The 124,936-nt window shown below is 41.5% G+C and overlaps 5 protein-coding genes across 5 annotated transcripts in view; 2 read left to right on the forward strand and 3 right to left on the reverse strand.

Annotated features, from left to right (window-relative positions):
- The window catches only part of fkrp (fukutin related protein), a 5,321-nt gene extending 2,560 nt beyond the window's left edge, over window positions 1-2,761 (forward strand). The window contains exon 2 of the mRNA XM_034115308.1: window positions 1-2,761. This exon is cut by the window's left edge and continues 1,907 nt beyond it. The gene's annotated coding sequence lies outside the window, so the exon portion shown is untranslated.
- On the reverse strand, window positions 1,305-10,962 carry slc1a5 (solute carrier family 1 member 5). The gene is made up of 8 exons (XM_034115307.1): window positions 10,275-10,962; window positions 5,932-5,974; window positions 5,728-5,796; window positions 5,451-5,617; window positions 5,098-5,331; window positions 4,722-4,916; window positions 4,419-4,553; window positions 1,305-3,849 (listed from the first exon to the last, which is right to left on the reverse strand). Exons 1-8 carry the CDS (start codon window positions 10,811-10,813, stop codon window positions 3,615-3,617), a joined length of 1,617 nt encoding a protein of 538 aa, XP_033971198.1. The 5' UTR covers window positions 10,814-10,962; the 3' UTR covers window positions 1,305-3,614.
- A 26,686-nt stretch (window positions 10,963-37,648) lies between these two features.
- egln2 (egl-9 family hypoxia-inducible factor 2) lies at window positions 37,649-51,493 on the reverse strand. Its single transcript, XM_034115310.1, has 6 exons — window positions 51,225-51,493; window positions 49,233-50,714; window positions 41,962-42,081; window positions 41,431-41,567; window positions 38,781-38,848; window positions 37,649-38,668 (listed from the first exon to the last, which is right to left on the reverse strand). Exons 2-6 carry the CDS (start codon window positions 50,484-50,486, stop codon window positions 38,616-38,618), a joined length of 1,632 nt encoding a protein of 543 aa, XP_033971201.1. The 5' UTR covers window positions 50,487-50,714; window positions 51,225-51,493; the 3' UTR covers window positions 37,649-38,615.
- Window positions 51,494-57,674: 6,181 nt separating this feature from the next.
- tmem160 (transmembrane protein 160) lies at window positions 57,675-62,070 on the forward strand. Its single transcript, XM_034115311.1, has 4 exons — window positions 57,675-57,989; window positions 58,663-58,687; window positions 59,881-59,973; window positions 60,792-62,070. The coding sequence occupies exons 1-4, from the start codon at window positions 57,768-57,770 to the stop codon at window positions 61,115-61,117; spliced, it is 666 nt and encodes a 221-aa protein (XP_033971202.1). The 5' UTR covers window positions 57,675-57,767; the 3' UTR covers window positions 61,118-62,070.
- A 4,221-nt stretch (window positions 62,071-66,291) lies between these two features.
- Window positions 66,292-102,084, reverse strand: npas1 (neuronal PAS domain protein 1). The gene is given in 13 exon segments (XM_034114964.1): window positions 66,292-69,018; window positions 69,021-69,617; window positions 69,722-69,834; window positions 71,454-71,601; window positions 71,830-71,936; window positions 72,031-72,227; window positions 72,599-72,711; window positions 73,478-73,652; window positions 80,412-80,501; window positions 82,618-82,685; window positions 90,654-90,892; window positions 92,606-92,773; window positions 101,788-102,084. Coding segments are annotated over 12 exon segments (2,403 nt in total). The 5' UTR covers window positions 92,701-92,773; window positions 101,788-102,084; the 3' UTR covers window positions 66,292-68,557.
- Between the last annotated feature and the right edge of the window lie 22,852 nt (window positions 102,085-124,936).

Genomic DNA, 124,936 nt, shown 5'->3' on the forward strand with positions numbered 1-124,936 from the left:
CATCATCAGTATTTGGATGTATAATCAAAAATGTTTTCTGCCTTTCTAAGTTCAATGCAATAGTGCAAATTCAAAATGGTCGAAGACTGGTTTTACTACATGGTGCACTAAATCTGTACTGTAAAGTACACATATGACTGCTGTAAAGATGATACATACTACAAATGTATTGTCTTGTTAATAGGTGCAAAGTACTTTATCTTAAACAGTATTTAAGATTATGTACAGAATAATTTATGCACTTGTACTTTCAATTTTGCACAGTTTGTGAATAAATGTTAATGTGTATTTATGCCATTTGGCCAATACATCACCATGTTGTGAAATGAGAAACAAATCATCCTTAACCCTGTTATTGTTGGCAATAGGGGAGGTTTATATGGCCTTAGTATTCAGTAAAAAACATTGACTGGAATTTCCTCGATTAATAACCCTTAGCTCAGTTATGTGTGACTACTGAGCGCCCATTATTTATTTACTGAAATTGAATTCCAATTAAAGAGATTAATCAAAGCAAATATTTTAATTGTGAAGTTGGACATACAGACTTACCAACTTCTCTGGGTACAACATGTTTCCTATAATGTTGTTGCTTGTGTGTGATGTATTAAGATGTAACCCCAATTGATGAACTAGTCAAATAAATGAATGTTTTATTAATTTGTTTTGAGGGTTGATGGCAAATACACACAGTATAAAGGAGGGTTGCAATTCTTTTTGAACACCAGGTGGCACAACACACTTGAGTATTATCTGGCCTTTACAACTCCTAAGCTTCTGCACTAAGTTGTGTTAACCATACTGTTAACAGCATTATGGGAGTTCTTCAGCCATATGGCATGAGCCCAGGGGGTGGGGGGTTATAACAGGACACACAGGAATGCAACTCGCTTGTACGTCAGACTGTCCCAATGGTGGTGTATTTGCGTTACTTACTTAATGTAGGATAACCAAAATTGTTCATAAATGGCTGTGGGGTTATTTTTGGATTAAAATAAATAGGAATCTCAGTACATATTAAATCAGTTTTCCCTCTTGCATGCTGCCATAGTATATAATCTGGAAATGACTGACTCGAACTAGAGTTTTCATGAGGCAACAAATATATTTTTCTTTGCAGATTGTAGTGCATGCAATTAAAACACACACCCCTCTCTCACGATGTTAATGAAAGTGACAACACTCTTCAACCAAGTCTCGTAAAAATAGGGCCAGTATTCCTTCCTGTAATCTTGCTGGCAAACAAATCAAAACTATAACCTACTTGACGGAGTTACCAAAACAATGGCCAGGAGACCAAATAATAAATTAAAAAAAAGGCCTTTATTGTTTACATCCTTCAGACAGTAAATTCAGACTGTAACCTGGGAAGATTTGAAACACTAATAAATGTACAACTACCATGTGCACACGCACAACACAGATAATATGCGCGGACCAGACAGATGTCCATATAGTGAAAGATCTCAGAAGGGAATGATAAAATCTTTACAACCTTCCACCAAATGCTTAACATATTATACATTTGACTGTAGAAATGATGAGGCCGCAGGACTGCAGTGATTTCCTTTTTTTGACCATCATGGGATATACTGCAAAACTAGAACAGTATAAAAGCTGATAAAGAATACAGACTTGATGAATTTGTATTGAACATTAGTCAAATATATCCCAGTAATTTGGTTGCTTTTAACAGTTAATGATATGGATGGAAGTAATACACATTCAATAGTGCAACTGCAGTTAATCATACATACATGGCATATGGTGCACACATTGAATGCATGTCACATTTGAAAATAGACGTGTAGCTATAGGGTGCCACCAATACAATTCATACCATCACTTCTTTTTTACAGTCTCACAAGTCTACCACTGCTAATATGAAAAAGAATATTCCAAAAGGATCAGCTTTTACAAAGAGTCTACAATCTAACCCACAACATGTAACTGCATTTTGGAGTAACTAACATGTCAAAACATACGCTAAAAAAATCTCTTTGGATTTTGATTAGGGAAATAAATAGAAATTAAACAAATTATCAGAGGCATTAACGATGACATACATGTAGGCCTGAAGCCCATATATAATTAGTATTTCATGATTATGTCCATCAAAGGCAAACTTAAACAGGTTTATGTGGAGACATGCTTAACTTTGACTTAAATCCTTTCAGTTTTCAGGCCCCAACAATCAAAACAAACTAGCAGTCCATTGCTGCTATTTGATCAATATAGCAAAATCCTTGTAGTGGAAGGACTTGTTAGTGACTTACACATCACATTAAGTCACGCTTTACACAATGTCAAACAAATGTCCTTATAACAGTCTGTGCTTTAACATGCATCTGTGCATTGGTTATATGATGGTACCTACACAGAGCAACAGCAAGTAAAATTGAACATGTAGGCTTTGGTTAAAAAATAAAAATCTCCTTGGAAATGACATTCAAAGTTAACGGGTGTTGAACGTTTTCCTTGTTTGGGTGATTTTTGGTCTCAGAATATTAAAAGTACAGTCTTCAAGCCATAGTTAAACCTGAGGTTGTGTTGCCAGCCTTCACACCACCGTCCATCAGAAGAGGCAGAAAGGCTTGGAGGTCAATCTGTTTCCATATATATTGACGTAGTTTTAAGCCCTTGAGTTAAAAGTTCCTTCATTAAGCATAGGGGTATTGAAATAGCATCAAGCATGTCCTTTTGTGCGGCTGAAGAGGATATTATTTCCTTTGTGTGCTATTGCTTTTTACCATGAGAGAGTCTTCGTACAGACACAAATAAAATAAAACGTCTAGAACAACTAATGTAGTGTCTTTTCTCTTGAGGACAGTCTCGGCCATTTCAATGCAGGGTATATGGAATATAACTTAGTTAAACTAGTGTTTCATATGCTTTAAATATGACACATTTAAACACAAGACATGAAGTTTAAATACATGACATGATATCTGCATTAAAAAGGGGCTTTAAGGATTTAAAATAAAATACACAAAGTAAAAAAGAAGATTGTGACTAACAAAAATCATTTAAAAAAAGGTACTGGATTCCAGATGGAGAATACGAAAACCTTTTCTTGAGAAAAACCAACGGCAAGCAGTTATGTGGTCCCTGTCAACTTTTAAAGTCAGACATTTTTGTGTTTTCCCCCACAAAGTCAACAAGCTGCCCTAATGGTCAACACCAGTAGTGTGCAAAATGGTGAAAATGTAACATTTAATTTTTAAATAAAATTAGATGGTTGAGGGTCACTAGAACAACCCCTTGACATAGTGGAGGTACACAGTGATTTGGTGAACACCTGTTGTTTACAACTTGGCCAAATGTAAAATGTCTGACATAAAAAATTGAAGAGGACCGACCATATGCAACATTAGTAGCCAGCCTAATGTACAATTCTGCCTCTAAACAAGGAAACAAAAGTCCCTGTGAATATGATGGATTTGTAATGTCCGCCGTAACTCTTTTGCACTAAATAGTGTAGAGGTAAGACAAAGTTTCATTTCATCATAGTCCATCCTCTCTTTTCTACAGGGCATAAAAAAGGGGTTAAGAACCTCAGGTTTTGCAGGAGTGTCAAATAAGTGAGTGTATCATTGATGGTATCAGCAGCTGGATTACATGGCCGACTCTCTTTCACCAGACGGAGACTTCTTCTCTTCACTGTCCCTCCCACCTCGCCTCTCAATGAGCGGCGAGTTCTCCGGGGCCGAAGCGGATTGGTCCCCCTCCAGCCTGACCTCGCTCAGCTCTGCTCCCTCCTGTCGTTGGGCCGTGCGGTCCACAAAGTGCTGCAGGATCCCAGCGCCGAAGGCATCGCCCTCTACATTAATCACTGTGCAGGTACGGTCACTGAAGAGACACAGAAGGGAGGGCAAACCACATTTATATACAGTGTTTATGCAGGTTTCAAAAGGTTACATTTTGGACTTTTAAGACCAAATTGAATTAAAATGAATACCCATCTGTGTTTTGTGATCATACCGTGTATGTACAAAGAAATAACAGTAACTTAGAAAAAAGAAACGTCCTAGACTTGAATGCATAGAAGAACATTGATGTAATCCCACTATACAATATTAACAAAAACTCAAAGCATGACGGTCACCATGGAGATAGACTCATGGATGTGCCGCAGTAAATACTGCAATGTGGAACATTTTTTATTGTGATCCAGTTCTCGGCTGTGCAAAACATAAATAAATTCAGACGCCCCTTTTAAATGTTTCCAGTCAACACATCAGTATAACATTATCAAGACCTATCAAATCATTTTCTTTTAAAGAGGCCAACATTTCAGAACATTTAATAAAAGACATATTAAGGAAAGCGCTCTGTAAATAACTGTAAGGTATGTCATAACTGTTGCTTGGTTGTTGTGTTCTGTGTTTTTCCTAAAATCCCAAAAGTTGTGTACTTACACAAGCCAGTCAACAGCCAGGATGAGAGAGATTTCTTTGGTGGGCAGTCCTACGGCCTCCAGGATGATGGCGAGGGTCAACACACCACCAGCAGGTATACCCGCTGCTCCAACACTGGATGCTGTGGCTGTCACACTAACAAATCAAGAGGGAACATGATCACAGTTAGACACAGATTCACTTCCATACAGCATTGTCACACACATTTTATTCTATTCAGACTACATTTGCAATTGAAGAGTTGCATATAAAATGTATTCAGCAGTGTAACTCCAGTTGTGTTTCAGTGGCTTTGGGACTTACAGGATGGTGATGACTTGGATAAAGTTAAGTGAATAGTTGTTCAGCTGAGCGATGAAAACAGCAGCCACACACTGGAAGAGAGCCGCTCCGTCCATGTTGACGGTTGCTCCGATGGGCAGGATGAAACGGCTGATGTGCTTGGATACGCCGTTATTTTCCTCCACACACTTCATCATCAGGGGCAGAGTGGCAGAGCTAGGAAACAAGGAATGTGTGAGCGTATCGAGGCGAAAAGGTATTTCCATGTGTGTTTGTAGAGAGAGGAAAGTGTGTGTTTAAGAACAGAATATCCTTAGTATTAACAACCAGAGGGAACAAATAAGTGTGTGTGTTTGCATACGGGAGTGACAGAAGAGAGCAGCGTGCAGTTTATTACCTGGAGCTCGTTCCGAAGGCCGTTGCCAGAGCTGTGAATATCCCCCAGAGGAAGGTGTATGGGTTCTTCCTTGTAATGATGAAGTAAATGAGAGGCAGCACGAGGAGGCCATGGATGGCATGTCCAATCATACAGCAGGCTATATATTTGCCCAGACTGGCAAATAGTAAGGCAACATTCTCCATCTCAACGATCTTGCCAGCCACGAGAAACATGATACCAAGAGGGGCATACCTGTAGAGAGACAGTGAGGTGAGTGCAGGAAAGACAAAGAAATGGACAGATCATTAAATAATTATGGTTCTGGAACTTACACAGAGAACAAGCCTCTCGCATTTACGCAAGTTTCTTACCACATGATCCAGGAGACCAGCACCATGGTGGCTTCATTGAACGAGTTGAAGAACTTGATCAGGATTTCTCCTTCCTCTCCCAGTTTTCTCAAAGCCACACCAAAAACAATGGCAAACACAACCAGACCAAGAATATTCATCCCGTCCTGGTCTGTACCAATAGGCACCTGGAGACATGCACAGAAGAAAAATGTCAGGACACAGATCCACACCAGACACAAAAACATGTTGGATTATGATGTGTTGGGTATTTCTGGTTAATGTTATGGCCCTTTACCTTTTCCACTGTGATATTGAGGTTTCCATCAGTACCATTCCTGGTAATCAGCTTGTAGCTTGTTGCATACTGGATGGGAAAGAAAGTTTTGACCATTATTTACTTTAGTAACTTGAGTCAGTTAAATAAATAATCTAAAAATATCCTTTGAACAATTTCAAATGATCAGTTTTGTAAAGTTCTAGAACAGATTACAGTACTTACTGATTGAAAGGCAGCAGAAACCAGGTTGGATGGAAATATGTTTCTGTGGAGAGAGAAAAACAAAACACTTTAACGATAATTCCTCAGTGTGTATACCAGATGTCTCAGGAGAAATCCAATGAAAACAATGTAGCTGTAATTGGAGGAAGATAAATTACATGTTTAAAAAATGAAGAGCAGAAAACAATACAAAGCGTGAGTCTTGTTTTCATTTGCATACACACAACAGCAAAAAATAACCCTGAGCACTTATGTGAATCGAGACACAAGGCAAACACATTGTAAAGCTATAGAGTGGTCTTTGTTGAGTTTATAGCTGTTCCTGGTGAATTATTAAATGTTTTCACAGCACATTAATAATTTAAATCAACTACAAAAAGATAGTCCATTCTTTCTGTTGTAGAGACAGCAGCAAAAGTTACCACTGATACTTCAAGCAAATGGAATCACAAGATGGATCATGTGGAAATAGCTGGGAGAATTTACCTATTAAGCCCCTTTTCCCCCTTTGCCCCCACTTCTAATTGCCGTTTGGCTATTCAATCTCTGCTAAGAAGTGTACACACACATACATTGGTACATTGGTCGAACTGTATGTTAAATCTCTAAGAACGCATGAAACCAACGTGTCCCAGATAGTCCTATATGTATTGGATTTAGAATATAATCAAGGCATTAACTTCACAAGCCCTTTCCAACCATTAATTCCCTTGCATTGGAACCATAATGCATTAGAATTAAAACATCATGTGATTGTGGCATGGCAACATGAAACACCCTGCAACGGGAACACAGGCTGAGGCAAGATGTGCTGCAAATAGCCATGGCTGCCAGGCTTTCAAGCAATTAGCAAACTTTATTTGGATATTCAAGTGGTTGTGTATTATAGTTTTTTTACAACTGATTTGTATGACTAGCAAAGGGACATCATCGCAATATCTGTATGTTTAGTATCATTAGAAGCGCTGCCACGGTTCTCTAAATCATCAGTTAAGACTTTTGATAAAAAAAATTGAAAATACTTTGCAGATCCTGCTTTTGAATACAATGATCAAAATGAAGAGCCAAACGATTTTTGATTTACAAACAATACACTGACATCCCTAATCATTAGGCCTAATGGATGTTATAACAACTTCAGAGGATAAAACAATACTGTTTGCTAAGGAATTGATTCTGCAGAGATTTAACCAGAATGGATCCACTTTCTTGTTCTTTGTTGTGGCAAATTCACTCCTGTTGCAGGTACAAAACCCTTCCAATAAAATGCAGGTTCATTAGAATATATCACCCCCCCATCTCAGTATCTCCGCCCACTGCTTTTGAACTACCCTTAGGGCTTAAAGAGACAGGCGCTGTATGCAAATAACCATGTCTATTTCACAACCAGAGATGACAATAATCAGTGGTATGACAACAATCCACACAAGTTCAAATGACATTAGGTGGGTGTGTTTATTGTGTGTCAGGCCTCTGTTTGTTTTAGGAAAATTGTTGTGACGTCTTTCCAGCATCTTGTTACAAGTCGACGTGGAATTGTTAATGTTTAGGTTCTTACAAAACAACAATTATTTTAGGTTCTTGATAGGCCAGATGACAGACTAGCTCCTACTCTTTACACATTGAGCCACATTAGACAGGACACAAAGTAATATAATCAAAGCATGAATATAATGAAATGGGAAAGTTTAGGAAGTGAATCGCCTGTCTGGAATTGTTTTAATTGTAATATATAAAGAAGTCTCTAAGTAAATGTGCTTGTTTAAAAAGAGAACACTTCCGCCTTAATAATAATAATAATTCCTTACATTTATTATAGCGCTTTTCCAGATGCTCAAAGCGCTTAAGACAATGATACTCACACTAGGTTTAGTAATCTAAAAAAGAAAACACTGAGACGTGTCACTTCTTTCCTGTAGCTATTGGCAAATAACGTTGTCAATAATGTCACAGGTGTCACCAGCAGCTACTGATAGCAGTCACCTGTGAATGTAGGTCATATTGTTTAAAGTGGGAAACCAAACAACATGTGGCAGATAGGAAATGTCAACAAGGATATGTAGGAGTGGCTCCAGTCACAGTTTAACCCATCACAAACATCCGTAAGCTAACTGTTGGTATTCTGCTGTACTGCTTGGACAATGACAGAAAAGCATTTAATAGAGTGTGAGTCTTGGAACAATGACCAGGCCATTTTTACGCTTTGATGAACAGCCCCCCGGTAAAGTCTCTTTGTCTTTGTTGTCACAACTAACTAGGACACCATCTGAGAAGGAAGGATCACTGAGAAGGATCACTGTAATGAGAGGCACGGGTTTTGTCAGCTTTCATAATAGGATAATGTGTTAGTGTGTGTGTGTGGTGTTGGCATGTGTCCTGCACAAGTTAAACATTACTTTATGAACAGCAGACGACCACAGTAAATCATTTTGAACAAAGGTGTTCCAGACGTTGTATTCAGGAACATCCTTTAACACTAAACTGGACCAGTATATTGATTCTAGAAGTAAAACAAGTATATCCCTTTTGATCCTTGCTGTTAAACATGAACAGAGTCAAACAGAATGGTAAATAGTCCATCTGAGTTTGTAAACCAGACCATTGTGTTGCAATTTACATAGGGCCTCTGATAAAAACCATCAGGATAACATTGTTAATCTACGAGTGGTTGTGTTTTGCTCTGTTAGTCCTGCATGTGTAATCTGGCTGTGGGCAGTATGAAATGTATTTAGGAGATGTTACCCGGGCAAGGTCACACTGCTGGTATGGGAGAGAGGGTGGAACATTCTGGCTTTTATAGTAAACAATTCCATAATTCATGGAAAGTGGCACTGAATTCTCTAAACTAACCAGAAAAGATTATGCAATAGAGTCCCACGTGTATATGAACAGTGAATTTCAGTTAATATGAAATAACAATACAGGTTTATATTGCTCAATAAATACTGTTGTAGAGAGCCCATCACATAGCCGAAACTCAAAAGAGTGTTAACCAAAACAGTACAGTTTCTCAACTATAAAGAAAAAACTTCACAGGCCCTCTCTAGTCACTAGCAGGACATTGTGGTGTAGTGTGTGGCAATGTGTTTATAAAAAGGCTGAGGTTCAAGAGCCTTTAACCTTATAGTAAACAAATCTACTACTGAATAGGAGGCTGTGGCTCAGTGGATAGTGTGCTGGACTTCGAATCAGGGGATAGCAAGTTCGAGTTCCACTGCAGTCAGCATGTCGTTGTGTCCCTGGGCAAGACACTTCACCCCAAATTGCTCCTGTGGGGATTGTCCACAATACTGAATGTATGTAAGTCGCTTTAGATAAAAGCGTCTAACAAATGATATGTAATGTAATGAATAGCTGCTGGCTCAGATAAGAAATGCCTTTAGGGGATCTATCTGATTTTGGAGACGAGAAAACCAACAATGTGTTACTTCAAATTCAATACATGATTATGTGTCAAAAATGTTAGATTCTGAGTAAACCTTTTGCCAAGTCTAAGCACTGCTGTTGTCCCTTGTTCCTCAAAAGATGATGTGGCACAGGTCTCATGATGTCCCATGAATGTCACACATTCATACAAAAAAGAGACAGTGTGGTGAAAAATGGACACAGCGACATGCAAGTGCTAACAGGGTCACCAAATTAAAGGCTGCCGGGTACAGGGCACTGAGCCAGCCTTCTGACATCAGATAAATGTTAGACCACATTTCTCCTAACCACGTGTCTGTGTACACACTAACGTTTGTCTTTAAATTGTGTTAAAAATACATCCTCCTTCACACGTATGGTAGTAAAGTGGAAAGGACATATGACCTACTCTGACATAACCGTGACGCGCTTCCTTAGAGTAAAATTAGAAGAGCAGAAGTGTGCTGGTGGTTTTACAAACGGGGAACGAAACAGGAAGAGTTTCACACCAAGTGCCTAGTGTCACCCACGTTTACTTAAGACTCCACGTGTCAAAATAAAGACAAAATGTGAACGAAAACTAAATTATTGAGTCAACTTGTGTCTACAAAAAGAAAACATGGTAAAAAGAAGGAGGACCGTAGTCGTCGTATGGAACAGACCGAGACAACAGGCACTCTGTCCGGGGGAGGCAGAGCTGATGCAACTGTAGATGTCATTACAGCACACCTAGCTGAGGACACATCAAGCTACACGTGACCAGACTTGTGTCTTTGTGACTTTAAAACATTACATTACCGAAAGATAACGCCAACTTGGTGTGTAACTTATTAGCAACACGTTTAACACATAACTTGAGGAACAATAACATTGTATGCATCGTTTTTAAGAGTGTCTGGGTTCAGCAGGTTTTGAAGTGTGGGGGGGGAATCACTTACCTGATCAAATCTAAGAAGGAGTCTATCACTTCTTTAGCCACAGGTACTTCGTCCCCAAAGCCTTGCAACGTGGGTTTGGCTATCGACCCAGACCCGGGGTTTATGATGTAACACATTATAACTCCGATGGAGGACGCAATCAAAGTGGTGACCAGGAAGAAGAGCATAGCCCAGCCGCCCAGTTTGCCCAGGGCTTTAGGGTCGATGCTTGCCGAACCGGACACTAGACTGCACACCACCAGGGGGATGATGATCATCTTCAGCAGCCGGATCAGCAGCTCTCCGGGGAACCCGATGTAGATGATCTGGGTCTTGGACAGCGTCGCGTTGCGCACCCCAAGTCCAATAAAAACACCGATGATGACCCCGGCCACGGTGAGAATCACCAGCAAGTTGGCCATCACTATTCTCTTGACCCGCTGAGTCAGCGGCTCCTGGCCACCTTTATTCGGGCTCTTCATTCCGTTGGCCGGTGTCTCATCCATGTGTGCTTCGCCGTTGGATGCCTTCCCCTCCTCCATGTCCATCTTCTCAGCCATTGTGCTCTTTGAAAGTGACCCTGACAATAATCCGAAGAGCTCAAACGCTATTGTTACTGAGGTGATAGTAACTTTGAATAGTATAAGCACTAGCTGCCGGTTTCCGTCACACACGCGAAGTTGCCGCGATGGGACTTCACTTATCTACTCGGAAAGGCAACACCCACTATGACGTTAACTGGGCGTGTTTGATGCAATGGTTTGAATAGAGAAACTGGAAGCTGTCACACTACTAGTTCGTTAAGTCGTTGTAGTTGTTGTTGCAATGAAATGTAAATGGTCATAAGCTATTAACACAAGATTGTTGATGAATCAATCAAATAATGAAAGAACGGTATTTCACATGTAGGCTAAATTGATCAGGGACGATTATAGTGAATTAGCAATCCGGTGAGTTTCATCAAATGCTTTAGGCTGAAACAGCAGTTTAAATAGGGAGAGGTTGGTAGAGTGTTGGCAATGTGAATGATTGTTCTTAGTCAAATATCCTTTATCTGTGATGACCTCGTCTGGTTGGATGATTAACCATCTTGTATTTTACCTTTTTGTGCCAGAGCTAGTCAAAGTCAAAGATAATTCTTTACAATACAATTTACAATACAATTTCAAATCATGTTTCAAATAATTCAGCTGTCTTAAAGTCCAGGAGAAAATGAAAATGTGAATGTGCATGACACAAACAAAATAACTTTTAAGTTGTCACATTTCAAGGTAATGTTATATTGCCCCCCCATTACTTTTAGCCAATTATCATGTATGTTTCATGTTGTCTTTACCTTCATCTAGAACAGCCGGTGTTCAGGGCCTAATAACTAGAAAATAATAACTATGGTGTAGACTTTGCAGACAAAAGTAAAGTGTGGCATATAGCAGCATTTTCATGTTTAAATAGAGTTTATACATGAAAGACTAGGCAGCAATAGTTTATTTGATTGATGTGAATACACTGAAAATAGCTACCTGAAAATAGCAAGAAACTAGGTCTTGCTTGGTGCAGGGAAAGCATCACTGCATGCACATTTCCTTAAGCATAAATATGCAAATAATTGAGAATTAAAAAAAAATTGAACATGAGGAAAATGTATTGAAAAAGTGACACAGAATTTTTAAATGAAAAAGCTGCAAGTGAAGTACATCAACCGGGAAGCTTTGCCTGCACAGCTGTGGAGACTGCCACTGGACATTTGATGAGACCTCCCTCCTTTGAGTGTTTATTTTTTCTCTTCCCAAGAACCAATTCAACAAAGAATATCATTATTGTTATAGTCTTTACATCAAAGGGTGAGGCATGTGGAACCACAAGCACATCACCATAACAATAAGCAATTTAATCAATGGATATGTTTTAATGACAAGTAATGATCATTGAGAATCACAGCACTGTGACTTAACCAATCACTGGAAAGCAAGGCAATACACTGCATCCTTCTCCTTTTATTCAGATATATTTCAGGAACAAGTGCAGGCAAAATATAAGAATGAAAGTGAGAGGGAGATTTTGGGATGAAAACAGCAAAAAACTGGTTTCAAATTCTCAAATCATTGTTTTCTGGCTGCCACCCTGCAGTTTTTTGGCAAGTTTTGTGTCAAACTGTAGCAGAGACAGACTCTCATTGTCTGAAATACTGAGGACTGTCTGATAGCTTCAAATGCGTGTGTAGGGGTCCAATAAAGACTAGGGTTAGCTTACACTCAAACAACAATCCAATCCCCTCTAAAACAGTGTCCCACTGGTAGACATTTGTGGGAAAAACACCTTTAACACCAAATAAAACCCACAGGACCAGAACTCAGGCTGATAGGAAGCCGTCCTCTCCCATTGCTTAGTTTGTTATCTCAAGCCTGTTCTTTGTTCTCCCTGACTGTGAGATGATTGGAGGATCACTGTGATTCTGTGAAATAGAGCGTTACTCTGTGAGAAAGGACAACTTCAATAGCTAAACCCGCAGGCACATTAGAGCCGAGAGTAGGCCCCATCTATAAAAAAACACACTGCACACACAATCTGCACAAGCCGCATACCTGACAAGATGATTTTCTGCTGTTATTTAACATCTCAAAAATTGAGTTTTCTTCCAAATGCAGATTGCTTACAACAAGAACAAAGACAAAACGATACAGAAAATAAACTTAAATCAATCTAATGCCATTATGTGTCTGTAGTATATTTCTAAATATTCCTGTCTATATATACACTGCCTAGAGTGTTTGGTGATGTACCTGCTTGCTGAATAAAGTCACACGGCACAAGCATCATGTGACCTCGGAAACCAGGACACGGACAAAAGGACATGTTGGACAACAGAATACAGCTGTCTCAGGTATCATGAGAGCCAATAAAGAAATTAGGAAGGTGGAGACAGAAAGGAAACATAACACTACATCTCAATGTGCCATAAAGTAATGGAATTCTACTGTTGTCATGTAGCATGACCCAGGTGCAATGCAGAAAGGCTTTCACTAAGCTCACCTCCAAGGGACATTGTATTTTGTAAGAATCCCTCAAAAGAAAAGCGTCCACAGAAGATATATTCATAAGAATGTGTGTTCATAAACCACATGTTAGGCAAGGAATGTGCTGAGTCATGAAAACACAGCAAGTCTAGATTCAGCTCCATCGCTGTAGTCCAGAAGTGATAGGAAGGCCCCTAAACCCTGTCTGGTCTTGTAGAGCCTTATGTGACCAGGAGGGGCCTCCGAAATTATTCACGGATTTACACTTTGTAATCAGACTCACATGCACTGCCTACAACCTTCCTCCTGTGTCTGTTACAGCCGACTTTTCATAAGCAGGCTTACTACTTCTCTAAAGGGACTTTTCTTTTCAAATAATGTACAGTTCTTTTATAAATGAATTTCTGACTTTTTAAATCTAGGATCATTAAGTACAGTTCGCCCCCACAAAATCCTGCACACCTATATCCTAGTGACATAGCCTTTGTTAAGAAAGTGTAATTTCACATAAATGAAAATTCCTACTGCTTATCACTCACTTTATTTGAACTTTCATAAACGCTTTTAGGTTTGAAACCAATGCCCATTAGCAAGATTGTTAAATTAGACCCAAGCAAAGCAAATTAGACTCCTGTTGAACAGGAGCAATGTGTCTTAAATTGTGTTTAGAAGATTTGGACATAAACAACCTTTCTTAAAAGCTCTGCCAAAACCTCAGTGAAGCTTTTTTAACCCATGGCAAAAAGGCAGGTGATAAATTGGTTGTAAAGCTAGACGCAGACAAAAGATCCACACTCTGCATTAAAAGCTACACCAATTTTAGTTGTGTTTGACAATGCCTGATACGAATCTCTGTTGGATAGGAAGGAAAGCCTAAATATGTTGGGTTTCAATTAAGAAATGCTGGATGATTGAGAAGATACATGACTGAAGTTGTTTATTCTTATAGAACAAATGATGTGCAAAGCCTGATATAGCTGTACATCTTTTTTTATCATCCCCACAACCGACATACTTTCCTACTCACACGACACTTCCCCCATTCACAAACACTTTGGGTAAATTATCCACACGCTGTGTACATCCGCAACGAGGCATCTATTTAGGAGAAACCTGTTTAAACAGCACCATATGTTGGAGAGCTGTTTTTCTGCTAGCTTTAAATGTTTAACCCTGGACTGCTCCTCCCTCTCCCCTTCCACCACAGCACCATTTTCCCTTGGCTTGTTTTTGCTGGAAGTCTGGCTTACTGTGAAATGCTGACAAAATGTTGTTTGCCCTTGGGTAATGTCTTTTAAACGTGTCTAGCCAATGGTAGTTAATCATTATTGTCTTTTAAATGTGGTATTGTTTAGCCGCTAACACTGCTTAACTGCTTTGATAATTATGCATTAACATTTGAATTAAGGAATTACATTCCTTTGTCAGTCTTGTATCCTTCTCATACATCTAAAGGACCAGTGGAATATGGAAATGGTTCTTCCTTTCCCCTGCCTCTCTGCACTGTAAGTCATTTGATATTCCTGCTGGCTCCCTCCCTGTCTATCTGTTATAGGTGCAGTGATTTCCCTGGTGGAGGTCATAGCTGTGTGTGTTGTAAAGGCTGGTCAAAACACACCCTGCAACTGCCATGAAAAACAGCTGGCCATTAACATTCACTCTGTACAGCTGTTTAAGGAAAACAATTAACAATACATGCAGCTCATGTGCACTGCATGTCATTACAACATTGTGTGCATCTGTACAAGTGCTGTTGTTTGTGTCGCTGTGTGTACTTGAATTATGACCTGCATTAAGCTGAGGTCAATCAATAACACACAGAGAGGAAAGCAATCTGCTGGCTTTTGTTTCCATTATTGCTTAACTGCTAGTTCTTGTAACAAGGCGTTAACACGTCTTGTTATTTTTAATTCTAACGGAAATTCAGCAATTTCAGCACTCATCATTTCCAGTTAAATGGAAATTAAATGATTCACAGGTCCCCTCCCTCTAAGTCAAACCCTTCTCCTTCAATACTGTCACACTAAAGGTCAGACCAAGAGGTGAGATGCAAAAGATGTTTAATATTCCTCACATGTATCTTAAGGTAACACAAGAAAGGCGACAAGAAACATTGCATCAATTCTAGCTCGTGTATTTTCATTTGTCCACCTTCGGGCCAATGAAGGGACATTCTTTTGAAACAGAGAAGACAAATATGCAGGCACTTTGTTGTTTTTCAAGTTGGGTCAGTTTGTGGCATAACTGTCCCACCCTGAAACACCTCTCATGTCATTTGGTGGTGGCAGTCGTATTGTAACGACACTTAAACATTGAAGATTCCACTTGTACTTGTATTTCTTATGATACTCAAGAATTTGAATTACATTATTAGCTTTCTTTCTCACCTATTTGAATGTTTATCTTATTTTTGCGCTGTAGAAGGTGAGGGTTTGACTTCTGCAAGAATAGATTAGATTAGGGGGCCAGAAGAACACACTCTTGCCTGGGACATGTGCAGGGAACATTCAGGCCTGAGCAAGAAAAAGGCAGACAGAGTCAGTGAGGGCTCTGATTTGCTGAGATCTACACGCCCTTCTCGTCACGCCTCCCCCTTCCCCACTTCTTTCCTCGCAGTCATATGATACTGTATGCCATGGAGGAGCTCAGAATTTCTTCTTTTCAACAGTCCACCCTCTCTCCGTCTCATGTTTTTCACCACCCACTCTGTTCTCGTTCACTGGCTTTCTTTGTGTAAATAAGAACTGGATCTAAAGAACAAGAAGAAGAGGAAAAGAGCATGATTGTTCTTGCTTCTTTTAAGTCTTAAATGTCGAGAAACTCTCATAAAACACATAGGTTCTGAGAAAGAGTGAACTTTTAAGGTTGCAAAAGTATAATGCTAGGGATTGTGCCCCCGTTAGCTTGTTTTTGCCATTTGCGATGACTACAATGGTTACGATCCTATATTGCTGAGTCACTGTTAGAGTTGCAAAAAGTTTTCAAAAAGAGACTGGTATATCCCAGCTTTCTTCATGTGCAGAGTGCACATGCCCAAGATAGTCATGAATAGTTTTTGTATGTATACAGGTTGCAGAACACAGGATTGTTTGTCCTCTACTGGTCCTGTTTTAGGTTTCTCATAAAATTGGGGGCCACTAGAAGGAAAACAAAAATATTTGATACATGTCGTGGGGGAAAGACGAGGGTCTTCCCTAATCAAGCAGTGTCCCAATGGTTCACCCATTTAAAAAAGGACTACCTCCATTTGTGAAGAAGATTATTTCAAATGGACTGGAGGCGGCTTAAAGATGTTAGGGTTTTACTAGTTGTTTGGATTTTTGTAATAACCATTTAAGATTAAACTACAAAAAAATGAAGCTGATTTCAACATGCATTAATTGAGCGCAATTTACAATTTAAGAGGTTTGCCCATTAGATGAAGATTCAGTTAATTTGTTTCCATTGAACCTGCCAACTGTCTTTTGCTGATATGACATGGGATATGGCTTCTAGAAAAAAACCTCACAGAAGGAGTGAGGTAAGGCAAGGCAAGGCAAGGCAAGGCAAGTTTATTTATATAGCACCTTTCAACACAAGGCAATTCAAAGTGCTTTACAAAAATGGAAGACATTAAGAAAATGGCATTTAAAAACAGTCATTAAAAATAAAAGATAATAAAATAAACATTAAAAGAAAAAATACATGGATAAAAGTTACAGTGCAGTTTAAGATGTGAATAGTTCAATTAAAAGCAGCGGCAAAAAGAAAAGTCTTCAGCCTGGAGACTGTGTAACTGTAGTGTGAATAAACAAGTCAGGTTCATTGAGTGCAGTTTAGTCAAAAGGCTAAAGGGTCTTATGGAGCACCCCCCACCCCTCCCCCTCCAACATTCATTGAACACTTTACATGTGGGAAGATTAAAGTTAACTATTCCTCATGCAGAGAACAAAGTACTAAGATATTTTACATAAATAAATACCAATGCATAGTATACATACACAAGTATTAGCATCAAAATGTTCTTAAGTTACAAAAAAAAAAGCACTTATTCTGCACAACGACCAATCCTGGAATAATATTAGTTACATTAGCAAATAAATCGATTGATGCATTAATGTGTTTATCACCTTAATGTCGCAGCTGGTAAGGGTAGAGATAATTGTTTTACTTGTGAATTTCAACAAGGGATAAATAGCGTTTAATCTAACCAAATAAATTGTATGTTGATTGTGATCTGCATTATTAATCTTAAATCGACACTCTAAAGATGTATGTATTTAATATTTTCCTATGCATTGCAGTGGTGTTTACGTATGTAGTAACAGGAAAATGAAACATTGAAGTACAGTACTTCAGAAAAAGTACTTGGTTACCGTTCACTACTTTCCTCTTTTATTTAAGCTTATTTGTTTAAACTAAATCAAACGTTTAGTTTTTTTGGAATATTAAAAATATATAACCATGACTTTCAATGGAGTCAATTGTTTGTACATACAGATATAAATGTGACACACACTGTACATACATATACTATATGTACAGTGTGTGCCTGCTTATATACACAATGTGTACTGTCAGTATATGAGCACGTAATGTGTATATGCATAGCTCTGTGTACATGAGAAGAAGCTGGCTAATACTGGTGCTGCCCAGAGTAAAGGTTACTCAAAAGTGTACTCAAGATCTAAAAGAGAGTTAGAGGTGCAAGCACATTATTTACTCTTTCTGTTAAAAGGGTAACTTGTTTGGCGGGCTATTGTCCTTCACCTGGCCTTCACAAAGGGATTGGCCTCAATAAAGGACTGTAAACACATACATAAGACCTACCATCTACCTATAAGTGCTACCAATGCTGTGACAAAATAGGCTAATTGGAATACAGTGACTATTTATGAAACTGGTGACTAACAATGTATTCAGCAGCAAGGTGGAGAGCAAAGAAGGAAGTAGTTGACCCTGAGGTTAAAATGTCAGTGCTTTCTTGGCAATGATGATGAAATAAGAACCTCTAAGAAAAGCTACTGGTTGCAGAGAAGAGGTTACATGTTGCCATAACAACAGGGTCCTCTAGGTGTTTTGAATACATTGTCTCTTATATTGCGTTGTATGGGGTGAGCCAGGGTTGGGGTCAGTGAGGTTTTATACGTGATTATCTCCTCTCTTCTTGCCCCTGAATCCTTAATAATGGGAATCTTTTCTCATTCGTGCTTATTACCTTCATAATTCCTCAGTACATCCGCAGATACCTTTCTCATAAATCTCACCAGCATCTTAGTCCTTCAATATTGAGAGTGGAAGGCTGTAAACCAATACCCTGATGGCGACGGCTGAGTCAGTTTAATATAATTTCAGTAGTCAGCGCTATTAAAGGATTCTGCTCTTAATGAAAACCCAGTTGGAGGTATTTATGCCAATATGGAACACAAACAGTAGCTATCATTTGTCCAGTAATGAAATGAAAGCCATGGATTCACCCTGTGCTTGTTTTCACTGGGATTTTACTTTAATAGAGACTACAGCATGCAAGAGAAAAAAATCTCTTAAGCTCTTCTCCCTCAATCTGCAGATTTACCGCTGTTCCTCCCCCATACATTTGACTACCTCTCTCCCCTCCCTCTACACCCACATGGCAACATAATCCCCTCACTGTAGCCGATAATGCCTGCTGGCCCTTGCTGTTAGCTGCAGTAGTGGATAGGATAAAGCACAGGGCTGCCATGTTGGTTAGATAAACTGCTGCTGCTCCTTCTGATCTGATCTGTAGAGCTGGCATGAAAATGCTTCTTTGTATTATACATCATATTAATTAGCCACTGTTCAGGTAGTCACATGATCTTATTCTTATGTCCCGGTTATTTTGTGCCTAATTCTCCTATTGTGTGTGCCTTACACAGAAAACTGCGCCTAACCATAAGATGAGGCAGTAGGAATTGAATGCAGCTATGTCATGAACTCGGATGCTTTTATGCTGATGTTAAGCAGGTGTAATGTTTACCATGTTCATTGTCTTAATTTAGCTAACAAGCATGATCAGATTTGCTCTTAGCCCTAAACACAAAGTACAACTGAGACTGATCCTATTTTGTCATTAACTAAAGCACAAATGAAATATAAAAGATAAAGGATCACAAAGGTTTTTTACAATATATGAGGGGTAAAGGAATGTGGCCACCAAATTCCATAGTTGAGTTATGCAAGACAGCAGCTAATTCTTATATTTGGGAGCCTGCAACCATTATCAACTCAAATGACTCAAACAAGTCCCCGATCAGTTGTGCAGGGTGTACACAGATGTAATTAGTAATGGTAAGATTGGGTCCTGTTACATTTAGATGGCGCAGGGCCCTGATATTGTGCATGCACTGGAAAGGCAATGACACACTAAATAGAAAAATACAGTATTTCTAATAATGAATTACACCTATGTTTACCCTGCAAAGACAAAAAAGCCTTAACTTTCTGCTTCCTCTTTGCATGTTTCTCCATCTGCTGAGAACAAGGTTAATTGCCCACAACTGAACTGGTTTACAAGTTGTGGCGCGCAGAGCCCCAGAGCCCAGTTGCACATCTGTCTAAGTCTACACCCACTAGGATTTAGTTTGGACAATCCTAGCGTCTGTACTGTATTGCTTGGCTGATATTGCAATCTTTCAGAAATAGCTAAATAACTACTGCTTCTTTATACACCAGACCTGAAAGAATCCTGCAGAGGGGGCTTGAACAGACAGACGCCAGCAGAGGCAGAGCTGGTGGGGCCCGGTGGAGGACCGGGCGGGGGTCAGACAGAGCGCTCTAAGCCTTCCCCTGTGTTGGACATGCCCCTGGGGTAGGTGCTCAGACACACCCCATCCCGTGAGAACAGCCACCCTGCGTTGCTCCCCTGGGACACAGAGACACATCCACATCCATGTGTGAAGTCTGACCAGCCAACCATCCTTAACTATGTCTGTCATTCTACGCTCACACACAGAGACACACACACGCATACGCAAACAGTATATACACACCCAGTGTAAGACATATAAAAACATAAACTTCCTATTCAGATCTCACTACACACATGCGCACAGACACATGCTCTAGTGAATAAAATCTTACAGCCATATTGTGTGTGCTCCACATATGCGGGTATGTGAAGAGACAGGTTATTGATTGAACTATAACATATACGCAGGCCAGGAGAGATAGTCAGAAATCACTGAATGATTCTGAGGTGTGCAGTGTGCGAGATCCATCACCATGGCAACTACAAATGTGACCTTACAGGAGCAGAGGACATGTGAAAGGCAGCGCAGTTCATCAGAGCATGAAATAAATAATCTTGCTATCTCAGCCCGACCATTAAACATATTGGAGGTTTATGAGTGTTGTTGTGCATAGATTCACTACCTATTGGTTTGTTTCTCTCTACAGGAGGATATGATTTTATTTTGTTTCTTTTAAAGTGATGAGAGACAACCATGATTACACATTGTTGCAATGTGGCCGGACAGTGTTCCTTTGGCACAAGAGGCAGAGCAAAGAAGAACAACAAAAAACAATTGTATCCATTGCCACTGATGGTTCAAATTAAAACCACTATTGCACAATGCAATTTAACGAAAATCTGAAGGAGTTTCCACATCCACATTTTAGAGTCACAAATAATTCTGTTTCAACCTTTTGTCAATTTCATAGTGCTCAAAAATTGTTTATTTTTGTTGTTGTTTTCTACACCTTTCAAACAACCTTTCAGAACGAGACTCAATCAACTTCTCCATTTTGTCATGAACTGGCTACTGAATAAAATGGAGAATAGTGAAAGAATGTAATACAAATATTATTTAACAAACAAATAATCAGTATATCAGTGTCAGTGTCTGCATGTGCTGGGGGGAGTGAAAATGACTTTCTAGTGGTTCAGGCCAAAATTCAGAATAAACCAAAACAACCATGCAGGAGCAAAGACCGTAATCTTGCTCTCAACAGCCCAGGTGAACCAGCTTGGTAACAATCTGCAACAGAGAGGACAACGAAAAAAAAGCCCAGGCACGGCAGACACATACCCCTTCAGAGTGTACACTGACACCGACCTTCTTTGCAATGCTGATACGGTTTCACCTTTTTGTCCAGCTCTCTGATCTCAATACAGTTTATCTCCTGAAGTTGATGGATGTCCTTCATTCACCATTTTATAAAACTGAGATTAGAATTATAGCTATGGTGCTTCATCACGGGAATGAGCTGGCCACAAACCCCCTGAAGGGTCAACAAAGCACACAACATACTCTATTCTAACGGAGGCTATATGGAGGTGTAGTGAGAGTTTATTTGCTGGTAAACAGATAATGGTTTTAGCAGAGCTTCTACTTAGGACTTTTTTCATTAACAAGGTTTACAGTGTTGAACCCTAAGGCCAGTTTTATCTTTATGCTACTCAAGAAAAACGAAAAACAATATAAGAACAGGAGCACATTCCTGTGGTGGAGGAATGCACACCGCAGCAACAAAAGCCCTCGTGAATTCTAGAGATAATGTGCTGACTTCTTGACATAAAAAATGTGGCATCAAAAAAACAATGTCCATAAACCTTTACTACGTTTCAGCAGCAAGCAGATGCGTGGCAAACACAGAGTTAGCCATCCTTGTGCTGCACTCTGTTCATTCCTCTGCAAATTATTTTCTTGATTAAGAAATCTTTTATCGCAACTAGACTATAAGGAAATAGTGCTACTTGGTGATTTTAACTGGGACTGGTTAACTGCAGTATCAGAGGATTTGAAAAACCTTTGTATCTCGTTAAATGTTACTCAGATTGTTGACAGTCCTACTCGCCCTAACATTAAGTCCCCTAATAAATCCTCCCTAATTGATCTCATTCTAACTAATGTTCCCTATAAATACTCATCTGTGGGAGTATTTGCGAATGATGTGAGTGACCACTGTCCTGTAGCCACAATTAGGGACACTAAGGTCCAAAAGGTTAAACCTCGTATTATCATTAAGAGAGACATAAAACATTTTGTGGAGCAGGGTTTTGTTCATGATCTGTTTGGGTTTGATTGGGAAAAAATCGATCTGTGTGCTGATGTAGAACTGCATGGTCTTATTTTTATCTTGGTTTTATGGAGATCATTGATAGACATGCACCCCTACGTAAATTTAGAGTAAAGGGACGAGACAATCCTTGGTTTTCTGCTGAACTGTCCAGTCTCCTGCATGAGAGAAACAAGGCCTGGGCAAAGGCTAGGAAATCAGGCTCAGAGGTAGAATGGCTGCATTGTAGGCAGCTAAGGAATAGCTTCACTTCACACGTCAAAAGTGCTAAGTCAAAGTACTATTTGTCAGTTACTACAGAAAACCTAAATAATCCTAGGAAATGTTGGAAAGCCATAAAATCGATATCCACCGGTGATATCCGAAATGAGCTACCTCCGTGCCTAACCACAGCATCTGGCTCTATATCGGACAGGGCCACCATGTTAAATTGTTTTAATGAGCATTTTGTGTCCTGTGGCTTGATTCTGTGACTAACTCTGCTTCTGTGAACACCACAGTCCGTGATTCTGAACAATGTGGTCTGGAAAACCCTTTCAGTTTTACTCCTTTTACTGTTAATGTTGTTCATGAAGCATTATCTAAGTTAGATCCTAAGAAACCGGCTGGCCCGGACAACGTAGAACCTTTCTTTTTAAAGATAGCTGCAGATTGTATTGCTCCACCTCTTACTTCTCTTTTTAACCTCTCCCTCAGCACAAATGCAATTCCAAAAGTATGGAAGTCAGCTTATGTCTTGCCTTTACTGAAAGGAGGGGAGGCAACTATTTTAAATAACTATAGGCCAATCTCGAAATTGTCAGTTCTGGCTAAGGTTCTTGAACGCCTAGTGAGTGAACAAGTAAAGGAGTTTCTATGTAAAAATGATATCCTGTCTAAACATCAGTCAGGCTTCAGAAAGCAACATAGCACCATCACTGCCACAATGAAAGTGGTGAATGACATTACAAGTATTTTAGATAAAAAGCAGAGTTGTGCAGCTCTATTTATTGATCTTTCTAAAGCGTTTGACACCGTCGATCATCGCATCTTAAAGCAGAGGCTACTCAGTATTGGCATATCCAGCCATCCAGTGGGGTGGTTTGTGAACTACCTCTCTGAAAGGTCCCAATGTGTTCACTTTGATGGGCTGTCTTCTGAGTGGTTGAACATTGCTAATGGTGTTCCTCAAGGGTCTGTTTTGGGTCCACTTTTATTCTCCATCTACATCAATAGTTTAGGTGAAAATGTGGATGACGCTACTTTACATTTTTATGCGGATGATACCGTGATGTACTGTGCAGGTCCCTCGACTAAGGAGGCGGTTGTTAAATTACAGGCTGTTTTTAACATTATTCAGACTCAGCTCGCTGAGCTTAAGCTTCTTTTAAATGTTGAGAAAACCAAGGTAATGCTCTTTTCTAAAGCCAAAAAGACTCCAGAGACTGCTTTGGATATTGTTACTATGCAAGGACAAGTACTCAAAGTGGTTACCTGTTATAAATACCTTGGTATCTGGCTTGATGATTGTCTTACTTTTAAACTTCAGGTCATTAATCTGCTTAAAAAACTGAGGGTTAGACTAGGTTTCTTTTTCAGAAACAAGTCCTTTTTCTCTTTTGAAGCCAGGAAAAGGCTAGTCACTGTGACCTTTTTACCTGTGCTGGACTATGGTGATTTGATATATATGAATGCACCTGCCCATTGCCTGGAAAGGTTAGATGCCGCCTATCACAGTGCTCTGAGATGTGTTACTAACTGTAAAGCACTTACTCATCACTGTACCCTGTATGCCAAGGCAGGTCTGCCTTCACTTACTGTACGGAGTCATTGGTACATATTCATCTATAAAGCTATGTTGGGTAAACTCCCAACTTATATATGCTCTTTGATCTCACAGAGAGTGGCAAGTAGCTATTGCCTGAGATCCCAGGATGTGTTTTTATTACATGTGCCAAGTGCTAGGACTGTTTTAGGTACTAAAGCTTTTATGTGCGCTGCTCCTCTAGCTTGGAACACTATGCAAAACATTTTGAGAGAACCCAGTGTTCCTTGGCATCATGGTCAGTTGTCAGGAGCCTTGAAAACAAGTGATAACCTCTTAAGCACGACGGTCCCCCCATTGGACCCCTCCCACCGTTTTTTTTTCGAGACAATGTTTCAGGGCTTCTTAACATTTATGAAACTATTAATGTGTAGCACCAGATTAACGGGAAGAATCTCAGCTAACTGAAGATATGAACCATTTTTACCAAAACAAAACACAAGTCTCATAAGAAGCGTCTAAATGACCCCTGAGCGAAAAAATGCAAACTGACTTTGGCACACAATTCAAGATAAAGATACCCTTATTACTTATCGTAGCTGCACATACAATATATCCGATTAAAGCTGAGACTCCACAGATTATTTAGGTATAGTATCATCACTGAGCGATCCGAACTTGCGACAGGGGAAGCAAACACAGACATCACAACACGTACCTTTACAGAGCTTTTACGGCAGATCGTCTCACCGTAGATGTCAATTAGATCAAAAGACGTGTTCAATGGCATTAAAACGGAAAAAAAAGAGGCTACAACTGTTGATCCATAGGTTGATAATGTACCTGTGCCTTTGAAAAAATTATTTATAATCCATAATTCCATTTTTATGTAAAAATCGGAGCGGAAAAGTTAGCTGCTAATGGTAGCCATCAGAGTGTATGCAGCTTCCGGTTTTGGTAACGCGTCACTCTCACTCCTTATTTGTTAACGTTTTGGTGTGTAAAGAACTTTCCCTCGATTCCATTGGCTCTAGCGGTTATAAAGAGATTTCATTCATCAAAATCGAGCAAGGGGGGCCAGAGATAGGTCAAATCCACCCAAATGACCCCAGAAGGGCTTTTTTTTGGCTAAATCTCTCTAAAAAGGTCAAATTTCACTTATTTTGCATCAATCTTGATACAGGGTACTTATTATATGTTGTACTTTGGATTCCTAAAGCTTTTAGTCTACTAACCCATCATCCAAGGGTAGTTTTCACTATAAGTAAAAAACATCTATATTGATTCTGACTTTTCTACATCCAACTCACAGGCTTATCATTACTTTGAGAATAAAGATTATTAATTTAACCCTTTTAGAAGGGAAGATATTTGTTCTGGGAATGTCATTTTCGAGCCTGAGAGCTGAAAAACAGGCTCAGGGCTTAAGAGGATAAAAGACATTTGTTTTAAATCAACTGTCACTGATGTCGCATTGTGAAACCTAATGGGGAATGGAATTCATGGAAGAGCTATAGAGGATAATACATGATGTGAAAAAGCAAGACAAAGTATAAAAACAGCATCATTAAGGCACAGAGAGAAACAAATCAGAGTGATGAAGAGATCAGTGAGAATTAGCCGGTGATGATTTGGTTTAGCATCCCATATCTTCCATCTCACACTACACACTTTACTGACATCCACACCTATTTAATTACTTAAGTTAACCTTTTTTGATTGAGCTTGATTATGATTGCTTTAAATAAATAACATACTGTAGAATTGTAGCAGTGATGTTTCCTGATAGTGTGATCAGGTGAATTACAGCTTCCCTGAGACCCGGCTTCAGATCAATATTCACTGAAGCATACAGACAAAGGCACGCACTCATACAGCGACATCATCAAAGTGAAGTTGAAGCCAGACATCAAATTTCCTGCACAAGTTGTTTGCTTTCATGTGTGTGCTTGAGTGTTTTTAAAAGTGTATTTAACACAACAAAAACTAAGCACAGATATTTCTGAGAGCCCAAAGCCAAAACACAAAAGTTCTCTTCAGACATAAAGATGCCAAACAGGAATGCCTAGCCAGCCCTTTTCTGCTGCAGGGTGTGTGAAGGCAAACTAAGTATTTACCAATAATAATGGTATGTACATATGGGACGGACGGTTGAGAGGGAAATGATTCCTATGTTACCCACTGGTGAGCGTTCACAGCATCAAGACGGTTGTATGATTACAGAATTGGTGTGTGTGACAGCCACATTTGGGTTCACATTAAAGGTCCCCTATTATACTGTTTTTTATCAATATATTATAGGTCTCAGATATATACAAAACATGTCTCTGAAGTGTTTGGCTCCAAATACCAAACAGATAATGCATTGTAGCATCCCATAAACCCCTCTGTTTCAGCCCTGTTTCAAAAGTGCTGATTCTCTGTCTTTTACTTTAGATGAAAATAAGGAGCCACTCCCCACGCCCCTCTGAGAGATATTTGGTTAAAAAGAACACAATAGGCGCGTTCACACCAAGTACTTTTCCCACAGTAGTTCATGAGAACTTTAGTTCATGAGAGTTCTTTTAGTTCTGATGAACTAAAGCAGATCGCGTTCACACCAAAATGAGTTCCTGGGGGTGGATTAGGCAAATGAGCCGCTGACGTCACTTCTTCTTCTTCTTCTGCTTTGGGTTTACTGGCAGGCCGCAAACAACTTCACGGCGAGTACAGTAGGTGGCGGTATGCACCTTAAAGTTGCAATTCGCCAAAAAACCGAGAGAAGAAGAAGAAAAAAAACTTCCGCTTCCGCTGTATGCTTCTGTTTACCTTCCGACCTCAGACACGGTATGGAGTTGACGTTTTGGTGGTCGTGTTATACAGCTTCGTAACTGAGTTATTTAAGCCAATAACTCAGCCACAAATACAAATACAGATCGACCATTCAAATGCAATAGAAATTCTTGAGTCGGAGGCGAAGGCGGTTAAGAAGCCTTAACAAAAGGATTGGACGACGAAAGCACACGCTATGGACATGTTTCGCCGTAGGACAGCTGAGGATGATGGCCGTTATCACGCACAAAGAACAGCAATGGTACGTTCATTAAATCACATTAATACTATCTAATGTAGGATTTATGGAGTTATGTAGGGCTAATTTGTGTCTTTGTATGTGTTCCAGATATGCGAATACTACGGAACTCTGGGTGAACAATAGAACGTCGGCCTGGTGAGAGGTGGTGCCAACGTACACCAATGTGCAGTGGATCAAAGATTTCCGAATGTCCAAGGGCTCTTTTCAACTCCTCTGTATTCGCCTGGAAGCAACGTTGGGGAGAGGCATCTGAACAGCATGGAAATTGTAAATTGACAATAAAGCTGATCTTTTGTACAGTGCATTTGGTTCTCTCTTTTATTTACCAGTCAACAGACACAATTACAATAGTGCAGACACACCTTAGTGCAAAGATTAAATGTCAGTATCAAAACAGTACTCATACTGTATATTTGTATATTAATGAGTATATTATTATGTTAAATGTGTGTTAAAGACAATGGGATGAGGTTGAAAGCTCTTTAAAAACTTTTGTATACCATCTTTACTGTGATAAATACATACATGTTAAGCATACACACCTGAAGAACTACGTTACACACACACACACAGGTTAGTCTGTGTACCGCTGCACTGCTGCTGGTTTAAACAAAGACAGTCATGATGCTAGTGCCGTGCATGTAGGTTCTCTTTTATTTATCAGCAGCAGATCAATAAGTGTCAGTAGTATCAAAACAATATAATAACAGTGGCAATATATATATATATATATATATAATAACAATAGGTAGGCTCAGCAGCAGACACACCTTAGTGCAAAGTTAGGTGTCAGTATTAATAACAGTGGCATATATATATATAATCACAATAATACAAAATTAACTGTCCCAGGTGTAGGCAATTTGGGGTGAAGTGTCTTGCCCAGGGACACAACGACATCCTGACTGCAGTGGGGTTTGAACCTGTGCTCCCCTGATCCGAACACCAACGCACCAGACCACTGCACCACACGCCTCCCAACAAGTCATTGTACAGTTTATCAACGACGACAAGTTTTTCTTAATTTTTGTATTGAAGGCCTGTTGGATGTAATCAGCTCGCTTTGCACTGCCAGAAGCCCAGCCTGAAAGGTATTTTGTATTTTGTTGCTCCACCTCGATTCCTGGGCCTTGTGTGAATGCAGCAGCCGTTCGTCGTGCATCTCCTTGGCACGCAGGTCCTCATTCTCCTTGCTGACCATGGCACGGCGGTCCATCGCCATGATGGTGTCAAGGAAGCTGTCATCGCGTGCCCACTTTCCTAAGGTCAAATATGCAAGATACAAGATCAGTTTAATCGCAACAACGAGACAACATTGTCCAACATTGGACATGGTGCAGGCAGGGGACAGTGTACAAAATGCAGGTGTAAAGTAGAAGATAGGATCAAATAATATCAAATAAAGAATAAATATCAAAGTGCCCTTATTTATTGTTTTGTGCTTAATGTATGCTTGAACTTTGTTTTAAAGGGATTAGTGGACATCAGTTAGATGTGTAACCTTCTTTCAAGGCCAGAGTAGTTACAGTGTAAGTGGATTGACATCTAACATAACATGGCTGAGTACAATTATAACAATCAATAAAAAAAAGGAAAAATAAATAGAATTTCAATTACATTTCTACTTAAATGTGCAAAAATATTAGAACATCAGTCTTTGTGGCATGCAGGTAATCAACTGTTTAAGCTTTTACCATTAACATGTAGAATGAATGTTGCAAATTACTTGAAATTATAGCAACTACAATGTATTGTTAGAGGTAAGAATACAGAGGTAGCATTATGTCCAGCTAGCATGCTAATTGCTAACGTTATATTATCGTTTTATTAACTAGTTTCTAATCCTGAGAGAAACACCTTGCCTGAAACACACGATTAGTGCCATGAGTTAGTGAAGCAAATTACAGAACATTGCACACTTATTCACAAGTCAAAACGTGTTCATAGCGGGCATGGCTGAGAATAGCTAGCTAGCTAGATGTTGTTAGCCAGCTTGGACCTAACGTTAGCAAGTTCTAGCATGGCTAGCTCGATCTACTGAGCAAATAAAAGTACATCTAAGACCAGTATTGTGCAGATTAAAACAGTGCAGTGCATGTATTTTATTTTACCTTCGTAGTCGTCCCGACATGACTTTGCCAGGTCTGCTAACTTTGCTGAGCCACGGAAACTGCATTCAGTAGAAGCTTCTGAATGAATTCTGAATGCTTCGCGTCCTCCGAGTAAATCGCCAGAAGCGCCGAGACATCCTCATCAATTCCACCGCTCCGATGATTTATTTAGTGTTGCTATAATAACTGCTTTCACAAATGTAATCTCTTCGGGTACGCTGGCCGAAGCGAGCAAATACAATGGCTGCTTCCAAAAAGAATTCAGAGTCAAACGGGCGTGGTTTGCATTCTGCACAGCCAATCAGACGTACGAACTATTTTCTCCCACAACAGTCCCTGCACTCTAGCAGGGACTGAAAAGCGGGTCGGACGAACTAATTTGAGCTACTTTAGTTCCTGGGGCTTTTTGGTGTGAACGCAAATATATCGTAGTTCTGATGAACTATTGTGGGAAAAGTACACCAAAGTACTCCGTTGTGAACGCACCTAATGGTGCTCTAGGAAGAGATTCAGGTGATAAGGTGGGCGGGTGTTACCTTGGTTGGTGATTGGCTAATGGTTACACAAGCCAAAAAATCGTTATGACATCATAAAGTGGCCAAAATCTGATCAGCTCATTTTCAGACAGGTTTTTATATAAATGGATCAGGACAACAAGTGAGCGAATCTTTTTTCCTGAAAATGTCAGAATCTCTTTACTAAGGGGACACATGTTTATGTATAAAATACATGATAAGTGTATTTTGCTTAATAGGTGACCTTTAAGACTAGGCAGTGGATAATGTGAGGCATCCATAATCATTTGGTCTTCAAAATAACATACCATTCAAGTTCATTTAACTTCAAAACATTTATCACTTTCACATTTCTTGGTTGTTCTCGTCATCTTTGAGCGCTGTCCTTGTTTTTCTCAGCGATACTTACAAGTATCACACTAGATGCACAGTACAGATCCAAGCAGAAGGTGTAGGGGTAGTGGATTTAACAGAGAAGACATTGTACACAGGACAGCTACAATGAAGACCTGTCTACCCAGTGAGCATGGCAGAACAATTGCCAACTTCCTGTTGTCTTCCCTAACAGTTTGTCACAGCCAAATGGCCATGATATCAGTGAAGGATTCTTTACTGTTTACTCATTAACCTGTAATCCTTTGTGAGGGTTGCATCATTGTGACTAGAGTGCAAACATTAAATCTAACATAGAGATGGTAGATCTAAAGTTGCAGTAAATAATTATTTTCCTTTTTAAATGTTGCTGTTGATGGTAACACATTTTTGTTTTGTATGAGCTTTGTTGATGCCATGTTCCCTAAATGTAATGGAAAATAGTGTGAGAGCATCTGGAACATGATTAATTAAAACAAATGTTTCAAACATTGAGGCTAAGGTGATGAGTCAAAGAATGTCATTTCGAAACTAACACCTTCTGACAAAAATAACTATTAGAAACCGTTAATGAGCACTATGGAATTGAGAACAAATAGTTGACATTTATAGGCAAACTGTTGCAAAAGGGTGAAAGAGTCAAAGAAAACTTGTTTTAGAAATCAGAGAGCGATGATACAGGAACTGAATATTAAGGTCATGGTCTACTTTCTATAGTGAGAGTAACAATTGGAAGGGTTGCATCATGAATACTAGAGTGCAATAATGATGTCTAACATAGAGATGGTAGAACTCGAAGTTGCTGTTAGGAAGTATTTACCTTTCTAAATGTTGCAGCTTGACCTAGCAGTTTTGGTAAAAAGCGTTATAGCTCATGCTTTGGTTGGTTCTGTTTTGAATGAGCTTTGTTGTTGCTAGGTTCCCTCCTTGTTTGTCTATGAAACAAAGTGTATTACAAGGCCAAATAATAAGAAAATAGGGATAAAGACAAGAAAATACATAATTAAACTTTTTTTAATTAATGGAAAATAGTGTTAGAGTATCTGGAACATGACTAGTTAAAATAAATGTTTCAAACATTGAGGCTACGGTGATGAGTCAGAGGATGTCATTTAGAAACTCACTTCTTCTGAGAAGTTGTTTGAAAAGTGTCCAAAAAAACAATTATAAACCATTGCTGAGCATTATTGAAAGGACAAAAAAGAGGAAAGAGTTAACATTTATAGGCAAACTGTTGCAAAAGGGTGAAAGAGTCAAAGACAACTTGTTTTATAGTCAGAGAGCGACGGTACAGGCACTGAATAGTTAGGTCATGGTCAACAATTTATAGTAAGAGTAATAATTTGGAAGGGTTGCATCATTGTGAGACTGCAACAAAGTGTATTACACTGCAAATTAATACGAAAATAGGGATAAAGACATATTGAAACCTTAAAAAATGGAAGAAAACTGTTTTGGGGAAAATAGACCTAATAAAAAAAAGTTTGGAAACATTCAGGCTACCACAGAATGGTGACTCACAAAAAAAAAGGGAAAGCTTGAACATTTATAGGAACATTGTTGTTACGGGGTGAAGGAGTCATGCAAATATTGTATTAGAAATCAGAAAGCGACGTTACAGGTGCTGAATAGTACAGTCATGGCCTACTATCTATAGTAAGAGAAACAGTTTGGAAGGGTTGCATCAGAGTGCACAAATTCTATCTAACATAGAGATGGTATAACTTGGTTTTGTAAGTGAGGAACTAAAGAAGTTGCAGTAAGGAATTATTAACCTTAAATGATGCTGTGGATGGTAAATAGCATTATAGCTCATGCTTTGGTTGGTTTTGTTTGTTAAATAAAAGTTTGAAACATTCAAGCAACCACAACATGGTGATGAGTCGAAGGATGACATCTTGAAACTTACCAAAAAGAAGAAAACGTTTACATGTATAGTAAAACTGTTGCAAAAGGGTGAAGCAGTCATACAAAACTTGAATTCGAAATCAGAGAGTTATGGTACAGGCACTGAATATTAAGGTCATGGTCTACTTTCTATAGTGAGAGTAACAATTGGAAGGGTTGCATCATGAATACTAGAGTGCAATAATGATGTCTAACATAGAGATGGTAGAACTCGAAGTTGCTGTTAGGAAGTATTTACCTTTCTAAATGTTGCAATGTTGCAGCTTGACCTAGCAGTTTTGGTAAAAAGCGTTATCGCTCATGCTTTGGTTGGTTCTGTTTTGAATGAGCTTTGTTGTTGCTAGGTTCCCTCCTTGTTTGTCTATTGACATGAAACAACGTGTATTACAAGGCCAAATAATAAGAAAATAGGGATAAAGACAAGAAAATACATAATTAAACCTTTTTTTAAATGTAATGGAAAATAGTGTTAGAGTATCTGGAACATGACTAGTTAAAATAAATGTTTCAAACATTGAGGCTACGGTGATGAGTCAGAGGATGTCATTTATAAACTCACTTCTTCTGAGAAGTTGTTTGAAAAGTGTCCAAAAAAACAATTATAAACCATTGCAGAGCATTATTGAAAGGACAAAAAAGAGGAAAGAGTTAACATTTATAGGCAAACTGTTGCAAAAGGGTGAAAGAGTCAAAGACAACTTGTTTTATAGTCAGAGAGCGACGGTACAGGCACTGAATAGTTAGGTCATGGTCAACAATTTATAGTAAGAGTAATAATTTGGAAGGGTTGCATCATTGTGAGACTGCAACAAAGTGTATTACACTGCAAATTAATACGAAAATAGGGATAAAGACATATTGAAACCTTAAAAAATGGAAAATAAACTTTTTAGGGGAAACTAGACCTAATAAAAAATTGTTTTTGAAAAATTCAGGCCACCACAGAATGGTGACTCACAAAAATAAAAAGGAAAGCTTTAACATTTATAGGAACATTGCGGGGTGAAGGAGTCATGCAAATATTGTATTAGAAATCAGAGAGCGACGTTACAGGTGCTGAATAGTCATGGTCTATAGTAAGAGAAACAGTTTGGAAGGGTTGCATCAGAGTGACTAGAGTGCCAAAACATTTGAGACCCCAATGAGGAGAAAATATGTTCTCATGTGATGTCATGCTTGTTGACTGAGAAGGCAAGATGCCAAAAATAACATAAAGTTATAGGGCACATGTTACCAATATCTGAGTGTCAGCTGTCAGACTGGCTGCGATGTGATCGGGCTGCAGAACAGGGAAATGGCAAATATGGAGCACAAAAGGAGAAGAGAAAGACGTTGATGTCTCGCTGAATCTTGTATAAAGACAACAAACTGGAAGAAAGAAACAGACTCCTTCATTTTATTTAGTTATTTTCCCTGTTTGTTTTTCTGTGATGTTTTGATAAATCAATACCTTTTCTCTGCTCTAGTGTCATTTTCAAATTAAAACAAAAGATGGTGAATCAATGGGGAGAAAAGGGGGCCCTAGGAGTTGTCCCTGAATTATTTCCCCCTTGCCTGGGTTTTGTCCACTTGTCTCATGATGTTGGCAAGTGGACAACAAGAGTGTAAAAACAGAGGCACGGGAAAAAGAAAACAATCAGAAGACTCTCTCTGCCACTCATTCAGTCAGACCAGCCTAAAGCACCAACATTACAGGGATGCACTTAAAAATAGCATGAAGACAACTTTACACTGTAGTTTTACTCTATATAGCACACTCAGTAGAGTTCAAGTATATCTGGACTTTACTCCAATATCAGGCTAGGACTGAAGAATATATTGCCTCAAAATCTTAGTGCAACAAAATCACTGATGTCCCAGCATGAATGTTTCTTTTTTTGTAGTTGCAATGTGTGAAGCTGATTGTCTAGACTGCACCTAGACAACACAACAAGTTTTCTACATGACTGATGTGAAATGATAACTATTTGACATGGCTCACACTTTAAAGAAGAGGCAATCTTTCCTTTGGTTGGGGGCAAAACAGGGTGTGTGTGTGTGTGTGTGTGTGTGTGTGTGTGTGTGTGTGTGTGTGTGTGTGTGTGTGTGTGTGTGTGTTTTTACAGTTGTTTTCAGTTGCTAACACACAACAATCTCACATAAAGCCTAATTATACTCTCACTCAAAGTGCAAAACCTGAGCTCAAATCTCCAAAACTTTAAACACATTTTCAGCTCTGCACCCAATTTGCAATTCAACTTGGCACTTTTTGCAAAACACTGCACACGGTTCTCTAAATATATTTATATATATACATAAACACCAAACTGCTTTATTGTTGACTCATCAATCAGGATGTAAGCACTAGAAAAAGGCTTCATGTAAGACATTTATAAAAAACAACAATGCATATATGGATAGCAGCAAGAGGAAGAGGTGGAGGGAGGATAACAGAGAGGGAGGATAAACTGAAGTCAGTTGAAGAGTTATTTGCAGCATAACGGTTGGAGCTGTTTGACCGTCAGGCCTCTATGTGCATGACTCTTCTGCAGGTTGATGGGGAGCTGTGGCCAGACACAGTGAGGTGTTAAAATGCTGCCTACGCACTTTTCTCTCCTCTGTCGTTTCTAAAAATATTTTTTGTATTTCTTTTCCCTCAAATTGTTCCTAGTTAGAAACATAATATAACCCTCCTCCCTGTCTTGTGCAAGCTTTGATGTAGACATTGTGTGTGTTTATTTTGTGTTTTTGTTTATGTGTGATGTTTATGCTGTAGGCTATGGGCTGAGCTGTCCGGTGTGGCATATGAAATGTTAATTGCTGTTAATTTCAGTTGTTAAGACGATTACCAGTTTGATGAATTCTTTGTACTGGGAAAACACACTCCCTACATCCATAGAGAGGGAGACATGGTGTGCATAGTTTACATTCAGACAAACTGTACAATGAGCACCATTCACAAAGAGTATTACACCCATGGAGACTTTGTATGTTATGTTCTGACCTCTGCTGGTTGCACATGACACTACAGGAAGGACTAGACCAAAACGGCTATGAAGGAAATCAGCCACAAGATGGAGTGAGATGACAGCAACAGATATTTTGCCATGTAGCTGTCTGAAAACCCTCTAGTCAAATGCATACCCATAAAAAAGACCATGATGGGTTTTTATATGGTTAATGCTACTAAAACTGAAGTAGCCTGAGGTCATTTCAATATTCAGCCAATAGAAATCTCAGCAAATGTAAGAGCAAGGTCTCCTCATCTTACATCTCTCTTATTACTGTGAGTGAGTCTGTGCATTGGCATTACAGAGGTCAGGGTTTCCTACTATGCTGACATCGCTGTTTATGTGAAAAGAACATAAACGCACTTCTATTATAAGAAGTCAGATGCATAATCATTATAATGTTTATTCAGCACAATCAAACTTGTTTCCACAGTTGATCTGGAACATTTTGACTGAGGAATATAATGGAGGAACAGCCATTGTAAGGGATTTTTGGCATTTAAATGTGTCCATAGCTATTGAGTATCTACAATTGTTAAGCCCTGAAAGGTGTTGTTTATGTGTTCTTTGTTAAGATACAGTAACTCAGGATTTGCATCAACATTTTACCCAATTGTAGACCTTTTAGTAGGCAAAGCTCTCGTATGATGCTTGAGAAGTTTGATCCTGTTAGTTCAATCAAGAAGAAAACGAGTTCTTAATTTCAAAAGTAAGGTATTAAAAAAGTATTGTTCAGTATTAAACGTTCATGTATATTTTCAGACCTAGTATTGCAAAACCTTGACTATACTGTACTTCAATAAACCAACACACAAATGACCACATTATAGGAACTACAACGTAGCATAAAATAGGGGCATATAAGTCCCTCAGGTGACATTTGAATTCCCTTTGGACTATGACAAAGCGTTTTTGTATGGGTCATATTTCCGGTCATACTCCAGGAGTGTGCAAAGTAGAGAAGGAAGTTTGAAGAGTGCTGCCAAAACAGCAGCCAATCACAAGGTGCATCAGAATGTGTTTATTTTGTTCACTGTGCAGTTTATATTTACAATTTTCTTACACTGTTAACTTGATAATTCATATATGAGTTTTTGTTTAGGGAGAAAGTGGGACTGTTCCACCAGACTATGTTACACTGAGGGAATTTACTCATTTGGGATAGTTTGTTTATGTGTTCAGTATGTATGTAAATACACCAATGAACAACTTCTGTGACTGTGCATGTGTTCTGATGGACCTTTTCTTTTTGCAGAATTGTCTGTAGCGTTGATGTTATTGTGAGCGTGGCTGTAAAAAGAGAACACAAATAATTGAACATAAATGAGTTAGGAGGCACCAGATTATTTACACAACAATTATATGTGTGATTTTTAAATATGACAGGTATACTGCCAAAATATTGCGACACCCTTTTAACTATAAAGAGCACAATATGTACATGCTGTACTTTTATTTTTTTTAACTGCATTTATGTTTCAATTCATGTCATTTAAAGACAGAAATTATCTTGTATGACGGTATTTGATTATGTTTAACAGGCCTCCTACCAAGTGTATCTGTGTGCTCTCAAAGCACACAGTTTATTAAAAACCATAAACTCTTGTTGTTGCCGTAACTAAAGAACAAACTTGCTCTTAGTCTCTGAAATTTGAACTTAATTACACAGAAGCTTTGGTGAACTTCATTTCACAAGGAGACTAAAAAAAGGTTGAAACTGAAATAGTTCACCATGTTTGACAATCTGTTAATTCTTCAGACAGACTTTTGAAGGGGCTGTCAATAATTATCTTAGGCACATGTTATTTACAAAATGCCTAAAGTGTACTCTAGTGTGACCCCTCATGTAGCATAAGACCTAGGGATGGCTATTATTTCATTTCGAAAATGTGTGTGTTGCTGCTTACTTGGTCTCATTTCACTATTTGAAAAAAAACTGGGATTTTTGAAGTAAAAACAGACAGGTTTGAATTAATTACTTCAAAATTTAAAAAACGGCAAACAATTTCCATTTGTTCTCATCATTTTAGTTCTATTGCATTAAAATGGCCGTATTATCCACAGCATAAAGGCATTAACCTACATTTTTAAGTATACTTTTTCTATCATTCACCCATAGCATTTCAAACAATAAAGTGCATTTTAAAATAACCTTCTCTTTAACCAATCTAAAATACACGGTAAATTGCCACATACATGTGCAGGTACATTTTCTACACACAAACAGTCGATCCCACACATGAGCAGGCAGTAGTTTGACCCTGCAGTTCACATACAGTGTATAGTTTAACTATGTGCTTATACTGATCTCCACACTGCAGATACATACTGTTTCAGTCATGTTAAGAACAGGTAATAGTCAAGCTGGATGTGCCTTCAAGCCTTCAAGCCACACACACACACACACACACACACACACACACACACACACACACACACACACACACACACACACACACACACACACACACACACACACACACACACACACACACACACACACACACACACACACACACACACACACACACACACACACACACACACACACACACACACACACACACACACACACACACACACACACACACACACACACACACACACACACACACACACACACACACACACACACACACACACACACACACACACACACACACACACACACACACACACACACACACACACACACACACACACCCCTGTTTTGCCCCCAACCAAAGGAAAGATTGCCTCTTCTTTAAAGTGTGAGCCATGTCAAATAGTTATCATTTCACATCAGTCATGTAGAAAACTTGTTGTGTTGTCTAGGTGCAGTCTAGACAATCAGCTTCACACATTGCAACTACAAAAAAAGAAACGTTCATGCTGGGACATCAGTGATTTTGTTGCACTAAGATTTTTGAGGCAATATATTCTTCAGTCCTAGCCTGATATTGGAGTAAAGTCCAGATATACTTGAACTCTACTGAGTGTGCTATATAGAGTAAAACTACAGTGTAAAGTTGTCTTCATGCTATTTTTAAGTGCATCCCTGTAATGTTGGTGCTTTAGGCTGGTCTGACTGAATGAGTGGCAGAGAGAGTCTTCTGATTGTTTTCTTTTTCCCGTGCCTCTGTTTTTACACTCTTGTTGTCCACTTGCCAACATCATGAGACAAGTGGACAAAACCCAGGCAAGGGGGAAATAATTCAGGGACAACTCCTAGGGCCCCCTTTTCTCCCCATTGATTCACCATCTTTTGTTTTAATTTGAAAATGACACTAGAGCAGAGAAAAGGTATTGATTTATCAAAACATCACAGAAAAACAAACAGGGAAAATGACTAAATAAAATGAAGGAGTCTGTTTCTTTCTTCCAGTTTGTTGTCTTTATACAAGATTCAGCGAGACATCAACGTCTTTCTCTTCTCCTTTTGTGCTCCATATTTGCCATTTCCCTGTTCTGCAGCCCGATCACATCGCAGCCAGTCTGACAGCTGACACTGCAGACCGGCATGGAGCTGCTATGATGACGGACAATTTAACGGTCTCTCCCTTTTTGATTGCAACGTCCATTAGCAGTTCAGAAGGCACATAATACTTTTAGACTTTTCTCCAGTGATACGCTGAGATTTATGTCCTGCTGTTTTGGGTGACAGGCACTTGAACACCTTTCTGTCCTGTTGCTACACAAGCGAGATAGAGAAAGAGAATATTAGTCAAATACAATATAAAGTTGTACAAAATGCAACACAAGGTGATCCAGTGCAGAAAAAAGCTAGGACTACAGAAGCTTACCCAATCTGTACTTCTCTTTAGCTTCAGCTCTCTCTTTTGCATCAAAGTACCAGACTGTGATGGCATAGCTGTAAAACACAAGAAGGAAAAAGAGATCTTAATAATAATAACACAAGAGCTTGTCTATTTTGTCAGTAAAATATATAACTGCTAGAGAACATTAACAAGGATTAAGTTAAAGCACAAAAATCAAATCAAATCAAAAGGACAAAATATGTTATATCTCTCACAGGCTCCGCCCTCTACTGGACTCTATTGCCCCTTTCACACCGGCGCTTTTCCAGCTCCTGCTCGGAGCTGGAGCTGGAAAAGCGCCGGTTTTTCCTGTTCACACCGCAGCAGCGGCGCGTCATAGCTCCGGAATGCGGTTCACTTCCAGCTCCAAAAAATTGTCGGTCCAGAGGCAAGAGCTTTGGAGCTATGACGCGGCGTCGCTTACGTCTCTTACGTCGAGGCGTGCAGGAAACCTTACTTTGACCATCCGTTCGCTGTTATTGATCATTGTGGAGATACATGGGCTGTACAGGTTGTCATGTCCGACTATCACAAGTAGAATCATAATGAAAAATACGCCGGTAAAATGTGCCTGTAGAAAACGGCTTAGCAAGTAGTCAGTTTAGCTTCGGTTGCTATGCTAACATCACCCATGTTATACCAGAGAAACTTTCATAACAGCGTTGTGATGCCAAACAGCGTCAATTCAGACTGACACATTCACTTAAGGGGAACTGGGGATATGTATCAGCTGCTTGTGTGACAGTCAGACAGTGAATACTTTAGAGCCGTGTGAGCTAACCCGGAGCTAACGGGAGAATAAACTCCCGTGGAAGAGCAGCCAGCACTGCAGCGGTCGCTAAATGCCGCTGAAACACATTAATAAACAATGAACCACAGCACTCTGGAGAAAAGTATAAGGTTGGAGAAGTCGTTATTTAATTTAATCTGGCTTCGTATGATTAAAAGCAACACGATCATCGACCCGACGCAGTCCCCGGCCCGTTGTTGTTGTGGGAGAAAATCAGCGACGTAAACTGTGACGTCATGACGCAGCAGCGGCAGCTCTGGGCAGTGTGAACAGAGCGGGTGCTGAAAAGGGAAACCGGAGCTGAACCAGAAAAGCTCTCGCTAGGAGCTAGAAAGGGAAAAGCGCTGGTGTGAAAGCCGCATATGGGTACTTCCCCTTAATCCTATCATGCAAGCATTCATCCACTGAGACTTTCTAGACGTAGCCGGCCCCTGGTGCAGCCAGGCGATTGGTTCACAACCATCGACCTGAAGGACGCTTACTTTCATGTCGAGATTGCTCCGAAACACAGAAAGTATTTGCGTTTTGCCTTCCAGGGGGTGGCCTACGAGTACAACAGACTACCGTTCGGCTACTCCCTGTCCCCACGCACGTTCAGCAAATGTGTGGCCACAGCGCTCCAGCCGCTGCACGGCCGTGGCATGAGAGTTTTCTTTTATCTGGACGACCGGGGAGTCCTCCACGTCATAGCACACCTCCGCGGGGTAAGCGCGTCAGGGTGTGCTCTGTCAGCCGCAGCCTCAATTTTCTCCACGGTTACGACCGAGGGAGAGGTGAGTGAGGCGCTGCGGCTGCTAACCAGAAAGCCGGTCAGAAACAGTGAGATGGAACAGTGTTGTTGTGGGACGACAGCGCGTGTATACATCGGGCCTGTGAGAGATATAACGAGGGGTTACGTATGGTAACCCTTGTTATATAAACACAGGCGGAGCCCTCTACTCAGGGGCCCTGTCTGTCCTATGCTGCTTGCTGAAGAGAAGTGTAGGATGACAGTCAGGAGGCGAGGCCTCCTTTTATACGGTGAGATGCGCGTGCATTCAGGTAGGCCCGCCCCGGGGCCGGCTACGTCTAGAAAGTCTCAGTGGATGAATGCTTGCATGATAGGATCAGGGGAAGTACCCATAGAGTCCAGTAGAGGGCTCCGCCTGTGTTTATATAACAAGGGTTACCATACGTAACCCCTCATTCTTTGATAGGTATTTTTTACCCAGCTAGATAACAAAAAAACGATATCTTGTATGAACGAGAACAGCACACTGCAGCAGATGTCCAGGGCAGCAGAGGGTTAATTTATACAGTTTTAAGCCCCTCCGGTGGGGCTGTTTTGTTTATTCCTGTCTCTTGTGTCTGTGCCTCTTCAGCACGAGTCCTGCAATCGAACCTTCCTCCCCTCCCCTCCCACCGACCCCCTCAGGAAATACACACTTCCTGCCTTCAGCTCCACCTCGCCCCCCAGCAGCAAGATGGAGAGGAGAGGAGAGAGAGGAGTGAAAGAGTATCATGTTCCCCCGATGGACACAACTACTTGGTGCTAGTATGTAAATAACTGTACGTGTGCAAGTGCTTTTAATTAACTTCTGTCTAATTATGTCAGCATCATTTATTTGAGGCACTTTCCAACTGATTTAAATTCATTAGAAGACAAACCTCCCATTACAAAGGGGAAAAAAAGGAAGTAATTCATCAACTCATTTTTTGTTAATTTGAATAAATAAATAAAAATGTGTTAATGGTATTGTTAATATATAAAGATGATTTATACATTAGTGCGCCCTGTCTCTTCCCATATAATATCAGTAGAGACAGAACTACACATGCGTTTGTGTTTGGCATCATTTTACTGACCGAGTAGCGTAGGCTGGCTTGACTTCATGTGGGTTCCTGCGGTCAGACCAGAAGATGAGCAGCCGGTCAAACAGAGGTTTGATGTTCGCTACCACATTTTTGCCTTCAGGGTAGATCTGCAGCAGCCCTCCTTGTTTCTACAAACAAGCACACACAAACACAGTCACACAAGTTGTTGACATTATTTTAAGATGGTCCTAATTTACTCCGGCATACTGTAATGTTTCAATGTTTGATATTTTCATAGTTGAACAACAAGTTTAATATTTTCCCAATTAGTTTTCTCTAAAAATCAGAAAACGGTGAACAATTACATGTTTCAAATTGTGTGCTTTCTCCCAATTGAAATATATATTATTGAATATCATGTAAGAGTAAAGAAACCAGAACATATTCACATTTAAGAGGCTGGATCGGGACATATTAAACTTGTTTTTCTTGCAAAATTACTAAAAATGTAATAATTGATAGTCAAAATAACAAAACTATTCGATTAATGTAATAATCTCTGCAGCTCAATCATGACTATACCTTGACATCCCAGTCCTTGTTGAGATAGTAGATACACGTGATGCAGCGTCCGTCACCATTAGGGTTGTCAACATGGCGGACATACCCCGTCCCGTTCCCTGGGTAACATGCAACCATCGCCTAAAACAGAAGAAATTAAGACCGTTAGCTGTGTGCGTCCACCTTAAACAATAAACAAAAACAGTACTGCATCATAAAAAACATGCTGGTTAAGAAGGCAGTGACTTGATTAACCTCTCTCGCCATTTGGCTCTCACACTGCTCACTCCTAAACTGTTTTCCAGGTGGACTTTTTGCTAATGATGTGATTTATGAAACACACAGTCACGAGAGGGAGAAGTAGCGGCGGCATGTGTCAGAGTTCGGTTGCTGTTCCCAGCAAATTATCTGCAGATAGAGTGTACGCTCAAACAATGGTCTTGTGCTGGTATTTCCCCTGCTTGACATCTATGCGTTGGAGGCTGTGAAGCAGGCGAGCGCTCTTTCTCTGGGGAGTTTGAGGGAACAGAGACCTTCGTGAGAGCCCTTCAATCGATGAGCATTCCAGACCACGACCACTACAGGACCATAGGACTGTAAATGCACTGATTCAGGGTGAAATTGAGCAGAGCCTGTGTCAATATGACACATCATCAGCTCATGTTGCAGGCCGTGTGAATAAAGCGCTCTGTCTGCTCTACTGAGGAGGAGGAGGAAACGTCTTTAGATATTTCACAGACTGACATCAGCTCTTGCTCGCAGAGAGAGATTCTAGGTGATGATAGTTGGCGGCGTGTAGAGTAATAACTCTTTTTTATCTCTCCAGGCTGACTACTATGAAGATACTGTCACTGGCTTGACTTATATTGTTCTGCATGGGACGCCAACGTTACAATATCAGGAGTCACTGCTTTGCTTCAGCTCTGTTCTGTGACACTATCAGTCATGACTAACGGGCTCTGCACCGCTGAAGTATCGATTTAACTCGCCTGACGCTATCATTTAAGTTCTCGTACAACAGAAAGAGAGTCTCAACCCTGAAATCAAACAGCGCTCGAATAGATTTCTAACACAAACACACCTTTTGTTTTGTTGTTTGTGATATCCATAGGGTTAGGGTTAGTATATAGTATAGTATAGTACAGTATGTAAGTAACATTGTGTGTATGAGGGTTTCAGTCAGAGAGCACACTCTCTTCCTCCGATGGTTTCCCTCCTCGTTCACAGCCAACAAAGTTTGGCTGCCTTGGGTTTCAGTCTGTTAATCGGACCATTGTCAGCTCTCATTACCGACCAACTCTCACAGTCAGAGCTCATTACCCTCCGGACCTTTTATTCCGGGGCTCAGAATGATTAGCAGACCTGCTGCGTCAAGATGAAAATGATAAAATATGAATTTCTTATGATTATTTCAAACAGGAATGTCAACTGAATGTGATCTAGAGTAATTAAGACTTGTCCCATAATAGCAGCTTATTAAATCAGGCATGTTTTTTCAATGATTTAAATGAGTTTAAAGATTGCATTTATTATTATTTTTTTATTTATGTGTGTTTCTTTTGCATATTACAGAAACAGGTAAAGGTAACCTCCAGTATAGAGTTTTGACCAATAGCTGTTGAGCAATGTTATAAGTGGGTCTTGTACGTTTGTATCTCAGGGATGTGAAAGAGGAATGCACATGCATGCATGTATGAACATAAGTCTTTTATGAAATTAAATTAAAAAGGGTTCAAGGATGGATTTTCTCTCAAGATAAAGAGCACAGTGATCATGTTGGGTGTGCATGCAGGCCAAGGAAGTGCGTCTTCCAAGTACACAGTAATGATCAAACTGGTAATAATCTTAACAACTGTAATCAACCATTATTAACAGTTCATATGCCACACCAGCCAGCTCAGCCCTTGCCTGCAGCATAATCATCACACACACTAAACACACACAAATAAACACACAATGTCTACATCAAAGCTTTCACAAGACAGGCGTATAATTAAGGAGGAGGATTATGTAATTTATTCTAAACTTACCACGGACATTAGTACACATTGCTACTATTTAAACCAGTTTAACATACATCTTCAGGGTTAATAACCTTCTGTCAGTAGCTGCACACACACACATAAACACACACAACTGATTCATTCACACAGCATGACACAGAACCTTCATCTCTGCCAAGATCTGTGTCTACAGTGAGTTAACTTGTAATTGGCACCACAACCAGGCACATTACTTTAATGTCCTAATGGCATGACTGCGTAGATGTCAAGGTGACGGCTGGATGGGCAGAACATGCTGCCATGGACAAGGACAAAAATAAACTCCAATGCTGCACGCAAATTCTGATAAGAGGAGTGATTGTGGAAAGAGGGCTGAGGGGATAGATAAGCTTGAACAAGCACTGAGAGTACTGGCTGTAAAGGAGAAACAGTGAGGGGTGCTGGTACACTGTGATCACCATAAACAGTGCGGGAATTTGGAAAAATGTTTTGTCGGTCGTTTTCTTCTCCTTATAATAATTCCAATGCATTTGTGGATATCCAATCTCCAGTCTGAGTTGAGTGCTCTTTTGGGTGTACACAAACATCTCTATGCCGAGTTGTGTTAAACCCATTGGCACCATTTTTATTTGTATGAAGCCAGGGATTGCCATGACATAATTAAGGTTATTATTACAATGACAAAGAGGCTATATATAATGTATAGCATGTGTGCTAGCTTTACATGTGCATTCAGTAGAGAGAAGGAAATCCTCTTAATGTAAGAAATGCAAATATTGAAAGAGAGAAAAGGATAGGGGACTTAATGAACACATCATACCATTTGGTTACTCACAATATCTATCATGATTGACAATGATTTCTATGGACAAGCTTTTTAAATGTTGCTATACTATACTAACTTTTATAGTTAACCTAAATTCTCTTCCAATCTATCCTTATCTTACAGTGAAAGGTCAGCTACAGGCCAGCTGCTCTAAAGCTGGTATTCCAGTGTCCACATTAATACAGTTTTAAGAGTGTTTATGGATCTTTTTTTTTTATATAAAACCATATATAGGGATATCGTTGTACCCTCATCAAAATGCACATTACAGTATGTTACTCCATGTTTTGAGTGGTTCAAGGTCATTCTCAAGGACACTTCAGCACAACAAATGTTGTCTATCACTGGGGTTGAAACCACTTGATTCACTAACTGTTGAGCCGTACTGCAATCTTGATTCTTCTTTATTTCCTTCCTTCGTAAATGTAATCTTAATTTCGAAATCCGATTTCTCGCACCCACACCCTGGATGACACAGTCTATGATGCAAATAAGGATCAGCTATTACAAATAGTTTCTACCCAATTGGATTTGATTGGAAAAATGAAGGAAACAGATGAGGGTGAAATTAACTGAAATATAATAAACTGCTATGTCACTCCCATCTTTTATACGCGCTGTATTTCCTGGCTTACATCATGACTCATTGGAAGCTAAATTCACCTCTTTGAGTCACCGCTTCCATAGGCTGGATAATGGATTCTGAGGACATAATAACCTTTGATCCAAATGAGTGCCACACTCATACTCTACATTAGTTACATCTGCTAAATGAAGAAGTGCCCCAGCTCTTTACAATTTATAGATTAACTGGAATTTAAACTACAACGCTGGACTGGTTTCAACTTCCAGGGTTAAAACTGGTCTGTGTGGGTATTTGGAAGGAAGATGTACTCTTTATTGTTAGAGTGATTTTTCACTAAGGTTACAAAGTATCAGCCTCTACAGTAGGTAATGCTGAGTCACGTCATCTCAACAGAGCTACAGTAATATATTCTTCTGTTTGTGTGTGTGTGTGTGCTTGGGCATTACAGTTACAGTGTGTGTGTGTGTTTCTGTAATCTCCACAGGTTGGATGTGCATAGATTTAAACTGATACGTGAGAACAATTATTATTATTATTACTTTATTTGCACATTATTTGGAGAAGAAGCTTCTTTCCGTACTTTAAGGAAGAATACAAGGAAGCGTTAGAAGCATGATGAAATCAATTGTCATGTAATTGTTATATTATGGTGCAAATGTGTTATGTGTATACATAAAACAAACAAAGAAGTATGGAAAATGTGCTCAGCTCTTATGACTCTGCTGTGGACCCAATGGCACTCATTATGCATGAGTCACCTCTGAATGTCAGAAAGGAGACATTTGAGTATGTTGGTGGTTGTGTGTGTGTGTGTGTGTGTTAGATTGAGAGAAAGTTTATGTGGGTGTTACCCTGAATGTATACTGATCATACTAATTCTAACTTAAAGTGCATTTTAAGTGGTGCAAGTAATTATTTATTGATTATCTGACAATTATTGATGAATTATTTTCTCTGTAAAATGTCAGAAAATACTAAATGTCTTTCATAATTCTAAATGAACAAGATATCACAAGGTGGTACCATATTTCATCTTAAAACACCATGATTGCTGCTATAGTACATTGGTTGGTGCTGCAGCAAGGGAACACCAGATAAAAACAAATCATGTGAAATATACCATTTACCATGAAGCAATATTATCTGGCAATGATTATGACAGTCTTGGTTTGCCTGAAAAGAGACCAAATTAATACTTAAATGGCAAATGTATCCGTCTATCCATCACTCCAAAAAGCTAGATCTGTAGCTGCCTGCATGGTGGCACTGCTGAACTCTGAGGGGCGTTTGAGGACACGCTGCTGCAGCAGACGTTTTCATTATGCCGAAGCTTGTGCTGCATTACCCCTTATAACTCGCTCAGCGCTATCCTCCCACTCCTTCCACTCTCACTTCCAGTCTATCCCCTCCCCCTTAATTTGCCTCGTTCCTTGCACTGAGTTTTTTTGTCTCATCCCGATGTTGCAGAGATGTTCCCATCTTCACCCTTCCCTGTTTAACTGAATTATCTCTCACTCTCTTCATCTCTTTCATACACAATGCAGAGCTCTACTCTGTATGGGCCGGTTACTAAGGTAACAGCTAGGACATATTTTGTCCATGAGGCAAACAAGAGAGTTTAAGGAGTTTACAAAAGGGTAAAGAGAGATCTAGCCAGGGAACAGTTTGCGTTTTCCTACCTGGGAATCACTAACTCATGCCATGCCAAATAATAGAAAGAGTATACTGTATATAGAATAAATGGAATGAGCTGCAACACCCAAGTGTCTTCTTGAGCAGGTAGGGGAATCAGTTCAACAGATTTGATGTGTCGATTCCAAAAAGTCCACTTGAGTCATGCATTGAAATTAGAGCTTGAAATGTCAAGAGATAAAGAGAGCTTTTAAATATTTTGGTAACTTAGACACTGTTATTGCACAGTAGAAAGCAACTCAGCAGAAGCCCAATGTATTTTGCAATATCAAATGCAAATCTTAAACATGACAATATGTTAGCTTGCAGAGTCCATTATATTCATATCATTTTTTTGGTTTGCTGTCATTATGCTGCAGACTACGGACTTACTCTTAAACAGCTCCATCAGCCAATATTTAAAGAGCAACTTGCAGGTTAGAGACCCCAGTGAATAAATGTGTAGGAAAATGATGTATACACTAGATTTTCAAAAAAATATACAGAAATATACACTACAGTGACATCTGGCGTTGTTTTTGTAAGACATTTTTACTTCCGCATAAAAAAAGACCACCCGCGTGTGACGTCACATCAGGGAGAGCGGCCGGTCTAACGTATGAATAAACATGGTTCACAATGCTAGTTTTGACACAGAAGAGGTTGAAAATGTATATTCGTATGCATATGACGGACCACAACCTTATAATTATGAGCCTGCTAGGCGTCCAAGAGACCAGGAGCAGCAAAGGATTAGAAGAAATAACGGCCATCGGAGAGAAATGGAGCTGTGGTGTGAGGAGAACCAGTGGAGAACTGGGCAGCTGTCTTGGCAAGTTGCTCTTTAAGAGAGCAAAAGCTGCTGGGCTGTGAGGTAGACCGAGCCATTTGCCTTTTGAGACTGCATACATCAACAACCCTGCTGGATTTACTTTCTGCATGGGACAGTTTGAATGTCAAACTGATATGTTCTTAGAGTGTTGCATTAAGATACTAATATCTCACCATCATTTTCTTGTTTTTCATTAAAAAAGTTTTGACTTAGTGAAAGCTGTATCAACATTTATTAAGACCTGATATTGATAAGAGTTTCAAACAACTCCAATCTGAATAGTCTGGAACTGTTATATTGTAAATCTTGACTGAACAAGGGGGCGGCTGGAACACTAAGAACGTGTTTGGTTACAGTCTAGACTGCCATGTAATGGTTTACTAGCAACTGATAGGAAAAGACACAATGACACTGGATTCTAAAAACATCCTCATAGTTACAGAGTACACAAGAAAATATGGAAGGAGAAGGTGATTCTAATTTTCCATGTTACAGGGTAAGCAATGTGGAGAGTATAGTGTACAAATGGATTCAGGGTGGAGAATTAAACAGGCATCAGTCATAACGGGTCACTGACTTTACCTGTGTCAGATAAACCATTACTGCGTCACTACAGGGAGGGGGGCGGGGGGGGCTTCCTGTCCAGCACACCATGTCCATGGCTCTGTGCAGGACAGAGAAAACAACTGCCTGACTGGCCATCTGTGAATTTACTATGAATGGAATTTAAGTGAAGGCTGCTGTTAAGTTCTTGGTGTTTAGAAAACTATCAACTCTAAGTGTTGTTCTTTGGTGAATGTGCATGGCATTTGAAAAATATCATTGGAACAGAGAAGATGGGGCATGCAGTGTAGTCACGGAAAATTAAAAAGAAAACAGGCGACTCACTTTGCCACGAGGTTAGACACAAAGGAAACAGGCACCACAACTCTGCTACAACATCAGCACAGTGTTTGCATGGGTGAAAGTGGTGGTTATACAAAAAAATTGACTTCAAAGGCAGACAGTGATGGCAGAAGAGATAAAGTGTTATTTTTCCTTCTGGGTACCAATGGTATGAAGGCCAAGATCTAGACCTAGGCACACGGCCAGTTTAGGGGGAAAGCTCGGCCCGCAGCCCACCTTATCAAGCTCACGTGGGCCAGAAACACAGCAGGGCCCATCCTGACATCCTACCTGACGCTGTTGGCCTGCCTGCATGTCAGCATTAGAGAAGCATAGAGACAGCAGAGCAGACATGACACAACCAACCACAAAATGTCATCAGGCTGACTGTCTTGTTGGTTGCCTGTGTTTTTGTCTGACTTTAAGATAACAAACCCTGCCTGAACCTAACTTCCTCTCACCTGACCCTACCCCGTCCCTCCTTCTCACCTTAGTGCGTCCGTTGATGACACAGTCCCCCAGCTTTCCATTGGCGGCACTGTACATGACGGCCTCATCGATGTAAGCCATCAGCGTCCCGATGCCCTCGCACCCGGGCTCTCGTCCCTCCACCCAGGCGATCTGGTCGCCCCGTATGCTTCTAGAGGGAATGTTTTTCTGGCTCACAAGCTGACCGCCCCGAAATCTCCCACTGCGGTTTAGGGCTTCCACCTCCTCCAGGACCATGTTGCCTAGCTGAAGACCAAGGAAGTTGTCCTTCACACAGATGCCATAGTATTTCATGCAGGGGACGATGTACTGCTGGGCTATGTGCTCTGCTGACCAGCCCCCCCCTGCAGGTTCAGGGGTCGGGATGCAGTTAGCCACGACAGGGGAGGTTTGGCAGGGTGCATCTGGCCGGCCTGAGGAGGCCACTTGATGTCCATTGTGCTGGTTATTATGAGGAGTAAAGGGAAATTGAGCACAGTGCACATTATTGATAGTCATTTGGTTGCTATGGGAACTGTTGCTGCAGTTGGCTGTGAGTGGGGCGACTACTGGGGCCAATCTGGAGGTCTCTGAAGGATTGTGAGCAACACTTCCATCCACCAGCCTTCTCCGCTTAAAGTCTGAGTCCCCGGGGGTAAAAACCGGGTCAACAGAACTTCCTAAGCCTGGTGAACCCATTATGTGAGTGTTAAGAGTTCCTGACCCCATGCCCCGGTTCTCCCCACATCTCCTTTTCTGCTGCTGCACCTGTCTGGCTCTCAGGTCACAATTGATCCTCCTCATCACTAAAGGGCACTTCTCATGGTCTGTCTGGTCCCCGCTTTCCACCAGACAGGCTCTGCTGGTAAGTTGGTGCATAGGGCTGCCTACACCCACCACCCCCTTTGTATGTGCTGGGTAACCGTTTGGTGTGTGAGCCAGAACGCCTGCGTGGCTCCCCTCCACCGTAGCTGATGGAGACACCACCCCTCCGTTGTAGAGCGGCACGCCGGTTTTGGACAGCTTAGTCGGGGTGGTGATTGCAGGGGAGTCGGTCTGAGAGGCCAGACCCGCGAGTAACTCGGCCGCCGTTGGACTACCGACCGGGGCCGCGCAGGAGCCGTCTAGCCCCATGTCTGCCCGGTAGGTGTGGTGAATCTCCGCCTCTCCAAAGCCCAGCTGCTGGCAGGTCGTCCTTCTCTCTTGTGAGGCTGAAACATCGACGCATCCGCGGGAAGAGCTTTTTAAAAGGTCCGTGTGTCCCAAACTCTCCATTTCACCTCGTCATCAGCTGGATGCGCACGTAGCCCACGTCCTCGCTTCATTTTCCAGCTGAGCCGCTGCTTTCCCTGACCGAGAGGATTTTTGCCACAGCCACCAGAAGTTTCATGTCCAAGTCTTCTTCTCCTTTCTTTGTTTTCAGCAATAACTCTCATTTAATACTGTCGAACTGCGAACTTGTTCGTATCCGTTTTACTCACATTTTGATTATGTGCAAGATATCTGTGGAAAGAGAAATTATACTTTAGTCCTATTAATAGCACATTGCAGACTTAGATTAAGTAGCTTTAATCAAGCTCTATGTATATGCTGCACTATTTATACAGCCATAATATTTAAAAGTAGGACAATAAACAAAATAACATAATAAATCGCATGTTTCTTCATGACGTTAGGATATTGCAGCTGAGTTGTATTCCCTAGAAAGGAAATGAAGAGGAATAAAGGCTAACACAAATTCACACATTACTGACATTTACACTGAAATAAGACTTAATTACGAAATGTGTCATACAATTCAAGAGGTGTTCTTATACATGCTTCTAAAATGAGAAGAATATCAGGCTGCTAAGAAACACCCTTCAAATAAATAAAGCCTATACTTCGTTTTTATCCGCTATTGATTACCCATTGAGCAGCCTAGTGATCATGTCTCTCTCTTAAAAATAAGCAACATATTTCACATTGAATAAATGTATTGTAAAACGTCCCTGCAGTAAATCCACTGCTTACCTTCGGCAGCCTACAGCAATGCAAATCCAGTGAGCGTACGTGACAGGCTGTGAGTACGCATGTTATTTCCGGGATTGTCTTGCCTGTGTGCCGGTCCCATTCAATTTTCTTGTCGGTTAAAAATAAAATGCTGGGAGATGAGAACACCATCGCCGGCCTGACACGTAGACTCAACCGAAGGACAGAGGGGGATGCTCGGAGTCACACGAGGTTGCCTAAAACCTCCTAAAAAGTGATCTCCGAGTGCACCCACTTTCAGCCTGTCAACCCTCCGCCCCTCCTCCTCCTCCTCCTCTCTCTCTCTCTCTCTCTCTCTCTCTCTCTCGCTCGCTCTCTCTCACACTATCTCTCTCTCTGTCAAAGATGCACAAAAAGCCATCTGCAACCTGGCTGCTATACAACTTTCAGCTGCACTGAGTCACTGACAGAAAATCCCTTAATTATAAAGAAATATATGTTATAGTAATGCTGGGATATTATCATCAAGCCTTGTCTTTACAAATGTATAATTTGTCTATAAATATAACTTAGGCTACATGAAGGGCTCCCTTACCAGCATGTGTCTGCAAAAAATACAATAAATGGAATATATTCAAGTGTGAACATAGTGTACCTACCCTCCCAATGTATATCCATCTCTATGCTGTCCCCCTACAACTATTTACATCCTTTGCTTTGATAAAAGTAGCAATTAAGTAATGTCTAAAGTAAAAGTCATGCAGTGAACTACTTAAGTAGTCCCAACTAGATGATTTATATGTTACCTAATCTGTTGCATTTCTTCTGCCTGTGTAACTTGTAATATCTGTAGCGTAGTGTAGGTAGTAAATCCAGAATTCTTAGTGATAATTCTGTGAATGCCTGACATTTCACAAAATATATTGTCTCGTATTGCCTCAATACCACATCCTACTGTATAGGATATTAATTAGAGTGATAGTCAGCTGTTGTATAGTTAGTAGCCTTTTCAGTATTGGAACTGACTGAGTTCCTGTTGCTGACCCATGATAAACTGTAGGCTTGCTAAACTTTGCTTACATTTTCATTACTCTGCTTGGCATTATTGTCCACTTCTGCGTTTGTCTAGCAGGAGGAAGTGAGGTAATGTGCTTTTATAAAGCCAGGCCTGGGGTTAGGGTTGTGGATTTAGCTACTCACCCTGAGGGATTAGGGACAGAGTGTATTGACACACTGGCATGCCACATCCATCTGCCGCTTCCAGGGCAGCCCCGTCTGTGAAGTTATTGACACTTATGTTTTTGTTTTAACGCACAACTGTTGCTTTGTTATTGCCTATAGTGTCCTACTTCTTTGTAGTACAGCCTGTATATAGACATTAAGAGCAGCATGTGAAATGCTGCGGCATACTACTCATCATAAAAGTATGGCTATTTAAATGCACATAAGGGCTCAAAATACAGGTTGAGAGGTTATCATATTCAACATTAGCAGTCCGCCACAATAAGGCATTACAGCACACCACAAACAAAAACTAAATATTACAAGATCACATTTAGACTCATCATGATAACGTCATAATTCACCTTAATTCACAGAATAGAGCTGGAACTCACACTAATGCAATCCATTCACATGTTATCAGCTATCGTCAATTAGCTCTACTTCAGCCGATTTCAACAAAAATAAACACTCTGGCACATAGCCCTCACAAAAATGATATACAGTATGAGAGAAATCTGGTAAATTGGTGAGCTTTAGAGGGGATGGTAGGCAGAATGTGTTTGGACAGAACAAGGCTTATGCTGCTTATTAGCATTAGCTTCATATTTACTGCAAAATTGGGGTGTTACTCTTTTTAACTCTCGGCAAGAAACAAATGAACAAAATGTTGCATTCCTTTTAGTTGAGGTGAAGAGAAAATGGGATTAAATGTATTTCAGACCTGCATGCCTGTCGGTTAATTGAACTCCACCAAGCAAAAGATAGTTGTCAGTCAGTGATCAAAAGTATAATTCTAGGTTTTTCTTTTGTACAGTGTAGGTAAAGTTCAATTGACGAATGTGAAGAACAACACATTGCCTGGCTTCAGGGAATAGGGAACTTGTTTGGGAAATCGGTGGTCAGTAGCCTCAAGACGTCAACAGGCAACATTAATGAAGGCTGCAATCATCATGCAATTCAAGCAATTTATAGATTAAAGATTGTATTGTCATTTTTTGGGAAAATCTTTACCCTAATCAAGAGCAAATAGTGTCCAAAAGCTGCAACCACATACACACACGATTCCAGGCATTACCACAAAAAAACACACACTCTACTTACGGTAATGATACACCTCCCACTAGAGTCTACAACCAACAGATCATGAGTTTGGCCAACTCGTGTTATTCGATTTAGAAGTTCCGCACCTTTGCTGTAGCCACTCTTACACACACTTTTTGCTAATTGGCATGAACACAAACACACAAGTTGTGACTACATGGGGAGTTCACAGATGCCCAAAGGCTGACCTTTAATTAAGAGCAAATAAATGAGGAAAGGCAGTGTGCTTAAAGAAAACATAGAACATTCTCAACACCAATGGGCAAATGAGTTCATTTTGAAGTCATACAGCTTACGCAAGTGAGTTGACTGACAAGAAATAACACAAGCACTCAAAGTTTTGCCACTGCTAAGCAACCAGACGGTCAAATATTACTATAAGACTGATACCATTGTTTTAATACAATGAGAGATAAAACATGATTCATTGTTTGGCTATAACTACGGTGGTGAATATGTACCAAGTTTCCACATTGCCCCACAAGTGGGCACCCAGAACATAATAAACGCATGATAACAGCGGACATAGGTGGAAATATAACACACACATTCAGGCATAAACACGTCAAACCATTGGCCTGCGATGTAAGCTCCAACAATGTAAAGGACACAAGTTATCTTCAGAGAAAACAATGCGCCTCAATATAAATGAGGGGCACCCACATACCAGGAGATGAAAACAAAAGCTGTACCATAATGAAAGGAAAAAACAAACTTGGAGGCACACACACACTCACGCACCTGCAACATTAAATAACCCCGACAGCTTTCCATCCTGTATCCTGTACTGGTTGTACATTATGGGGTCGTCCCTCAAAATAACTTACAAAGCACAGTTTACGTAATACAATATGAGAAACCTTACATAAATACACTATATCTTTGCTTATAAACCATTATGGATGGTTTACTATTTGTATTATTCACTCTTTAGCAACACACCTCCTTTAATTAAGGTAAATAAATCATTTGTCTGCTGAACAGTTGACACGTGTATTAGACACTTGTTTGTCCCGGAGACTGAAAAACAGTGTACACTTTGCCAAGGTCAATGCTCCTAACACAGCTGGCTGGGATCCCCCAGACTGTGTAACACAGACTAGTGCAGTTCTGCACGTATACATATCTCCTCCTCCTCCTCCTCCTCCTCCTATCTATCTCTGTCTCACTCCTCCCTCTTTACTGTTGACGTTGCAGGAATCAAGCAGAGAGGATAAGACATGTTTACTAATGTATTACTTGTTAACAGACAGTTGAGGCCTATAAAATACTTGCTTAACTTTGGTTGTACGATGCTTTCTTTGTTTTGAAATCCCAATATGGCCTAAATCATTCAACAATTCTGATATAAATGTATGTTTTTTCCCTGTTTCGATTAAATCTTCGATTCTCAACATTTAAAAACATCAACAATAGATTGTAGCACTTGCAATGTTTTGGTTCGTTAAAGAAGAAGAATGGACAACCAGAGAGAGACAGAGAGAGGAAGAAATATTTTTGTAAAAGGTTGGAAGACAGATCCTAAAAATAGGGATGGGGAAAACTGTAAAAAGCTAAACATAATAGAAAGGACAGGGTTTAAGCAAGTAATGGAGAAACCACAAACATTCAGTTGATCTCAAAAAGGCAGATTTGCAAAAAACACAAGAAGCAATATTGAAAACGTTGAGATGTCAGTTTGAAGCATAAAAGCTCTGTTGAAACTGTTTCAATGCAGAATGTAATCACTATGTCCAAACTAAACTACAGAAATAAAATCAACAAAAAAAATGAGTAATAAGTTGCCACCACATGCAGATATGGTACAAATGCAAAGTCCAGCAGATAGCAGCTAATTTCGATCTGTTCATCAAGGTTGAGATGTGACAGGCAATGTCTCCATAAGGAGACCTCTGTCAGTGTAAATATCTCCTGCGTTCACTCACATAACGTATAATGTAAAACATATTATCTATAAATATATATATATATATATATAGTTTCTATAGGTATTTCAAATATCTTTATCTTTGGATCCAACTATCATTTGTAGATGCATGTCATGTAGATATACTGCCTCTGCTTACATGAGCGTGCAGAACAGATGGAAACACAATGTGCAAAAAGACACGTTGAACCTATACACTGCCACATTTAGTTTCTCCTTGACAGCATCCTGGAAAGTATGGACCAAACCCAGTGACTCTGTGTTTGTTTTTGTGTGTGCATGGGTGTGTGTGTGTGTGTGTGGACAAGCATGCTTGTGTAATTCAGTAATCTTATCACCAGTTAATTACACAACACTGAGTAATGTCATATGTTTAAACACTGGACCCCATCTCTCTGTTACATTTTTGCTATCTTTTAATTTGTTTTTACTTGAAAATATCAATTGCCTCCTTAAATCAATCTGTTTGCACCACATGTCAGTGAATTTGATTCAAGCTAGGTGAGAAATCAATTTGCTATCACATGTTAGTGGATTTGATTCAAGCTAGCAATTTGCTACCACACAGGTTGAAAAAAAGTATATCGGTACATAAAGGCAATCACATAGAATTCCAAGAATGCATGTTTGGGGAATTTGGCTGTAAGACAATACTTTATATTGCTAATCCAAATCATTTGATGGGGTTTTATTCCCCTAGAAGGTGCCACACACATTCATTCATTGTTTCACTATATGATATATTTCAGTAATCATTTTGTTAAATGTTTTACATGAACCACTACACCGATCTTTTTGCTGGTTGTAGTTCAGCAGAAGTAAAGGGCACCTCATTCATTTGGCATATTTATACTTCAAAAGTGTTTGACATTTAAATGTATTTTTTTTTTAAAGCACTGAAGTGTAATTTCAAGCCTGATATATCTTGGTGACAGTGTTAAAGAGATGAACTAACAAATATTCATAGTCTTTAGAGAGTGTCACATGGAGGATGGGTGACAGGACCTCACACACAGCTCACTGAAAGATCATACCACACAGCAGGGAATGGAAGTGGTTTTCATTTGTACACCCTACGATCCATTGGCCTTTAGAGAGGTGTGTCTTACTCTGTAAATAATTGTGATCATTTGTGTGTGTGTGTGTGTGTGTGTGTGTGTGTGTGTGTGTGTGTGTGTGTGTGCAAAGATCAGTCTCCCATTCTCCCATTGTGTTGGGGACAGTAGCGTGAGAGCGACCACAGGGTCAGCTGCACATCACATCAAAGATTGAGCTGTTTGTAAAAGACCCCACTGTCCAAACACGCGCACACACATCATATATTACAGGCGTAGCCTTACTGTGTGGACCAAAAGACAAAAGACACTCAGGGAGAGGCTGTCCTATAATCCTCACTGACAGGGACACAGACGTGACATCAAGAGTTCATCGGGTATGCTAAGGGTTATTAAGTACTTGTAGGTGTGTACATCTGATTTGTTTGTGTTTTGCAAAGGAAGGAGGAGGAAATAGCTGTGCATGTTTTAAATTATTAGAATTCCTTTTCACATTAATCACAAACTCCTGAGTGTCCTGTTTGAGTTCCTCTTCTAAGATGTTTGGTGCACTTTGACACTGTTACATCTGTACAGAATTTTCACTATCAGCTTCATTGTACAGGATGCCATTCTTACACTTCCTTTATATTGAAATAGTCTTCAAAATATATTTTGGTATTTATGTAACAACTCTTGATCTGCTTTTTTTAAGGGTAGACATTAACAATAACGATTACAATTCAAAATCAGATAGCCTATGTGCTCCATTGCATTTAAAAATATTTTAACTTTATTTTTTTTACAATCCTTTCTTTGCCTCTGCGTTTTTCTGAATACATTAGGTTTACAAAAAAATTATTGGTGGTGTTTTTCCCGTTTTATTCTACTTTTTGTAATAAAATATATAATAAATCTGAGCATGTCACAAGTCACAGCCTTGTGCTCTGACGCCCTCGTGTGGCGTTCACTTACAAGTGCATGTTGTTTATATTTGAAGAGGAAATATCGATATTCGATATAAACGAACGTACAATAAACACAATAAAACGAACAGTTAGCTGTGCCTTGAAGTCAATACAATGACACTGTTCTGAAGTATGGTTGGTTGGTTTATTTCCCGTCAGTCGAGTCGCATGATGGCGCTGAGTTCATTCCTCTTACCTTTTCTCGGCATCGTGGGAGAGTCTCTTCCGGGTTTGTCGTTGTTCGTGTGAGAGTTCAAAGGGCAAAGGTCGTGTTATGCTTTTGCTTTCAATTCGCATGACATTTGTTTAATCAGCTTAGATTCGTGATGTGATGGCTTTTCTCACTTTGTTCATGAGAAGGCAGTTGCCGCCGGCCTTGTCGCACTTCGCCCGGACGGTGAGGAGTCTGGCCCGGCCTCCCGCCGCCAGAGCCCCGCTCCTCCGGCGGCTGCACGGCTCCCCCCGGCTGCGGCTCGGAGAGAAGGAGCCGTGGCTGAAGAGCCGGGGCCCGGAGCAGCACCAGCTCTCAGACCTCGACAAGGCCGACGCTTTGGTATGGAAATGTTGTCGAATGAGAACATAAAGAGTGCTTTTTCTTAAACTGAAATGTCAATGCTGTTTTGAGAAGCTGTACGGCCACTCACTGCAAATCCTTCATAGATTAGTTTTGACAAATCACTAGTAGGCCTACTACTAAGGGGACACTCAGTACATTTACCAAAGTACTGTACATTTTGAGATACAAGTACTTTACTTGAGTATTTACATTGTTTTCTACATCGTACTTCTGTACTTCTACCCCACTACAATTTACTCTACTACATTACATTGACATCTTTAGTTACTCTGCAGATTTGGATAAATGATGTGGAATGTAATCAACACTTAAATAAGACTTTAGATACAGCTGGAGTAAATTCACCATCTACCCTGCAGCATACAAAGTCATTAAAACTAGCTGCACCTTTACCAGCTTTGATAAACACATTAATAATTATGATCAAAAAACATATCATATATTATTCTGAAATGGGCCAATCTGCATAAAGATTACTTTTACTTTAAGTATATTTTGTATGCAGGATTATGCAGCACTTTTACTTGTAACAGAGTATTTCTACTCTCTGGTACAACATCCGAGTACTTCTCCCACCTCTCCAATTCATAATGACATGGTTAAATCAGAGGTCGGTGGTCCTAATATTGTTCCGTTTCCTTTTTTTCAGATGCTGCGAAAGTCCCATGAGACAGGTAACTGACCTAATCCATGCTGGAAATAATGACCAGAATTTACCATAGATTTAACCCTGAAGCTAAGGCTATACATCATCGTTGACAATATAGTAATTGTCTGTAGGTGTGGTACAATAAGATTAACAACTAGCCCGAGGGTGAAAAAGTATACTGTCTTTTTGGACACATCCCAGTCAGTGAAGATATAGCAGGCGTTTCCCTGACAGCTGGTAAAGACACCTCATTTGACATCATTACGTGGGTGAAGCCAGATATCAAACATTTGGTGAGACAAGTAGTTTTAAATTAAATTATATAACAACATCAAATCAATTAAAAGGTTGTACTGACAGAAAGGTTTAGGGGGCTAAAGTGAAAAATGACTACACAGTATTTAGTCGTGGGAATGATTGAGCTGTTATTTGATTGAACAGTCTGTCACAGAAATGGAAAACTAGAAGTGTATTTAATAAAGCTCTGAAGAGGCAGCAGGGAGATAGGAGTTTAGTCAGAAATTCCTAAAATTGAGATTTTAACTTATTGAACAAAGTCTGTTTTGTTTCAATAAGTATGATATGTCCCGTAGCTCCAGCACCTCAGATAAGTCTGATACTGGATAGCTGTGCTTTTTCTGTATTTATAACCCTGAGATTGAAATATATGGGAACTTTGTATGATATTGACAGTGTGTCTTTATTGTTTAGGTATTTATTTAAAATGTACTGCAAGTTTTGTGTTTAAAAAGGTGGGGTAACTTACATTTAGTTTTGACTTGATACCTAATCAACTTGTCAGCTTGATTTGTATTAGTATGTTGATAATATTGTTGACACAACCCAACTACACCCTGAGCAGAGATCTAATCATCAGAAGTGAAAACACCTGTGAATGTGTGCAGGGCTTTTAAACGACTGACCGCTTTTCATTCAATCATATAAACATCAAATCTCATAGTTTCAAAATAAATCAAACATATCTATATCCTTTTCTCTTAATGTAGCTCAATCTAGCAATGTTCCAGTTGTATTTCATTGCCATATTGTACATTTCAGTGCATTTTGAAACAATCTCATACATCAGCACTGAACTTAAGGTTTTAGGCATTTGTTATGGCAGTCATTTTATGCTTGCATGCATGTAAACAGTGTGACAGATTTCTGGTCAGGCTGAAATGTGTCAGCTGTTATTTTCTGGCTTTCTCTGTTTTGCAGGATTCCTCTCGTGGTTCAGGAACGGTCTACTGTCGACTGGGATCGGAGTCATCGCATTTGTCCAGAGCGATGTGGGGCAAGACGCAGGATATGGTACATTTGAATGCGAATCAGAACACTTGTAGCCAAGGCTCTATGTTAGTGCAATAACAAACATCAACTTGTGATTCAATTTATTTGAAACATTTATTTAATCCCCTCAGTTCCATAAATGTATGCCTTAAATAAATAGTTAATATTAGATAGAAGACAGGTTAGTAAACAGTGGCTCTAGGGCTACATTCTTCTAAACTAATGGATTCAAGAAAACTAAAAAGGCTTGAAAATCAATGAATGTCCATGAAATAATTAAATAAACTATAGCATCTTTAACCATGTTCCTTAGCTCTTTTTGTCCTAGATAAATAAGTGAACCTTGCAATGGAATTACATTTTTCATTCAGCAAATAAATACTTTTTTGCCAGGATCTCTTTGATAGGTTAAAGTCATCATGAGTAAATATAATGAGCTGAGATCCTTCATAATAACCAACCAATAACATGGTTACCAGAAAGGCCAGTTTTATGTTTTACATTTTTTATTAAACAAAGTATATAAAAAAAGTCATTGAGTTTGATAAAAAATATTGTCGGAAAAAACATGAAAACTACATTTGCCATCTATGGTAGTAAATAAAATGTTGAGGTTAACATTAATCATGTTAGTATACATGTATGACTGCTCTTGAAGAAGCACACCAGTTGAGATGAGGGCTTATTGTGTTTTATTCAAATCACTTTGTAGACTGGATATTATTTGATCTTGTTAACTTGAAGAACATGTATAGATCTAGCCTGCCTCCATATCATATTTATATAGAGTGAGAAAATGAATGTTTACAATAATACCATTTCAATCTGTTTCCCCTCAGCCTTCTTCATCCTGGGGGGTATGTGTGTGTCGTTTGGCGGGGCCTCGTACCTTGGCAGCCTGTTGGCCCTGAAGAGGATGATGCTGCTGTCTGTGCCAGCGCTGCTGCTCCAGAGCGCTGCGGTGGTCAGCGTCGCCCTCTTCTGGCTCTGTGCGGTATCGCTCTACATCGGCCGTCTGGAGCTGGAGATCATCCAAGAGGACGAAGAGGATGACGACGAGTGCCGGGAGTGCCGCGAAAGGCGAGGACACCGTGGTTACCGTGGCTCCCACGACGGCAGACATCACAACAGTGAGGACAATGACAGCAAGGGGCCGAACAAGTAGACATTCGGAACGAGCGGGAGTGTGTTGCTATGATTCAGGGCTTCCCCTTATTTGTATGTGTGTGTGCATGCGACAGCCTACATGTCCATATGTTGGCTGTGTGAGTCAATCAATACAGACTTTTGTGTATTGTTATTTAGATGGAAAGAATATTGTTTGGATGAAGAAATCCTTTAAGACCTTTAAGAAAACTGGTCATAAAATGCTGAAATCTGGGTTGTTTGACTACATTGACTTCTGGTGAATAAAAATCAGCCTTTTGTACAATTTCTTATCATATATTCAAAGCTGCTTCTTTTTCATCATCAATTCAGAGACTCAATGAGAACATTATATATATGTTATACAAGTTAAGTTTTCATTCACTGTATGCAATATTATTTTACCCATTTCTTTGGCTTCTTGTCTCATCTTGTTCAACCTTATTAACTCTGACTACTGAATACTTGAAGTTTTCATAAAAGAACTGAAGGTGGTTTTGATATGCCATGTTATCTAAAGAACGGGTCATACTGCATATTTCAGGTCTGTCTTTCTTTTTTCTAAACCAATGAGGGCTTACAATATTATTTTACAGAGGTTTAAAGGTGAATTCTGTTTATCAGTTGTGTTTTGATAGAGCAAAAGCACTTTCGTCAGTTTGTTTGTCGCTATATAGAAACTTAAGACTTTTAGTGAAAAGGTATTTTTGCCACAGCCTTTTCCTGTAGTTATACTATTGGTATGTACATGTACTGTACCTAAATGGAAACAAACCATTATACCTTTTGAGTTGATTTTCACCATCTGGTGATTACTATAATTGCTGTTGTTATGGATGTGAAGTATGGCTAAAGGTCTAGATATTGAATGGTGTGCAACAATTGGGTTCATTTTGTTTACTTTTTCTTTCTGTATGCACTAATTATAGTGCACCCTACTGTACATACAGTAATAAAGCAAGAAGAAATCAGTGTGTGTTTTTTTTTACTTTCACGCTACACCTGTGGGTTCTCCCCTATACTGTAGGTTGATGATGATCCCTTAAGTTACCAGATAAATCAGAGGGGTTATGAAATGATTAGCGGGATGTTAAAGACAAATAAATAATTTGTTATTTGTTCCCTGAAATAATATATATCTTTTTTTAAGTCTCTAATATTAGCATACTGGATGAGAGAACCTTTTCAAGCAAGTATGCATGTTTAAAGTGCAATAGAGCCAAAAAGTTAGTAGCCGTTCAAAAAGCATTTTCCTTTTTTTAGTATTTGATTAATTCCAAATTAATCAGGGAATTTGCACAACTAAGGTGCACCCTGAATAATGACCTGATCTTAATTATTTTAACTTTATATTATGCTTACATTGTGCATATTCCTGAATAAATTTGTGTGCTTAATGAAATGAACACAAACTGACACATTAACCTTTTGAGCCATGTAGTATTCCTGGGTGGTACTGATTGGCTTCTTGGTCGTTAGCTGGAGGTGCCGTTCTCAGCGCACTATGTGCATTGAGCGTCATGGGGAATTTAGAGTAAATGGCGCACAAACATTGCATTCATAAACTTTTCAGAGGCCTTTAGGAAAAAATGATTTAATATATAAGATTTTAAGTTTAGCAAAAATATGAACCATCAGATTGACATAAGGTAACTCAGTACAAGCAAAGCAATTTAGCAGCAATAACTGACGAGTCATCTTCAGTATGACGTGACAAGCTTTGCTAACCTTGATTTAGAGATTTTCTGCGGTGTTCTCTGCAGATCCTCTCGGGCTGTCAGGCTGATTGAGGACAAGTGTTGGACCGCCATTTTCAGGCCTCTCCAGGGAAGTTAGACATCCAGTCTCTACTTGAAACACTTTAGGACATTAACACAGTTGGTTCCAAGGCATTCTTGCATTGTCCTGTGTTCATTGTTCTGTTGACCTTCGGCCCAGTCTGAGGTCCTGAATGTTTTCTACTAGGTTGGCCTCGACACAATCTTGTCTCTGACCTCAGCAGGCTTCAACCTCATGGCTTGTTTTTTTTTACTCTGATATATATTATCAGTTGGGAGGCCTTATGTAGACAGGTGTGTTCCCAAACCTTGTCCAATCAATATAATTGACCACAGGTGCACTTCAATCAATGTTTAGAAACATTTTAAAGGGGAATGGGAGTCTAACATCATAACGGTCATGACAGGGTCTAATTCCAGTTATTTATTTTTAATACATTTATAAGAATGACTTTTTGTCAGAATGAAGAGAGAGAACAATTTGATTTGAATGATTCTAGCATAAGGCTGCAACATAACTAAATGTGAAAACTGTGTAGCGGTGTGAATGTTCTTTACGCACTGAATGCAAGGTGGGCGTCAATAGTAATCTGGCATGGCCCCTTCTACAAGAGGTTTACTTTTTTAGTGTAAATGATTTATATGGTTATATTGAGTTAACATTAAATCTGTGGATAAAGTACAGCGGACATGACCTCGGTATCTGCACTATTAGCTGAGGACATCAAGGAGATTTGAGATCACACACTCCATATTTAAATACGCTCTCATAATAAATAAGTCATTAGAAAATGTGGATTATTCTCTTTCCTAGATAGTTAAAATGAATAAATCTTTAAATGCATCACCTTACCACTACATATTGAGCTACCTGTACTGATATTTATTTTAGTATTTTTTTCATTATGTAAACAAGGCTTACCTTAATGTGTAGTAGAAGCTCTCCTTACAAGGGACGTCAAAAGATGTACAAACTGTTCACACACATGCTGTACATGCATAATTCCTTTAATGAGCTGCTGTTGTGCGAGCATGTACGGATATGTGAGCTGAGCTGAGCAGCATGTGTGTGTGTGTGTGTGTGTGTGTGTGTGTGTGTGTGTGTGTGTGTGTGTGTGTGTGTGTGTGTGTGTGTGTGTGTGTGTGTGTGTGTGTGTGTGTGTGTGTGTGTGTGTGTGTGTGTGTGAGTGTGTGAGTGAGTGTGAGAGTATTGGTGATGGGGGGGCTTTGTCTGTGATAACAATCACTGACTGGGTTAGGGCGAAGGTCTGTGATATCTGGCGGCCATCGACACATAGTGTTGCTGTTGAGACTCACCTCAGAGTCACCCTCTCTTCCCCTCCTTGGCTGATTCCCTGGGCGTCTCAGTGCAGTTGTGTTTCACATGCAAGGTGTGTCTAGGTGGCTGCTGCAGTGTTACCAGCACCCCTACCTCCTTCCCTCGAGCCCCTCTCCTCCCTCTTTTACTCTCTCCTTAAGATCGTCTTCTACCCTTTCGCCCTCCAGTCCTTTTCTTTCTGGACTCCTACTCACGTTCGCTTCTCCTCCCCTCCCTCCTCTCCTCGTCTCTCCTCCCTGGCTGCATCTGACTGCACAGGTCTGCTTGGCATGCAGGAGGCTCCTGAGGCCTGGCGCGTCTAAAGGGCAGGGCGCCCAGAGGCAGGAGACGCGCCCTCACTAACAAACACCATCCACCCCCGTACCCCGAGCAGCTATAGAAACCACAACACCAGCCACAGCTCCAAGTCCAGGTCTAAGCTCATACATCTCTCAACCTGTGCTGCACATATACACTCCCAGCGCTGAAAGTAGGAGCCATAACCTCTGCTTATTTTGCTCATCCGCTCTGAGGTGTTAAATGCCACGCGTATGGATCAAAGCATCAGCCTTAAGACCTGCATTACTTATGGATTGGCCTTCTCCTGGCTGAGAGGAGAAGACATTGTTGGGAAACATTCACAAAAACAGCAGGGAAAGGATGGAGGAAAAGAGGGAATGGTAGAGGTGTAGTAAGCCCATGTCAGGTGGAAGCTGTCTCTGTGTCTCCCTCCATTCCTCACTCTATTATTCCTACCCATATTTTTACTCTTTCAAATGCATTTACATGTGCTAAGGTATTTCCCCCGGGAGCACGACTCCAATTCAGGGGGTAAGATAAGCCATCAAAGTCAGTGACAGAAAGGGCATGTGGGTGACTCAATGACAGGCTGAGCAGAAGACAGTCAGGAGAGCTGCCATGAGTTGTGCGTGCTGAACACACACTCGCACGCACACACACACACACACACACACACACACACACACACACACACACACACACACACACACACACACACACACACACACACACACACACACACACACACACACACACACACCACACACACACACACACACACACACACACACACACACACACACGCCATAAAGACTGTAGTCCGCAGAAAGGAAAGATATCAAGAAGAAACCAGAGGTTGTTGTGTAGCTCCGTTAGCAGCACTTCAGCACACACACACACACACACACTTATAGTACATACGGTTTTGCACGTACAATGGCATTTTCTCCCCAACAACTGCTCTTGTTTAGTATGCGCTTCCTTTGGTCTTGAGGAGGAATGATCCTCACTCTAATGAACTAGGGCCTGCCACTTGAATGTAAAACAGGATTTAACCCGTCTTCAATGTCAGAGCCCCTCCCTGGGGCTGCTTCAGACAACACACACACTTGCAAATTCTGGAGATGCACACACAGACACACAAGCAAACTACCAATGTACACACACACACACACACACACACACACACACACACGGTGATGCACGCTCGCATATCGTTTCTCCTAAGTGAGATGCTCTCCATGTACTTGCTGTGCTTTTGTTCATTTCAGAAGAATTCAAGTCTTTGTAGACGTAAACACAATCAAATGATGTCACGCTTCATGAAAGGGTCGCTCTCACCTGCTCCACACTTTAGTTTTTATATTAAGGATATTATTGAATATTACAGTACATTCATTTGATTGTGTGTTGTACTGCCCTTTGCCGACTCCAGAGATAAGCAGGATTGCCCATAAAAGCCTGCAATGACACAAAACATTTTTATTATTTATTCTACCACTGTTTTGTTCTTTGAGTTTTTTATTCTTGGCTATGCGTTGAATTGATGTTACATAAACAATTAAAGGCTGTCCATTCATTTATGATAGGCCTAAATATTGAAGTTTTGTAAAATGCATTAAGCAGCTGATATGAAGAGAACTCTGTTTACATTCAAATGTGTCCAACGTGATTTATTTCAAACAAATATGAAGCCTCATTTAACAATGTAACATGTATCTTTCATGCCTATTCATATATCTTAATTGTTATGTGCTGAAAAGAAGCAAGAAAGAAACAACCAAACCTTGAGTTGTGCTCCTCTACTGGAATATTTTATTGTTATCGTCATCTGTATCACTGTTTTTCTTTTTACATTTGTTCATTTTATTTGATGAGTGGGTGGAGTATTCACAAAGATGGGGAATAATGTTAGATTCACAGTGATGGGCAAGGGGTTAGCTATTTATCTCAGCAAAAGAAAGACAAAAGAAAACCAAACACACTTGTACAAGCAAACGCACACGCACGCAGTCATACACACACATTATATCATTAAACACCCGAGAATGTGTGCGCTCACACATATTTACATGTGACAGCTACAGTATGGGTGTGTAGTGCACGTCGGATCTGAACGACTAGACATTTTTTTTCTTCTCTTTTTTGTCAGACATCAGATCATAATTTCCACATAAACTGAGCCCTCAGATCAGACAGTCGACCGTAATCTCAATTTTGGAAGAAAAACTAAATACATACAGTGTCTTTATGGCATCATTTTGAAGACTTGGTTTTCAACAATGATTGAAGTTTAGGTGCATTTTCATGGTAGATCCGTTCAAATGACTTCATTCCAAAGTGCTAGAGAGCAATCTGATATTTCCTGGATGTTTAGCTTTGCTTGTATTATTGTCACTTTTTTTCAATAATGCAATTGGCTGTATTATAACCAGCATTTTTTTAAAAGACTAACATTTTCAGATCTTAAATATTACATTTTGGAATAAAGATTCTCACTTTTTTAAGTATTCTTTAGGCAACCCCAAACTGTGTGTAACTTCATTTCAAAACATTAAAGAAAATAAAAAAAGGACATTTTTCATATAAAAACTGTTTTTGATTTGTTTGGGATTTTCAGTCCTGAGAATTCCAGTCAATAAGTGTCATCTGAAATTTAAAGTGTTTTATATTTCCACTTTTTAATTTAAAACTTGACTTCAAGTTGACTGAATTAAAATAAAACCAACATCGGAATAATTCAGGTTATTTTTATCGACCTTTAACGGTCGTCTTTTAATGACCACAGGTCTGTTTATCTTTCTGCCTCTTTCAAATGACCATTATCTTCTCTATCTCTACTAGAGTGCAGTTGGGCTATGATATTAGTGACCACTCTTGCATTGTTGTCTGTTTTAACAGGACCACACAGGGAGTGTTAAGTGATGAAGTGCTTTGAGTTCACACCAGAACAAATTTCAGTAAGTGCTTATAAAAAACAGAGGTTTAAATGATAATAAACACTTGTGTCCAGCACCATTTTCCCTCCTAAAAACATTTTCAGAAATATATTTTTTAGAGAATAATACAAAAGGTATTTGGATGACATTGTACATCCAATAAAACTATGTTATTTTGTCTGTTTAGACACAATTTTCACACGATCCTTCCAAACAAACAAAAATCAATATAAACTTTAAAAAAAATGAAAACAAGAATATGGCTTCATACACAAACACAACCGCATCATCATACATAATATACTATAATGAATACTCAGTTAAACAAATGGCCTATAAACAAACAACAGAAATAACGTCCTGTCTGCATTGCATTTTCTTCCCTTATATATAATGGAATGTCTGGGACTACTTTATTCATATTTTATCCCAACAGTGTGCTTTAAGTATGGCTGAATGATGAATACTTGAGATTTTTTTTTATCCTTATCATTTTGAATCTCAATACAAAAACACAAGAGGGCTTTCTTTGTCTATTTGAAAAGAAACCCAATAATCAAACTCTCACCTGTATCTCAGCATAACAGATGATTTGTATAATACTGCAATAATAAAAATGTATATTCCAAAGTTACTTTCATTCGTAGAGTCCATCTCTTCCTACTGGCTTTAGGGTTACTTGTGTTAACTGTAGGGACAGTGATGAGGATGTGAGCTGAGGGTCGTTATGGTTTTGTCTCTATGTACAATATGGCTTCTCTGAGTGGAAGAGACACAGACATTAACAGAGTCATCTAGAGAAAGACACAGAGCAGAGTTCACTATTGTTGTAGAGACGGACAGTCTTGAGGGACAACCAGTCAAAAGTTTCCATGTCGTGTTTTCTCTGAGAGTCACTGTCACTTGTCCAAAATGCGAGGATACAATAATTCCCTATGGCAACGACTTGTCACATATTTTATATCGCAGTTATTCAACTCATTGTCCAATTAGTAAGGTCCTTAGAGGCTTAATGTCCTGCCACTTCTGTCTCTCCTGCCCTTTTCAATGTCTCTCTTTCTGGTCTGTCACTTTGCTCCATCCTTCATTTTCATCTTCCCCTCTCACCTCCTCCCTTCTAAGTCTCAGTCCTCCTCGGAGCCCGCGGCCCCCCTCAGTCCATTCATACAGAAGGGCAGGCCGGAGGAGAAGGGGTTGTCAGACGGGGAGAAACCACTGAAGGGTGGCAGGCCAGCCAACCGCTGGAGGTGGGGGAAGAAGGCTGTCGGGGGTCCCTTGTGGTGGTCCGAGCGTAGCTGCAGGCCATCGCTGTGTCCTCCGCCGTGGTGGTGGTGGGAGGGGGGCAGCTCAGGTGGAGCGTAGCGGATAGTGCTGGGGGCGTAGAGGCTCTGAGGGCCTTGCGGGCTGAGGGCGAGGGGGTGGAAGAGGACCCTCCCCGCTGCACCCCCTGCAGCCAGTCTCTGGAGCAGCTCAAAGTCAGGAGCGCAACCTGCACCCCCACTGCTGCGACTGAGCACCCCCGACAAAATCCTGTCCTCGCGGGGCAGCGGGGAGGACACGGACATGACGGGGGACAGTGCCGGGACGGGGGTGTGAACAACCCTTTTGGGGGGGCATCGCTGCTGGAAGAAGAGTCGGGGATCGGGGTGGTGGGGCTGTCACCGTTGAGGCTGCTGGAGGGTGTGTGTGCATGTGAGGGCTGCTGTTGGGTGGTGTGTGTGTGGGACCCCCAGCGCCCCCCGGTGGTCAGGGCTTCGTGTTCAGTCTTGATGCCGGGGTTGCCGGGCAGGGGAGACGGGGTCACTACGCTCTTCAGCTGCTGGATCACAGCCCGGCCGTTGTGCACTCTGCTCCCCCTGTCCCCCCTAGAGGGGGCGTCTCCCCCCCTACTCTGTTTACCTCCTCCACCATCTTCCTGTTTCAATCTGTCATTGTGGTCCCACTCTGTCTCTTCCTCCTCCTCCCCCTCACTTTCGCTGGCCATGTCAGAAGAGGCCGATACGCTCTCCTCTGCGTGACGGAGCTCCTCTATTCTGCGGCGGGTTTCGGGAGGAGGACCCTCGGGCTCGGACCTCAGCAGGCGCTTCCTCCTGTCCTCTGATTGGATGGCAGCTGCGGTGAATTTCTCTCTGCCTTTAGTGTCCGGGTCACTCTTCCCCACTGAGTTCTTCGCTGGCTGCGAGCCTGAGGAAGAAGGGAGATTTGTATGATAAGATGACGCACAGGCAGGTGTTGGTGTGTGTCAGTGAGCATCATGGGAAGGGGCTAATGTGTACGCGGCGTCCTACCTCGGGCCTGCGGGGAGCTGTCGGTGGGGGACGAGCTAACTCGAAGCCGCTCTGCTCGTACGTTCTCTGGTAGCTGCAGAATATCCAGGGGAGTGTCTGTAAACTCTGTTCGACTGGATGGATGAACAGAGAGAGAAAAAAAAGAGAGGGGGGGAGAAAATGTAGACCACTTAGAAGCCACTTATTGCTTAAAACGTTAGTGTCGTGCTGATTTGAGTGAATACTTAGAGATGGAAACAACATATAATCAGCCTAATAACAACCTCCAATAGCCAAACTGCCTCAAACCCTTCTAACCTCCACCCAACACATCCATCCAATTCTCCAAACAACAGCTCTTAATCACACATTCACAAACACTGTCACGCAAACAGATAGATATGCAGACCCCACCCTATAAGACACACACAGAAACACACACTATGCGCCACTCAGCAGCCCACCTATACGTAGTTAAGCTCAGACAAGGAGGAGGCTGTTGGAGAAGTTAATGAGCTCTTGTAATTACAGCTCTAATTAACTAAAACACCATTCAGCCCCAAATTTCTGACATCCATTTGTTGTAATTATATAGCTTCAGTCCAATTAGCATTGAAATTCAGCCTACTCCTCTTGTTTTTGTCTGACTGCTCGGCTGTTGTTATGTACTGTGTTCGTGCGTGTGTGTACAAAGTGTGCATGTATCTACGGAGTATATTTGCATCAGCGTCTGGGTGAATACGTGTGTGTATTCAAGAGGGAAATAAAGAGAAAGCATATTTTTTCGAGGTGACTGCAGTGTCTGTGGAATAAAAAAAGCAATACTACATTTACAAGGCAATTGGAACAAAATGGCCGAGAGCCTTAAATGTTTCCTTTAAATCAAAGAGTAATAAGATCATGTCTGCCGATTTAGAGTAATGACATTGAATAGTGAGTAAGTAATGCTAGATTGCTGTTTACAGACTCTGCACTCCAATCCAAACTTATTTATAAAGCTCATTTGAAAACAACAACAGTTAAGCAAAGTGCTGTACAATAAAATACAATAAAAACCCTAAAACAAGACTCTATTCAAATATAAAAAGACAATCAAATAGTAAAAGCAATGTCTTAAATGTCATGCAATGTCTTAAATGCAATGTCTTAAATCTTTAAGTGAATTTAAAGCCAAGCAATAAAGATGTGTTCAAAGACTGGATTTAAAAGTTGGCAGTGTGGGGACAGGCAGCCGTAACTCGTTCCAGAAAGAGTAATGACTTCACTTAAGTTTTATTAATGATTTAAGACCCGACAATATCAATAAATAATTCTTATTTTATTTCTTTAATATAATTTATTATAAGACATACTTTCCATAATAACAGTTTGAAGTGTGAAAACTTGTCAAACTTAAAAACCTCAAATGACTCGAATCTGCTTTCTTTAGTAATCCTTTCAACAGGACATGGTCATTGATTAAATAAAGATATCTACATTTGTTGACATCTTATCATTTAAAATATAAAGTTGTTATTTTTAATATTTATGTAAAAAATGTCAAATAGCCGTTAATGTGCTTTGCTTTGATGTCACTATTTGGATTAAGTATCCTCAGTTTTCTCATGTGTTGGAGCGAGTGAAACTCTTCCAATAATCCATCTGCATTTCATCAGCCATCCCTTCAAAGGATCTCTGTACACAGCATGGTGCCTGCATACAGAAACTTAGTTCATATCAGCAGGACTGAAGCACAGGCTGTGGTTGTACTGACCTTATGATGTAGTTGACCCAGATGACGTTGCGTTCATGTGGGGCTTTGTGGTTGATGGAGATGGTGGCACTGGACTGGATCCACAGGTATCCTCCTCTCCTCTGGAGCCAACGGTAATAATTGGTCACCACCTGGCCTTTCCTCAGCACTGAGAGGAAAGAAGATGGAAAGAAATAATGTAAAACAGGAGACGGTAGAGGAGATGGGAAAATAAGTCCGTTATTGGTTTGACAGTTCATGATGTTGGCAGCAGAGGGCGCCTATCACAACAGGACAGGAAGACATTTCAACAGGCTCTCCTCCCCAAGTTCAAACACTATAGAATAGCAGGGATGGGGTTGGATGTTATCTACTGCACATGCATAATTTCACTTACAGTCTTCATGGCTCTGCCGGAGGTTTTCCAGGTCTTCTACATGGATGAAGTGATAACAGGTGTGTCCCACCACCTCTGCTGGGGTCAGATCCATATACTCTGAGATCCTGTAAATAAATGCAACAGAATAGATACACTGATTCAAATGTATTCATATGTCAGTACAGCTTAATGTCAAAAACACAGAAAACAATCCTTTACCTGTTCTCACAATATGTGACCTGAAGGTCCATGTTCACTCGGAAGACAAACATTTGGCTCTCCATGCGGACTTCATTAAGCGAGGAGGGGGGGAGTGTGTGTGCCAGTGCAACCAAACCCAACGGTCGACGCACTGTGCGCCCAGAGTTCGACACGAGTGCAGGGCGGTAACGGATTCGTCCCGTCACATGGATTACCTGACAAAAAGAAGACATCATTCATTTCACACAACTAATTTGCATCAAAGGACGTAGAAAAAAACATTAACAACAACAGGAAATATAACATTCATGAAACACAAACACAATAAAAAGTCAGATCTGAGCTCAAGAATGCAGCAGCTCTGGTGTTACAGCAGCTGTTATGTGCAGCGGTCCAGTGTGAAATAAGGTCACAGCCATAAAACACACTGAAACGACCAAGTTGACAGTGCTATGAAACACTAGCCGAGCAAAACACAATGACAACGGCCCCCTTGTTATTTCACCGCCCCAATAACAAGCAGGTTAATAGGGAAGAGAGCATAATACAAGGTTTTCAGATGATGAGGAATTATTTCCTTAGGCACCTTGTATCCAGAACTCTTGACGTGCAGGCCTCTTTTAGTGAGCGTGGACTTCATGCGGATGAAGAAGCCGCGGTCAGGAGGTTCGTCAGCAGGGGAATGAGGACTAGACGGAGCTGGTGAGGATAACAGAAGAACAACTAAATATATAGAAAATATACAAGCTGAATTTTCCCTTTATTTCTTTCAGGTTTCCTCCCTATAAATGGACATTTAGACCCCAGACACATGCTTTAAATGTAACAATACTAAAGGAACACTCTTTCACTGTTTGTGGGAATTGAATGTGGTCAATAGTCTTTGGAAGGAGGCACTCAACATGATTAACCAGATAACGAAACTGAAAATCCCTTGTCAGCCAAAGTTGTGCATCCTGGGTATTTATCCAAAAGACTTTGTCTCTAAGAAGAGTGAGCGTGCACTTATAGACTTGTGTCTTTTACAAGCTAAGAGGGCAATAGCTATAGAATGGACAAATGTGAACAAACCAAGTATGAATAAATATATTAAGGATCTGTCAGCATGTGTTGCTTTAGAAAAACTAACATACATTACTAAAGGAAAGCTGGCAGTTTTTGAAAAATAATGTTGGTAATGATCAATAAAACCAAAGACCGGGGCGGGGAGGGGGGCAACGGGAATGCGATTATAAAGTGTAGTAGCCCACGTCATATTCTTTCAGATTTCTTGAAAATGTCTGTACTTTGTTATAACTGTATCATCTGTATTCTGAACTGTGTTTATTTACATGCCTATTCATTTGACTGTACACTGTATCTGCCACCTAGACTGACCGTTTTATGTATGTGTAATGTTCGTTATATTTGAAAACTTCAATAAAAATATTGTTTAAAAAAAATTAATTGACATTTAGACCAGTACCGGGTTCAGGGGTACCGGCCAGGGAGGAGGTGGATGCGGAGCTGGAAGCGCTCTCGGGGCCCGTGTGGCAGCCGGCTTCGGCCCTCAGATGCGGTCTGATTCCCAGACGCTCAGCCATCTCCACGTGGTCCGCCGGATGGATGTAGTCGAACACACTGCTGCCGGTCAGCTCCACCTGAGGAGAAACACGCTGATCAGGAACTACAGCTTAAGGCACAAATGCCACACTCACACACACAGAGGAAAAATCAATACACGTTATGACAGGAAAATGAAAGCACTGCTCTGGGTTACAACTCTACAAGGAGTGTAGCGGTTGTAAGACATCCCTACCCACACACACACACACACACACACACACATACATACATTTAAGTCGAGTCTCAGAGGACCAAGTGACTACAGTATTACACAAATAAAACCAGGGGAGATAAAAAATCAATTGTATTTGCTGATTAAAAACAGTTGAACTCCAAGTATCTCCAAAGGTCACATTACTATTCTTCTTATTCCCCCCGTCCCTCCCTGCTCCTTCATTCAGTTACTGTGTATCCCAGCAGGCATAAAGAGCAGCGCAACAGCTCATACAGCTCTATATGATCCTATCATCATAATGCATCATCGTTGCATCTATAATCATTTAAAGGTAATAATGGCGCTGCTCTTGCATGGCATCCATAAAAGCAGCACAATTGGAGCAGGTGTGATTCCATCTGAAGCCGTATAAACGAGTGTGTGTGAGAGAGAGAGAGAAACAGGAAGGAGGGAGAAAGAGGATGCATGCTTACACACATGCATGCAGCTTCTATTACCTATGTGAATGTGTGTGTCTGTGTGTCTGTGTGTGTGTGTGTGTGTGTGTGTGTGTGTGTGTGTGTGTGTGTGTGTGTGTGTGTGTGTGTGAGTGTCTGTGCGTGTGTGTGCCAATACCATTCCATCTGATAAAGCTGTGGCTGCAGCAGCCTCACACCCTTGTCTGTAGGACACAGCCATTTATTACCGGATTAGAGCCATTTACTGCAGGCTTTATGGGAGCTTCAGCAGGCCCCTCAAGGACATCACAGCCGGGGGAGAGAAAGGAGCGGGAAGAGGGAAGGTGGGAGCGAAGGAATGAGGTGTGCGATGAGCGAACAGAGGGTTAAAGATGGAAGAAACCCCAGCGAGGAAGGGATAATAAGGCAAGAAATAAAGCTTCCCCAGACTTACATGGCCTTATCTCTTAAGGGATGTGGAAATATACAACATACTTGATTTGATGATATTGAGTAATATCCCAACATACAGAGAAAAATGTAAAATTGTAAATTGTAAAATGGCTATTTAGGCGGAAATATAAATAATACATATTTCTTTGTTTAAAGAGGAAAAAAGGAAACACGTGGAAAGAGTTCCAAACATAATGTATGTATTTTTCAGTACGCCACTAGACACCCTGACGTTTTAAAGCCTCATCAATTCAAATACTGGACACAGAGATCTGTTTACTTGTTTGAAAGGGCGGCTGTGGCTCAGTGGATAGAGTGCTGGACTTCGAATCAAGGGGTAGCAAGTTTGAGTCCCACTGCAGTCAGCATGTCGTTGTGTCCCTGGGCAAGACACTTCACCCCAAATTGCTCCTGTGGGGATTGTCCACAGTACTGAATGTATGTAAGTCGCTTTGGATAAAAGCATCTAACAAATGACATGTAATGAAAGGCAAAGTAAAATACACACTTCCCTGTTGTCATCATCCTGTTATCTCTTGTTGTATGATAAATACACTTGTAGGAAATATTAGCCACTGATAGAGGCTGTGGTAATAGCTGGCAGTGACAGTGATCCATTCACATCAGCAAGATTTTATTTATATTCCTTTAGTGACGTTCTTTGCTCTTCATTTTTGAAATAACTGATGTCATTGCAGAATCTACGCTCACTTCCTAAAAGAGACATTATTGTTGATGTGCCAACTGGGTGATTTCAGTCCAATATTGCCTCTCTTTTAAGCAGTTTTTGGTCCCTATCAACTTCTGATGGAGATAATTGTCTCCTTAGCTCCAATGTGTTCACCAGGTAGATGCTAAGTATGTCAATATGCTGCTTGGCGCTGAGCAGGTGGTGTGCAGTGTTTTTTTTTTTGGGAGGTTGACATTGAAAACAGCTATAGATTCTGCAGCAACAAAGATACTATGAGAGCCGTGAGAGTGATTGAAAACAGTGAAGTTGCGGACTGGACAGCAAAACATCGAGCTGAAACTTCTAAACTCTGTAAAGCCGAGCGGAGCTGCAGATTCAAGTGGTGATTTCATTACTATGAGTGACCACTTTTATATTGGCAGTTGATACATTGTTATAGTAAAATATTGATTATAACTGCATTAAGTAGCTTTGGCAGTCATTACTGTGATAACCATAGATAGCATTATCAATCGAAATGAACAGTTGTAAGAAAAAGGACAAAATCAGTCCCTCTTTTGACATATAGTGTATCTGAAAATGATTTATAATTTTATAAAACATTTAAATGTAATGGTCCATAATGTTTAAAAAAAAAAAAATCTGGTTTATTAAATATGTTAAGTAGAAAGCTTTACAAACACCTTACATCTACAGGATGAGTGTTTTTTTTATCTTTCTGATCCATCTTCTCTTAATTATGCAGATATAACATCAGCAGTGTAATTATTAGGTGCTGGATTTTTCTGCGGCATTCCCTTTGATTCTGACATCAAAACACACTCGTTCTTTAATGTTTAAATGTGGCATCAATAGAAGAAGCGTAGATGCACAAGTCAATTACATTTGACATGTAAATGGACTGGGTCTGGTTTGTGAAACTCTAGATGAACCTTACATTAGACATCTTTTAATACGATTTATATCGAGATATGCCTGTCCGTCGGTCTGACTGTCTGTCTGTCTGTAGGCCAGCTGTCTGTATTTATGAATAGCGATTCCTCTGCAAAGGGAATTCTTGTTGTATTTTAAGTAAGGGCTACATTTACCTCTCAGAACAGTGGACCAGCCATCTAAAAGAGACACAATCCCAGGGCCCTGTGGTATTGGAAAACAAGGTGGAGAGACAAACAGGCCCTTATGGGCTTTACGGGCTTAAGACCTATCCGTATAAAATCACTCCATCACAGGCAGGAGGGAGGGATTGAAAAAAAGATCAGGCAGCAATGAGAAGATGAAAAAGAGACGGGGCGATTGAGAGGATGAGTCAGGCTCAGACATAAAAACAGGTATAGAATGTGGCGCGAAGGGAAGACGTGAGGAGAGACCGAGATCATTCAAATCTCTCTGAGTGTGTGTTTGTGAGTATGCAAGCACACGGCGCCTCTGTTTCCCTGCGTATGTGACTAGACTGTCTGTTTTTGTGTCTCCACGTGTCATTGTGTGTCATTGTTTGTGTGAGTAGTTGTCTGTCAGTGCACCTGCGTGAACCTGCGTGTGTGTGTGTGTGTGTGTGTGCGCAGACATGCACGTGCACGTATGTATGGCAGTGTGGTGGGGCTGAAGGGGGGGGAGGAGGGCAGCAAGCAGGGGAAGGAGAGACATGATATAAATAATAGCAGGGGGCTTTAATATGTATGAGGCATCCGGGCAGTGGTCCACAACACACTCTCAGCCCTCAGCCCTCACTGACTGATGGGAGAGGAGAGAGGGAGGGAGGGAGGGGAAGAGGGGGAGAGGGGAGAGGGGGGAGGGGGAGCGGGGGCTGCATACTAACCATTCCCAGATCAATTCTCTCCTCCCTTAATCCACCATCCGTCCTCCCTTCTCTTTACCCCATTTATCCCTTTTCTTTCTCCTTCCAGCCCCTTTCCTTCCTTCTCTCCCATTTCCATCTCTCCTCCCCCCCCAATTCTTCATCTTCTCCAGCCTTTGTCTCCTCTTCCTCAACTCCATCCATCCATCTCTTTCCTCCTCTACTTCCTCCCCACCCCTGATCTGCGTTGTGGCATTCCCAGGTTTATCCCTGTGCTTCCTGTCTGGAGACCCGGTGAGAAGAGAAATGATACGTGCCGGCACCAGGGGAATGGGCGGCAGGCTGTGCCCTTGGTCAAGGTGCCTGACCTGGGCTAAGCCGGCTAAGCAACCCCCCTGTCAGGGGAGAAGCCCCGTGTGTAAGCCAGGGCAGAGGGGTCAGACAGGGGGGACAGGAGACGGCAGGGCAGGGGCGGTCCTCAGGGGTGACATGCCCTCTAAAACAAACCACCAGTTACACTTTCTCACTCAGAACATCATTTGTTTGTCTGTCCTTCCTCTCTCCCCTGAGTCTGCCTCCACTCGCCAACAACGTATATCGGAGTGTTTTTGTCCTCTCCCTCCCGCCTTTTCTTTTTCCTATTTTTTAAAATCTGTTTCTTGCTTCATGTCCATAAACACACTGTATACTTGCTCTCATGTTTCCCACTAAATCATCTTCTCAACTCCTAGCTGCCCTTTCTGGCTGTCTCTCTTTCTCATCATAACCCCCCCCCCCATCCCTGTCCGCTCTCATCTTTTCAGGAAGGTAAACTTGGCTTTGTATGTTCAAGGTTTTGAACGTAATCTTCGATCATAAATAATTTCATTAGAATGCTGATGGCTCAGGACCTGTTTGAGTAGATGTGATGGGTTAGGCCATCTGCTCAGCTGATAAGAACAGCTCTGTTTTATTAGCATCTCCACCAAAGCCTCGGCTGTCTTGTTTACCTAGGCAATCCCAAGGCGAATTTCATTCCTAGCGCACATTTAAACTCTATTTGCACAGTCAGACTCTCTCTCTCCTCTTTACCAATGTCTCTCATTCTCACACCTATTCCACTCTTTTGTTTTCTTTCTCGCGCAAAAGTGTCTCTCTGCATTGTCCTTTTGGTTCTGGCTCCAGGCTTACATCAATCAATCTTAGTTCTAGCATCTATATGTTCTAATATGTGTGTGTGTGTGTGTGTGAGTATACGTGTGAGTTTATGTGTGCATTATTTATGTATTTGTCTTTGGCAAGGTGAAGACCTAAGAAGGTATATGGCATGTGCAAACAAACCACTCTTGTTCTGGTCTCTCCAACAGAAGAGAAAGCCTGCATAATGTAATATACACATCCCAAATGTACAAATAAAAGATTTATTCTCCTCTCCTTAATGACTTTGGAGATATTATCTGATGTGTCCTGTTCTAATAAGGAACCTATGCATTTAGCTGCTGTACCCCTCCTTAGAAAGTGCATGTCAGAGCTATATCACCTACAAAATGCGACAGGAACATCTGAAAACGTGTCAGTACACTGTGACATCACTGTTGGGTGTGGTTAAAGGTGCAACGGAGCACATCTCTGACCACACCCAACAACATTGTAAATTAATTGAACAAACCCCCACATTTTTGGAAAAGGAAATGAAGGCAAACAGTGAGATTATTATCAGTGATCCTGGGTGTGTTCAGAGATTTCAACCAAAAACATCCCCACTCAAACTCCATCCAAACAAATACTGCTTTTTGTCAAAAATAAATGAAAAGAAAGAAGTAATGACGAAAAGCAAGTATATTTCGTATTGCAAAAGTGTGTTAAAATACAATTTAAAGTTAATTATTGTACCGCTGCGGAGGTGTCCTAGCCTACATATCATTTTCTACAGACTTAAGAATTCTTTGTTTAGTAAAAATCCCCACACAAATCATAGAGATGTTTTTTATTGAAAATCAGAATGATGATGCAATAATGATCCTGACCTCTAAGATCGCAAATCATATTGCTATTGCAATATCAGTCAAAGTAATCGTAATAAGTTGTTTTTTCAATATCAATCAGCCCTACAATAAGACAATGCAAACCTTACATTGTTGCTCTGTGTCATAGCATTTCAAACACAATCACAGCTGGGAATATCGGTATGAAAACCACACGGTCTGTACAATCTATCTGGTGTCGCAAGGGTGCCATCAATGGGTGAACGTTTTCAGTTTTCAGCAGTCTGAGTTGGTTTAATCAATTAGTCACATAATGTCTGTGTGGTGTCCTGAAACAAAACTACATACAGCCAGAAGGAAGAATCTGTTTGGCTTTTCATTAGCAAGAAGCACGTCCCATATTATATTCATACAGAGCGAGGTCTGTGGATTTTGTCCCACACCTCTGACAGTGTAGTCATGTTTGGAGGTGGCCACCTTATAGCCAGTAAATGATGACAATGACCTATAACTCCTTCAATGTGCATGTAGCATGTGATTATTCTACTAAGACAGAGTACAAAAACGTATCCTTTAAAGCCGCCAAGGGCAGAACTTCAATCACTTAAAAAAAGCACTCAGTTACTTCTGTTATTGTAGCACGAACTTCCCTCTTTCTCTCCGTCTCTCATGCTGTACCGATTCTTCTTACTTCGAAACAACTCTCTCTTATCACACCTCTCCTCCTTTCCTCCCCCTCTCTTTCTCTCTCCGGCTGTCTCTATCTATCTTCCCATCCCCCTTGGTGTTTTTCCCCCTCCCTACAATCAATGTGGCTTTTAAGATGCCTATCGATTTGTTCCCCGAGACAGGCCCAGCGCGCTGGGGCGACACTTTGATTGCTGGGCCAGTAATTACTGTTATTATTTATGCATCTGGGCAAAATGGCAGGACTTAACATTCACAGTACAAGAGGCCACAGGCAATCAGCAGAGGTGAGCACCTGGAGAGGGAGACAGGGCGGTAGAGAGAGGAAGAGAGAGAGTAGCATTGCCCCCGTGAGAGTTGAACTCCAGAGATGAGAGCGAAGAGTGCAGTCAAAGATATTCACACTCACACACACGCAAACAAACACACACACTCCTGGGAGGGGATATGAAAGCGTAAGCAGAAGATAGGCACACGTGTGCAAATGCACTTGTATATGAAGGATTATTCAACTGTGATTGTGTGTGTGTGTGTGTGTGTGTGTGTGTGTGTGTGTGTGTGTGTGTGTGTGTGTGGAAGGAGGTCGTCTTACCTGTGAGAGTCCCAGGTAGATAGAAACGGTCTCTGAGATGTAGAGGAAACGTCCCTCCTGACTGACCGCGAACACAAAGCCATCCAGGGACTGTGCACATAGAAAAAAAAAGAGTAAACATCACACACACCGACACGGACACACAAATTAAGGCAAACAGAAACAAGACAGACAAATTAGAGCAATTAGTGTGTATCGAACAAATTACAATGAGCTAGAGAACAAACAACCCGTCACCCCTCGGCCTCTTTTCTCAATTCACAAGCGCGTACACACACACACACACACACACACACACACACACACACACACACACACACACACACACACACACACACACACACACACACACACACACACACACACACACACACACACACACACACACACACACACACACACACACACACACACACACACACACACACACACACACACACACACGAGCCCAAACAAACACACGCATGAATGTGAACAGACATGAAACAACTCCCATTGCAATCGGCAGCTACACACAACAACAGCTGTCAAAAAGGCCTGCATAACTAAACATAGAGAAAGCAGCAGAGACACAATTGCCACATGTGTGTGCACTCTCTCTCACACACACACACGCACACAGACACGGCAAAGAGACATGAGAAACTGAGCTTATAGACTAGAGCTGTTTCAATCAACTGTAATAAACTCAGAACCAGAGCATCCTCCTGGATCTCTGGCAACTTCCACACACACACACACACACACACACACAACACACACACACACACACACACACACACACACACACACACACACACACACACACACACACACACACACACACACACACACACACACACACACACCACACAACACACACACACACACACACACACACACACACACACACACACACACACACTGGTACGGACACAGACAGAGATAGAACCAAAGTCATTACAGCCTGCAGTGATTCTAATGAGAAGTGAAAGGTATACAGCCAGACCATTAGAGAGGACTGCTTCAGAGAATAATATTAATCGTCATAACAAGCATCCAGAAGTCAGCTTCTCTCTCTTCCTCACACACACAAACACACACACACATAGACACACACCAGGGCCACTTTGCTCTAGAAGAATGATTGCTATTTTGGCGGCCCAGTGCTTAAAGTGGCAGTGGTAATTTATGCAACTGACACATCCAGTATGCAAATGTGTGGCCGGGGTGTGGGGCGTCGTGTGTCGCGGCGAGGAGCAACCAGCCGCCTGAATGTCGGAGAACTAAAGTGCAATTATCAGGCTATTACTGCGGGAGGACGGCTGGGAGGAAAGAATCATACAGTTTTTCTGGAGCGTTAATTTGATTTCTATCAGCGCCGTTCCCTAAGCCTCCCTTCCTCTTTAAAATGCCAGAGGAGAGCAGACATATGTAATGTTTCTTTGTTTTACCCCAACCTCATCACTTCTAAATGCTCAGCCTCTGTTTTTCTTTCTCTCTCTCTCTACATGTTCCCACTCCGTCCTGATTCCTACTCTGCAAATGTATTTGTATAGCACCTCTCAGCAACAAGGCAATTCAAAGAGCTTTACATAGGACATAATATATTAAATTCCTTCAAGCTTTTCTTTCTCCCTCCCTGCTTGCTTGGAGCTACAGTCTCTCCTGCCTCACCCCCCTCTTCGTTCTAACTACAACCTGAAGTGTTACCTTCTTCACACTTCCTCTTTGTTTCTACATCCTGCATTTCGTCATCCCTGTAGCCCTCCTGCTCCCGAAACCCCCTCAGGCTCCATTCATCTGTCAGAGCAAAGAGAGGCATTCTTCGGCAGCCAATGCTATCGTCCGAGCATCTGAGGTATATGAGATGTGTGGGAGTTCATGTGTGTGGATGTGAGAGCATGTGATAGGAGTTTGCCTGGAAATGTAAGTCTGAGGTAGGAAGACTGGAGCTGGTACAAACTGTGACCTCACACAGCACCGACACACAGTGGTCCACTGCAGTCACTTAAGAGACCAATGTGCTTGTCTGTCAACGTACATTTTCAATCAAACTAACCTTGTGGTCCAATTATCCTATTTCTCAAGCTAAATCAACTACTTTCAAAACCAATTGGTCCATCACATCACTGAAAATAGGGCAGTTTGACCTTTTCGGAGACAGTTTTATGATATGAAATAATATCATATTATTGTTTACAGAAGAAGGTGTGTGTGTGCTTACCTGCAGGAGGTGCGCCCCGAGGTGCAGCTCAAACATGTCAGTAGCCAGAGAACGAGATGATCGTCGTACTGCAGAGAGAAAGTAGACAAACACACATGAGACACTGACTGACATCAATGTTTTAACTTTGCTATGCTGTAAAGCTAAGTGTTGTATAAGAGTGTTTTAGCAGTGCCCTATAGGTTTAGGGATCCTGTAACATACTGACATTGAGTCCCACTGTGGAGTTTTGTTGTTCGACATCTCCGCCACTCCCAAATGTTTATTATTTCTCTAGTCAATTCAATCACATCATGAAATACTTAAACTAAATTGAGTCTTGTTTCATGTGTTTGCATACTCATAATGTGGGTCTTTGTTTTGTTTCAATCTGTTAACTTTTATGGATAAGGAAAATAACTACAAGAGGTGAAAACTCTAAGAAGAAAAAGGTACTTATTCAATATTTACAAAGACGAGGTATCAGATAATGTTGATTGAGTCCACTGAAATTAGTTTACTAAAGCTTGGATTAGTAGTAATTATACAACAATAACAACTTGTGTCCTATTGGGGTTTTTGTAATAATATTGCATCTCTATGTCGTCTGTAAATCTGAAGTGAAATGAAAAGCAAAACTTGAACAAATCATGTCTGGCAAACGGAAATGACTGAAACGTTTGTGTCAAAAAGCAGCATAAGGAGGGGGTGCTGTGTGACGCACACCAGTCAATTACCGCCAGGCACATACACATACGCACACACACAAACACGCACACACTCATGGTGTCTGCATCGCCACTCTTAATGCATCCCAAACACAAGCTATCAGAGCTGCTTCAGTGCCAAAGTGGTGCTGTTTACCAAGGCAATTACAATACAAATAGAGTTGAGGTGGATAGGTGGGGGAGGGGGGGTGAAGATAGGTACGGGAGAAGCAGAGAGGGTACGGCAGGGAAAATGAGAAAACACTAAGGAAGGCTAGAGTGATCACTTTCTCCCAAGCAAACCTGAGCACGAGGGGCTGCGGTGACGTGGAAGATTAATTTAGCAATCAGCCGTATTTACTGTTTTATGTCTAAAAGAGTATGTGACGGTGTGTGTGTGCACCTGCAAGCTTGTGATTGCAAAAGTGGGGACCATACGTGAGAATTAATCTTACTCTAACAGGGCTGCTTTTGAACACAATGTTCTTTATTCAGCAGGGAGAAACTATGGATGTGTGTACACAAAATGTGTGTGTACAAAGGCACATGAAAGTATGCATGTGTATGCGCAACTCCAAGGATCACTGGATATCTCTGTGTGTGTGTGTGCGTGTGTTGTGTGTGTGTGTGTGTGTGTGTGTGTGTGTGTGTGTGTGTGTGTGTGTGTGTGTGTGTGTGTGTGTGTGTGTGTGTGTGTGTGTGTGTGTGTGTGTGTGTGTGTGTCGCAGCGAGGCTAAGGGAAATCAATACACGTTATGACAGGAAAATGAAAGCGCTGCTCTGGGTTACAACTGAACACAGAGGGAGGGTCGGAACCACACACACACACACACACACACACACACATATATCGCCCAGCTGCCTGCTTGTGATGTGGGTTCGGTGAATAGAGGAGGGAGGCATTCCATTAGTGCTATAGACACACAAAAACACACACACAAACACACACACTTAAGGAATACACACAGCAATGAATTCTCATGCACAGACTACACAGCGGCAACATGCCCTCCGATTAAACAACACAAATACCCGAGTACACACACAACCTCACACACACACACACGAAAACACACATGCACACACACACATACACACAAATACAGAGTTGCCGGACAAAGCCACAGTGGCATTGTGAGATTGGGGTCCCCCTGTGTGACTGAGTGTGAATATAAATAAGGCTAGTCCATTCAGGGCTATGAAAGGGGGTCTGGTGCTGGGACCCTTCAGCCCAGCCAGTCGCTGCCTGGAGGGGGATGGGGCGCTCTCTCGCTCTCTGCCTGCCTATCAGGGTCCCTTGTGGGGCAGCGATGGAGCTGCAGTGCTGGGGATTCTGGAGGAAGCAACCCCCATCTTGACCATATGAGGATGAATCAAAAGGGATACGCACAAACACTGTGATGTTAGTTTGTGCACGCCTCGAAGAAAGACATTGAGTGTGCGTGTGGCTGTGAGTTTGATGCCACAGATCCCTAGAGGAGTGAAGGTGACGGCGGGCGATCAGTAGTGCTGAGTAGTGTCAACGGGGCGAAGGAAACGCTGGATGTGACATGAGGCCAGGAGGGCTGACGGATGAGTCTACACACTCACACAAATACACAGAGGACCATTTATTAAAGACTGCCAGGAAACCAAAACACTGGACCTGGTGTGTGTGTGTGTGTGTGTGTGTGTGTGTGTGTGTGTGTGTGTGTGTGTGTGTGTGTGTGTGTGTGTGTGTGTGTGTGTGTGTGTGTGTGTGTGTGTTTGGGCATGCGTGTGCATGTGAAGAGAGAGTCTCACAGCGGTGATCGTACCTCACTCTGAGAACAAAGATCCTTCTGTAGTGGTGCTATGAACCCCAACTTCTATATGTGTGTGTGTCTGTGTGTGTTTGTGTGTCTGAGGATCTTGCATGATTCTGTTTGTACCCTTAAATAAATAAATTGAGTCACTTTTATAATATTGAACGTCTAATTATAAACTCATGTAGTCCAAATTATTTAAAAGGAACATTTTCAGATTTTCTAACCTGGGTTTTATTTTCATAATTGTACCCCCTTCCTTTCTGGAATAATATCATCGTCCTCACCAACATGGATTGAAAAATGTCAGAACAAACCCAGAGGGATGTTGACAAACCAATAGTGTTACCATATTATCTAAATCTGAAAAGGGAGTGACCCCAAAACAATTCCTTATTTGAAAATAAATGTATGTATGTCATTTTGTATGTATAGTCACCAAGTTCATTGCTGTGCTCAATGAAAACTGTATTATCACTTAAACTAAGATGAGACAAGATACATAAGATTGTGCAAAAAGCTCTCTTGAGCAACAAGCAGTGCATGAAGTGAAAAAAAATGGGGGCACGAATGTGTTTTCGTGTATCTGTAAGGGTTGAATGCTTAAAAGTTACTGTACTGAGAAGTGGAAAAGTACTTTGTACAACGACTAATGGGCTATAATTGACTGCCCGTCTGACTATGTTGTGGCAAACAAGTACAAGAAAACAATGAATCTGAAACTATCCTTTCAAATGGTTTATGTGAATATACATTTGTCCGTTGTACTTCCTGACAGGCATGTCATATGTACATGCTGGTGTATAAACCTGGATGCAGCCCTGTGTGTGCACATGAGGGCTTTGATGGCTCCTTTCTGTAACACTCCCATTTTCATTAGCTTCCCAGGACTCTGCAGCGAGGTTTAATTTCATTGTGGGAATAGGAGACAGAATGGGACGGGGCGCGATCGGACACGTTAATTATAGTCTGACTCGCAGGTCAATTCTCGGGGTCTCCCCAGCGCTTTACGAGAAGAAAAGATAGAAATTTCATTTGAATGATTTTAATTATACCTCTGTCTAATACATAATTTAGTCACAGTTAAGTCCAAGAGTAATGGCCTCACAGACACGAACACACACCTAAACATCTCCATACATAGACACACACACACATCGTCTCCCTTTCCACCCCCACAGTGTCAACCTTTCAACCAGGTGAGGATGTTACCATGGAAACCAAACAGATAACAGATGCAATGAACCCCTCATTTTCCCGTCTCTTCTCCTCTCTCTCTCTTCCTCTCCGTCTTCCTCTCTCAAGTTTGGCTCCTGGCCGTAGTTTCACCCTTTCAAAACAAGAGCCTGATCACCTGCCAAGTTGTTTACTACCATTCAAATGTGACGTTTGGGCTGTTCGACAGACAGAGAGCGAAAGAGTGACCCTAATCGCAGCGTCCCTCTCTGGCGCAATTATCTCCTCACTCTGACATCCATCCCTCCCTTCTTCCCTCTATCTCTCCTCTATCTCTCTGTCCCTCCTGCGTTGCTCCCTCACTCCCTTTTGCGGTCGAACATAATTTGAGTGCAATTAACTTCCCTTAAAAGCCCCGGCTGCTTTAAACGCCTTGAATTAGAGGGGAGGCAGATGCAGGGAGAACGTGAAGAGGTTGGGGGAGACAGAAGGAGTAGGGGAGGGAGACAGAGGCAATGAAAGAAAAGGAGACGAGGCAGAGAGGGAGCAAGTGGAGGCGGAATGAAAGTCAATGTCACCAACGCTGGGGAGGAGAGAGGTGTGTTTGACCTCACTAAGAGAGACAGTAAAACACTTGAGCTGGCCCTGTTGCTGGCAGTGAGTTGTCATTGTACTGTACCTTGTAAAATACTGAGGGCTTCTCCAGCTGCCGTATTGCACCTGTTAAAGGTTGAGTTGATAGATTTTGGGGAGATATATACGCAACCAAAAATATAAGTGATCTGGAAGTGTACTCAGGGCGTGTCAGTACATCACTGTTGGGCGCGGTCACAGTTGTAATACTGCAAACTTTCAAGACAAACCTCTGACGTATTTGGAAAAGCAAAGGAAGGCTAATATACATCACACCTAGACTGACTTACTGATTCACATTTACCGACTGTACTTAGCGTCTCTGTGTGAACACCGTTTTGCTGTGTAATGAGGGGTTATTAGTGTTACCTAATAAACCCCTCTGATCCTCCGCTCACTTGTGTTTTTTCCACCGTCTGCTCACTTGTGTTTTTTTCACCGTCTGCTCACTTTTTATCAGTGTGTCTGCCTTAAGTAGATCTTAGCAATTAGTGTAGAGAGTGCAATCTTATCACAACTAATTGAAAATAAGGATCCGGTTAAAAATGCACTGGAATAATCATTTAATGGGACATTTAAAAAGGTGGGGTAATAGAAAAAAGAAAAAAAAAAAACTATCCCCCGAAGCAAAGTATACTCAATATAGAGAGGTTTGAAATATAAATGATTTCAAATAAAAGGGTTTAGTCTTTCATGAGCTGTGCAAACAGGTACACACACACACACACACACACACACACACACACACACACACACACACACACACACACACACACACACACACACACACCACACACACACACACACACACACACACACACACACACACACACACACACACACGCACACGCGCGCGGAATGAATATCATGGGTCATTTTACTTTTCCTCCCTTCAGCCTTTCCTTTCCGTCTGCTCCCTCCTTCCATAATCTGCCTCTCTCTCCTCCTTCTTCCCCCTCTCCTGCTCTCTCAATCTCTCTCTCTTTCTCTCTGTGAAGGTCATGCAATTGATTTTCCTCTGTCTATTCATTTTTCAAGACTGGCTTTGAAACGTGGGAAGCAGACAAAAGCCACACCGGCCCCTCCCCTGCCCTCCATCCCTCTCCTCTCCTCCACGTTCCTGGCCCTCGCCCGTCCAAAAACCCTCGGACAAGAGGGATAGCGGAGGAATGCAACTCACCCCACCCCCTCTCTCCCCACACCCCTCTCCTTCCTCTCCTCCTTTCTATTCCTTATTCCTTCTGCATTTGTCCCTTCCCCTCCTTTCCGTCCTCCTCTCCCTTTCAGCTGGATCTCTGACCAAATTCCACTAACGGAATTAAAGTCATGCATCACACTTAAAACCCTGCCAATGCATTCTGGGTAGACTTGTTCGAACTGATGTCCAAATTAGCATGGCATTTTTCAGCCTTGGCCTCGCAGAGACTGTGTGACCTGCTTGTAAAAATCACCAAACATTTCATAAAATACTCAAGATATCAGATCTCGCTCGAGTGGAAGAAATGTTGAGGATAATTCAGACGGGAGCTATTGTAGCTGAGCAGAGATTTGTTGTGTTTTTCAAGTACCTCACAATTTTCCATGACCTTCGTGTGGCTGCTGCAGGAATCTATATATTTACAGTTATGGTTCACATTTGTACCAGAAGTGTTTCTCATTGTAGTGTAAGCAGCATAACTCACAATTGTCTTCCTAGCACACACAGGACAGCGCGGCTACTTGCACACCTTCTTTACTAAACAGATATTTTATATCAAGGCCAAAGCAAAGCGTGGAAAACCAAGGCAAAACAATTCACTACTTGCAGAGCTCAGTCAAGGCCGCGGCTGTCCGTACGTGTGATAGTGCATAGATATCACTCCAACATCCAGATTGTGCAGTGCTGCATGGATAATTAAATATTGATGGATCTCAGTGAATTCTCCCTTAATGATGTATATTTTCAAATACTGTGGCTAAAGATCAGGGCTCACCGTGTTAATGTTATACAATATAAAAACTCTCTTGGTTTACAGTGAGGTCTTGCTTATAATGGTCGGATATGTATAGCTGGATATTAAACCCCAATCATTTCTAAGCAAAGACTGAAATGAGAAAGGAGCACTGAATATTCAAAAATGCCAAATATTTAAAAAATAATGTAAAAACCAAAAGCTTAAGGAGATTTGTTTTACTTTGTCTCAGGTCCATTTTAACTACTAATTGTGTACTTTGTACTTAAAGTATAGTAATACTACACATTACATTTTGTCATATTTGCATTAAGCAAACAATCTATTTACCTTACTTGATCCTGGCACAGAAATCAATACAGTACATGTGTACTTTTCAATTCAGACATTTTCAAATGTGTGAATAATAAAACTAATGTGGCTGAATTCCCTATAGCTGCTTCCGTTTCGGGGTCATGTGCACGACGGCTGCGGTCATACTGGAATGGCTTACAGAAGAAAGATAAAAAAATGTTGGTCGAAATCCAAGCAGCATATATTCTGACTTTTAATTTATGTTACGCTACAGAATCCCTATCTGGTAAATACCATGTATTTCAAACTCTCCACCACAAGTTTAAACCCGGGTAGTCTGTTAAAAAAAGGACTTTTGTTTTGGTAATACCGTCCCAACTCATATATATATCAAGCCATTATTATTAACAGGATTGTGTGGTACATCAAGCCACATGTTTTTTGCTCATATTTCCTCAAATTAGACAAGAACAGGCATGAACACACACACACAAACCTCTAATTGTACTGTAGCTGCATCGTTTCCCCTCAGTAATAGTAGCAATTAGACGGGCTGTATAATTACACTGTCCTCGTTATATAGTTAATTTCCGTAATTACAAATCACACCAATAGTTTCCTCCCTCTTTGTTTATCCTCTATCCAACACACACAAACTCACACGCAACACATGAATTCAAACCCACAGTAGCCTATGGGAAGTCTTTGTGTGATTATATGAACATGTATTTTTACAGGCTTGTGATGGACACATGTTTACATCACATACACAGCACATGTAATTATCGTCGCCATTAGAGGACTGGATAATCGTCCTGGTCCGAACAGGATTTTTGTGGCATTGGGTGTCTGTGGGTGGGAGTTAGTGGGCGGATCAGACTGCTGAGGGTTTGGAGATGTTCGATGGATGCATAGATTTCAGTGGTTTGTGTCAATTATCAAAAAACATCAGCGTATTTATCTCTGCTTTATAATTTTATTAGAGGCTGAACTGTGTAAAACCTGAGCTGAAAATGATCAATTAGAGTTGTGTTTCATTTACCTACTTACAGCCATTTGCAAAGTCAATTAAAGGTTTAAATATTTAACAAATCATTTACTGTAGCAACATTTTTCTTTTAAATACTTTGGCGATAAGTCCATGTCTCCCTCACCCAGAGAAAAGGCTGAATATATTTTATTATTTAGATTTTTATGCAAGTCAATAAAATGTAGAATGCTAACTTCCTAGGTTGCTCAAGCCTCAAATTCTCAAGGAATGTAACAAGGACATAACCTCAGTGACCTAAGCAGTAGCTACGACCCGTATTTGATCATATAGTTTAGACAGAGCTCAAATACAATGTAGTCAATTTAAAACAAGAAACAAAAAAATTGTGTTATGTGCAGACACCATTTTTCTAAACACCATCTTTAAAAATGTTGTTCAATACGACACATGTTTTCTTTGGTTCCAATGCAATGAAATGCAGTATTGCTTTACAGTGGTCTTACTTTCCCCATTCGCTCACCTTTGCTGCAGTTTATGTCTCCGTCCATCCGAGGGATCCAGGGCGGGTCTCCCTGGTTGGCAAAGGTGCGCATGTGCAGGTAGCTGATGGTCAGCCGGATGACCGAGGCCTTGTCCAGCTGGCTGGTGATCGCCCCGGGCAGAGGCAGCATCTTGGCCAGCTCGAAGAACTCAAAATTCTCCTTCCCCCGCCGCGAACGAGCCGCATTGCGAGACTTCTCTTTACGCAAGTTCTGGAGACTGAGAGGTGAACAAGAGGAAGGTGTGTTAATGGAAGAAATATATGAACAAAGGGTGGAGTGAAAAGAAGAGAAGGACAGAGAAAATAGTCTGGATCAGCACTCTAGAGGGAGAAACTAGTACTGACCACCTGTTGATTGATTCATGCTCTGTTTAAATCACCTGAGCATCAATCCAGAAAACTCATTTCATAAATACAGTACGTATGAAGTAATGGCTCTTGCAATTCAAGTGAAACAATCTCTCTTGCAGATTGGCCTGGTAATTACCGACAGATCACCTTGTTCTATATATGGCAGGGAAAAGTCCTTTTGCAACACAATTTGCAACACAATCCATATGTGAACACACACACACGATCTCTCGCTGTATATTTTTCCCTCAAACCCCTTTCTCCCTCAAACCCCCCGCCCTCACCCTCTCTCTCTCATCTGGTCCCGGGCTAGTGAGCTGAAGCCGTGATTGAGGGATCAATAGGAGAGGGAGGGGCAGAGTGACAGAGGGGGGCCGGGGCTCAGGTAGCCTGTCTCTCTGATTGGGTATTGACTCTCTTCAATGGGGCCTGAGTGGTGGAATTATGTTGTCACAGCCACTTCACAAATTGTGCCGGTGCTGCGCTGGAATAAAGTGTGTGTGTGTGTGTGTGTGTGTGTGTGTGTGTGTGTGTGTGTGTGTGTGTGTGTGTGTGTGTGTGTGTGTGTGTGTGTGTGTGTGTGTGTGTGTGTGTGTGCATTTGAGAGAGAGAGTGAGAGCTAGAGGAGAAAGAAGAACCACTCTTTCTCCCTCATGTCTGTGTTGTTGATTCTCATCCTAAGAAAGACCACCAGTGGTATGTATGTGTGTGTGTGTGTGCGTGTGCGTGTGTGTGTGTGTGTGTGAAAGAAAAAATAGAACAAAGAAAAGGGATGTACATAGTGTGTGTACATATGTTTATATCTTAATCAGCTGACACAGCTGTTGTGTTTCTCCCTGCTATTTCCTAATAAGTGAAAACAGTGCGTGTTTCTGTGTGTGTGTGTGTGTGTGTGTGTGTGTGTGTGTGTGTGTGTGTGTGTGTGTGTGTGTGTGTGTGTGTGTGTGTGTGTGTGTGTGTGTTGTGTGTGTGTGTGTGTGTGTGTGTGTGTGTGTGTGTGTGTGTGTGTGTGTGTGTGTGTGTGTGTGTGTGTGTGTTGTGGACTCATGCTGCCAGCCCTCTGTAACATCTCATTATTATACTGCCTCGACCCCAGCCACCGAGAACAATCAATACACACACATTGATTCTGCTTAGTTTTTATATCCGCCTGTAAATGACTGCCCATTAATAATTCCAGCCAAATTTACTTAATCTCCCACTAAGGGGAGGGGATTCACAGCGCTGACAGGATTGGCAGGTGGGCAACAATACAGGTTATGTGTAGCACTGAGGAGATCAGACTTATGTCTTCTGGATTGTGTTTCATTGATAGGAAATTCTTCTTCAGGCTGTCAGTGTGAGCAACAGTGTTAATGCATGGATTTCACCTTGCGGAGATTAATTCATCGCCATGCACGCAGGCTTATACAGTATCAGCCAGGGTGTGCGTGTGTGAGTGTGAGTGTGAGTGTGTGTGAGTGTGTGTGTGTGTGTGTGTGTGTGTGTGTGTGTGTGTGTGTGTGTGTGTGTGTGTGTGTGTGTGTGTGCGTGTGTGTGTGTGTGCGTGTGTGTGCGTGTGTGTGTGTGTCCTGTCTCACCAGGGAAGGGTGGGAGGCTTGGCCAGTAGTCCTTGTAGGAAATCCCACTCCACACTGACACACTTCCCCTCGCTGACAAACGGCATGGTTGCCATCCTTCTCCCAATCAAGTGCCGACGCCGCTGTTAACGAAGGCTCTGATTGGTTGAGGAAGTGACGGACTCAGACCTGGATAGCAGAGGAGAAACACACACAAAAAAGTTAGGAAAAGGTGTTAGTGAATGATCACCAATAATGGCCATAAAACAGTAAAAGGGCAGCACATATGGCATTTTGATGATAACACGTTTAAAGGGGCATTTTGATAATCAAACATGTTTCCAGCAAAATGTATTTAACGACATAATACTTTTTTAATTTGGTGTGAGCATATGCCTTTTTTCAATAACAACAAAATTATGAAATGTTATCTCCTTTCCATGAAGGGCTTTACATTTGAAAGAATACAATTTGCATTGAAACGCGTGGATGAAAACCCATCCTATGATTTCTTAATTCATCTATCAGAGACAGAGAAAAATAAAGAAATAAGAAGGCGGTGAGGTTGAGAGAGAGCAATTAGGTACTGTACTTCCCCACATAAAGGTCAGAGACTGTTCCCACGGTAATAGACATTAGACAAAACATGATCCTCCTATTAGGTCACAATTAAAATGAAAGTCACCAGATCTCCTCTTATCCCTGAGAGAGGATTTAAACCTGTCTGCAGTGGAAGTTGAAGCAAACATCTCCACAGACAAAGCACTGAATACTCCTCCACACATACGGCCGCTTCATGCCAGCCTCCAGCACTACCCTCCTGTAGTGGAAGTTGCCAATATTCCTCCCTGTCCTCAAACAGAGCGCTGCTCCTCACCCGTTTCTCTCCCTCCCTCTCCTCTGTGCTGTGTTGACATTTAAAGGGCTAGCGTGGCCCCGAGCGCCGCAGTGTCACGCCCTTGGGCCTGAGATGCCCTCTCTCTCTCTCTAGCTGCCTCTCACTCTTTAACTCATTCTTTCTTTGGCCCGCCTGGGTCAGCACAATCAAGTCAGCAGAGCTTTGCTGGGGCAGTAGAAAATGGATTATGTCTAGAGTTTGAGCATGGCTATGCTGACCTTGGCTAAGAGGGGTCAGCAGAAGCTACACAGGTTTGGCAGATATCATTTCACAAATCTGAGCTAAAACAGCAAATATTAAATGTATGCATGAAAACTTCTTGGACCAATTTCAAAGGCAGCAGAGTCAATGAGGGATTTGACACAGACAGAATAGTTGTTGAAAGGAGATATTGGGTCATTCAATTATCTTCAGAAGTTAAGGCGGAAAAGTTTGGCCTCAATGGGAACTGACAAAGAGTTTATAATATGAATAACTTCCTGCCAATATCTCTTTCCAGAATTAAACTTTTGATCAGAAAACATGCCTCAACGGATCTTTAAAGTGTACTCAATGCTCACTAAACTACACTACGAGTCTACAGCTTTGCTTAGCAACTCGGTGTGGCTGTTGTTAGACAAAGTGATGCTTAGACCTGACAGCTTATTGCAAAATGCAAACATGCTCACAATGACAACATGCTGATGCTTAGCAGGTATAATATATAGCATGTTCACCATCTTAGTTTTACATGATAGCATTTGAACAATTGCCTTTCGACAGTAAACAAAAAGTGCAAGCCAAATCAGTTTTAAAAGTACTTCATTATAAAACAAAATCTGGGGCAGGGCAATGAATAAAGTACAATCTAAATAAAAAAGAATCAGTCATAGATAAATATAACTTCTCTGCAAAAAAACACCAGTATTTTATTATTTACATAAGGCTTAATTAAAGTCTCTGGACTTTTGAAACGGTTGCTCTGTTGTTGATTAATGTATGTCCAGACATCAGAGGTTGTTGTAGCTCTTTAAAGTTGTATTATATGGGATTCGGATGATTTACTTAAAAATTGATTGCGCACTTAAGTCAGTAAGATACATGATCAATCTAGTTAATATTCCAGCCTTACATTTAACCTCTTCCCATAGTCCTCTCATTGACAGAATATTTTGTCCAAGCTTTATGTTTAACACTAAGGCTTCACTCAACTATAGGAAACCTATATCTTTTCCTCTCAAGCTTGCAGCCTGCATCATGGACAGTCCTCTTTTCAGAGACTCTGCTGAAGAGAAGACAGGGTCGAGGAGAGGGCAGCTCACCTCTGTCTAACAACTTCACCTTTGTCACCTTCTCTATCTCACCTGGATAAATGCACTACATGCCAAATTAGGCTGCATACAGTCCAACGGAGAGATCAAAGGGAGAAACAAGGCAGGAAACAATTTACTCTTCAATTGTCACTGCCTTACAAACCCACACACATGCACAGCCTTTTTCTCGTTCCATACCTTAATGTTTATCTCTTCATTGACCCTATCTGTGCTTATCTAATCTCTCCCTACATCGTTCGGTCTCAAACTATCTCTGCATCTCTCTCTGCGTCTCCCTCTATCTGGGCAGACACAGGGGCGTAATGGACAGGGGCCTCCACAGTAATTATTCAATCAACCTCATAACCTTGTCGCAGGTTGGGCGGCCCATTAATGCACTCACCCAAATGGACCCCGCCACTTTGACTGCTAATGCTCCGGCTAGCTAGCAGCACAACAGGCTGAATGTCAGAAGTGTCATCTAGACAGAGTGTGAAACAATTCGCTCAATAGAGCTGAGTCGACTTATTCTGTAACGGCACAGTGGGAAATATATATAGAGAAAGGAAAGTGTGACTTTTGAAAGCACTTGGGTAAAAATATACAGCGCCCACAGCTGGAGGGATCAACCTGTATCAAGTGTGACCGCAGGTGTTTGCAGTGTGTTGCTGCAGTGCTACATATTCATAAGTGTGGTGTATGTTGTGTGTATAAGAGTGTGTGCTTGAGACCCCTACCCTATAGAGCCGTGCTCTCTTGGCACGGTCTCAGCAGCAACAGAGCGGAGGGCACTGCGGCGAGCGCTCGCAGTCGCTGTTTGCCGTGCGTTTTTCTCTGGCTGCATGCTTGGCTCTCACTCTGTTTATTTTCAGCAGGGACGTTTAATTAGGGCCTCCAGCTGTCAGAGGTTCGTTAGCGTGCCCCTCCTCTCCGCGTGCCGCCCCTCCCCGTAGGGAGTCAGGGGCATCAGGCAAATGAACACATTTAAGTCAAACAGCACGCAGACAGACAATAGCCTCAGTGCCATGCCACCAGCTCCCCTAGGTAGAGACATGGTTGTTTTATGCCTCATCTCCCCAACCCCTGGGGCTCATAGAGAGGCTGGCCAAGACTGAGAATGTGGAGGCAGAGGAGCTCTCATGGCCCACTGGAGACCATGTGCACACTGCCATCATACAGAGGTGACGAGCAGGGCGGGGGCTTCGCAATGTTCAGTTTAAAACAGAGGGAAGGTGAGAGACTTGTCTCAGTAAGGAGGGTTTTTCTGAATTTTGACACATTTTAAGGCATAACTGATCTGAGAAAAATCTAACAATGTCATTTTAAGAATATCAAACATATATCACTTTGTCTTTCAGTTAACAGTGTGAAGAAATACAGTGGGAATTGTTTCGTATTTAATATCATAATGTCCTTTGGGCCAAATTTGCAATAAATAATTTCGCTCCTGATAATTATAACGCGTCACTAATTGAAACTAACTTCATACTTGGGACCCATACATGAAACTGTCATAGGCTTCTCAAGTGATTGATAGAATAATATTGTCATCATTTGCAATATGCCTCATGGAGAAGGAGATATCTGAAAAAAAACACTTTTATTTCATCTCTTATTTGCTTTTATCTATGCAAATAATAATCAATCGGCCACACCTCCAATACACAATCAAGTAGCATTTCTCATAAAGAATTGCTAGGTGAGAGCAGATTTGGATGGTTAAGAACGTTTGGTGCAGCTGGAAAATCTTGCATCAGCTTCCACCTTACAACAAAACTGTATAAAGCAGTCACTCTGGTCATTTTTCAGTGTTCAATCAAGTGAAAGCACCTCTGATGACAGTTTTTAGACAGCTCTTTCTCTCCTTCCAACCCCCACCAGTCTTTACTCTATCTAAAGGTAAAAGTGGAGAACAAATCCAACAGCGATGTAAGTTATTCCTGTGAATAATATTTGATCAAACTGAGAACGTTCGATATCATGGAAAATGTAGAAAACATGGTTTGAAATAACACGGACAGAATATTTGATGTAGCTAGTTTTCTATCGTTGCCTTTCATGTTGTTGAGTAGTTGTAAATGAGTGTCTGATGCATCCAGGGAGATGAAGTTTGGTATTCTGCTTGGAGGGCTGAATACTACTTATCATGCATTACGGCCCTGGTTGGACCTCAGGATTTGGAAGTCAAAAGACTTTTTAATGCACAATTTTTCAGCCGCTGATCAATCGACAGCTGCTGGACATGAAGACCCCCCCCACGCCCCCCCCTCTATCTCTTTCTATCAGTATTCCATATTCTGACTCGCTCGGCATTCTGCTTCCGTATCGGAGCGCCGGCTGCGGTTGACCTTGACTACTCTGGATCATTCCCAACCCAAGGTTCTCTCTAACTCTCAAGGGCCTTGGTGTCCCTCCCTTCTCCCCCTCTCCCTCCTCCACCCCCTTCGCCTCTCCCATCATCCTCACCCCCCCCCCCCCATCTCTCCTAACCCCCTCTTTGCTCCTCCCTGGCCCTTGCCTGGGTCATTAATTATCTAATGGAATCAATACAGCGTTAGATTGGACCAGAGTGACCCCGCCCGCCCCCAGGTATCTCCGCGGTGATGAGGAGGAAGAGGAGGGTTCGGCAAAGGGTGTAAAGGAATGATGATAACAGCCTGTGCGAGCGAAGGAGCGTCCGACAGTCACAGTGTGGACCGTCCCTTAAACTGTAAGAATGGAGAATAAAGCGATCAGCAATAAATAAATGATTAGAGAGGGGGAGAGGGGTGGATGGAGGGCGGATGGGGGAGGGAGAGAGCATAAGTTGAGGCAGAGGGAGGCAAATCTGATGGTGAGAGAGGGAGAGAAATGATGGACAGATAAAGACATAGATGAAAAAAAGGAGGGAGAAAGAGATTTGCTAATGTTCACCCTTGGTAATCAATATCCTTCTCCTCTTTTATTACAGAGGGCTTTGGTGAGCGTTGCTTTGATGTCCACTCCTCACGGGTGTGGAGCTATGCAGAATTCAATCCGTGCCTATCATAATAACCATCTACCTCAGCCTACTGTATACACCAAAGAAATGTTCCACTTCCCATGGGCTCTAAGAAACAGGACGTTGATAGTATCTGTGAAAAGATTCCCAAATATTTATCAGGAAAAGTCCCTTTTCTTGGAGAGTGCTCTCCAGTGGTTTGTTTCCTACATACACTGGATGTATTCCACTTTCAATATTGAAAATAGTTTAAAAAGATTTGACAGCACACAGAGTATAATAACTTGAAGAAGGATGCATGCTTTATCCCATACATTATATTTCCTTTACCATAAATGCCGCTTTTGGAGGGAGCACATCTATAAAACAAACTAAAAATAACAGTCAAGTAATTTAAATAATACGCAATACAGGTGATTTCCCAATATCTTAAATAGTTTACCACTGACTCAAAAAGGAAAATAGAGATGCCGAATCAACAGTAAGAGTTATAGCATAATAGGGAATACATTCAAACTACAATATGAAGAGCTAAAACTTTAACCAGAGCAACTAAAACAAAAAAACATCTTACAGTAGATTACTTTAAGAATCGAAATAAAATGTAGTGCACGGCAATCTATCCTGAGGTTAAATATCCGACCTCCATGTAAGGCATAGGCTAAAGGTGACTACAGCAGGACTTAGAGGAAAGTCACTGATAAAAGCTTCTTTTTTTGTGTGTGCTTTCACCAAAAGAACTCGGATTTGGTGGTACGTACGGAGAATACTGATAATACTCATATACAGTGTTCCCAAAAAATAGTGGTGAACAAAGAAAAAGAGTAAAAGGAAGGCAGAAACTTCTCCCTCTGACTGCAGAAGAGTCAGCTAAGTGGATGCAGGTCTCTATAAGGCAGAGGATGGTAAATCCACTCCCGCAGGCAGAGACCACATCAGCACTGACCTCCAAATAACCACAGGCCAAAGCACAGCACACAGGGTCACTCACTCTCTACAACACACACACACACACACACACACACACACACACACACACACACACACACACACACACACACACACACACACACACACACACACACACACACACACACACACACCACACACACACACACACACACACACACACACACACACACACACACACACACACCACACACACACACACACACACACACACACACACACACATACACACACACACACACACACACACACACACACACACACACACACACACACCACACACAGAGAACACTATCTCTGCACACCAGCACAGAGATGTCCACATGCTAATACAGACACATTAATTAGCGTGGTGCAAATGTCAGAGTTCAGAGCAGAGTCAAACTCTTCATAAAAGTTGTACAAGTTGTGTAGGTGTCTTGAAGCTCACTGGGGAAAAACAAGGATACACGCTGGCCGCATACTTTATTCTCACAAAATGCTCAAAGCTTGACACTTTGTTTGACTATTTGCACATATACTGTTCATTTGTGTAACTTCTGCTTTATGTCATGGCATACATTCAAGAGAAGGAGAAGAATAAAGAGTCATTGTGAGGAAGTCTTGCACCTGATTTTTCGATTTAGAGGGAAAGTGACTGAGTGTGGATGCCTATACATCACGTGCACGCCACAAAGTGACTGCGTGTGTGTGAGTGTGTGCGAGCCTGGAGGATCCCTTCAGGCCGGCGTGTGAATGACAGCGGGGGTTATGTAAGGAGCCACAGTGGGGCCGGAGTGGACAGTCCGACCGGAGATCAGGTCAGCAGAGTGTGACACTAAACACATCTCCCTGACACCGCGCTGACACCCTCTGTCACAGACCCACACACTGTCTGTCAACACTCCTCACACACACACACGCGCACGCACGGCCAGAGCAAGACGTGTGTGAGCGGCTGTCTGTCAATACGCCAGACACTGACCACCTTAGTGTGTGTGCAAGAGAGCAACAGAGAGAGACAAACATATCAAGAGAAGAAGAGAAGAAGGAAGGGGGGGAGAGGTGAGGAGTTTGTCTACCTGAGAACTTGTCAATGAGTCAGGAAAAGTGACTGCTTCTGTCTACCAACCATTTACACATTACTGATATTAATGTACTATCATGGGAGCATTATTCATGCAAAATTGATACAGAAAAATAACCTACTAGTAAAGAAAACCAGATGTTAAAATAACAGCATAATCAGAAACACACATCAGCGCACATCTGTGACGGGCAGCAATATAAAAGTATTTTATACTACCTTTTATTACTGTAAATTAATTCAACTTGGTTTTGTCTGCCGCCTTCAAACGGGGAAACTTTTTTGCCGACATTCTCAATTTCCAAAAGTAATCCAAGTCAGGCTCTGTCACACAGCCGCCTGCTGGCACAGACCGCAGCTCCTTAAACCCCAAAAGCTGAAGAAGAAACCCACGTCTGGGTCCAATAAAAAGGCCTAAACATGGGTCACGACCAAAGCGTCCTGCATATGCAGGACCTGGAACGGATGGAGAGGCTCAGTGGGCCGGGTATGAACTGTACCACGGACATTTGATGACACGAGATGAGCCTGTTTTCGTGTCAGTGCTGCTATGTAAGTTGCTTCTGAATGCAATCTTTATTGAAGCAATGCCGACGGTTTAGGATAAATAAAATACAAATAAAATAAGATCTAAAAATAAATGGTTTGCTTGATTTGAGTAAATTACTAAAAAACTGTTGAATTACACTAAAGTATAGACAGTAACACTTTTTACTAATAGAATCAGGTTGACGTGTAAAAAAGACTGAGTCTGTACTGCAGGTAGTTATTTGGTTTGGGTGTATCTGAAGCACCTGCTATCTCAGCAGGTGTGTGCAAATGATGCTGCTGAAAGTGCACAACACACAGCAATAATTATAGCACAGATTTTCGAGAAACATATGGAACAAAGATATTTACATATTTGCAAATTACCTCTTAATTTGCACCCACATGTTCTCCTTTTTTAAGTAACTGTTCATCTATTCTGACTAACCACAAGTGACAAGCCGGACCACAATATCTACAAATGACAAAAAAGAAAAGCAGAAATCCTATGTGATGTTGAGATGTTATGCACTTTAAAGCAGCACGAACACTATGTGTTTGTCACAGTCATTCTGTCAATTTGGACCACCTGCTGCAAACACCCTGAAGGCACCGAATGTTACCAAGCCAGTAAACTGTGACCAATTCTGCCTCTGCAGGTGGAGACGGACACGCAGGCGCTCACTCTGCCTCCATATCTCAAACTACACCACACATGCAAACACACACAAATACACACAATTTATCAGAAAGTGGTGCGTCATTAATAATGCCGTCATTTAGAAAAGAGCAAAAATGAACATATTTATTTGTCCTTTCTGAAAAAAGCAAAGATGGGAATATTTGCAGCTAAAATGTTTGGATCTAATACTTTGTGTAAAAGCAAGACTGGTTCTTTAAAGAAGAAAACAACATTTAGTCTAATTAGGTAAACAAGTTCAACATTAATGTTCATTAACTCTATAACAATTTTGCTTTTATGCTTATTACATTCAAGTCACAAAAAGAGGTAGGACTGATCCATTTAAAACAAAGCTCTTCTTTTTTTGATTTGATTTTATAAGAAAAAATGACTTTTTACTATTGTGCCAATTTTGTTGAATAAATGCAATAATTGTGCAATATTTCTATTCTGTCCCTTATAAGACTCAGCAAAAAGTTATCAGCGCTGCATGCTGATATCTTATCACAGAGAAAAAGGAAAGAACGACTCAAGGTTTAAATTCAAACAAAGTTACAACAAAAGGGTCTTCCACACGGTTCCATCTGCACTGAGATTTAAAATATCACACTAGATTTGCTGAGCTGACAGCAAAAATCAGATAAAGGATGACAACTTAATAACTATGCGTACATATGCGCGTGTCCAGCGTGTGTGTGAGATTACCAAGCAAGAGAGTGAGAAAGTGTGTGTACACTCATGCATGTGTGTATGATGACCGTAAGTTGTTAGATCCATTATCTACTCACCTGACGGGCATTTCCAGCATTCAGTGTGCTGCTGTTGATCTGATCCACTTTGTCTCCCTCCTCCTCCTCCTCCTCTTCTTCTTCTTCTTCCTCTTCTTCTTCTTTTTCTTCTCCCCTCCGGAGCCCCTGCTCTGCCCTGGCGGTGCCCCCCCACCACACCAGCACCTCCACCAGCACCTCGAGCTTAAACACAGCAAACAAACACTGTGTGTGTGAGCCAAGGGGGCTGGGACGGGGGCAGCGTCAATCCCCTCACTTTCACAAAAGAGGTGGCCGTGCAGCCGGACACATCTCGGACTCCCGTTGCAAGAGAGAGTGTGTGTCTCTGTGTGTGTGTGTGTGTGTGTGTGTGTGTGTATGTGTGTGTGTGTGTGTGTGTGTGTGTGTGTGTGTGTGTGTCAGTGTGTGTGAGTGGAGCTAGCTGGTGTAGCTCTCCCTGGCTCTCAGACTCACTTCACCAACACTCTGCTCCGCTGCTTCTTGGAGATGGACTCGGATTAGGACACAGCCAGTGTGAGAATCTCTTTCTCGCTCTCTCTCCCCCCTCACTACGGCTCTCTCTCTCCAGCCGGCATGCTCCCTCCCTCCCACCCCTCCTCTCTCCCGCTCACTCATTCACTCTCCTTGCTGAGCTTCTTTCTTTTCATTTCCTCTTGGGAAAGCCGTGCACACCAGTTGTCTCTGCCTTCAGCTGCGCTCTCCCTCTCCCTCTCCCTCTCTCTCTCAGTCACTAGTAAATATAAAAGGCATGCTTGTACAGCCCCTCGCCTCAGTCTCTCTCTGGCTCTCGCTCCCTAACTCACTGTGTCTCATGCTTTCGTTTACCCCCACCTCCCTGTGCCCCCCCCCTCACTTTCTTTCTCACTGTCAAAGCTGCCTTTCAAATGCTGATTAGCAGCCGGAGTAAAAGACTGAGAGAGAGAGAGAGAGAGAGAGAGAGAGAGAGAGAGACACAGAGAGGAGGGATGACTGAAACAAGTGGGAGATTCCATCACATCCACACGCATTGTAAACTGTGACTCCTGTCCCGTGCAAACACACACACAGAAACACACACACAGAGTAACGTGTCAGTAAGGAGGACACCAAGGACATTCCTGGAGACTTACCCTTAAACAAAAAAACATGTTTTAACTATAAAAGTTCATGTTTTACCCTTTTGGGTTGCGTTTCATTTTCATCAAAAATACTCAAAGTTCCACTGAAAAAACAAACAAAGTCTGAGGTTTGTCAGTCACTAGTACTGCACTTAACAGTCATAACTCTTATAAACTGTTTTTTTTATCTTTTTAAGGTTCAATTCATCATCCATAAAAACACGGTGAATTACAGTGCCTTTAAACCCATCTACTCTGTCACCACTAATGTTAAGGTTTGGTTAGGTTAAGGCACAACAGATACTTATTAGAGGAGGGTAAATAATTGTTTGGCTGCCAGTGGGGAATGTGATGTGACTAGTGGGCTCTTGGGTCATAGTTATAAAATGTGTTGTCCTACCCATGCGTTATCTTAATCACACTACTTCTGCCTAAGGCAAAAAGAAAAGTTATAACCACTGCTAACAACTAGATTGTCACTTTGTTCGTTCATCACTGCCATCGGATTAATGTAAAGGACCTCAAACAACTTAATATACTAGTGGGTTGTTTTGTTTGTAACACTTTCTCAGATATGCAGTAACGCCCCAACAAAGGCAAGGAAGACGACTGAGCTAGTAAATGTAAACAATGCTGAATTTAAAATACTTCAAGGAAGGAAATACATTTTCAACACAATTGTCAGAACTTACTTCAGGGATACAATGTGTTCTCACTTATGATTGTTTGTAAGAAAACTCCGCAGGGCACCTTTAAGGCTAAGATCATCTTAGTTCGGTTGTAAAAGGCTGAGATTTGAGTCTAAACATGCTGCTGGGAATTGGGGCCTAGCAATTTGATATTGTCAAAGGTTTCTCCACATCTAAAGAAACCATAACACCTCCCACTGCTTGTTGCAAACATATCGAAAACATTTAGAAATATTATGATATTAATAGATGAGCTGCCGTCTTTCGATTTTAAGTGAGATGAGGCTGTCGGAGGCAAAATCTTCTGGGTGCTGCCCTTACTTAAGAATTAAAAAATGTTTGGCCTCTCTTAGTGATGGGGGTGGGAGTGTCAAATTAATGGTCTAAATTTAACATGGGATCTGCTAATAGATGTTTGAATTCTGCTGCGTACCATCTCCAAAGAAGTCTATAAAGTATGTATGTACTGTATGTACAACCTATAGTCAACATGTGCTCACACCCACAGACACACACACATGAGAGCATATACGTGAACAAATAATCACACTCAGAGACTCACTCAAGTACTCTCTCTCCCACCAATCTCCCTCCCTCCTTCCCCCCTTCCCCCTCTCCTCTGTTCGTTCCCCTTGCCCTCAAACACTACTCAGAATATTGATACATCACCCCCTCCTCCTTTTTCTCTCTCTCTCTCTCCGTCTCTCTCCCTCCATCACTCACTTTCTCTACTGAATACTGATAGGCTGTCTACTCCGTGGTCTGAGTTTCAAATCTCTCCCTCCCTCTTCCTCCCTCCAATCGCTGCGCCTACTACAAAAAAACAGCAACATAAAAGAGGAAATAGCAGAAGTTAATGCAGTGAGGTAGACATAAATTCACTTAAGCACCATTTCAGATTATGTCAAGCTAAAAATGGGCTTAACATTGTGGAAAGGAGGGGAGGGGGGGGGAGAGAGGTGTGGGGGGGGGGGGGGGGGGGGGGGGAAGTGCTGCTTTGGTTGGCTGTCTTGCCAGCGGAAACTGGCGGAGCGGCTCGCTGCACTGTAGTGAAGGGGCGGCCGGCAACAAAAGGAAAAAGACGTGTGAAAAGTTCAGGCAAATGAAGACGCATTCAGTGTTTTTGTCCGACTCCCACCCTCCCGCCTCATTGTTGGGCATGTCGGCCATGGTGCGGCCGGGGGGGAGAAGAAGAGAGTGAATGAGGTCGTCAAAGAGTCCCAGTGAGCCCCCTACACTTCACACACACACACACACAACAGATTGAAACAGCTGAGAGCAGGAGGGAGCAACAACAAGAGAAAAAACACAGACAGAAAGTGTCGTGCTTTCCTCACATGGATGGGAAGGTGGAAGGGTTTTTCAGGGTATTTGTGTTTTAAAGTGTAAGTGTAAGACTGTGTCTGCGTGGGAGAGAGTTGGTGTGTGCCTAGTCTCTTTGGAGGAGGCTTTCTGTCTGCATTAGAAGTGCAGCACGTCTGAGACACTGGGAGAGGGAGTGTGTGATTTTGTCCTCCAAGTCTTCCCCAGGCGTCCTTGAAGGAGACTTGCAGGGAATATCTGACTGTGTGAGTGTGTGTGTGTGTCATATAGTGTGTGTTTGAGCCCTCACAGACTTAGTTTACCGGAGGCTTGCCTCGCGGAGTAGTATTACAGGTGTTCCCTTCACAATTCAGGGTGCTCTTGGAAGTAACAAAAAAAACGACTACCTCAGGCTGGAGAAGTTACCCGGCCTGATAGATGAGAAATGTAATTGAATTGATGGGTAAATGAGAGTAAAAATCCTTAGTCAGTGTGTTTGTGTGTGTACATGTGGAGCAGCGTGTGACGGCTGTTTCAGTCAGCGAGACAGTCACACCCATGTCTGGCCTTGTTTCTCCGCCTGTCTACACATGCTATCGGCTGTGGTCAGTTTGATAGTGACAGAAAAACGGCCTTTTCAAAAACACAGTTCAAAGAGAACAGCGATACAAGAAACACTCAGATTCTCTTTTTTTCCAGGATCAATACAAATGTACACTAAAGTGCACCTTTTAAAACCTTATTCAGGTAAAAGCATATAATTAGTACTAGCTAAATACACTTAAAAAGTGAAGTGGGCCTTTTTTGAATTATTAATAATGTATTTGTTGTTGAATGAGCTATAGCTAATTTCCACTGCTGTAAATACTGTTAGGTAATTCCATACATAACAATCATCATATATTCGAAGATAATAACTTGTTTTGTATGTACAATATAAACTGTAAAGTGCCCTATAATTGTCAATTATATGAATTATGTATAGGATGTGTAGAAGAGTAAAAACTACTATATATCCTTACAACATGTAGTGGAAAAGAAGTATAAACTAGATTAAACAGATATCCGGAAGTTATACTGTAGTTTATCTCTGACTGAAGGCTCAACATGTAAATGAGCTTGAAAGAATGAATAAAAATCAAGCATAAATGTTCATTGTTTGTATTGAAAGTAGCAGTTTAACAAAACAGTCTTAACTGACACCCACGCTGGCAAGATCATTATACCATGAGATTTAAATAGACGCTATAAATTGGCATTAAGATTTTCTATGTCACATACATGCAAAAGCTTTTTTCATTGTTCATACAGATGACTAGCATTTTCTGAAACAAATACTGAGAGCTGTAATAAGATATACAAGTTTGATGTTAAGGATTGATCAGATTTACTGTGTCGTCTGAACGACCACAGACTGCTTTCTGTGTCAGAGGGAAGTAAACACGGTGAAAACTGGCACACTCTTCAACGCTTACACACAATGTGTTTGTGCAGTGAATGAAAATGAAGTTGCTCGGCTGAAATACTTCCCAAAAGAGACAAAGCTAAATCAGAGATTAACATATATTGGTATAGTAAACTAAACATGCATAAGACCCAAAGAAAAAGAAAAGTCAACAAACAATTCATTAATATATAGCCTTTGTCTTTTGTATAATGTTTCTTTGGATAACACTGAAAATAAAATGAATGCTGAGGAAAATGATTTATCACCTGGGTACTCACGTCATGTTTTCTTATCAAGTTTAAATGGGCCGATTTTCCACAATATTATTCAAACTTTAGAATAGTTAAGAGATTATTTGACCTTGAAAGTCACCGAGGTTAATTTTCCCAGAGGCCAAATGGAGATGTAGTCAGCCAATTTGACTCAAACTCAGTTTAGCATTCTTAGGAGGAGCTTGCTCGACAAGACATCAACAAGTTGTATCATATAAAGATTTAGGATTAGGACCTATACCAGGAAGAAAAAGCAAGGATAGCCTGCTAAAATACCCTTAAATCAGAGGGAATTGTAACCACGATAATAGCTATTATTTATCATGTTTACCCTATTGATGTCGTTGAAATTAAACAATTCAAATGACATGTTTTAACCTGACATCTGTTAGTCGAAAATGAAATGCTTACCATAATTCTCTAGCTGTCAGTGTAGTATTTAAGACTATAAAAATGTAGCATGGCAGAACACAGCGGTTTTTTCACCGTCCCCTCAGCAGCTCACACAAATGATGAGTATAAAAGGGTGTTTAAAGATAACTGCTATAGAGTAGATAATATTCCAAATCTATCAGACAATAATTCTTTGAGGGCATGTGGCCATTAAGAAGCCATTTCGCCTTTTGTTGAGTATGCTCCTCCATATTTCATTGAGATGCATATCTGCCTTTCACACTGTCTGCCTGCTCCGCTATTCTCTATTCAACAGTGACCCATTGCTCCCTGCCATACAATCCTTCACCTTTCTGGGCTTAAAAGTAATTACCACTTTAATTTGCTGTCCGCTTTTGTGCATGCCTGAGTGTATCTGTGGCTGGAGAGCTCGCTGTGTGTGTGTGTGGGTGGGTGTGTGTGCAGTGTGTGTGTGCACATGTATGCAAACAGGAACAATGAAGAGTGTGTGTTCATATAAATGTGAGGGGAGGTGAAACAATGAGTTTATCATTTATTAGATCGACAGAAAATGAAAAAGATTGTCGTCTACAGTCACTGGTCACAGCATCTCAAAGGAGGATTGTTACCACTTAAATATTACCTTAAATGTCATTTAAATTCTATTTTTGACATATTCCAGACGAAACAGTTTGCTGAATTGAAATTATAATTGAAAAAATTAACTAAAAATGAAAATGTTGATTAGTTGCCGGCTCAAATTGGAGGATATTAAGGTTTTGTGTGTTGCAATTAGTGTTTTTGAATGTTCAAATTTGCATGTGGGTAGACATATAAGAAAGTGTATATATAATCACAAAAAATATGTATTTGTGTAACTGTGCATAACAATTTGTACATGTGTGTTCTTAAAAGTGCATATGAATGTGTGTTTTCTGTGTTATTTAATGTGTGTGTGTTTATGATTAGCCTCCCATTGGCCCAATTACTCTAGAACCAAAACCCCTCTGCTTCCCTGCTTCCCCCTAAAATCCCTCACCCCTCACCTCACAGTCCCAGCGGTGGACCCCCCAAACACCCAAGCCTTCAGCCCCCCTCCCCGCACCCCCGCGCCGCCAGATTGTCCATCACAATACACCCGACCCCTCGCAGGACCTCAACCACCTCTACTGTACCTCCTGCTCCCCTCTTCTCCAGAAGTCGCACTAAATTACTCCATCTTTTGCCCCCACCCCTACCTTTTACTCACAAATATCCCCCCCACCGCACTCCTCCATTCTCTCCCCCTCTGCCCTCCCCAGTCCCAGGTGAGCTGACGACACAAGGAGAGCAGAAACACTCTGCGAATATTAATGGTTTGATCTGAATATTAATAAACCATGCATCTTAATGATCTTAAAAAAAAAACAAAGAGCCAGAGTTGAGCGCTATACTGCTGGCACACGCACAGACACACACACACACACACACACACACACACACACACGCACACACACACACACACACACTGAACTATCTGTCCTGCACTGTGTAGATTAGTTCAAACAGGGCCTTATCCTCCAACCTGCTGTTTAAATGCCGAGCATCACGTTCAAGACAAATGTGTTGTCTTTTTTTTCCTCTCAGTAAATGAAGACACCTCTCCTTTCCCACATCTTTCTCCTCTATCTCCTCCTGTTGCTCTCTTCATTTTCTTTTTATCTCCTTCTACTCTTTTAGTTCAGGCAGCCCCCCCCCCCCTCTTCCTCCCTGCCTCTACCTCTCACGGTAGCCCCATTTCACCCCCCTCTCTTCCTCTTTACCTACTCCCTCCCTCTTCTTTACCCCCACTATCTCCCCCTCTCTCACTCTATCACTTTCTCACTAGATTACCCCATCTCTCCCTCTCTCCCTCTCTCTCTCTCTCCCCCTCTCTCCCTCTCTCTCTCACCTACTCGATATTCCAGCCTTGTTCTCCTGCAGTCTCCAGCACAACTTTCTGACCCACTTCCTCTCTCCTCCCTGGCCCCCTGATCAAAGCCTGCAGGACGGCATCGCCTTGGGCAGAGGAGAGGGAGAGCGCGAGATGGGGGGGGGGATGAAGGGATCGGCGCTGAGCGAAGAGAGGAAGAGACAGATAGAGAAGGGATAGAGCGGCACGAGAGAGAGGGAACAGAGAGATCACAAGGACGGGAAGAGGAGCCAGGTGCCCTCTCAGCCCAAGGACAAAAGCTCTTCCTGGCTGATCACACACACACACACTCAGCAAGTCCTGTCAGCGCCGTCATCCCTGGTCATGTACGTTATGTGTAAAGACAGTGCTGACATTAATGTGGTGTGAAAGAAAAACACAATTTTTTCCCTGCAGCTCAAACCCCCAAAACAACTCAACTTTGCAAGTGATGGCCATTAAAATTCAACAGGATGTTTAATAAATTACACTTTCAGATTACATGTTGTCCCATCTTGTTATTCTGTTTTGCATTCAGGCGTTGCACAGGTGAGCGCACTGACAGTGTGTATCTGTATCTCAGGAGGTGTCAGTCAGTGTGTAAACTCTTGTTTATTAAGTTATTTTCGCCCTGAAACCTTATTTTCTTTAAACAGGTGAAAACGATGCAGGTGCAGATGATGGAGACACATTGTTTTTGACAGATTTTTTACTTTGCTCTAAGTGTTTTCAAAAATCAAACTGCATTGATCTTGATTATAGTGCAGACACCTGCCTAACCTTCTGTTATACAGCCCCTCGTTTGTAAAATAAATAAATAACACTATTCATAACAAAATGATTTGTGCACATTCTAAACAAATGTTTTGTTATAGACTTCATGAGATGGAGATTTCTTGAAGTGCACAGCCTTCTTCTCCGTGGAGTCGTTATCATTTTAAGGGTTTGCGATGTAAGGTCTGTCCATCCCAGTGGCCGTGTCGGCTGGGCAGTTGGGGCGGGCGGAGAGGACGGAGGAACACCAGCCCATTTGTACCCAGAGCGAGGTGGCGTGTACTTTAACATTCCCCACGCATCCCGACAAAGAGCACTAATTATAAATAAATTAGGGACACGACACGGTGTGCCACAGGGGGACCAGCCAGAGCAGTCACAGAATAGAGAGACTGATAGAGAGAGAAGAGGGTGTGTAAAAGAAACAGAGAGGTAGGAGAGGAAGGATAGGAGAAGACAGAGAAAAGCAGACAGGAGAGATTTGGCAATGACATCGAGAAGCAAGTAGGAGAAGAAAGTAGATAAGAAAATAGAGGAATGGAGCACGTGGAGGCCTGGGGATATAGAGGCAGTGGAGGAAGCGAGCGGGTATACAAGGCCTGAATCCTCAAAATATAGCTTGAACATACATCTGCTGCCAAAAAAGGGACAAGATTCTCTCTAGATGACGGAGGCAGTGCAATATGTTTGAACAGAGATAGAAAAAGGTGGCAGGGAAATTAACAACAAAAATGAAACAGAGGAAGGCAGCGTCTTAAAAGAAAAAGTCTGATACAGGATTAACACAACAGAAAGAAAAAATATGAATCTGCCCCGCATCTGCTATGAATTTATTTCAGTTGTTTTTGAAGTAAATAACTTGAAATCTGATTAAGTAAATACTGTATAATTCAATAATCATAAGGTGGTGATATCTCCAGGAGTGTTCTACACACACTAGTAGTCAACACTCCCTACCTGTCACTCACGCTTATCTGAGACGACTTGTCAACCAAGCAAGTGTGTGTCAAGAGACTGGTGTGTGGGTGTGTGTCTCTGTGTGTGTGTGTGTGTGTGTGTGTGTGTGTGTGTGTGTGTGTGTGTGTGTGTGTGTGTGTGTGTGGAAAAGAGAGATCTGTTTCTTTGAGTCCGCGTGCACACAGGTTAGTGTGTTAGCGAGCGCACCCATGTTTGTTTGTTGCGCGGTGTGTGTTTACCGTAAGTGTGCACCGTGTGTGTGTGTGCACACGGAGAGAACCTTGCCACTATCTAAATGGATCACACTTCAGAGTGTGCCGCCATTTCTCAGAAGCTGCCATCTCCATGCAGCAGACAGACAGACAGGGGGCAGACAGACAGACAGACAGGGGGGGGGGGGGGGGGGGGGGGCAGACAGGCTCAGCCGGCTTGCTCCACTCAAGGTTATGTCCTGCCTGAAGTTGAGAACTGATGACTGTCGCCACAGCAAGAAAATCAGAAGAAAAAAGCGACTGTTGTATTTCCTCGCGGGCGTTTCTCCGTGTGATGTGGTGTGAATGTCTTAAATGATGGAAGTTTGCAAACCTGTCTGGACGATCGCCAGGAGAAATGTTATCGTCACCGAACAACTGCTTTGTGTCCCTCTTTTGGGCTGGGGGTCAAAAGTCACCTGACTGCGACACAGACAGAGAGAGGTCGCCCGACTGACCTGCTATTGGCCCCTGACATGGCGACCCCCCCCCCCCACTGACACCACGGTAGCCATGGCTACTGAGCTGCAGACAAACATGATGTCAGTATAAGACGTGGAGGAGGTGCGGGGGAAAGGTCAAATAATAACTCACCTACGACTCCCTTCAACACACACATTCACAACTAATCTCCCATTAAATGATCATTATTTCCCCTCGGAAAGATGCTCCGCGTGTCTAAATTTGTAGAACAAGCATGTGCATGGCGGAACAGCAAATTATATAAAATAAAATAAAAAAGTCTCCATTATCAAAGTATGTGCTTGTGTCTCTAAACTTTCTGCACAGAGGAGAGTTAAAGAAGAAGAAAGGTAAGAAGGGGGGGAAGACAAGAGAGCAGCAGCTTGTTGCATTAGCATTCCACCAGCAGAGAGGCTGTCTGTTTGCCTCTGGCAGCAGCCGAGAGAGGGGGACACACTCTGCATCCTCACACAGCTCGTCTATCTCTCCCTCTGTCACTGTCTATCTCTCCCTCTGTCTGTCTCTGCCTGTCTCTCTCTCTCTCCCCGAGTCTGTCTGTTACATTTCTCCCTCCACTCTGCCACTGTCTGTCACTGTTTTTCTACACTCTGGACAATTTTCTCTGCAGTCTTCCCAGATCTCCCCATCACTCTATCTCAGACTGTCATCTTTCTGTTTATCTTTCTCCCCACTAATTTTTTTTTTTCCGCCGCCTCCCCGTTCACGTTATTTTCATTCAAGACCTCATGTGTCACTCCCGGTTATACCGTTCACTCCTGAGGAAACCATCATGAGCCACGATTTCCAGAAGTGAGTCATGAAGCGGGGTAGTTTATAATGATTTTGGCAGGAACGTGTGTGCACTTAGTAACGGAACAGATTTACCTTTCAATAATGACAGACATACAGTAAATACATACATCGTCACACGTGCACAAACAAGCATGTTGTGCACAGTTGTTCTGCTGCTATCAAACACTACAACACGTTTGCACAGACGCTGTTTCACAATACATTTCTGCTGTAATCACGACATTAGATTATTCCATTAAAATGGTGGATGTAATGTAGACAAATTGTGAGGATTCATGTGGATTTCAAATTAAATTCTCCGTCACACTGTAAATGCAGGCATGCAGGTCAGTGTTGCAGGATGTCACCTCAGTGCAAACCACCTCTTTGTTGCCATGGTGATTTTAATACACACAAGCCTTGACCGTTGTAGGCATGCAGATACATCAAAAGCAATCCATTAAATAGTATCATGTTCTTTTTTCAATTATTCATTGAATGTATTAAAGGTTGCTTTTTTTTGCATTAATAATTTAATGTAATTCCTTCTGTAAATGAATAGAAGACAGAAAATGGAAGAGCGCAGCCGAACCAATATGTTTTCTCTCAAACTGTTTGGAAAAATGTACTACCTTATCTTTATTTGAAGGTGCTAGCTATGTGGACTATTATCGACTGACAAGGTATTCAACTACAGAAACTCCCCAACAGACACAAAGTCGAGCTGGTTTTCAGCCTGGTCTCCTCAAAATGATGTTCCTATACAAGAAATCGACATTGTTTCTCTAATCTCTTATATTGTATTTCTAATCACAGTCCCTAAGAGTCTGCACAGCGAGGTAGTTGGAGTGGACTGGTGAGTCATGCAAACTCAGGACCGTCCGTCACCAACCTGTCATGAACCTGCACAGTTTCCGTCTGAGCATGACCGAAGCCTGAACCATGGCAGCTGTTTAAGGCATGATTTAAAACAAAACAATGCCACGGTGGCACAATCTCAGACCAAAGCAGCACAGTCCAAAAACGGTCTAATGTATTTGCCAAATATATTCAATTAAGATTCACATTAAGGAGAGGAGGGACCCTGTCCAATTCAGGCCCAAATATGATGATTTTATATATACATAGTGTATAGTTGAACGCCGCTGTGATCGGATAGTAATAGTTTTGTTTAAAATCCAATTTGTTGGATTAAGTCAATTGATCTGAAACAGCACCTGTATTGAGCAGACACCATAAGATGCTTTCCATTAATATTTAAAATGCAAGACGTACTGTATAACAGACATAGACACAATATGAAAATAAATAAATATTATAGGAAATAAAAAACTAAACCAGTTCGGAGCAAAGAAAACGTGTCACTGTGCAATGATTTGACGCAGGCGTGTGCATCCATTTGACTCGTATTTTTAGGAGAGGAAAAAGTGTTTTTTGACTTGTCAATATCCAGTCTGTTTTCTCTGCCATGAAAGAAGTCAAAACACTTTAGAGAATTCAACTTTTGTCAGCATTTTCTACCTGTATGCGTGCAAGGTAGCGCCTTGTGAATATCCAGCATAGTTTACTGTCATTCTCTTGTTGAAAACAATGAACATTTGCTCCGCTATCAACCGCAACGCGCAAACAAAGTGAATGATTCTTAAAACACATTCAAACATGAATGCAAAAAAACTTTAATGAAAACATTCAATCAGGATAGAACGAAATTACCATATCAGTATGATGAGTACTCGCCATAATACTCTCATGATTACTCTGCTTTATCAAATTTAATTAGATTATGACGGCTTAGCCTCCAAATAGCTGTGGGTAAGTAAATCATGTGCCATTCAGGAGCTGAGCTAAAGCCAAGCCAACTCTGTAGTGTAGCCACCGAGACAAAATGCATTCAAACAAATTAATAGTCCATTAAATAAAAGCAAAACTCTGCCAGCTTAGTGCCTTAAAAGCATATTAGCATTAGAACAGGATAGACACTCATTCATCCCTTAGGAGAGTGTTTTAGCAGTGGGAAACTCTGGGATGAATTAGTAAGCCTTGTGATTATTTCTTTACATACATGTGACATCTGCTGCAGGTCTTTATCCCCACGGTGCTGTGAGGGATGCTTGGACCTAACCCATACATGATCAATTCTTTCTTTCTTCCCCACCGTTCTTTCCTTTTCTTACATTGTCACTGAAACTCATTCCTCTCATTTAAAAAGGTACTGTATCTCTCTTGTCTCAATTAATCTCACTCTCTCCCTCTGTTTGCCCTTCCGCTTTTCCACTCCCCGCATCCCTGCATCCATCTTGTTCCTGCCCTCCCCCTTTCCCGCGGCCCAGCCACCACTCTGGTATTCCCAAAGTCATCTGCAATCAGACATCTTCAATGGATTAATTACACTGTCCTCACACAGCTTGATTGAGCATCTAACATCTACACCCCACCTCCTCAGACCCCGGTGCTCCCTCCTCACCTCCACCCACTTACGGACCTCGAATGCTTTCTTCTCACTTTTCATCTGGCTTATATCCTTCCTTATTTTTTTATATCTCTTCTCCTCTAAAACCTCTACCTTCAACTCCAGACCCCACCCCAACCTCCTGTCCTCTGAAGATGACCACGCCAGTTGTCCGCCTACTCTCTGGGCTAGGGAGGCTTTGCTAATGGGACATCGATTTGCAGGGCTCCCTCCTGAATATCGGGATCACGCTAATTGAAGAATTAACTTAGGTGAGACTTGAACCTGGAAAAAAGGAAAAGGGGGAAAGGCAAAGACAGACAAAATGCTTCAGCTTAAAGAAATACAATAAGGCACACACCGGGGTGCATCCAGGCGTACGCACGGGCAATCACCGAAAAAATGGGGGAAAGGTTGTGCAATGAATCAGAGGGTATAGACATTTTGCCACATGGTAGGACTCACAAAATGCTACATTTATCAATATTATCAAATTAAGAGTAACTTTAATCAGTGTCATTTAACTTCCTTAACAAACACAAGAGCAGAGGGAAATACAAACACTCCTCCAGAAGAACAGTTTAACTACCAGCAGCTTTGCTTATTTTTAGCTCACAAATATACACAGTCGCTTATTCACTCCTCCCTCCAACACATACATCCACTCCACATCAATCATGGATCCAAGACCATAACCCCAAAAGCAGAGTGCTGCTTTGAGTCGTTCTAAAATCATGATGGATGACAACTTCCCAAAGCAATCCCTCTGCGTGCCAGCATCATTTAACTAAAGGCATCAAGCTGCCCCAGCCAATACCACTCCTCCGTTTCCCCGGCCTGAGAGCGCCGGACCCCGCCGTTCAAAACCACTGACATGATTCTGGAAAAAAATCCTCCAGAGAAGACATATGAAGGCTGCCGCTGAAGAACGAGCTTCACCCAAGTATGTGATTATGAATCTGTATTGTTTCCCCTTTCCTTTCACAAGCACTAAAGTTGACGAGAGACGAGATTGAGAGGAGGTTAAGCTGACCTCAGGCTCACTCGCTTTGGAGCAGGCTTACCCTGGAGTGTGAGATGACAAAACATTTAGTCCGATCTCACTCGCAGCTCGCTGACAGGCTGAAACAAAAGAAAAGCCTCGGAGGAATTTAAAATCATTGAATGAATGTCAATTAATTTCACAGAGCGGACTTGAATTGATTAGAATATAAAACAATCTTTCTTGAAAGCAAAAGGGAATTGATGTCCAAGGCCTTCATACAGCGAGTCAGAAAAACGACAAAATGAAAGAAAGACGGCTGATCTCGTGTGTATGTGCGTGAGCTTAACAGTGTTGGTGCCAAGGTGTGTGTGTGTGTGTGTGTGTGTGTGTGTGTGTGTGTGTGTGTGTGTGTGTGAGCTCAGCAGTTGTGCTGCACGCTTGGCTGGCGGGGTGTGTGTAAAGTAATTAACATGATAGCCTCCCTCTAAGCCTGATAGCCTGTTCCCTGCAGCGAGGTCGTTCAACAGACACCAACAGACACCTGAGCTGTGTCTCAGACCTAACCCTGCAACGCTTCTCTAATGCAAACGCACACACACACACACTGACATGTTCAACTCACATATGCCGAGTACCAACACGGACTGGGAACATTTAGCCATCAGCAGAAATGACACGTGGTACATGTATTTCTGTCAGAAGCATGCGGCACAATGGTTGACAAAATGTTTATTCAAAATAAACGTACATTTGTTGATTTACATTCACATCATGCTAACAAAATGCAAATCTATATATTCAAGAGATGTCGAAGCAAGAAATAGAGATAACTACACGCGCAGAGAGGTCATACCTACGCCAAGGCAGCGCAAAATATATAGTAATAAAATGATAGGCGTTTTTTAATTCACATCTGAAAACATGTCTTTATTCAAATCAGCTATTATCAAAGGACAATAGTAGCAGTTATATTGATAGTGTAGTGATAACCCTACAGAGTCTGCAGAGCTCCTGGCCTATATGCTAAATGTCAGCACTTTTTTTTCTAGCATGCCTGCAACCCTACTGTTTTGGTGAACTCTCACCACTCTCTTGAGTATTATCGAATACTAAGCCACATAGAGTCCTAAAATCGAGATTTATGAGAGCTAATATTGGACCAGAAACACGACTCAAAGTGAATGCTAGCGGCTGGATGTTTACATGAGCAGCTGACTGTTAACATCATATCAACTTAATCAATAATATTTCAATATCACATTTATATTTTTTTCTGATTCAGCAATTCTAAGGCTTTTTACAAAGATCAATCACGGCAAGTCCGACTCGTGAACGGCCAATTAAAAGTATAATTTCCTGCAGGATTGCCTATAGATAGAATAAACGTGAGATTTATTTATTTAATTAAATAATTAATTTTGAGATTAAATGTGGTTGCAATTGCACAAAACATTCAAGGCCTATATAAGATAAACCATGTCCAAAATACTTTCAGGCACTAGAGTAGTCATGACATTAAAAAATGAATGACTTTGTTAGCGTCTTGCAGATACAGTAGATTGTGTATTTGGTATTACAGATTGGATAATTGGCTTGGCCATTCAAAGAAAAGTTAAAGCAGTTTAAAGTGGCTACATACAAGAGCTATCTACACCAACAAAATAATATATAAAACTCTTTTTGGGCTGCATGTCCATTAAATCTGTTAAGTAGAGTTTGATGATGCTAACTGAACAACAAACAAACATGTTAGGGGAAAAAAACATAATCTAATGACCATACCCCCCCTTCTCTTTCAGTACAATAGTTATCCTCTTCTTCATCCCTCATAACCCCAGGACCTTCACTCTGGTCCTCGAATACTAAAACTATGGCTTGGCTCAGGCCCCCAAACACCCCCTTTAGCCCCACACAGCCCTCATTTGCTAAAGGATTAGAGTGAGGGCATCGGGGTCAAAGTGAGGCCACCACCAGAGACCCTAAAAAGAAAAAAACGCACACACCAGGGATCGCAGGGCCACAAATACACACACAAACACACTCACACATTAAATTAACATTGTGTACACACTACACACCACACGGATTTAAAGCACACACAGTCAAAGGAGCATAACAACATTATGTATTCAATACTGTAGGTGTGTAGCCAGGACCCTCATCCCCAGACACGTACCAGAACAGAGACACACATTTGCATGAGCATGTGCAGAACTAAATAAATTGACCTTAACTCTCCAACTCAAAAAACACTAATACATATTTGGGCGACTTTAAAAACCCAGGGTCAAATAACAACTTCAGAGAGAAAAAGGGAGAGTTAGGCTGTTGATAAATTGTAGCTGCTTTAAGGCGGCATGAATCACACCTTCGGAAGAAGTCCGTGAGAGAGAGACAGGAGGGAGAGTCAGCGAGAGAAGAAAAGTGATTGTCAGGGAGAGAAGAAACATCACTCTGAAAACTTCTAAAGAAGGCCCTGCTCTGGGTTTTAAATGCTCTCCTCCCTCTATCACTCCCTCTCTCTTCCCACTTTGCTCTCATCCCTTTCATGAATTAAAAGCACGGCCGGTCTGTGGGGAGAAGCATAGTTAATTCTGATCAGATCTCCTCCTCCCCCCTCTTCGCCTTCCCCCTCCCTCCTCCCCTCCTCCCAGGGCGACGGTTGCCTTGCAGTCTGACAGACGGAGATGGGATCTGACAGTAAACAGGCGTGTGGATGCCCGGCGCGTGATTGACACGTAGGCAGGTCGGCGGGGGCCCGCCCCCCTCCTAATCCTGCCCTGTCAGCTCTAATTGGGGAGGTGGGGCTCTATGTCACCAAGGTGACTGATTGACAGGACCCCAGCTTTGCATAGATATGAGGGAAAGGTGGGGAGGTTCACGCATGGCATAACACTGTTAACACTACTATGCCGCTAATAGAGATATGTGTGTGTGTGTGTGTGTGTGTGTGTGTGTGTGTGTGTGTGTGTGTGTGTGTGTGTGTGTGTGTGTGTGTGTGTGTGTGTGTGTGGGGTTGCTGTGCGCTCATGCACATTCTCAGACGTCACGCCCAGATACAGGTGAACACACTCAAGAACATGGCTGAGCACACAAATAGACTCATAACAATAACCATGGACAAAATCGACTTGCATACAGAATGTCTGAATGCATCTACAAATACACGCACACACATACCCACACACAAACGCAATATCTTGACATGCTGTGATGAAGAGCAGAGGTTGTTAATGCTACAAGTACTGGGATACGGACGTAGGCAGGAGTAATTCAGAGGTCTCCACCGTGTCAAGGCCAATGAACAACAGGGCAGGGGGCCAGACACTTTGCTATAACCATTCAACCTGTGGGCTCACAAATGTTAAATGAAAGATTATCTAAGAGTGTATTTGTGTGTGTGTTAAGGTGATGCCTTTTGGACATGTTTGATGTTCTATAGTGCAGCTGTTCCAATTATGGGGGTCGGGACCCCCAAAGGGTAGCAATATGATTAACAAGACATGAAGAAGAAATAAGCCATACTTAGTGCCTCAGTGAAGCAGTACTTGGGCACAGAGTCAGATGCTTAAAGCTAAATGCTAACATTAGCATGCTAACAATGTAAAGTTTAGCCGCTGTAATGTTAACCATGTTCCTAAACGTATTTAGCATGTACGCATTCTAAGATCGGCAAATTAGCTCCAAAGAAATCCATTTAAAAGTTGAAAACATATTTCACTTTTGGATCAAAGATGAGAAACTGACAGATCAATACATTATACTTTTAGTCACCAAATGATTAGTTAAAACAAATGCAGTCTAATAAACACAGATATTGTACTTCATAAGGGTTGAAATGTTTTAGAGATTTTAGGATTGTCAACTTTATTATCATTTCGGAAGCTTAAGTTTGGGGTGTTGTTGTAGTATTGTATAACTTATATTGAGTACATATTGTTTTTACCATGCGTGCTGTCTCTGTCCATCCTATTTATTTCAGAGGGTGAATAGGTTTACATAATACACCACTCTAAATTCACTTCATGATTTCCGAACTTTACTTTTTAATCCCTTTTCTGTTGTTGAAATCTGGACCTTTTTCAATCCTCAGGCCTCTAAAATTGTTGAAAATGAAAACGTCGAAGAGCGTAAAATGTTCTGGTTAAGCTGCACACAATTTAACAGATCTGTACAAATAATGATAATGGGTTGCATGTTGCGTCCTGCTTAATTTTAGGGGGTTATAAAACAAACCCTCATATAAGAGTCGAAGTGTGTGCTTCAAAGCATCTGAAATGGTATGGCTAATGAAGAACTGTTCATTGTAATAGCTCATATATTCATATATTAAGACATACTAGTGATAGTGTGTGTGGGTGCAAGAGTGCATGTGCGTGTGAATGTGCATGTGTCTGTGTTTTGATTGACAGCTGCCACTGACCTGTGCCAGTCAGAGTGCCATACTGCGGGGCGGTGAGGTCGATCGCTACGGAGACGACCTTCGCCCTCATCTGCATCCTGCCTTCATTAGCAGAGCCAGGCAAGGAGAATAACAACCCAATAAATTAATAAAGAGAAAGAGGGGAGAGAGCAGAGAAGGAGGGAGGGAGCGGACAAGAGGAGAGCAAGCAAGGGTAAAACGGGAAGAGAGAGGGAGGGAAGGAAGGGAGGGAGGGAGGGAAGGAAGGGAGGGAAGGAAGGAAGCAGGCGTGAGGAAAGGGCAGGGAAGGAGAGGTATGAGAGGAAAGAGCGACGCACTGAAGTATAGAGGGCTTGGAGAGAGGATATGGAGGGAAAAGCTGCAAAAATAGTGTGTACGTGTGTACGTGTGTGTGTGTACGTGTGTGTGTACGTGTGTGTGTGTACGTGTGTGTGTGTACGTGTACGTGTGTGTGTGTACGTGTGTGTGTGTGTGTGTGTGAACGCTAAGGGTGTGTGGTTAGCTCAGGTAGAGAAAAAGCTAATGAATGATCGGTACAGAGAGGACGAGGAAGATGGTCAGAGAGAGTAAAAGGTATAAGTATTGAATTTAACTCTACAGTAGGAATGAAATCCAAATGTCAATAAAAGATGCGTCTGCAGTGTTTTGTGACACCAATTGTAAATTTACCCAAGAAGGACTGAAAACAGATTTTTTCAAAACTATCTCTGGGGCTGATTTAGAAATGTGGCTCGGAGCCCTGTTTAAACAGAGTATTGATACACTACCATCTGTACTGGCTCTTAACTGCCAGTATTGACAGAAATGCTCTAAATGTTCCACAGAGCGGCATGTGGTCGGGGCCAAATGTTCCAGACCCCCCCCCCCCCTTTTTTCTGTTTATGATTGGGCTGACCACATAGCAATTGTGTTGATAAAGTATGAGGTTTAATCGTTCATATTGAATCGGTTAGTAAACATTGCTGGTCTTGTTCACAAGCAGACAGAGAGAGGGGAAATTACCTCTCGAATACCTCCACACTTAGTAAAACACACACAGCAAAGTCCAAGGGAAGCTTGCCGTGTAAATAAATTATGAACGAGTATGTTACGCAGGATAGACTGTTGGTTGGGAGCTTTCCCAGGAGGACTCTAGTAATGATGCTTTCTCATCTTCCAGCAGAGTTGTGTAGCATACACCAACTTCTATTACTCCATCTTCATCAGCATGATGGATGAAAATGCGGCCTATCCTTTAAGATATGTGCGTCTTCAGATTTTTCAGAGTTTTCAACATACTGTATCTTTCAAACTCATCGACACAGAGGAAGGAATACAATGGTATTTAGACCATTTTTATGACTTCTATAAAACATCGTATAGATAGATCAGTTTGAGAGATGTTCATCGACAGACAAGTCTAAATTAATTTAGAGAGGCAACAACGCTGGTGCTCTCAGGAGCAACGTGCAACCTGCTATAAGCACCCAATAACGCACATCACATCAAAATGTTCCTGACCCTGTTTTCCCTGCCTCTCTAACTGAGTTGCTGAGTGCTGGCTGTTCAGGGTCGAGGCGAGGAGTGCGAGCGCCAGGGAGCAGGGCCTGCTGTGCTAGGGAGGAAAATTCTCAGGGCGATCGATGCGGAGGATTAGGGCCGGCTTTTGGGCTCAGAGGCCTGGATCTGAGCAGTATTCTCAGTGGGGCCCCTGGGAGAGCTGGAGAGGCAAAGCCAGAGGAGTGAGGAGAGGAGGGCCAAGGGGAGAGAGGAGAGAGAGGCTAACCTGGAACTGTCAGGAGGCTGAGAGAGGGTTAGCCAGGCTGGGAATAGAGGAGCGGTCATGGTCCCAGTCGACATTTTGAATGGTGCTGAGACTCTGCCACCCACTCAGATAAACACACACTGGCCAGTCTGATTGGATAAGCTGCAGAGCAAAGAGGAGATTTAATGTAACAAAGGAGAGAAAACAGAGTGATAAACACAGATGAAGTTGGTTATTTTGCCTCCTTACTCTCCATCTTTTAATTGTCTTCAGGCCAAATGGGTAGTTGTGTTCTAACTTGATGAGTGCAGTGCACAACAAAAGGCTCCCTCCGTCTGTGTGTCTGCCTCTGATGCTCATGATTGGTCAGCCCGTTCGCCAGCTCGCCGCTCTCCCCCGGGTACAGACGGTTGGATCCATGATTCATTTTGCAATGAGGAAAAAAAGGAGAGCGCATGTGAGAGAAGAAACAGCCAAGACCACTGGGAAATTATACGGTGGAGCGGCGTGGTGGATCTGGAATTAAACGGCATAATTAATCAAGCAAAAAAACAAGCACGTTGCTCATACATTTATTATTTGCATTTTTTCCACTTCAGGAGATGTAATCAGCAGATACACATTGGGTGTTCGGCCTCCATGTCACTGGGACCTGGAGGCCGAACACCCATTTTGACCACTGACCCTAAAAGCGTAAAGTGGGATCAGTTCTGCTCAAGGCTTTATTTTGTTCAAACTGACTATCTTCTCCGCACAATGCCCTCTGCCTCCAAAGTAATCTCCACACCAAGCAGAACAAGTCCCACAGAATCATGTTGTTGTCTGCCTGTCCTTTAAATTAGGGTGTCTGCAAAATTGGGTTCACAACTCTGGGCTCTCTGTGGAGTTGTTCTGCATTATGCAGTGTTTGCACTTGACCCTATGAAGAAAAAACTAGCCACTTTTATAATACAGCGTGGAAATATTACAGAAATATGATCACAAAGCAGTAAGAGGCTGACAAAACCATGAAATCACCACACAAAACAACTTAAAAATGAGTAAATCTCCATTGCATACACAGCTAGAAAGGTCACATTAGGTTGCATGCCAATTAGCAGAACTAAATTCTACACTACAGTATGTCCATCATATTGAATCCTGATTCCAGTAGATAGTTGAGATGATTTGTCCCCACGAAAATAATTTAGCAAAGAAATGCACCTGCAAACTGCACAGATAATTGGACTTGTGAAACTACGTTAGTGGTCTTATGTTGCTTTGAAAACAAATGTACCAGATTGACTTTGTCATGGTTTTCTTTTGTAGCAGGTGATGGATATCTAATCTAGTAAGACCTTATGTGTAGGAGTTTTAAATAATGAATTGGTTACTAAAAATCCCTTTTTTCTTATGTGATGATTTGTATTTTTTGGCCTGCTCTTGAGGTCATTTCTGCTATATTTTCAAGGTCTCTTTCCTAGATTGCAAAGTTGTTAACCCAATTTTGCAACCCAAAGCAACTTTAAAACCCTTTACTACCGCAGTATCCCTTGTAAGATGTCTTTCAAATACAGGATGAAAAGTGTGTTCCAGCTATGATACATTTTCATAGAAATAATAAAACGTATAGTTTTTTGCAAAGATAATTATGATTTTGTTTGATGTGTGCATTGTTTCCTACCTTGTTGATCGTTGCACAAACCCTCAAATTGATCTGGTGACACATCAGGCCTTCTGTCTCCCAGGTTCGGAAAAACCCTAAGGACAAGACTTTACATGAATTAACATAAATTAGAAACATTGAAATAGAGAATATATCATTTATTTACACTACGGGCTATAGCTTTCTTACTTTGATGTATCATTAGTCATTTGTACCTCACTGATTTGTTTGTTTGCTGTTTCTTAATTTTCCTCCTTGTGATCAATACAAATTAATCTTTTTGATCTTATTGTTGAATAAGTAATGGTAAAACAACCTATGAAGAACAAAGTCACACTATAATTTACCAAAGTATTAACAGTAATAATATCTAAATTAGTAGTGGTGGTAGTGAGAGTATAACGGTGTGTCGTTTCTGTGGGAATATTGATGTGTTTTTCTCAGGAAATGGCGTTTTACTAAACTTGCCAGTATAGGATATAGGCTTCCAGGGCTACTCCTTGCACTTCATATATATATATATATATTTTAGATTGCATGTGCCTCCGCCACATTAGGCTATGTAACCCTCATTATGCCCATTATGCATAAATACATCCGCCGAGCAGTTTGAAGCGTATCACTTTCTGGCAGGTCAATACGGTTTGTTCCTGGAGCGCCGTCATCAATCGAGCCATCAATATGGAAATACCACTGTGACCCAGACATTAATCAATGGGCTCCTCGGGGAGGGCAGGGGCACCTAAAATCATCAATGAGACGGATCGGCTCGCAGTCAGGCTCGGACAGTCCGTATTGATAAGAGCATTTCCACCTGTAGCGGCCGGGGCGGGGAGACATGCAGGCCGCATCTGAATTCAATACCCGCCGCCGCAGCTGCGAGCCCGGAGCCCAGAAAGACACGGTTGAGCGGAGATACGTGCCTCGACTCATCATAAGACCGGTCTCTTTTTCTCCATATAGGCAACGTCCCCTTCCTCCCCCCCTCTCCGTCTACCTTAGAACTTTTTTTTTTTTTGGTCATGCTTTGCACTAAAGAAGCACATCACGCCTCTAATACAGAGCAACAATGACTTCAAATTAAGTTCTTTGTCTTTATTCCGCGGCTTACTTTGCCGAGCTCTCCCCCCTCCTCCTCCTCCTCTCCCCTCACAATCTCTGGAGTTTAGTCAAACCCATTTCCTTCTCCAACTTCAAACTGTGAGAGGGGAAGTGGAGCTCGACATCAATGAGAAAAGTCTTCAGATGCTCGTCTCACGCACTCATCTCACTGTGAGCGCGGGATTAAAGTGTCGTCTCACTGTTGACATCCAAACCTTGACCCAATCAATTAGGTCCATGCTCTGCGTTTGCCTCCCTTACCCGGATACAGCAGCGCGAGGGTCGATGGGTAATGTGGGACAAGTCAGCCTCCTAGTGGCGTATTTGTTTAAGTACAAGGGAAAGCATTGGATTAAAGAAATACAAAGGGAATATTAGATCATTATAATTTAGTTAATTTGTTTAACGAACACCATGGAGCTCAATAGGCTGGTTT

This window comes from Trematomus bernacchii, unplaced genomic scaffold, assembly GCF_902827165.1.
Source record: "Trematomus bernacchii unplaced genomic scaffold, fTreBer1.1, whole genome shotgun sequence".
Taxonomy (NCBI): Eukaryota; Metazoa; Chordata; class Actinopteri; order Perciformes; family Nototheniidae; genus Trematomus; species Trematomus bernacchii.

Coding starts and splice junctions, on each gene's coding strand:
- egln2 (XM_034115310.1), bottom strand. CDS start 50,486: ATGGAGAGTTTGGGACACACGGACCTTTTAAAAAGCTCTTCCCGCGGA. Junction 38,849..41,430: donor AAGCCAGCCTACGCTACTCG/GTCAGTAAAATG, acceptor TGTGTTTTACAG/CTATGCCATCACAGTCTGGT. Junction 38,669..38,780: donor TAAAGAGAAGTACAGATTGG/GTAAGCTTCTGT, acceptor TCGCTTGTGTAG/CAACAGGACAGAAAGGTGTT.
- tmem160 (XM_034115311.1), top strand. CDS start 57,768: ATGGCTTTTCTCACTTTGTTCATGAGAAGGCAGTTGCCGCCGGCCTTG. Junction 58,688..59,880: donor GCGAAAGTCCCATGAGACAG/GTAACTGACCTA, acceptor TCTGTTTTGCAG/GATTCCTCTCGTGGTTCAGG. Junction 59,974..60,791: donor GGGGCAAGACGCAGGATATG/GTACATTTGAAT, acceptor GTTTCCCCTCAG/CCTTCTTCATCCTGGGGGGT.
- slc1a5 (XM_034115307.1), bottom strand. CDS start 10,813: ATGGCTGAGAAGATGGACATGGAGGAGGGGAAGGCATCCAACGGCGAA. Junction 5,332..5,450: donor CTGGTCTCCTGGATCATGTG/GTAAGAAACTTG, acceptor GTCTCTCTACAG/GTATGCCCCTCTTGGTATCA. Junction 4,554..4,721: donor ATCCAAGTCATCACCATCCT/GTAAGTCCCAAA, acceptor TTGATTTGTTAG/TGTGACAGCCACAGCATCCA.